This window comes from Salvia miltiorrhiza, chromosome 1, assembly GCF_028751815.1.
Source record: "Salvia miltiorrhiza cultivar Shanhuang (shh) chromosome 1, IMPLAD_Smil_shh, whole genome shotgun sequence".
NCBI classification, from domain to species: Eukaryota; Viridiplantae; Streptophyta; class Magnoliopsida; order Lamiales; family Lamiaceae; genus Salvia; species Salvia miltiorrhiza.
Window position 1 is genome coordinate 60,010,203 of NC_080387.1, and position 139,894 is coordinate 60,150,096.

At 36.4% G+C, this 139,894-nt stretch overlaps 14 protein-coding genes, 1 long non-coding RNA gene and 2 other non-coding genes across 23 annotated transcripts; 6 read left to right on the forward strand and 11 right to left on the reverse strand.

Annotated features, from left to right (window-relative positions):
- Window positions 1-2,660: 2,660 nt before the first annotated feature.
- On the reverse strand, window positions 2,661-4,853 carry LOC130999852 (H/ACA ribonucleoprotein complex subunit 3-like protein). 3 transcript variants are annotated; one of them, XM_057925529.1, is made up of 4 exons: window positions 4,696-4,853; window positions 4,433-4,525; window positions 4,103-4,145; window positions 2,661-3,032 (listed from the first exon to the last, which is right to left on the reverse strand). In XM_057925529.1, exons 2-4 carry the CDS (start codon window positions 4,484-4,486, stop codon window positions 2,935-2,937), a joined length of 195 nt encoding a protein of 64 aa, XP_057781512.1. In that variant the 5' UTR covers window positions 4,487-4,525; window positions 4,696-4,853; the 3' UTR covers window positions 2,661-2,934. The 3 variants fall into 3 exon arrangements, with proteins under 3 accessions (XP_057781512.1, XP_057781528.1, XP_057781521.1); XM_057925545.1 differs by having other exon boundaries at window positions 4,743-4,765; XM_057925538.1 differs by having other exon boundaries at window positions 4,659-4,719.
- A 1,615-nt stretch (window positions 4,854-6,468) lies between these two features.
- Window positions 6,469-13,194, reverse strand: LOC130999843 (protein CHROMATIN REMODELING 8). The gene is made up of 8 exons (XM_057925517.1): window positions 12,975-13,194; window positions 12,508-12,613; window positions 11,327-11,875; window positions 10,815-11,220; window positions 9,752-10,580; window positions 8,679-9,501; window positions 7,978-8,439; window positions 6,469-7,445 (listed from the first exon to the last, which is right to left on the reverse strand). Exons 2-8 carry the CDS (start codon window positions 12,598-12,600, stop codon window positions 6,765-6,767), a joined length of 3,843 nt encoding a protein of 1,280 aa, XP_057781500.1. The 5' UTR covers window positions 12,601-12,613; window positions 12,975-13,194; the 3' UTR covers window positions 6,469-6,764.
- A 4,840-nt stretch (window positions 13,195-18,034) lies between these two features.
- On the reverse strand, window positions 18,035-24,408 carry LOC130999871 (uncharacterized). 2 transcript variants are annotated; one of them, XR_009093611.1, is made up of 3 exons: window positions 24,065-24,408; window positions 19,878-23,087; window positions 18,035-18,900 (listed from the first exon to the last, which is right to left on the reverse strand). It is a non-coding gene; the product is annotated as an uncharacterized LOC130999871 (long non-coding RNA). The 2 variants fall into 2 exon arrangements; XR_009093610.1 differs by lacking the exon at window positions 24,065-24,408 and having other exon boundaries at window positions 19,878-24,058.
- Window positions 24,409-31,209: 6,801 nt separating this feature from the next.
- Window positions 31,210-37,234, forward strand: LOC130999877 (casein kinase 1-like protein 10). Its single transcript, XM_057925568.1, has 14 exons — window positions 31,210-31,815; window positions 31,919-31,959; window positions 32,303-32,372; window positions 33,011-33,159; window positions 33,252-33,347; window positions 34,223-34,293; window positions 34,387-34,448; window positions 34,574-34,637; window positions 34,758-34,842; window positions 35,286-35,412; window positions 35,548-35,621; window positions 35,699-35,756; window positions 36,246-36,376; window positions 36,671-37,234. Exons 1-14 carry the CDS (start codon window positions 31,740-31,742, stop codon window positions 36,944-36,946), a joined length of 1,380 nt encoding a protein of 459 aa, XP_057781551.1. The 5' UTR covers window positions 31,210-31,739; the 3' UTR covers window positions 36,947-37,234.
- On the reverse strand, window positions 35,549-40,386 carry LOC130999885 (vacuolar protein sorting-associated protein 2 homolog 3-like). 2 transcript variants are annotated; one of them, XR_009093613.1, is made up of 13 exons: window positions 40,139-40,356; window positions 39,930-39,974; window positions 39,444-39,478; window positions 39,306-39,356; window positions 39,098-39,202; window positions 38,931-39,002; window positions 38,647-38,718; window positions 38,463-38,543; window positions 37,941-37,976; window positions 37,776-37,831; window positions 37,505-37,608; window positions 35,821-36,032; window positions 35,549-35,729 (listed from the first exon to the last, which is right to left on the reverse strand). XR_009093613.1 is itself a non-coding variant. In XM_057925579.1 (11 exons), exons 1-11 carry the CDS (start codon window positions 40,170-40,172, stop codon window positions 37,557-37,559), a joined length of 639 nt encoding a protein of 212 aa, XP_057781562.1. In that variant the 5' UTR covers window positions 40,173-40,386; the 3' UTR covers window positions 37,369-37,556. The 2 variants fall into 2 exon arrangements, 1 of the variants encoding a protein (XP_057781562.1); XM_057925579.1 differs by lacking the exons at window positions 35,549-35,729; window positions 35,821-36,032 and having other exon boundaries at window positions 37,369-37,608; window positions 40,139-40,386.
- Window positions 40,387-41,084: 698 nt separating this feature from the next.
- Window positions 41,085-43,072, reverse strand: LOC130999898 (60S ribosomal protein L14-2-like). 2 transcript variants are annotated; one of them, XM_057925602.1, is made up of 5 exons: window positions 42,912-43,071; window positions 42,723-42,824; window positions 41,884-42,013; window positions 41,696-41,808; window positions 41,085-41,324 (listed from the first exon to the last, which is right to left on the reverse strand). In XM_057925602.1, exons 1-5 carry the CDS (start codon window positions 42,912-42,914, stop codon window positions 41,268-41,270), a joined length of 405 nt encoding a protein of 134 aa, XP_057781585.1. In that variant the 5' UTR covers window positions 42,915-43,071; the 3' UTR covers window positions 41,085-41,267. The 2 variants fall into 2 exon arrangements, with proteins under 2 accessions (XP_057781585.1, XP_057781576.1); XM_057925593.1 differs by having other exon boundaries at window positions 41,085-41,808; window positions 42,912-43,072.
- A 6,210-nt stretch (window positions 43,073-49,282) lies between these two features.
- Window positions 49,283-52,069, forward strand: LOC130999913 (CRIB domain-containing protein RIC7-like). Its single transcript, XM_057925613.1, has 4 exons — window positions 49,283-49,639; window positions 50,266-50,384; window positions 50,497-50,590; window positions 51,436-52,069. The coding sequence occupies exons 1-4, from the start codon at window positions 49,582-49,584 to the stop codon at window positions 51,825-51,827; spliced, it is 663 nt and encodes a 220-aa protein (XP_057781596.1). The 5' UTR covers window positions 49,283-49,581; the 3' UTR covers window positions 51,828-52,069.
- A 614-nt stretch (window positions 52,070-52,683) lies between these two features.
- Window positions 52,684-57,890, forward strand: LOC130999924 (glutathione gamma-glutamylcysteinyltransferase 1). Of its 2 annotated transcripts, none has more exons than XM_057925626.1 (9): window positions 52,684-52,889; window positions 54,002-54,158; window positions 54,703-54,941; window positions 55,036-55,199; window positions 55,427-55,478; window positions 56,195-56,422; window positions 56,548-57,060; window positions 57,178-57,247; window positions 57,379-57,890. In XM_057925626.1, the coding sequence occupies exons 1-9, from the start codon at window positions 52,815-52,817 to the stop codon at window positions 57,672-57,674; spliced, it is 1,794 nt and encodes a 597-aa protein (XP_057781609.1). In that variant the 5' UTR covers window positions 52,684-52,814; the 3' UTR covers window positions 57,675-57,890. The 2 variants fall into 2 exon arrangements, with proteins under 2 accessions (XP_057781609.1, XP_057781618.1); XM_057925635.1 differs by having other exon boundaries at window positions 57,178-57,231; window positions 57,379-57,469.
- Window positions 57,891-58,150: 260 nt separating this feature from the next.
- LOC130999948 (succinate--CoA ligase [ADP-forming] subunit beta, mitochondrial-like) lies at window positions 58,151-63,085 on the reverse strand. Its single transcript, XM_057925658.1, has 12 exons — window positions 62,951-63,085; window positions 62,464-62,574; window positions 62,260-62,371; window positions 62,014-62,078; window positions 61,181-61,258; window positions 60,107-60,181; window positions 59,858-60,010; window positions 59,591-59,725; window positions 59,329-59,493; window positions 59,012-59,134; window positions 58,657-58,728; window positions 58,151-58,559 (listed from the first exon to the last, which is right to left on the reverse strand). Exons 1-12 carry the CDS (start codon window positions 63,050-63,052, stop codon window positions 58,485-58,487), a joined length of 1,266 nt encoding a protein of 421 aa, XP_057781641.1. The 5' UTR covers window positions 63,053-63,085; the 3' UTR covers window positions 58,151-58,484.
- Window positions 63,086-63,559: 474 nt separating this feature from the next.
- Window positions 63,560-66,098, forward strand: LOC130999963 (rho GDP-dissociation inhibitor 1-like). Its single transcript, XM_057925679.1, has 5 exons — window positions 63,560-63,739; window positions 64,108-64,171; window positions 64,274-64,495; window positions 65,517-65,641; window positions 65,829-66,098. The coding sequence occupies exons 1-5, from the start codon at window positions 63,560-63,562 to the stop codon at window positions 65,895-65,897; spliced, it is 660 nt and encodes a 219-aa protein (XP_057781662.1). The 3' UTR covers window positions 65,898-66,098.
- A 54-nt stretch (window positions 66,099-66,152) lies between these two features.
- LOC130999955 (multiple organellar RNA editing factor 2, chloroplastic-like) lies at window positions 66,153-68,088 on the reverse strand. Its single transcript, XM_057925670.1, has 4 exons — window positions 67,527-68,088; window positions 67,218-67,315; window positions 67,063-67,128; window positions 66,153-66,576 (listed from the first exon to the last, which is right to left on the reverse strand). The coding sequence occupies exons 1-4, from the start codon at window positions 67,943-67,945 to the stop codon at window positions 66,434-66,436; spliced, it is 726 nt and encodes a 241-aa protein (XP_057781653.1). The 5' UTR covers window positions 67,946-68,088; the 3' UTR covers window positions 66,153-66,433.
- A 2,136-nt stretch (window positions 68,089-70,224) lies between these two features.
- LOC130999937 (protein NRT1/ PTR FAMILY 5.2-like) lies at window positions 70,225-72,652 on the reverse strand. Its single transcript, XM_057925646.1, has 4 exons — window positions 72,452-72,652; window positions 72,051-72,268; window positions 71,402-71,973; window positions 70,225-71,277 (listed from the first exon to the last, which is right to left on the reverse strand). The coding sequence occupies exons 1-4, from the start codon at window positions 72,576-72,578 to the stop codon at window positions 70,410-70,412; spliced, it is 1,785 nt and encodes a 594-aa protein (XP_057781629.1). The 5' UTR covers window positions 72,579-72,652; the 3' UTR covers window positions 70,225-70,409.
- A 7,888-nt stretch (window positions 72,653-80,540) lies between these two features.
- On the reverse strand, window positions 80,541-84,107 carry LOC130999972 (heterogeneous nuclear ribonucleoprotein 1-like). Its single transcript, XM_057925689.1, has 2 exons — window positions 83,667-84,107; window positions 80,541-81,746 (listed from the first exon to the last, which is right to left on the reverse strand). The coding sequence occupies exons 1-2, from the start codon at window positions 83,892-83,894 to the stop codon at window positions 80,778-80,780; spliced, it is 1,197 nt and encodes a 398-aa protein (XP_057781672.1). The 5' UTR covers window positions 83,895-84,107; the 3' UTR covers window positions 80,541-80,777.
- A 9,041-nt stretch (window positions 84,108-93,148) lies between these two features.
- On the reverse strand, window positions 93,149-93,255 carry LOC131007342 (small nucleolar RNA R71). Its single transcript, XR_009096046.1, has one exon. It is a non-coding gene; the product is annotated as a small nucleolar RNA R71 (small nucleolar RNA).
- Window positions 93,256-99,010: 5,755 nt separating this feature from the next.
- Window positions 99,011-99,117, reverse strand: LOC131007343 (small nucleolar RNA R71). Its single transcript, XR_009096047.1, has one exon. It is a non-coding gene; the product is annotated as a small nucleolar RNA R71 (small nucleolar RNA).
- A 17,736-nt stretch (window positions 99,118-116,853) lies between these two features.
- On the forward strand, window positions 116,854-121,317 carry LOC131010954 (uncharacterized). Its single transcript, XM_057938665.1, has 9 exons — window positions 116,854-117,280; window positions 117,368-117,425; window positions 118,075-119,505; window positions 119,697-119,770; window positions 119,821-119,930; window positions 120,005-120,134; window positions 120,216-120,539; window positions 120,655-120,762; window positions 120,851-121,317. The coding sequence occupies exons 3-9, from the start codon at window positions 118,086-118,088 to the stop codon at window positions 121,190-121,192; spliced, it is 2,508 nt and encodes an 835-aa protein (XP_057794648.1). The 5' UTR covers window positions 116,854-117,280; window positions 117,368-117,425; window positions 118,075-118,085; the 3' UTR covers window positions 121,193-121,317.
- A 1,548-nt stretch (window positions 121,318-122,865) lies between these two features.
- LOC130999983 (caffeic acid 3-O-methyltransferase-like) lies at window positions 122,866-124,713 on the forward strand. The gene is made up of 4 exons (XM_057925699.1): window positions 122,866-123,300; window positions 123,561-123,877; window positions 123,946-124,010; window positions 124,313-124,713. Exons 1-4 carry the CDS (start codon window positions 122,906-122,908, stop codon window positions 124,598-124,600), a joined length of 1,065 nt encoding a protein of 354 aa, XP_057781682.1. The 5' UTR covers window positions 122,866-122,905; the 3' UTR covers window positions 124,601-124,713.
- The last annotated feature ends 15,181 nt before the right edge of the window (window positions 124,714-139,894 follow it).

The window sequence follows — 139,894 nt, forward strand, 5'->3', positions numbered from 1 at the left end:
TCGGGCTCGAGTTCGACTCGTTTAAAAAACGAACGAATTTCGAACGAACTTTTTTCGAGCCGAGCCCCGAATAGTTCGCGAGCGGCTTGGTTCGTTTACACCCATAGTTTTTATTATTGGAAGAAATTCGTTCCCTATATTTATCAATGAAATGGACACAGCGGAAACAAATGGGATATTTATGTGTATTATTCTCTCACTTTCATTATTTTTATGCAAAATTTTCAAAACAACTATGATGAGTCTAATGTTAGGCGGCTATGTCCAACCTAAAAACTTCAAAATTGGGTTTTTCCAGATGGCATATTTTTTGTGGTGAAGCAATTGTATTCCATTCAATTTATTTGGATTGGAAAACCTCCTGGCACACTTAATTTTGATGTAATACACTCGATTTATTAAAAGATGGATATTTGAAGAAATTCCTTCTCTTGAGTTTCTCTATTAATTAAAATCAAAGAAGCAATCGATGATCGTAAATCGTTATAAGAAACACTTGTCGTTACAAGGCTCGTAAATCATCAGTGAGAATTGAATTGAAGTTTCGTACTTCAATATTTGCCAGTCAAATATATATAACTCGGCCTTTTAAATAATTTATTGGTGTTTGATTATATCTAAATCTGAATCTGACCTTTTTAAAAAGAATTACTACATAAATAAAAAACGATCTTCTACAAAACTCTCCTTCTAACAATAATTACAAATACGTTACTTTAAAGTCAAGAGTATATATGTCTCTTCTAGTATCGCCTCATGAATCCTGAAATTACTTCGGAGTAAAAAACAAAGAAATATTTTCCTCAAAAAAACAAAAACAAAGATATGTTTGTAAAACTTTACATTTCAAAAGTGTTATATTTGCAAACATGTGATAGGTCGTAGTTGTACTACTACAAATACTAGGATGACGTTTACTTTACATGATTCATAAAATATGTGACTGGGTATTTTTATTCTTAAGATTATATGAATAAATTAAAACTAACTTAAATGTATAAACTATCAAGAACTTTGGAATATTTTAAAGATATAATCAATCTTAATAAATAATTAGGAATTATCTTTACTATTATATTTATATCTATCAAAGTAATCCTCAAAAATAAATAGTTCAACAGCCTAGCTACAACAGTAATCAGTAAAATATACTAATACAAAATCAAATGTTAGTAATATATATAAACAGATAGTTTTTTCCCCCCATTTTTCTCTCTCTCTCTCTCTCTCTCTTCTCTTCTCTTTTCTATTTTATTTCAATTCTTTTTTAAATATCGTCAAATTTGATTCATGAAAAAATATTCAACATGCATCTTAAATTTATGTTTGTGATCACAATATGGTATACAAATCATCAAAAATGAATTTAAAACGAATAAGTTATGATAAATTTAAAATATTTTATTTTCTCTTTCTTCATTAAAAATTTACAGTTTTTTTGTGTTTGTGCATGAAAATATTTATTTATTTACTATGATGTGTAATACTATATAATAATAACATGTAATGTTAATTTTCATTATCAAATAATTAAAATTTATTTAATAACTATAATTATCATTACACTTTATATAAAGTTGAAAATTTACATTTTCAAATTAGAGTTTTGAGTAAGTGATGTGGATTATTTTATTTTTAAAATACATTTTACATTTGTTTATATATTGAGTATGTTTAATATCTAATTTATTTATTTAAATATGTCATTTATTTTCAATGTTCATCGTACATCACACGGATAGGCGTACTAGTATCATCCAACACTCGAGTATAAGGAGTGATAATATAAAAGAGAATTTCATCATTTGTCATTGATTGTTTTCACTTCAAGAAGAGATAATATTATCCCCCTTTCAAGTGAAAAAATGAGAATTCATGAAATTCTCTTTATGTAGGAAATGAGGAAAAAGAAATGAGACATTTAAATGAAATTTTTTTGTTATCCCCCCCCCCCCCCCCAATGATAAATTTATCAATTAAAGAGAACATGCTTCTAACAAAATTGGTAACATTTGTAACATTTCGGTTTACTATACTCCTCAATATTATCTGAATATAACAGGAAAGAATTACGGTGGAATTAACTTACAATGTCTATTAGGGGCAACCTCGACTTCTGAAAATGGTTAGCCGATAAAGAAATAAAATCAATTTTCAGTTATTGACTCTTGACCTTGAATGGTAAAAAGAAGTTACAGCAAGGGAATACAAGAATATGGTATAAAAGGATAATCAAATAATAATTAATTAATTAATTGACGAGAACAATTACAATAAAATGTGAACATATAACAACTATCTAAAAGATTGCAATCAAAACAAAATTCTGATATATGTTTTCTCCTCAAACCCTAAGCGAAGAGAATAGTTGAATGCATCATGGAGTAATTAGCCAATAGCACCAACCATCAGCCAATTATGTATAATTAGAATTAGTTAATCTACAAAAAAAAAAAAAAAAAACTTATTTATACATATATCCATCACTATAATTTAATCAAAATCGAATTATTTCATAAGGTAGCCGCATTACAACATGACTGCATTTACCATGTCAGATAAAAAGTTGATGTATTTGAAAGATTTAAGTAGTAACATATCATGCTCGTCGAAGACAAATAAATCGGTAATTTAGTGACGAATAAGCGAATATCATCATGTGAAAGCTAAAACCCAATTTCATAACACAACGGAACTTTAAGCAGAGCTTCAAATAGAATTCCAATGACCAGCAGAAAGAAGATGAATATTCCAAGGAAATGGGATAACTAGAAGGCAATATTACAGGATCACGAACCCACAAACGATAATTCAGTCATGAACTATTACAGCCTACACATATCTTGAGATGTCCATGTAGAATTCTGAGTATTTACCATGTCTGAAACAGGGGATAGATCATATCCTTAGCTCAAGACAGGCATGCTAGCAAATTCAGTACTTTGGAGGCGGGTGTTGGGTTGGAAGCAGACCAAAGCGCTTCTTCAGAAGAATTCTCTGCCTTGAGTATTTATCATCGGGAGAGAATCGGGCTGCATGTAGGAACAGTGAGATGTACGTTATATAACTGGGCACTATCTGTATGAGATGTTCAAAATATATTCTAACAGGAGTCGCAAGAATCAGAACATAAGCATCAGAAACTGCTGCTGTAGAGAAATGAAAGAACAAGTTCCATTTAATCCCATTGGGATGGGTTCTATTTTACAATCTTAATTTTCAAAATACATGATTTCCCAGTTCCTTTCAAGAGCTCAAACTATAAATTATGCAAGAAGACCGTAAATCAGAGTCTACACAACAATGAAACCACAACAGATTCTTGAATACAAGTACACATTATAACATAAAGGAGCAAAGACCTTATCACAGTGAAAGGGCTTCAGGATATATTAGAATTTCGGTTGATTTGCAACTTTGTGCAACAAGGGGTAACTGAAATTTAACATGACTTTTATTTTTAGCCCACAAATACACGAACTTAACATTTTTTCTGATTTTTGACATCGACATTAAAAAACTCTATTTATTATGGAGATGGAGGCCGGAATACATGACGTGAACTACGAAATATGCACTTGAATAGAGTAATTTGATTCATTATTTGGATTAGAGAGTGAATGACATGGTATACCGGCCTTCACGTTAATAGTATTTTAGAATTTTTTTCTTGTAGATGTCAAAAATCAGAAAAAATGTTAAATTCGTGTATTTGTGGGCTAAAAATAAAAGTCATGTTAAATTTCAGAAAATATAAAAAGTTCGTGTATTTACAGGCTAATAACCCAAAAAATAAATATGCATTTAACACAATAGGGAAAAAAAACCAATGATTACTGATAACAATGCAGTCTATTATTAGGATATAAAAGAATGCCAATCAGTTATGACTTTCTCCATCACTATACCAAGAAAACCATGGTTCAATACTATACCAAAAACTATCGTCAAAGAAAACAAACTGATCACTTCAGCCCTCCCAAATCTCCTCAAGCATGAACCCAAAGATTGTGGATTTAACAACACACAAAATCAAATGTCACAAAATCAAATGTGAGGAAAACAGGACACAATGCTAAAACTACAGATTCAGAAATATTACCAGGATGAGCTGATTCCGTTGCCAAACCTACAGGTGACTCCTTCTGCAGAGTTAATAGCCAAAAAATCAATTGAGTCCGTGTATCAAGTGATGGAGAATATGAGAATATGAGAAAATATAACGACAGATTCAGGGTTAGAAATATATATGTACAGTACATATAAAATCTCTATAACAAAAAAACTTCTAAAGATATAAACTATCATAGCTTTAACAATTCTTCGCAAGAAACGGTACAAGAAATATATGCATATATGCTACACAATATCAACAATGATCTAATCACATACTGAAAGAAAATTGAACAGTGGGAAGGGCAAAAAAGAGGACCTTGGTAGTGTAAACTTTGTCACCGTTATCGTTGATGTAAAATTGGAGATACATCTTCAGCTATACACAATACGCGCTCAAAACCACCTTAATCTGAAAAATATACTATGTCATAAACAGGCCATTGTTGGGAAGAAAGCAATAGAGAGATAATCTGTAAAGAAAATTTGCATAATTCCTAAACCATAAAATTCAAAACCCAGAAAAATCAAGAACTGCGCCATACGATATTTTCCAGTTTCTTTTATCGACGAAATATGTACCTTCAGAAAATGGGAGGTTCTGGCAATTAGGGTTCCGAAATATGTACCTACAAAACGCGAGGCTTTAGCAATTAGGGTTTGACAATATAAACCCCTTGGCTTGGGTAAAATAGGTAGCAGCCCATTTGTTCCGATTAATATCCGATCCGTACGACCAATTAGATCCTTTTATTTTAATTTGTCGGTTTACCTATCTATATTCATTTCTATACTACATGATCTAACAAAATAGGGCAAATTGCATGAAAATACCTGACTCTATACTAAAATCTGATTTTTTGACAATCTTTTTAATTGTAGCAAAAATTTTAACGACGTTTCAATTGATAGCAATGTTCGTTCGGAGTAATTTTTTGGCCAAATTAAATTAGAATTTACTGAGCTTTATCCAACATGGCAAAAATTAAATAATCAAATTAAATAATTCTAACACGTCACCCTCCCCTCCGCCTCCCCAACCCCATGCGCCACCGCGTCTTCTCCAGCCACCGGAGGCGGCGGTGATGTCTTCTCCAACCTCCTGCACCGCTGCATCTGCTCCAACCCCGTTGCGACATCAACTGAGCTCGCCTTCTTCCCGCTCTGCTTTCTACACAAGACAAGCAGTAGCAACAATAAGAGAAGCAGCCCAACAATGGCGCCACCGGAGAGCTTCGTCTTTTTCCCCCAACAGACGGTATCCATAGTTTCGTCTTCTTCGATTTGCACACAAGCACTTTCAGAACAGAGCCCTAGAAATGAGTCTTGCAATTATTCGATTTGCAATTTCGTTTGGAATTTCAGATTAAAACCCTAGAAGGCGGCAGGGTCGCAAAGCGTAAGTCGCGACGGCAACGTTCATCACGGCTGATCCCGCGAACTTCTGGCAAATGGTGCAGCAGGTGACCGGGGTGAGATTCGGCGGCTTCAGCGAGCTGCTGCCGGTGCTCAAGCTGGAGCCGTAGAGGGTGTTCAGCCGGATGCAGCAGGGCACTGCGTTGCCGACATTTGACACGTCGGTTCACTTGCTGGATAGCTCCGCCGAGTCTCTGGCCGCGAGCGGCGACAATGGCGGCATGTGATGGCGGAACTGGCGCTGCAGGAAGCAGGCGACTATGGCCACGGATGCCGGCGACTTCTGTGGAGGGTTTTTGAGAGAGATGAGTGTGAAGGCTTTAAGAGAGAGGAGTGTGTTTGAGAGAGAGAGAGTGAAAAGTGTTTTGTGTGTGGGTGTGATTTGGCATTTCTGAAGCCACGTTGGAATTCCGGCTTCCACGTTGGTGGTCCGACTGCGAAATCAGATTTAATTTAGCCAAAAATTACTCCGGACGGACATTGCTATCAATTGAAATATCATTAAAATTTTTGCTACAACTAAAAAGATTGTCAAAAACTAAATTTTGGTATAAAGTCAGGTATTTTCATACAATTTGCCCAACAAAATATACAACTAAAATGAATATACTGTATGTATTTTCCAATAGATGGTATACATTCAAGTTTATGTCATCATAATTAATCTAATTTCTTGATAATGTAACCATTACATAAATAAATATAAATAATTTAAAATACTCAAGACAAGAGCGTCACAGTACATTTAGAAATAATTTAGTTTGTTACTCTAAAAAAAATATTTTTCAGGCCCCGCATCACATTACAAAAAATGTATTTTTTATAAGTTAATAATTAAATAAAAAATATGTGTTTGGTTTGGTATACTTAGAGAGAGTGTTTGGCAAAGCCGGTAAACTTAATTTAAGAAGCTCATAAATAATTTCAGAACTCCGAATCTCAAAATACTTCACTCTCACCAGCTGGTGTGTGGCAATGCATTTCATGTCCGCGGCATCCGACCTTCCTCATTCAAAATTAAAGCCGAAGTAATGTTCACTGTACATCAAAAACGTTACCAGAGCCTATTAGCTAAAACAAACTAAGGCCCTATAGTCAAGCTGCAAGTCACAAAGCATATACGCCATCTTCAAATGAGTGAAGAATTCAGTCCTAGCAAGTCCAGAAGATATGACAAGGTCCCATTGAATCGTGAAAGAGAACAAGGTTTCCAAGAAGAACAACCTCAGAGGATATTATTGATCATGATATTCTGGCTTCAGAACCCAATATGATCCAGTGGGGTTTTTCTCCAACGAAGCTATCTCCTTGAGAAGATTCTTGAACAAAGGCAAATCTTTTGAAGGTATCCTGTCTTTGAAGTGATCCACTATGCTGGCTGAAGTTGAGCTCCCACCTTTTTGCTGAATGAAAGAACAGATTTGACGAATCAGAAGTTCTGGAAGTACTCCAGCATTGCTTGCTGATCTAGAATGCCCATTAGCTGCTGACCGTTCTCTTCCATTGCAGGGTGTACCAATGGCTAACTGGTGTTCAAGCCCATCACTGACAGCTTCTTCTTGGTTTCTTTTTAACCTAGCTAACAACTCTCCCGAGGATAAGGCTTCACCAGAAGACACCCCAGCAGCAAATCCATTTAACTTGCTGGCACCATTATTTGAAACTACTTCTGGTTGCTTTGAACTCACCAAGTGCGAATTAACTGTAGAGCCAAATTTCCTCCTCACTGATGATGGTGCACCAGCAGCTCCTGATCTGCCAGTCCATGTTGGAACAGTTATACTTTCTCGGTTCCGTAGCATTCGTGACTGTCGCAACGCTTCCGAGGCTCTTTGGGCAACCTTTGAGGCCTCCTCCTCGAGCTTCAGCTTCTCTTCATCATTCGCATTCATAATTGCATCATGGTTCACAGCACTCTAGAAAATCCAACAAATTATTTAAGTAGGAAAATTATCAACAGCCCAATGAAATAAAATGATTAATGAGACAACATGCTCAATGTTGGCTAAAAGTGTCAGGCAAGATGATGTTGAAATCTCTAAATCGTCAGGTGAAGAAACAGTAATGATATGAAATCATATCTGATTCCAGGCAGGACTGGGAATAAAGGGCAATTTATTCAATTTATTGTCACAAAACAGCATGACATTTTACTTTTTAGTGAGACTTCTACATGGACTCAGCACCAGATAGTATTAAAGATAACACAAAGGAACAAACAAAAAGGCAGCAGAAGATGGTTCCAGCTAAAAAACAATCACATAAACTGCCCCTGAAATAAAATTGCCCTTAAGATGCTAACAGTATTATCCATCACTTTATGTATCCTTCCTCTCAGAAAAGCAAGTACTTTTTTATGATTTGTAAGCCCAACAAGTCATACAATTTAAAAAAAAATAAAAAATTAAATCCCAAATAAACAAATGAGGCAAGCAATTATGAACTCACATGAATACCATGAGTATCAAAGAGACTCTGCAAAAAGTTTGTCTCTTCATCTGCTTTCTCATCACTGAGACTGGCGTTGTCCTGACCAATACTTTTACCTACCTCGTTTTTTTGCAAATCAATTATTAAATCATCAGTTTTGCATGTGCTAGATTTCAGGGATTTCGACTCATCCTGCTTATCATTGCTAGCTCCAATAACATTTACTTTTTGAGATAACAGGCTAAAAATGCTAGATGTTTCAGTAGAACCACCATCACCATCATCATTCAATATGAAAAGATCCTTCATGTCTCGGGCTTTAAAGAATCTTCTCTGCTGCGGATTCTTCAATATCTTATTGGTAAGGAAATGCTTATATATCTGCCTCTGATAAACCTTCTCTTCAATGGTTCCACGAGTAATCAATCTATAAACTGTTACATCTTTTTTCTGACCAATACGCCATGCACGTTCTCTAGCCTGACTCAAACCATCAAAAAGATATGTGTTGGTTGAAAGTATTTCAATTGGACAAAGCAATTAAAATTTACTTCTAAGTCACACATCAAAATTGAAGTAGAAACTCGAACTCTCAAACCCATAAAAAAACTTTACAGAAGCAAGTATGGGAACAAACATTCAAGAATAGAAGTAACAACTTAGTTCTCTATTTCAATAGAAATGTATGCAAACTAAACTAAGATCCGACAAATGCATACCTGCATATCCGTTGAGGGATTCCAGTCAGGGTCAAAGATTATCACTCTGTTCGCACCAGTTAAGTTTGTTCCCAGACCACCAACCTTGGTTGTTAAGATGAAAATGAAAACATCATCTGTATTGTTAAACTCATCTATCAGAGCCATTCTTTGTTTCACAGGAGTCAAACCATCCATTCTCCTGTAATTATAGCCACCGGCAACAAGAAAATTCTCCATGATGTCAAGCATCTGAGTTGTTTGCGTAAAAAGAAGAACGCGGTGTCCCTGCTCTTTCCATGCATTAAGTACTTCAGCAACAACTTTCATTTTTCCACTGCGTTTGGGATTCCCATAATCTGGATTTGCATGAGAATGTTCTCTCTCAAGAAGGTCCGGATGGTTACAAATTTTACGCATAACATCGATTCCATATAAAGGGTTTCTGCTTCCATCATTTTTTTTTTCAACTTTTGAGCTAGCAAGAAAAGCACGATACACGGATCGCTGCTCATGCGTAAGTACTTCAGCAACAACTTTCATTTTTCCACTGCGTTTGGGATTCCCATAATATGGATTTGCATGAGAATGTTCTCTCTCAAGAAGGTCCGGATGGTTACAAATTTTACGCATAACATCGATTCCATATAAAGTGTTTCTGCTTCCATCAAAAATTTGTTCAACTTCTGAGCTAGCCAGAAAAGCACGATACACGGATCGCTGCTCATGCGTAAGACTGCAGAAGAGGACATGTTCAGTCTTCTTTGGAAGCTGAGCATCCACATCCGCTTTCATTCGACGTAGGAGATAAGGCATGATCAAGTCACGTAGGACAACAGCACATCTGCAAAAAAATATATATATTAGTCAAAGAAAGAGGAGAAATAGAAAGCCATGGAATGTCAAGTGCTAAGACTCTGATGCAATAACAAACTCTTCTTTTTTGCTTTCAAGTATTTATATTTCTTAAACGGATCAATTCTCATCTAATTCTTGCAACTTCTAGAACGCCAACAGCAATACTTATTGACCCAATCAAGATAGTTACATGGATGGTCAACACATGTGAAAACATGCTACAACGTTAAAGGCACCTGTAGGCAGTGGATACTTGTAATGGAGTTGCATTAGCATAACCACCAACGGATATGGGTACTGCAAACTCTGCCTCAAATACTGGCAAGACACCCAACTTCCCAGGGAACACAAAATCAAATAAAGACCACAACTCAGATAGCTTGTTCTGAATAGGAGCACCAGTCATTATTACGCGATGAACAGTCTGCAACTGTTTGCAAACAAGAGTGACTTCAGCATTTGGATTCCGAATTCGATGTCCTTCATCTAAAACTGCATATCCCCATTCAATATCAAGCAATTTTTCCCCTTGCAGACGAAGTTGCTCATATGTGGTTATCAGCAGTCCAGATTCTGATCTCATGACACGATTTATCAAAGAATCCCACTTGTTAGTACTTTTTGACGATGATTTTTCTTCATAATCACTGTCACTTAATTCATCAGTATCACAATCACTATCACTTGATCTTGGTTGCTTTTTCCTACTGTGTGTTTCCTGGGCAGAATCATGTAATAACTCCACATGGAAGTTTGAGTACCATTTCTTAGCTTCTCGCTTCCACTGCCGCAGGAGTGTGACTGGACAAATTATAATGCTGGGTTTGTACAATCCACTGAAATGCAATGATCCGAGGAAGGCCAAGATCTGTATGGTTTTACCAAGGCCCATCTCATCTCCAATTATTCCACCTGCTCTTTGACAATGAAGTTCCCATAACCATTGGACACCAACCTTCTGATAGTCAAAAAGTTTGCCAAAAATAGTTTCTGGGATTTTTAATCCCCCCTCAAGAGTTACAAAGGACGATCCTTCATCACCATCAATATTGGAAGTCCTCAAATCTTCATAAATAAGCAAATAAGTTCTCAGAAAGTTAGTCATTTAAGGGAAGACGCAAGAAATAGAAGTAACTAAAAGAAAGTCAAAGAATTGGAAACACGGAGAAAAAGCACTTATAATATCAAGGAAACTTAGGAAAGACTAGCACTAATATATAAACTCACACTGTGCTTTTCTAACTAACTTGAGCAAAGAACGCAAAGAACAACTAATACATCCTAAGAGCCTTCGCGTACCTCCGTCTTCCTCAAGTTTTACCTCACGAGAGGCCAACTTTTTCCACTTTTTCCCAGGCTGAGGCCTTCTTTTCTTTCTTGTGATTTCTTTTACCTTCTCTGACTCTGCTTTGAGGGATTGAGGGATCTTCAAAGGTATCTGGAGCCTTTGAAATGGGAAGCTGGGTGGGTCAAGTTTCGGTACTACTTCAGGATCAAGCATCTTGGTTGTTGGACGTGCTTTTGAAGCCTTTGACATTGACTGGACAGCCCTGGCTATGCTTGAGGAAGCAAGATCATTAGATTCCATTGGGTCCTCAGATGCCATGTGTCTACTGGATGACCCTGGTTCTTGAATACGGCGTTCATATCCTTTAAGCTTGTGAAAGGGAGTCAAAATTCCTTTCCGAATTAGCTCATCCCTTTCCTAGAACATGAGCATTGAGGTATTAGCTGACTTTAAGGTTTATATCTAGATACACATCAGAAGGTACACTCGACAAATCAAGAAGAACATTAAGAAAATCACTCACAGTCTCCACAAACCCCGCAGATGCTGCGTTCAAAATGGCTTCAAAATCATCATCATCATCAACTGAAACTTTTTTAAGCCGTTTGTTCTTATTACGACTTATATTATCAACCTCTTTCAACCCTCGCTTAGATTTGGGCGCTTCTTTTACAAGGTTTCTTATCAACCTGTCGTCATCTTGGTTACTCTTAGAAGATTCTGAAATTTCTTTCTCAAGTTGTGCCCTCGTTTTTATCAGGCTTTCTAATCGATCTGCAGCAAGAGCATGCTGAAGGGTCACACTTGAAGATGACTGCAGAACAATTGTATCCCCTTCTGCATTATGCTGCTCTGCCTTGTCATCCTCATCTGAAAGTTGATCCTTGTCTCTCTTGAAGTTCTCTAACTGTTCCACAGCAGATCTAACAGCATCTAATTCAAGTTTGACTGCCCTCAATTTGTTAACCAAGTTACCATGGCCGTGAGATGAGGTCCCATTGCTCTTTACTGCATCAAGTTCCTCCTCTTTGACTTCAGCAGTTTTATCAGAGTCTCCTGCATCTTCTCTCGCCTATCCACATAAAGATTCCATCTATTCAGATTTCAGAGTCAATTTTTTTTGTATATGTACTAGTGTACATATATATTTTAGAGAAATGAACGAACAAAGTGTCCAACTTCATGCATAAATTTGGGCCACTGCAAATATATAATGTCTAATGAGTTTCAGAAATTCCAAAGTAATGCAAATGGCGATATGGTCATTGTCACACAAGGTTCTTGGCTTACAGATGACAAAAAAATCTGCATGAGATGATAAAAGAGCGTATTATCTCCAATAATGAAGCATAGTAGCAAACACTACTAGGTTGTCCAATAGATTTGTCATCTTGATATTACATTGAGCAATTGTGGATATGGGAGTAGAGTACAGCGAAACAAATCTAGAAAAGAGAGGTGCCGATTGAAATTTGGGTAACTCTACAGCACCCCATATTTATCTCTTGAGATAATGCAATAGCAAAGCAATTACCATTGTAATAAAATTAGAATTCTATCATGGAATACCTTCAACTACCATAAATATGGGCACACACTTGGCAACATTTGCAAAGACAAATACATTGGCATCATGAACAGCAAACAGCTAGAAAAGTCGAGTAAATTCAGACGAGAAAAGAGCATATAATTCGGAAATACAACCTTCTCTATGATGTCACGCTCAATATCTTCTGGATTGGCTGACGTGACACCTAAAGCACTCAGTAAAACCCTGTCTTCTTCCTCTTCTTTCATTGAACTGACTCACCTGCAATCACAAGTTTTGTTCACGATTCACCAACATGAAAACTGATGCTGTACTTACACTTGATGCTTACAAATTAGCCATTATGCTAGGATAAGTTAAAAATTCCTACCGGTAAACCCGGCTAAAATTAGTCAAAAATCTCTGAAGCAAATAACAAGCAATTCACTCAACCAAACGACAAATGCATAACACAGCAACGTGTATAATAATTGATGCTCGAAGACCCACGCAATTAGAACCCTACTAACTCCAATTTGGCAAGAATCTCAAAGGAGTCGCTACAGCTAATCGACGAAAAGACAAAAGCAATTGAGGAAACAGTTCCCACACACTATCAATCTGCAAAGCAGAAATTTTTCACCTGCAAATTCCTCCAACAAATCCAAGCATATATGCGAACAAATATTAAAAATTTGGGTGAAAATAATTGAAAATATGGGTGATCGCAAATTCGCAATATTGTTGTTATCGACTACAATAGTTGAGGCGGTAAAGCTTCTCGGTTTCCTTAGGAATCGATCCACGCACACGCATGCTCTATACACGATTTTTATTTTTCTTTATTCCTCTTAATTTTCCAAGCAATTCTGTTGACCTGGGCCGAAGCATTGCTTGTCAAACAAGGGGACCACGTGGCACAATCTATGCCCACCACGTACTCTTTCCTATTTTATTTTTATTGTTATTTTGACTTATTGAAAATACACGAGAAATTGTCCCCAATGGGACACCAAGCGATGTGACCTCCTGTGTGTGAACAATGAGGTCTCGGGTTCAAACTCCACTGCTCCCCCTCCCCAACTCTCCCAAGTCAAAAAAAAAAAAATACATGAGAAACTTTATAAAAAAACTAAGAGCGCACAGTATTATCCTAAAAAAAAACCTAGCCACCGACCCTTCAACACTCTCCCGCAAACGGGTAAGTAACAAAAGAGTGTCACAAAGTCTTGTACCCTTCCTGACAAATACCACATTCGCCACCTACCGCAATACCGTGCGCCATCTACCGCTTATAAGTTGTCAAATATTTGAACAATTGAGCGGAAAAGTTAAAGAATGAATTGTAATATAGTGTGAATAACGAATTTTAATTGAATTATTTTTGTAAAATAATTGTTGCTTATAAGATAATAAGAAAATAAGTTGGGGTAGATTAACTTATCTTTTGGTGAGCTTATTTTTACAGCTTGTAATGAAGCTTATTTTGTCAGACACTTTGAATGAAATTATAAGTTGTTTCGAGAAGCTTATAAGCTCAACGAAACACCCTCTAAATTGTTGATGTGTAGCTGCTGCTGCTAATAGAAATTTTATTGAAGAAAAACAAAAACCCTTGCGAGCACAGGCGCAAACAAGGAGAGTCTGGAAAAACAAAACAAGAAGAAAACAAAAACCGAAGCGTAAAGAACAAAAGACGGGACCGCAGGCGCCAGAGGAGGCAAGGCGCCAAAGGAATCAAGGTGCCAGAAAAGTCCAGACACCATAGGAGTCAAGTCGCCAGAGGACCCGAGGCGCCATAGGCGTCAAAACGTCAGAGGGGCCAAAGCGCCAGAGGGGTCAAAGCGCCAGAGGAGTCGAGACGCCAGAGGAGGCGAGGCGCCAGAGGAGTCAAAGGAGCCAGAGGATTCAAAGCGCCAGAGCCGGGTCGCCAGAGGAGTCGAGGCGCCAGAGGAGACAATGCGCCGGAGGGGACGAGACGCCAGAGGGAGTGAGGCGCCAGAGGAGTCGAGACGCCAGAGGAGACGAGGCGCCAGAGGAGTGAAGACACCAGAGGAGTTATAGCGCGAGAGGAGTCGAGATGCCAGAGGAGACGAGGCGTCAGAGGAGTCAAGGCGCCAGAGGAGTCCAAGCGCCAGAGGAGCCGGGTCGCCAGAGGAGACGAGGCGCCAGCGGAATCAAGGCGCCAGAGGAGACGAAGCGCCAGAGGGGACGAGACGCCAGAGGGAACGAGGCGCCAGAGAAGTCAAAGCGCCAGAGGAATCGAGGCGCCAGAGGGATCACGACGCCAGAGGAGTCAAGGCGCCAGAGGAGTCTAGGCGCCAGAGGGGTCGGTGTGCCAGAGGAGTCGGGGCGCCAGAAGAGTCGTCGAGGCGCCAGAGGAGCCAAGGCGCAAGAGGAGTGAAGGCTCCAGAGGAGGCGAGGCGCCAGAGGAGTCAGGGCGCCAGAGGAGACAAAGCGCCAGAGGAATCAAAGCGCCAACATCGTGCCCGATCCAACCTTCCAAACAAGAAAGCATCAGATCAAACAAACCAAAACAAAAAGAGCAACGAAGAACAGAAGAACGACAAAGCGAAAAACCAAACCAAGCCCCCAGGGACAAAGGTCAAGGGAGGAATAAATTGTTGATGTGTAGCATTGATGATGTATACATATTATCCATATTGTGTGTGTGTGTTAACCAAACGATAGTGTGGTTAATGCTTATGGTCAAAATTAATTATGCTTATGATGGATACGAAAATTGATTAAAAGTTTAGAAAAAATAAGAATGCATGAGAATTGAAGAAAATTATAATGGAGTGATTATGTGTGTTGGTAGAGTGTTACGCGCGTAAAATATACATATCTAGAAATAGAAGGTGAAATAAATAAAATTAATTATACACATTTTTATAGAAAAAATATAAGAATAGTTAATTTATCAAAGGATTCTTCTTCTGATAGGACTTATCTATATTTGAGTCAATTTCTTATTTGATAAAATTGTGATAACAATCATAAATTATTTAATCCAAATTTATAAGTTTGAAGTTATAAAAATAAAAAATCTAAAAATTAAAATAACATAATACATGAAAGTGAAATTTTATAACATTGCTACCAAATTAACCTAATAAATTCTTCCCATAACCAGTGCTACCAAATTAGTTATTAGTAAAAAAATGTGATGGATCGAATTTTAAAATAATGTCCAAATTAATTATTGAAAATTAACCAAATTTAATATTCCTATAACCACGTTCAAATTAATTATTAAAAAATACAATAAATCAAATTTTAAGGGGTGGCGTTGATTTGATACACGAATCATTGGAATTTATCTTGTAATTTTAGATATTAATGATTTTTAGAGATGTAAATTGATTAAAAATTTAGAAAAAATAAGAATGAATGAGAATTGAGGAAAATTAGAATGGAGTGATTATACGACGCCACGCAGGATATGATTTATTTTACTTATATATATATAAGTAAAATTCTAATACTATGTATACTTAAGTTTTCTCGAATATTAAAGCATAAATTAAACTAAAAAGCATGATGATAAAGTAGAGTTGGATAAAACATATGAAAACACAAATTGATCACATTCTCACATATTAAAACATAAATTGTATTACTAAATATGAACGAATAAAAATAATAATAAGATTATAATTTTATGGACCCGATAAATAATAAATTTTTTAAAAAATGGATATCCAATACCATTATAAATTTAGGGTTTGCTCCACCCCATTCGTTCCCCACACTAAGACTTCACTACAGAAGAGACACCTTCGATATCCAATACGGCAATACCAAAATGGACAACGATGATCAGCCGTTTGAGGAGTGGTTAGATTGGCTTGAGAGTCTTACTGCCCCACCGGCGGATGACGATGATGTTCACCACTATGATGTCCTCAATGATGATCATCGCGACGACAGAGTACGTCCAGCGCATCTGGCCCGAAGTCAAAACATCATAGAACTCAACATAAAGTGTGGTGTTTGTTTCTCTCCGACTCAAATTGCCGGCAACCACCGGATAAGGTACGCCATCATATTGTAAGTAATCAAAATTTTATTAGAATGCATGCAAAGTTCACAATGCATATGTTTATATTAACTTTATTTTAACTCCTCAGTGTTCTACCGAGTGGCTTCGTTGCCGGTAATTCATGCATCTGCGATGTCATTCGGGCGAACGAGTATAAGGTAACGAGCTTATTATTTTTTATATTAAACGATGATGCATGCAATTATTGAAACTAACTCAACGTTATAATGATTGGTACAGGAGTGAGTCATGTGTGGCGAGCGCCACCACAGACTCAACATAGCAGAGCTTGACATTCTTCCAAAACAAATTGTGGACTAGGTTAACGAAATCTAAGTGTAAGTAGCTTACTTGCTTTTAATCCGCAAGACTCATAAATAGTCTAACCTACCTTATTCATTTTTTGGACTTACTTATTCTCAATGCACAGGATACACACAATGAAGAAGGGGACTACTCAAAAGTCAATTCAGACCATTGAGTCTTCCGAACATCCCGACATACTAGAGTTATGGATTTACTACATTGTTTACCATAATATAGTCCTCTTTAATTCCAAGAAATGCTTGTTGTCGTTTTCCAAAAAAAAAAAGAAAAAATTGCGGTTGTGCAGTTTGAAGTACAACAAATGGTTATGTCATAAATATTACGATTAGTTGTCGTGGAATATGTTAATCATATTACTTATGTCGTAAACCTTGCTCTGAAGATTCATTTATTGAAAATTCCATAAACTAATAATTTTGTCTTTCATGCGAAAATAATTTATTTAACTACCAAATATAAATTTAACATATTCGACAATAATTATTGATATCGAATTAATGTCTTATGAGTATGTCTAAGAGCTTCGGCCCTTGGCGCTAATTGGCTTATGTATTTTTCTATTTTAAAATTTAATTGTAATTCAATTAAATTTCTAACATTACATAAATTAAAATACAACACAATAAATAAAAATATTACAAAAAAAAAAGATGAGCTCAAAAATTAAGGATTTAAAAATATATATATTTTAAAATTTAAAATTAATAAATTAATAAATAAAACAACATATAGTATTAAAAAAAAAACTTACTATTTTCCAGAATTTTTTATATAATTCATGTCACATGTGTAAAAAGTCACTATTTTAAAAGTCAAAGAAACTAAAAAATAAAAAATATTGTACACAACAAACCGATAAGCTACAGGCGACATGAAATATGCATGGTGCCGCCCTCAAGCCATGGAGCCACACCAGCCCGCCACCCCACCTTGGTGTCGACTCGACTTGTAGCCATATATGTGGCAAACACATATAAATGATAATGGACTAAGTACTGAGGACGTTGATAATGTAGTCAACTTTAATCTGGTACCTTCCACACAAAACTTGGTAAGTCTTCGAATTTATGTCTCATATTACAAAAAAATAGTTACGTCAACTTTAATCTTCTCTTTCATCTTTTTGACAAAAAAATTATTTTTAATTCTTTTATTAGTAATTTTTTTAAAATAATTTTTTTATGCTTTTCATAATATCAAATTTAATTCGTAGTGTACAATTCGTATTTAGCACATGTTATTCCTAATTTGCAATTATTGATTTCATTGCAGAGGGAATTGTGACAGCCCCGATTTCCCGGGAGAAAAAGAAATGGGCTAGGCGACAGGATTACTAAGCTTTACTTGAATAAAATAGGTAATGTGCCCTGAGGGTTGGGCATTATGCCGTATTTAAATGAGAACAAGTACGACATTATAACATAACTATTCTCCCTATCAGGATCGGAAGTTCGAAGGTCTGAGACCAAGACAACGTCTCATACTAAGCATATAATAGGTGCGGAAAACAATCGCTAGGAAAGTGATGGAGAGTGAAATTCATATCAAAAATATGAATAAAAGTATTAACATAGTTGGGCATCAGATAATATTCACTAAGTGAATTTGTTTCAGCGGAAGTAAACATAGCATTTCTTCAAAATCCATAGCAATAACCCTTCCTCAGCCTCGCACGTCACCACCAGCTGCTCAATCTGCAAAAGGTTTTGAAAACAATTGCAGGGCTGAGTACTAGTGTACTCAGTGGGTTGAGCCATTTAAAAATATTTTATAAAAATCATTTACTGAAAAAGATAATTCATGCCTTAAACAGTATAACACAGAAAGTTTTTAAAGTGAGTCATTCCATGCATACTAAAATAATCTGAGCTCATATTTTCCTGGCCATCTATTGGGCATGCTATCTACAACTGGTTGTCACCGATCTCTCGAGACAACAGGTTCTGGTGTACGTACACAATTCTGGTTAGCAGAGCTAACAATGTTCTGGTTGGCGAAGCCAACAATGTTCTGGTAGAAGCAATAACCAATAGAGAGCAAAAACATTTTAAGCATGAACCATCAACTTTAACTTTACATAAAACCGAGCTTATTAGCTCAAACATACATTTCGTAAATAAAGCCTCACCTGATCTGAAGAAAATCCAAACAATATAACTCAGCTGAACAAGAGCCTAAATATCCTCTTCTGTAGGACCTACAAGATAAGTTCTCAACTTAAACTCATAGTCCTAAAATCAAACTTAACCTTCATGACTTGTTATCATTTTCTAACTAGATTCGCAACACCCGGGTTTTCATAAATTCAACATAAAACTTGAAAATCATTTTTCTTGGCTAAGGGTTTTAATAATACCCTTGCTCGGCTTTTACTTTAAAAACTCATCTTGAGCATAAATCAACTTAAAAATATTTTGCTTACAAACATTTGTAAGACTTTAACTATTTAATAAAAACATATAACCAAACAAATAAACATGCAGCCCAATAGAAATATATGCATGAAGCCCAAGTTATAAAAATGCAACCCACTTAATTAAAGGCCCAATGCTGGAGCCCAACTCAACTCATCAATCTCTCCTTTCTTCTCCTTTTTCTCACGCACACACACAGACACAAGACCTCACTCTCACTCTCCCATTCGGTCTCTCTCTCCTTCTCGCCACTTTCTCTCTCCCTTCCTCTCATCTCACGCCGCCGTCGCCGCCTACAAATTCGCCGGCTCGTCGCCGGCGTACCACCGCCGCCCTCATCTCTCTGTATCTTTCTCCCTCCTCCCTCAATTCGCCAAACCCCCAACTCCACAAATCACTCTCTCTAAATCCCTAAACCCTCTTTCTCCTACGATTTCCGGCGAGGTTACCGCCGGACTCGCCCCCTCTGCTCCAGCCGACAGCAGCAGTCAGCCGGACCGCCGCCATCGCCGCCTCCTTTTTCTCTCTCTATTTCTGGCAATCGGCCAGTAGGAGCCTCAGGCCACCACCGCCGTCGCCGGATCCTTCCCTTCCTCCTTATGCCGCCTACGGCCTTCCTTCTCCGTTCCCCCAGTCGGACCACCCCCAAGACTCACGCACACACACATCAGCCCCAAGTTTGTGTTTTGTTGAAATTGAAATCATTGCATATTACATCAATATAATTGATGCAGAAAACTGGGTAGAAAAGAAAGCAAACCTTGATGAGGTTTATGATATTGGATTCGAAAATCTGGAATTGGGGAGAGTACTGCAGAAATTCTAGCAGCTGAAGAAATTGAATTGTGAGTGTTATTCATTTTGGGGTGATCTGAATTAGATGAGGAAGGGGTGTTAAAAAGGTGAAAACAAGCTACGTGGATGCTTCTTCTTCTTTTATTAAAGAAAAAGTAAGAGTGAAATATCTGGTATCTGGTTTGTTCACCACTGTAGAAAGCGTGAGCTCAAAGAAAGAAAGAAAAAAAATGATAATTGTATAATGGGCTGAAAGAATTTGGTCCAAAATACTCTTACATAGCCTAACAATCAGTTAGGCCCAATTTATTCCAAATTAAAATAAAATTTAAAGATCCATCATAATAAAAAAAAGGCCCATTGACAAATTTGCCTCAAAATTAACAAACCATTTATCTGAATTAAAACAAATTTTCTTCAGGGTGCGAATCGACTTAATTCTAAATCCAATCATTCTTCTAAAATCATATTAAGGAAAATTCGGGGTATTACAACCCTCCCTCCTTAAAAAAAATTTCGTCCTCGAAATTTCGAACTTCTAAGTGTCATTCTCAGCTTATAGCTATCATATACTCATTCTGGTCTGTAGTGATTCTACTAGAATAATATGCTTGCTTTTCTAATTCTGACTATCATCCCAAAGGATAAATACTTTCTATGACTACGTACTTCAACTTATTCAAGTGCGTCAATTCTATATGGCCGTACCTTCTACGTCTTCTGGTGCCTGAGCTTCCTGCTGCTGATTAAGTGCGTATGCTCTTGCTATTTGAAGTGGCCTCTGGCCTCGATTTCTTCCATTATTCTGACGTCCTTGTGGTGTTCCTGGGTATTGTCGAGCAAAGTGACCCTTTTCTCCACACCTGTAGCAAGCGGCGCTCCCATCTTTGCAAACTCCGAAGTGATTTTTTTGTGGCAGTTATGGAAAAACGGTACTTGTTGCTGGTCATTTCGCCCTTCTTGTTGGTTTGCTGCATTTGTTGATCAGTTCCTTGCCATGCTCTTTTCCGTTTGTTATTGTTGTTTGCACGCTTATTGTCAGGGGTATTCCTATCTCGTGTCGTAGACCTCGCCTAAACTTCTCGGATCTTTTTTTTCTCCTCCGAATCCACCAAATGTGGAGCGTAGCATGATATCTGGACGAACAATCTATCGTACTCAGTGACAGATTTATTCTCTTGTTGAATATTCCAGAATTCCGATTATTTCTTGATTCGATAACTCTGAGGAATATACTTCTCGTACAATTCTTCTTTGAAATTTTCCCACGTATACCCTTCCCATTGTCGTGGCGCTAAAGTCCTCTGCACTGATTCCCACCAATAATCGGCCTCGTCCGTTAGTTGAAAGATAGCACATGTCAAACGTTCTTTGTGAAGTCCTTGAGTCTTCCATACTTGTAGAATGCGTGAAACCATTCATGCATCATTCCACTTATCTTCGGCTTGTTCATTCGTGTCTTGTTCTTCTCTTTTGTCTTTTCATGATCTATCTTTCTAAATTCTAAACTTCTATGTTCTATCTCTTCGTATGATGTCTTTCTATGTTCTGTCTGCCTTCGTTCTATCTTTCTATTCAAGTATTCTAAGTTTACGTGCTTCCGTTGAGCACTCTAAGTTTTTCTTGATTCTTCTATAGCACTTCATGCTAGGAGTCTATCTCATAAGATTATCATGCTATTATCTAGTGTATTTCTCTAACTACGAGAAAATTACACCTGTCTGAACTGATAACTGAGGCGACAAACTAGGTCTGCCTACTAATAGCTGCTGGTCATAAAGACGTAAAACCATTATGACAGTTTCACTGACTGTTCTGACTGTAACATATAACTGATTCTGGAGTCAAAGCTCAAATACTGGTCATAAAAATATGACAACTTTCTGGTCATGAATATGACAAACTTTCTGGTCATATAAATATATATGACAAATCTTTATGGTCATAAAACATGACAAACTTTTCTGGTTATTCAAGCTAAAGCTCGAAATAACACCTTTCTGGGAATCTAGTTGTAAAATAATACAACAAACTGAAATCTTTTCTTTTAGCAAGAACTCTTACTTTTAAAACCACTTTAAATACTTGTACGCACTTTAAGTAAAATTTGTTAAAATCGTGTACCTTTCTTTCTTGAGAGCAGTGTGAAGGCGAGCTGAGGGTTGCTGTGTAGCTTAGAAGTCTAGAGATGCTATTCTAGACTCAACATCAATGAAATAGCGGTCTCAGAGCCAAGAACTTTTGCTCTGATACCATTTGTGACAGCCCCGATTTCCCGGGAGAAAAAGAAATGGGCTAGGCGACAGGATTACTAAGCTTTACTTGAATAAAATAGGTAATGTGCCCTGAGGGTTGGGCATTATGCCGTATTTAAATGAGAACAAGTACGACATTATAACATAACTATTCTCCCTATCAGGATCGGAAGTTCGAAGGTCTGAGACCAAGACAACGTCTCATACTAAGCATATAATAGGTGCGGAAAACAATCGCTAGGAAAGTGATGGAGAGTGAAATTCATATCAAAAATATGAATAAAAGTATTAACATAGTTGGGCATCAGATAATATTCACTAAGTGAATTTGTTTCAGCGGAAGTAAACATAGCATTTCTTCAAAATCCATAGCAATAACCCTTCCTCAGCCTCGCACGTCACCACCAGCTGCTCAATCTGCAAAAGGTTTTGAAAACAATTGCAGGGCTGAGTACTAGTGTACTCAGTGGGTTGAGCCATTTAAAAATATTTTATAAAAATCATTTACTGAAAAAGATAATTCATGCCTTAAACAGTATAACACAGAAAGTTTTTAAAGTGAGTCATTCCATGCATACTAAAATAATCTGAGCTCATATTTTCCTGGCCATCTATTGGGCATGCTATCTACAACTGGTTGTCACCGATCTCTCGAGACAACAGGTTCTGGTGTACGTACACAATTCTGGTTAGCAGAGCTAACAATGTTCTGGTTGGCGAAGCCAACAATGTTCTGGTAGAAGCAATAACCAATAGAGAGCAAAAACATTTTAAGCATGAACCATCAACTTTAACTTTACATAAAACCGAGCTTATTAGCTCAAACATACATTTCGTAAATAAAGCCTCACCTGATCTGAAGAAAATCCAAACAATATAACTCAGCTGAACAAGAGCCTAAATATCCTCTTCTGTAGGACCTACAAGATAAGTTCTCAACTTAAACTCATAGTCCTAAAATCAAACTTAACCTTCATGACTTGTTATCATTTTCTAACTAGATTCGCAACACCCGGGTTTTCATAAATTCAACATAAAACTTGAAAATCATTTTTCTTGGCTAAGGGTTTTAATAATACCCTTGCTCGGCTTTTACTTTAAAAACTCATCTTGAGCATAAATCAACTTAAAAATATTTTGCTTACAAACATTTGTAAGACTTTAACTATTTAATAAAAACATATAACCAAACAAATAAACATGCAGCCCAATAGAAATATATGCATGAAGCCCAAGTTATAAAAATGCAACCCACTTAATTAAAGGCCCAATGCTGGAGCCCAACTCAACTCATCAATCTCTCCTTTCTTCTCCTTTTTCTCACGCACACACACAGACACAAGACCTCACTCTCACTCTCCCATTCGGTCTCTCTCTCCTTCTCGCCACTTTCTCTCTCCCTTCCTCTCATCTCACGCCGCCGTCGCCGCCTACAAATTCGCCGGCTCGTCGCCGGCGTACCACCGCCGCCCTCATCTCTCTGTATCTTTCTCCCTCCTCCCTCAATTCGCCAAACCCCCAACTCCACAAATCACTCTCTCTAAATCCCTAAACCCTCTTTCTCCTACGATTTCCGGCGAGGTTACCGCCGGACTCGCCCCCTCTGCTCCAGCCGACAGCAGCAGTCAGCCGGACCGCCGCCATCGCCGCCTCCTTTTTCTCTCTCTATTTCTGGCAATCGGCCAGTAGGAGCCTCAGGCCACCACCGCCGTCGCCGGATCCTTCCCTTCCTCCTTATGCCGCCTACGGCCTTCCTTCTCCGTTCCCCCAGTCGGACCACCCCCAAGACTCACGCACACACACATCAGCCCCAAGTTTGTGTTTTGTTGAAATTGAAATCATTGCATATTACATCAATATAATTGATGCAGAAAACTGGGTAGAAAAGAAAGCAAACCTTGATGAGGTTTATGATATTGGATTCGAAAATCTGGAATTGGGGAGAGTACTGCAGAAATTCTAGCAGCTGAAGAAATTGAATTGTGAGTGTTATTCATTTTGGGGTGATCTGAATTAGATGAGGAAGGGGTGTTAAAAAGGTGAAAACAAGCTACGTGGATGCTTCTTCTTCTTTTATTAAAGAAAAAGTAAGAGTGAAATATCTGGTATCTGGTTTGTTCACCACTGTAGAAAGCGTGAGCTCAAAGAAAGAAAGAAAAAAAATGATAATTGTATAATGGGCTGAAAGAATTTGGTCCAAAATACTCTTACATAGCCTAACAATCAGTTAGGCCCAATTTATTCCAAATTAAAATAAAATTTAAAGATCCATCATAATAAAAAAAAGGCCCATTGACAAATTTGCCTCAAAATTAACAAACCATTTATCTGAATTAAAACAAATTTTCTTCAGGGTGCGAATCGACTTAATTCTAAATCCAATCATTCTTCTAAAATCATATTAAGGAAAATTCGGGGTATTACAGGAATAAACGACGAACAGCAGAGGCTACAAACATAACAACTCCACCTAATGATCAAATTCAAAAAAACTCAAACTTACGTCAGAAATTGCTCACTAATTTAACTTTTTTTCTTTTTTCTTTTTCCAAATCAAATGCAACTGGTGAAGCATAGTATTGATGTTTTAATGATATGAATCATATCATTTGGTGGCTTTCAACGAACCTTAGTATGTCAAGCATATCATTTCATATTTGAGAATATTTTATGAACATTAGTATAAGATTACAACACTCCAAAATCTCCTTTCGAAGAAGTTGCTTATGGAAAATAATGAAGAGAAATAAACTATTAACACAACTCTAATAATATTTCTGACATAACATTCAATTAAATTCTATAAAATATTTGTAAATGGCTTCCTTAAAAAATCACATAATCATCTATCACCAGAGTTCATGATAGTGTTTACAACAAAACAAACAACAAAAATAATTTGGCAAAGTAATGATCATATTCTAAGTTTTACGGTAATCTCAAATTAATTACCGATAGGGGGTGCAATTACGTAGACCAAGCATTAAGTCTAAAACTATAAAATGGAATCACAAAAGAAATTAACAAAAGGTTAAGGTCTGTTTCATAGCAAGCGTAAAATACAAAATAAACATTGTTTTGATCCTGAAATGTGAATAAGTTACACATAATCAAATCTAACTCCAAACAGTTCGTTTAAGCTCCGAAGACAGTTCAAAAAGCTTTGCACAATAACGACATCGAGATTTGGCACAACGATCGGGAAGTATTTCCATCACCGATACATTATATGCACAACACTCCATATATTTAATTGTCATTACACCGCAATCGCTGGCATTTACTTGTAACATTGGATTCTTAAATTCAACTATACTCCAGTAATCTTTCAATGGTTTTCATGCAATGGTGGAAGATTGCCAAACACCACAAATGTTGCAAATAAGGGGTAGGTTCCTACGTACATTAGCAAAGTGCAGCAAGATACTCTTCCATGGCTGCTTCAAGGAATTATATACTGTAATTACTTGCTCGTCAAGAGAAATGTCGTAGAAAATCCAATGAGATTGGTTTATATTTGCAACACCAAACACATGATTCACATCACACCACTTGATACCGCCCCTTACGACGTTCACCACAAATAAAAGGCAGCACAACAGGCATAACGTCACACAAATTTGAGCCGGTAAGTGCTTGCTACATTAAGCACAAAGATAAATTAAAATAAGATCCTGACCCAAATGACATACGTAAATTATCTATACACAACAATATGTAATTTTCTTACCCAACAAGATACATCGATACAAGTCCAACCGAGGGGCTTCGGCAAAATTATTTGCTTATCATACCAGATGACAAGCAAATTAATAAGTGCATCTATATGCTGCGCAAAACAAAATAAACCACGTACATACTTCAAGAAGATTAAATAAATCAATTATATAAACAAGAAAGTCAACCATACCGTGTTTTCAAGCCATCCTTCCTTATGCCACAATGCGTTGAACCAATTCGGCTCTGCATATTTTTGAATCTATGTGGGAAGCATGACTACATTCTCCCTATAAAAGTAGCGTCCCACAAATTAGCTATACCACCAGATTTCATGCATCATAATCTTTTCAAGTGCAACCGACAACTCTACAAATAAGAGAAATAAAATTAACTTGAAAACAAAAGAGTATATCTAATACTGAATGAAATTGTTAAGATCGTCAGTCCACGCAACAAATGGCTCCAACTCAGAAAAATAATCCATATCTGAGTCTAGGGATGGCAACGAATATGGACAATGGAACAACACAATCGGCATCAACATTTATCGAACTACATTCGACACCATCTTCAACCCGTAATCCACACGAATTAGTTGTTTTCATTTCTAAGTTTTGGACATCATCATCGGTTGCCTCTTCATATTCACAAGCCAACTTTTCCACGGGTTTCGACGTATCACGACGATTGAAGATTGGTAGAGTATCGCCGCCGGAAAAAAATCATCTCATTGAACCCCTTCGTCGCATCATGATCACTAATTTATTAATTAGCAACATAAACTGCAACTAACACAATATAATTATAGCAAATAAAAACTAACCGAGTATCGTATCCTCAGGGACTGATAAACAAAATAACTCTAAATATTTCCAATTCAAATTTTCACAATATCCGGGCAACATAAAAATAATGATTGAATTGAAATTTAGAATAACACAAAGCAAATAATAACAGGGATAAATCAAATAATAAAACAACTGATCCTAGGGAAGTAAAGTCATTAACCAAATTCACACAATCAATCTATTAATCCTAATTACTAGTTTAATCCAGTTATGATGAGAGATCACACAGTTAATCAATTACTCTCGCTAGTCGCTAGAGCAGCAACGATCGTAGATTAGTAAATTCTCTATCCCCGTTAGGTCTCAAGAAAATCTACTAACTCCCAAAAGCACATAAGAATAGTTCTCTATGATCCACCTATCTCCGATAGGTCTCAAGGTTAAAATTATATCATACATTTCTAAATCCGCTAAACAGTTATCTCCGCTAGGTCTCAAACCGAATAGCTACACATGCAAACTATTGATCAGATCATTCACAAGAATTCAAGCACAAGGAATTATGAATCATAAACTGGAAGACAAAAAATTATTAACAAATTAATCACATAAATTCAGTTAACTATTACAAACCCTAGAATCAGATTAAAACCTAGTCAGACATAGCAAAAGAAAACATAAAACATAATTAAAAAGACAACAATTGAAACAACTGAATTAAATAAAAACTCTGAATAAAACTGGAAGAATAATCTTGAATCTTCAATCATTGCAAAAATCCAATTCAAGCTCTAAAAACTGGACAACAATGAAAAATAAAAGTTATAGAACTTAAAACTAAAGTTGGGAACCCTAAATAGGTCAAAAGAGGACCTATATAGAGGCACATGGGATAAATACAGTACAGAGCTAAAAAATACTGATAAAATCCGAAAATCCCGCAAAATCCTGAAAATTTAGAAATTCCCGTCGGGCACTATTCACTACTGTGCGCGACTTTCTTGTTTCGGTCATATCTTCCTTGTCCAAACTCGGATTTGCGAACCGTTTGCGCCTAAGAATTCGTATCGAGACGAACTACAACTTTCTTTAAGACCAATAGTCCAAATTCAAACTCCATATTTCTGTAAAATTCATCAAAATACGAGCAAGTATCATATTTCACAAGATAAAACAATTTAAGCACAAAACAATCATCAAACACTCAATTCCCTATAAAATTGACATCATATGAATATTAAAAACCATGGAAACATGAGTGTTATCACATTACTGCAATTGTTGCTCCCAAATTTCCGGTGATTTTTATAACCCAACTTTTCACCGTCGAAACCAATGTTATAAGTGCACTGACGAGCCGATATGTATTTATCAAGCAAACATTCGAACCCTCTAAACTTTTTATCCATGTATTCTTCCAAACACGTTATTTGCCCCTTCAAGCTCAAGAACAACACATTTATATCCTACACAAAGTAAAATTACGTTATCCTTCTAAAATTAAAAACCAAAAGCTAATAAGCTTAAAGGCGTCAAGCAACTCACTTTGTAGATTGAAACTCCCACGCCATTGCCTAACTCCGGGCTCAGAAAATTGGTATTTGAATAGCTATCACTACGCAGGGGTAACATTTGGTATACGAGAAACACCTTTGTGTTTAGTATGCACATTGGGAACAGTTTTTTTAAACTCTTGTGGTTCAATTATAGAACAATCGGCGACCCCCTTTGTCTTTGCAAATGAATTATGGTGTGTTGAAGTTTTACGCTTATACGGACGCTTTTTAGCGTGTGAATCTAGGCGTACATCGCTACCAAATTCAAGCCTACGACCCACACTTTTTGTAACATCACAAATTGGACGTGGTGATGCAACATGCATCGATGAACTTACGCCAATTACCGCCAGCTTCTGAATTTCGTTGGTTGATAAAGAAATGCGAACCTAAACACCAATGTCGACAAAATTCTTTAGTCAATTAGAATCATTAAAATTAAAACAGTTAATTGCACAATAAATATTAAATTCATCAGTTCAAAATACAACAAATAAATTCTTACTAGGTTACATCCATGGTCCGACAAAAAAAAATTTACACAATCCTTCATCTTTTGAAGTAATTATTCGACTCCCACACCATTTCAGTATTCTAGGAAAACTGCTCAAATGTTGGTGATTTAAACACCCACAAAATGTACCAAGTGCTGGAAGAACTTCAAATGCCCAACATTGTAAGGCATACATAAAACCTTTCACTACCAATGACTCAATCCGAATATCTTTACCGATGCTTGACAATTCCATCTTCAATCGATGTGTTGATTGAACAAGGTATTCATACGCTACAAGCCCCCAAGGGAAATCGTTAACATGCTTCACATCTTCCATCAAATGCAAGTAACCCATTTCAACTATCCCTTTGTCCGGGTTATTATTCACCAACAAGCCGTATATAATTATTAAATAGGCTAGCTTTAAACTCCGAGCTGAATTCCCTCTATTACGCGTACATTCCATTCGAAATTCTTGTTCGATGTCATCAAAAAACAATTCTGATCGAGAAGGAAATACATGACCATGGAACTTCGAATACTTTGGGAGAGTCGCATTACCACTAAACTTCAAACCTGTCATTAGACAAAAGTTTGCAGAACCAAATTCAATAAAATGATCGCTGAAGTTGAAGGTTAACGTTTTCTTTTCTAGGCTGTTAGAATGTAGTCTATGACACAATAGTTTCAACAATTCCCCTTGAAAGCTAATATCGCCAATATCGAATAAATGCGCAAAACATGATTGCTCTACAATAGACATATTGGAATCTGATAAAAGGCCACGAATGTCTTGAAGGTACCAAAGTTGGTTTCTCAAATTCAATTCAACCACTACATTCAAAAAATATTAAAGTCAACAAAAAGTATTAGTATCAAGAATTTGAACAGCCAACAAATTAATAACATCCAACAAACTATTATAATCATAATAACTGAGAAATATCAATATTGATTTACTAATAATTCGCACACACAAACGAATCAAAATAAACTTTAGTACAATATGTTAAGTTTTTTTTTTTTTGGGGGGAGGGGGGGGGGATGAGGTATAGCATGTTAAGTTAGATATGCATACTTTCTAATTCTTCGCGCATACAAGCTAAAGATTGTACTTGCAAAAAGTAACGTAAATACTGAAAAAATAGGCAAAGATCTGTGTTCAAGCTTTCACTGAACTTCCAAAAAATCACCTTCCTTCATCACATATAAAAGAATCAAAAGCTTTCCCATAAACAAACACAAGCAATCACCGATTAACATAAATATTTTATGGTTCAGTTGAGGAAACCATCAAATTATTACATATAGTAAATAAGTAACGAAAAAAAAAAAATCAGATTCAAATAAAAAACAACACAGTGATATACCATTTTTTTCGTACGAGTTCGCCTCCATGCCAACTTCAGAAGAAACGAAAAATATCCAATCTCAAATGGCCTCTGGCCTCTCTCAAACAACAATTTTTGAACTCATTGTCCCTCAAATGAAAAGTTATTCTGAATAAAAAAATAATAATTTTTCCAACGTTCTTCAAACGAATACACAGTCAAAACGTGTTCTTATAGGGAACACGTGGCATCATTTTATTGCCACACGAAAGCTTATTCAAAAAACCATAACTTTTTAGTCAAACATCGATTTTATTCAACGGAGGTATTAAAAAAAAGCAAACCGAACCAGAGAGCGAAAGTATTGAACCGAATAATTTTTAGCTGAGAGACACGTGTTGGCATCTTAATGCAATGCACAGGTGCACATATGTCCAGGGTAGACTTTACCGAGAAATGGACCCACAAGTTAGTGAGTGGAGAAAGAGAGCTATAAATTAATACTAAAAATATATTAAGAAATCTTTTTGTGGACGGATAAAAATGATAAATTATGACATCTTTTTGTGGACGGAGGGAGGGGTCCCACAAATTAAGAAAGTGAAAAAAATTAATTAAGCTAGTAAGTAGAGAAATGAGCCAACAAATTAGTGAGCGGAGAAAGAAAGCTATAAATTATTACAAAAATAGATTAGAAAATCTTTTTGTGGACGTACAAAAATGATAAATTATGACATCTTTTGTGTACGGAGGGAGTGTTTATTATTCTAACGAAAAGTAAACATTTAATTGAGGAACATGATTGAGATTAATATAATTTGAATTATATTACCTTAAATTAAATAAATTCAAAAATAATTTATATACAAATAATTTATTATACAAAAATAATAGTATCATATAATTTAAACAACAATTTAAAATAATTATCCGTCGAATTTTTCGACGAGCTATACACTAGTTTATCTATGTATAAAAAGAAAAGCTTTCAGAGAATATTCATTAAATAATTATTACAAATTTCCAAACCATCACGTTAATTCTTCATTCCAAATTTCCAATCACTTAGAATTTCATAAGTTGGAAATATGGTTTGAAAAAAAAAATATACTAATATGGTTTGTTTTCTGAATTCCCATCCCACCACCCACTCTCCTACAAACAATCATTAATGTTTGCATCTCTCTCTCTCTCTCGCAGACACACACGCACACATTACACGTTGTTTTTCTCCCTGAGAACCTCTCTCTCTCTTCCACACTTTTCGCTCGTTTGTCTGGATCTTCTATCATCCTTCAGCATCAAAGCTTCGATCAATGCGTTTCCTGTAAAGATTACGAACATCGCTCACTCCGCATAACGATATCCCTGGCGCATTTTGATCGGCCGGCATTTTCGCTCGGATATGATCAATGCGATCAATAACAATTGGTGGTAATTTTGACTATTAGGGTTTCGGCTTGGGGTTTGCATTGTTCTCCAGGGATGTAATGTAGTCCGTAGGAAAAAAAATATTAATCATTTTTTTCGTTGCCACTTCCTTGATCCGCCGTGTTGGTGGTGCGTTTTGTCGGGGCGATTTAGCGCCAGCGGCGTTTGAAATTCGGGGTTTAGGTGGAAATTGAAGAGATTTGGAGCTGGTTTAATTTGAAAATTCTGGAGCTACTTAATCGACGTTGCCATGGATCATGTTGTGGGTGGAAAGTTTAAGCTGGGGAGGAAAATTGGTTGTGGTTCATTTGGCGAACTCTATTTAGGTACTCGTTTAGTGCTTCGCTTATTATATATCCATTCCGTTTCGTTTGTTTGCATGAACTGTTGAGGTACTTGTCCCTTTCATTGAGTTTGTGTTAATTGTAGGTGTGAACATACAGAGTGGAGAAGAAGTAGCTATCAAGCTGGTATACTTTTTGTTTAATTCTTTTATTTAATTGTTATTAGTATTATTTTACCTGTCCGAGTTTTATGTAGAGCTCGGAGCATATATAGCAATCTTCTGAATTGATTATTTACTTCAGTATTTTTAACTCTGCTTTATCATGTTATTCATTGCTATTGCTTGAACCAACATTTTTCTTCGTTCTTTCTTCATTATTATTAGCATTTATTTAGCTTACATATAACTTCTGATTTAGTAAAGCTCTTGATTGATAAAGTGTCAGTTATTTATGAAGAAAAAAAAATCCTATGTTACTTCTCTGTGATATTGCTTATTCCCTGTTCTCTAACATCTTTGATTACCAGGAATCCGTTAGGACCAAACACCCTCAACTTCACTACGAGTCAAAAATTTATATGCTTCTACAGGGAGGAAGTAAGTCTCTCCCCCCCTCCCCCCCCACACACCCCCTCTTCATATATATATCAATTGGAATATTTGGCCACATTTTGATTGACCATAATCTCAGTAGTTGTTTAGGCTGAAAAAGTGGATATCATGTCGTTAAGCCCTTTGCGCTTGTCTATATAAATGTGGATTAGTATAGAATTTATATCCATAGATAACAATCTTTTAGTTATTTTTTAGGTATCATGATAGATCTGAAATCAATTGAATTTTGAAGTTATTAGGAATTGTTATGTTCATGCTTCACTCAAACAAAAACTACAATCCTTCCACCAAATATATAATGCAGATGTCTTCTTGAGTACCTCCGCCATATTTTATTAATATACATTTAAGATTGGTTTAAAAGTTTCTTCACCTGCTTTATGGCCGTATTGTCTATGGAGGCAATGATACCATAAGGGGCTGGATGTAATGTAATCTTTTGAAGTTGGGTTTCGCTCTACACATGTCTCCTTCCTTCTATGTACAAAAATTTGTTGTCCTGTCCCTTTATCCCTTTTTTCCCTGAGTCTTGAGGTGATGCTGTAGAAATCTTATCTTCTGAGCATGAGTTAAAATGAAATTGATGAATTAGCTGTCTCTTGCCTTATGTTTTCATGTAGCTGGCGTGCCCAACTTGAAATGGTTTGGAGTTGAGAATGATTATAATATCATGGTCATAGACCTTCTGGGGCCGAGTTTGGAGGATCTCTTCAACTATTGTAACCGGAAATTCTCCTTGAAAACAGTATTAATGCTCGCAGATCAATTAGTAAGAAGATTCAGTTTTTCAATTCACTTATCAAACTTGCGGTTTTGGCTAGAAACTTGTGCATAATATCTAATTTTATGGATGAATCTTAGATTAATAGAGTGGAATACACACATTCAAGGGGATTTCTTCACCGTGATCTTAAGCCTGATAATTTTTTGATGGGCTTGGGGCGCAAAGCAAACCAGGCATGTATTTCTATCATTCTTTGGTTCTTTACTGCTGTTTGGACTCTTTGATACACAATGATTAATGAAAATTGACCATCATGGAGTATTCAACCTAGACCTAGAGCATGCACAATTTAATCAAAAAGTGTAGGACTTTCTGTATAAGGTTAGATACCAAAAGATTCACGAATGCTGGATCGCTTTTCAATTGCAACACGAACTTCCAATTTATCAATTTCATTGACCAGCTTTCTATTTGTCCTTTTCAATTCGATTGACCAATTCTATTTTATGATGGGATTTTGGTGAGTGGATGCTGGGGGATGTACCTTGTTGGCAGCTCTTGCCACAATATAATACCTATTTGCAGTACCAAAAGAACAGGACAAAGGAAAACCTGAAACTACTGCTCCTCCTTGTCTCTGCTGCCACTATTCATATATCTCCACCGACTGCTCTGCCTGTGGTGGCTGCAGAGCAGCCCCTTTTGGATCACTACCCAGACCAAACTGGATTGGCATTCTCTGCCAAACCAACTGACTTAAAAATGCCTCCCGAAACCACATACCTGGTGGGCATTGCCATGGCAGCCATGGATGAACCACCTTTCTGCCTAGATACCTTTTTTTGGCATCTCTATTCAGTGGCAGTATACACTCTTATATCATATTTTTGAGTTGGGGTGGGGTTAATAGATATTAAGCTGTGGTTTATATTTAATACTATACTATTGTAAATGTCCAACATTAAATTAGTTATTTTACAAAAGTAAAAATGAAAACACATTGCTATATGCTTAAATCATACAATAATTTGTTTTTCAATGCAACGACTTTGTTAATAAAATATTTGGATTTAGATTGTTCTTCAATGACACTGGTTTTCATTTGCAGGTTTACATAATAGACTTTGGTCTTGCTAAGAAATATAGGGATCTCCAGACTCATAGGCACATTCCCTACAGGTATATTTGCTTTTGTATTTTGGTGGTTCAGTGTGCCAGTTTAATTGTTGTCTCTGCTAAGTTGTTGACTGTACCTCTTAAAATCTTATTCAGGGAAAACAAGAATCTCATTGGCACTGCTCGCTATGCCAGTGTTAATACACACCTAGGGGTTGGTAAGTGATGAATCATTAAAGTATTAAGTTCCTACTTCCAATTATGTCTGTTCAATGTGGTATTCCTGAGAATGATTCAGTATAATAGTTTTGTAAACTGTTTTTGACTCTCTTGTGCTTGGCAGAACAAAGCCGAAGAGACGATTTAGAATCTGTTGGTTATATCCTAATGTATTTTCTGAGAGGAAGGTTGGTTGAACATGGCTGATCCCTACTTTTTTTGTTTGGCGTTTGGAAGATTTTTTTCTTTTATCTGACAGTTGTTGAGAGTTTTGTGTTCCATACTTATTTTACATTTTCTTTTGTTAGCCTGCCCTGGCAAGGACTTAAAGCTGGTACCAAGAAGCAAAAATATGACAGGATCAGTGAGAAGAAAATGTTGACTCCGATAGAGGTGCATATCCAAGTTCCATATTCGCATGCTTGGTCCTTGGTACTTGATTTACAAGTCGGTTATGGTTGTTCCGATGTTAGTTTATTGAGTCAGCTGTTTCATTTTAGTATCTTCATATTCTTCATATCCAAAGATCAGCATATTTCAGTCCTCATTAGTTCACACACTTTTGCTGCATGAAACCCCTTTTGTTGAATTTAAGCAATTTTAATTATCTTGGAAAACAAAGTCAGAAGAAAATATGAAATCCGTATTCAAATGAAGTAACTAGATTGAAGTTTGATGCAGTATTGTTTACCCTGATTTTAAATCTTAAATCCTGTCTGATTGATTTTCTCATTTTGGTCCAAGCTCTGAGTGTCCTCCATTATTGGTGGCTTACTTTAGCGAATTACATGCTACTAAGTAAATAAAAAAGTTCAGTTTGTGTGCAATTATTACAGGTACTATGCAAATCATATCCATCAGAGTTCATTTCATATTTTCATTATTGCCGTTCGTTAAGATTTGAAGACAAGCCAGATTATTCTTACTTGAAGAGGCTCTTCCGAGATTTATTTATTCGTGAAGGTAATGAATACTTTAAACTACGTGAGGCTGTTCTGGATATCCTCTTCGTTCAGGATTATTTTGTGTGCTCTTGCTTAAAAGTTCCTCCCTGAGCATTTTGTATTTCAGCCTGAACTGTTGCAAGTTTTCATGCAGGTTACCAGTTTGACTATGTGTTCGATTGGACCATATTGAAGTATCCTCAGATTGGTTCTAGTTCCAAAACAAGGGTTAGTGTTGCAGTTTTTTTTTCTTTACTTTGTGCTTTCTAGAGTATAAATGTATAAACTGGTGCATTTGCTTGCAGAATCCCTCTGGCAATGCCATTGCTGGAACTTCTGGTGAAAAACCAAGAAGAACATCAGGTATACAAGGATTAATTGTTAAATTATGTTCTTTATTTAAATGAACAAAGTTACAGGATCATACCAAATTAATTTCTGGAACCCTTTATTTCATTTTGAAATGTGAGTTCTTAGTAGATAACTTGAGTCAACCTCCAGAAGCTTTTCATAGCCAAAATGTTGAAATCTGTGAAGTGCTTTCATGCATATAAAAAATGTAGACTGGCAACAGAAAATGGTAGCTTGATTGATCTCTTATCCTTTAGCTCTTTCTTTGACAGAAAGAAGACCACAGTCCTGAAATTAAAATGATATTGGTACCAAGGTTTCATTATTCAGAGATCATAAGTGCAAAAGTACATTATGCCAAATAAAAACATTAAGGAGTTCTAAGAGAATTTTGAATTTTATGACCAACCAATTCAGTTTCCCTTTAGAAGTTTTTTATTGTTTGCATCTAGTGGTAGTATCTGAGTTTCGTTGTATATTCTGATGTCATTTATTTTACAGTTGGGCAAGATATTAAAGAGAGATTCTCGGGTGCTATTGAAGCTTTTGCTAGGAGAAATGCTTCAGCTGGTCGTCATGGTGAACCGTCAAGACACCGAACACTAGAAGATGTTCCTTTATCCAGGGATGTGGTGTGTTTCTTTTCCCTTCTAAGTTTCGTTCGGGGGTATTTACTTTGGGTGATAGCTTCAGACAATCTTATACATTTTTCAATCTAACCCAAAGTAAATGCCCCCTTCCCTCTCTTTTCCCGTCCTAGGAAGTTGGACATGAGGTGTCAAAAAATTTGACTCGTGAGGATAATCTTGGGGTCCTGCAGCTTCACCCAACCTGTTTTTTATGATTTGAGAAAACTTAAAGCATTTTAAAGTGAAATTCTTGTTAGTCACTAAGATAGTTGTGTTGTGATGTGATTTTTGGTGCAGCAACTTGATTTAGAGAGAGGGCGTGCTGCACGAAACGTGAGCTCGACAAAGAGAGCAGCAGCCATTTCAAGCAGCAGACAAAGCTCATCGATTGAGGCTACTGATGGGCGCTCTAGTAGATTGGTATCAAGCAATGGACGTCTATCTACTACCACAACACACAAATTTCAACCCAGCGTTGAGATGAAGCCATCAGCTTTTTCGCGTGGTGCAATTAAAGGCTCTGGCTCTCGTGATGACCTACGAAGCTTTGAGTTCCTCTCATTAAGGAAATAACTAGCTGGAATGATGCTTTTCATGCTATCCATCTCACTCTTGTAAATGTGCTCACACCTAATCTTCTTTTGCCGGTATTGGCCAGGACTTCTTTTTCTTTTTTTCTTTTCTTTTCTGGAGTTGTCTGTTGTAATGCATTGTTTGCTCATCCAAAGTTATTGATGAGCAGGAATTTTCCATTTTTGCTAGAGAAAATAGCTGTATTATTTTTGTTCATGTATGGTACCGTACGGATATATTTATTTACCCAATTAGTAATTAAAAATCACCAAAACTTTCAGATTTGAATCCGCTGTCACCGTCACCGAGCTTTTTAAAATATTTGTTTCTCCTAAAAACAAAAACAAAAATGTCACTAACTGTTGGTGGTGTCTCATTTAAGTTAGATAGTAGGCTCAACTTTAACTTTGCCAAGGCTGCAATTGACCAAGAGCTGAGATTATTCCAATACGAGAGAGAGAGAGAGTTTGACAGAAAAACACTATAAACAGAACCTGATATGCTGTAATGACATCGCATTGTGCTCATGCACAAAAATAGAATGAAGGGTTAACTTACAGATTTAAGAGGGAATGATGTACACAAGGTAGATTCAAAATATGGTGCAACTTTATGGATTCCGAAGTGCTGCTAACCTCTTTTCTAGTTCATCCATGCGCGAACTACATGAGAGCAATTAAAATGTACATGAGACTGCAACTTGACCTCAATTTTAGAAACAACGCATCGAAAATTCTATAGGCGTGTTTTTAACCAAACAGAGTTGAATATTGGAATCTACACAACAGAAAAAGATCCGCATGCTTATGACTATGAAATGAAGACATACCTGCCAGCATCCTCTGTGTTTCTTCCAGCAATTTTTCCTTTTGGAGCAGCTGATAACTGCCATGATACAAGTAAACGATTAAATTGCAAACCACATTGGGAAAATATAAATAAAACAGTTAATTAGGCTCTTTAAATTATATATATTTTAAAAAAAGAACCTAACCTGTGAGGCAACATCGACACCAATTTCGTCTAGCACCTGAAAAAAAGTTCATTCACAAACTAGTAAATATAGTGCAATAACAGTGCATGATTGATAAGATATATCAGTCTTGTAATGCAAGACGCCTAAACAAAATGAGGAAACATATATACAGATGCATATGCTGTGATCTCTAAGCTCATTTTGTTGGTTTTCATAATCAGATACATATTTCCATTTATTTTCAGTTCATGAAAATAAAATTTATTTGCATTTTAAAGATCTTCACCCACTGATTTCATTTTAATGTCGCGATATATTTCTAGTAATGCAATACCAAAAAAGCAAATAAATTTACAATTTCAAGCCTTATCCTATGTGAAACATAATTGAAGCAAACACATGCTTTCTTTACAAGAAAAATCAGCAAAGACACTTTCAACCCTGGAAATCTGGACATAAATATATATATATATATATATATATATATATATATATATAGATGAAATGAAACCAGCTCTCAGCAGAGAAGAGATATCGTACCTGATTTGTCAACTCCTCAGTTTCATCTTCAGCCTCATCATCATCAAGAGCGTCATCTATGGCATCTGACATCATTTCGGTCTACAAATGCAAACATGCACCACAGTAAATAAAGAGAATATAGACTTGCATAAAAGAGTCAATAAAGTCTATTAAATGCATTATGCACGGACGAAAAACTTACAGTCATATCCATTTGTGCCGATTGCTTCTGGAATTCCTGAATGGCCTTCATCTGCTTTGCAGGGGCCATTTGCTGCCGGAAAATACAACTCCATGAATTAAAGGGGTAATTATAAAATTAATCCGCCAAATTAGAAAGTAACCAACAACTGATTCTGCGTAGACCACTACCACTGGAAGTGGGATTTATGAATAGGAAGTAACATTTTAGAATCCCCTCGAAACTACTCACCAAAAGGGAGAAAAAAACAACTGAAGGGAAATATATAGAAATTATGATCTAACCTTATTCATTGCAGCCATAGCTTTACTTGCACCTTTCATACCAACAGCAACAGACGTTTGAGCAGACATTGCCTGCAAATGGACATGCCTAGTTCTTAGCCACAGTGATGTGATTGTGAAATAGAGCAACTGGAAAAAGAAAACATCAAACTGAATGCAACATATACCTGTGTATGTGTTGCTATACCTCTCATCTGAGCTCGACTACCTTGTAATTTGGCTATCTGTTGCCGAAGCCTGATCAATTGACGTGCAAGAATTTTGGTAGCGGCCTGGAAAATGCAGGGAGAATAAATTGTACGGAGACTAACAGGTACAGTTTCTTAAATATCACACAAGTTCAAATTCAGAGCTTTAATTAAATCGGTTACACACCTCATTCCCTGTTTTAGCAGTTCTTTTTATCTCAGTGACAAGCTTCTTTTCCTGCATTAAAGAAGCAACCGACACTTTGATTACATGCAAAAGGAAAAGAGAAATGTTAAAAAGAAAAGTGTTGAAGCCTTGGCATACCTCCGATTGCAGCGTCTGAATTTCCCTCTCTACACCTAAATCAATATCACAACATATTCAATGCATTATTAAAAACATTGCTTGTATGGCATGGTCTCTTAAATTGAAAATACAAAGAAACGTTAATTCAGAAAAGATGTTATCGCTGACTGCACATATCCGTGATCAACAACAAAAATTATTCAGTGATATCCTTATTTATATCTCAAGAGCTCTGGCTGACATATACGTGCCATATTATCTTCATGTCTTCGAATTCTTTCTGCATCAAGGTTTCAGCAATAAGATTATACTTCCACATGCACGAGCAAAAGTAGCAACAGCATGCTTGATTCACAATGCCACATAGTAGGGAGCGTTTCCTCATAACTTTTTCTCCCTCTCTCTCTCTTTTTTTTATAATAGTTCAGGAATCATGATTTATTAACATTTCGCAGGAACACAAGACAAACAGAAAAAATAACTGCTAAAAAGCAAAGAAAAAACCTCTGGTTGCATTGGCCATCTCCCGCTTGCTCTCCCGAAGAGCCTCTGCAATAAAATCGAATCAAAAAACTAAAATCATAATCGAAACTTCATCTAGTCCTACGAAAGTCAACGCGCAGACGATCGAAATCCACGGCAACAAAGCTCATCCAGTCCAATTCAATTGACTGAGTGAGTGAGTGATACTTTGAGAATCGAGAGAGTCCAACCTTTGGCTGTAGGTTTCTTGGAGAAGATGCTCATGTTTGATTCGGTCGGAGTAGGGGAAATTCTGTAAATGGAAGATATGATCGCGCCACAAATTACAGCGTGTGTGTGTTTAATGATTAGTATATCAAGTCTGCTTCCATGTGCGTCTCTGTAACTTTGCGCTATATAAATAAATAGTAGGAGTAATGTTTTTTCACTATGAATTATAATGTCAACAAACTCGTTAGGTTGGTCTCAAGAACCACCATATCCAGTCGACTTCTTTAATGGGTGGGGTGAACCACTTTAATATTATATGCTAAACTCAAATAAGTTTTGTTTTCTAACACAGTATCATAAAAAGAAAATCCATGACAACTTAAATATATCTAGTTTATTGTGTGTTGTCAATCAATTTGTGTTAATTTTTAAGTGCATGTTTTCAAATATGTAATCACTCTAACATTGAACCAACACATGAATACAATTTTTATTAACACTTTTAAATTATAGTAACACAATTATGCGTTGTCTAGTGTTAGTTTTTAATTGTATGTTATCACATATACTTTTAAATTAAAAGTTATAATTCAATTAATCAATTAAATATTTTTGTGGATAAAAAGTTAATTATTCATTTTTTGATGTGGCAAACTATAAAACCAAAAAAGAAAAGAAGAATGAAAACCGAAATTTAAAGATATAATTTTCTTTAAAGTGAGACATCGAATATTATCAAATTCAGCAACAGAAATTGCTAGTTAGAGGACAAAATGGATGCCGAACCAAAATGAAGCATGCAATATAATGCACAATCGAAGGAAAGCTTTGCAACTTAAAATTATCTGGGTTTCACAACAAATAACATATAAGACATACTTTATATCCATTTTCAAGAAAAGACTTGCTTTATATCAAAAAAATACCAAGCAGGCTTTAATTCGGAGTAAATATTTGTGCCGAATCTTAACAAAGATCACAATGGAATACGATAATTTTGTTTAAAGAGCCAAAACAGTAAAAGGTTAAGTGAAAATAATGATTACTCAAAACAAGAAAATATGAAACATAAGGGCTGCAAAAGAAACAAATACAAGTCTCAAAATCCTACACCAAAAGCCAAAAACCAAAAACCAAAATCTATACTACTCATGCAGCAGTCTCTTTCTTAAGCTTAGCCAGCTCTTGTCGGACAACTCCCGCTTTCTGTAAAGCAAATAAGAGAGAAAATATCAGCCTTTTGAAAGTCAGTTGACATAAATTCCCAGGAAGATAAAGTACTAGAGGATCCAAGATATGCAAAAGATCCATGTCAAGCAACACAAAAACTCAGTGATGACATGCTTTGCTGCAAATGATAAAAGTACTACATTGATCTTTAACAAAATACTTGTTTATTTTAGTTATTCGACATCTTTGTTAATTTGAAATAGTAATTTGTTACATTCTCATGATGAAATTGTTAATTTTTGGATCATTTTAGTTCTTCAACATCTTTGTTATTAATTTTAAATAGTAATTTGTTGAACAAACTCAGGAAGCATACATGAATAACAAATGTTATATGCCGCTGTTACCTTGATCTTGGCCAACATAAGCTTAAACCGGTCAAAATCGTTGAGGGCAGCCCTTCTCTTCTGAACAATCAACTTTCTGCCCCAAGAGCTGCTTTCCCATTTTCCCTTAACATCTGTCAGAAATAATGCTCCAAATCAATATGAATGCCAAAAAGTGTTACAATATTTTCAATCTTTTAAGTACTTACCAGCAGCCTCCATAGCAGCAACAAGAGTCTTCTTCTTCGGCACCCTCTTGATGTCAATTTTGATGTCTGTAAGAGAAAGCCTCTTGAAATTCATCTGGCTTCTTACCATGTCAGGTGAGTCAACAAGAGCCTGTGGCATGAGAAAAGGATTGTAAGATCAAATAAGTATTCATGGAATGTACTCAAAGTAAACAAAAATACACAAAATAATTCATGTGATTTAAGAATATTGATGGAATAAATTACTAGTTAGCAATAAATCAACGAGAACGGTAAGATAATGACTACATCGTGTTGTTTAATGACTAAATCAACAATTGAAACCTAAATCATTGAGTTAAAACAAATCCATAGAATATACTAAAAACTGGTTAAAAGAAATACAAAACGTAAGAACACAAAACAAACGCAAGGCCAAGTATAAAAACTCCAACATTCTTGATTGATCCAACTTGTGATAATTGACCCACATAAAAACCTAGCAACCATTTCTAAACTGCCACTCCCGGTGTCGCCTAATAATACAGTAAGACGTAACCAATCCAGCTCAAGTAAATAAAGAGATATAATTAGCTTAAAACACGAAATAGCCACTATCTAAGTTCAGTACAGATTGGAGAAGCTCTCAATCGAAACTAATAGTCTAAACTCAGTACCAATTACAAAGGAACCTCAACCAAATAACTTGCACTACATGCTATTTTCTTTGAGGAACATCAAGCAACAAAAATCAGCTGAATTGATAAACTAACAAAATCGAAATACAGCAAATAAAATCGCTCCAACAAATCAACCAAAAAAAAATTTCGAAATGCAACACGCGAAATAGGGAGGCGTACCCTGTTCTGGTCGATAACATCGACGATGACGACAAGCTTTCCGTAGTCTTTTCCGTAGTTGACGAGGGCCACCCTCCCGATCTCGACGTACCTCTTGAACGGCTAAACAACAGAACAGATAAATCAAGATGAGATAGAATAGATCATATGAGAGTGACGGAAAGAAAGAGAGAGGGATAAGAAGCTTACCATTTTCTGCTGCAGAGAAGTGAATGTGTGTGCTGTGATGTTAGAGCAGAGGCGGAGGTAGCAAATGTAAGGGTGCAAAGGGTTCGATTGGGATATAGCTAATGCGCTAGGGTTTTTGTTTTCATGGTTTTGGGCTTTGGGCCCTTCTCAATTTCTGGCTTTCTTGTTTTGAAGATTGGGCTTTTATTCCGAGTTAGATTTTCCTAGTCCAATTCTAACAATGTTGTCAAGAGTATAAAATTTCTGGGATTTGCTTCTCCCTCTCTTTAATATATTTGTGACAAGTGGCATTCCTTTTTATTTTTAGATTTAATTCTATTTTATTTTAACTTTACCTTTTTCGTTTATCTATATAACTAATCCTATCTTTAGTACTTCCTCGGTTCCTCCATCCCAATTCAATAGGTCACAATGATTGAGTATAAATATTAAAAAATAAATAATTTATAATAAAATAAAAGAGATAAAATAACTTTTTTAAGGATATATTTATCCAAAAAAATTGAGAGATAAGTAAATAAGAGATAATTATATTTGAGGTACAATGACATTTGATGTAAATAATGAGTTATGTGACGATATTTGTTATGAAGGGGTGGGAAAATAGGGTTCGGGTATAGGGTACCCGAATACCCGACTCGAAAAAATCCGGTATTGGGTACCCTATACCCGAAAAATTAGGGACCGGGTTCGGGATCGGGTATTTAGGGTGGAGAAAAATCGGGTATCGGGTATACCCGAAATACCCGGTTTTTATTAAATATATATTAAATTATTTAATTAAATTTTAATTCCTTAATTTCAATTTTCAAATCAAATTAGGAGTGAACTTGAACTGTAACCCTACCTACTCTCTCCCTATTCTCCCGACTCCCGCTGCGCCCCCAGGCCCCAGCCCAGCCCTCAATCCCTCTGTTCTGTTTGCTCGACGACCCAACGTCGCCGGCGCCGGCCTTCGTCGTCCCACCCGCAGCCCGCCACGATCCAGCGGCTGCGGCGCAGTCCTCTCGCGAGTCGCGACCATCGCCCAGTCCGCTGTCCGCCAGGCGCCCAACTCCCTATGTTCCGCCCGCAGCCCGTCGACCCAGCCTCGCCGCCTCCGTCGTCCCAGCAGATGCGCCGCCTCCGAGCTCCCAGCAGACGCGCCGCCAGCCGTCCCCACTCCCAGGTACAGTTCTTCTTCAGATATTCTAATCTTCTTCTTCCTTTTTTTTAATTACTCAATTCAATGTGTATTGTGACCGGGTATTAGGGTATCCGTTTTTTTTCGGGTTCGGGATCGGGTATCGATTTCCCGTCTTAATTGGGATCGGGTACCCGATTTTTCGAGTAGGGTACCCGATCCCGACCTATTGAAATAGAACATTCAAATTATAAAATATGGCCTATTAAAATGAGACGGAGAGAGTATATAATATGTTTGTATAACATGTAGTAATATTTTTATATAAGATGTATTTAGGGATGGCAACGGGCCGGATCTGGACCGGGTCTGGCCAATACCAGATCCAGATCCGTTTTCATATACTAGATCCAGATTCAGATCCAGATCCGTGGATCCGAAAATTTTGGATCCAGATCCAAATCCGTCAGATCCGCGGGTCCACGGGTCCAGATCCATGGATCTGCTATTTTTAAATTAAATTAAAAAAATTTCACAAAATCAACAATATCTAATTTCTGTTATGAAAAATATAACACAAAATACTTTTATCTAATTATTTTTAGTTTTTATTCTTTTGAATATAATTTATTTATTATTTTTAATTTAGTTATTATTATTAGTAAATGAAATATAAAATATAAAATATATATATAAAATAAAACGGATCCACGGGTCGGATCTGGGCCGGATCCGATCTAAAATTTCAAGATCCAGATTCAGATCCGTTTTCAAAACTGAGATCCAGATCCAGATCCATCGGGTCCAAAAAATTGAGATCCAGATCCGTAAAAATGGATCTGAATCCACAAATCTGGACCGAGTCCAAGATCCACTGCCATCCCTAGATGTATTATAGATCGGATAGAAGCGATACAAATTTGTAGTCGTGTTGAACAAGTCCAGTATGAAGGTAACTAAAGTTGTAGGGGACTTGTTTTTCAAGGTTGGAGCATAATTTGAGATAAACATTAGAATGTCACGACTTTCTCACTCGAAGCAACCTTATCAAATCTTGTACATTTATATAATGCTTAGACTTCGAGGCTTCAACACCTTTATATATAGACGAGAAACACACTGCATTCAGTAGTAATTGCTGAACTTGTTGTTTCAATTTTCTATTTGACAATGACGGTGTGTTCTTTTTTATTGATAAATTTATTATGAAAAAATAAGAGATAATAAAATTTATGATTTTAAATATCTTCTTTTTTTTTTCTTCATTTTCTACAAGAGAGAATTTTAGTTTTTATTCATCCTTTTCACTTTAAAAAGGGACAATATTATCACTCCAGTTTGAGTGTGATAATATTATCACTCATCGAAGTGAAAAAAATGAATGAAAAATGGTGAACTTTTATTTTGTAAAAAATGAGGGAAAATAATAAGACATTTAAAGACATAAATTTTTGTTATTCCTCATTTTCTCATCATAAATTTATTTATTGCCATGGAAAAATGAGGGATACAAAAATTTATGGAGGGATTATATTATCCCTCCTTTAAGTGAAAATAAGGAAGAAAAAATGGTGAACAATTCTTTTGTATAAAATGTGGAAACATAAAGTAGACATTTAAAGGTATAAAATTTTGTTATTACTCCTTTTTTTCATAATAAATTCATAAAATGATTCAACTTGAATGAAAGACTCAGTAAATCCTAGCGTCTAATATAATTGAAAAAATAATTGATTTGACACATATCAATTAGTCCATGTAGTTTAATAGAAGTCTAATAACTTTGTATTATTAGCAGGTTGTGGATATGTTAAAAATAATTCTACCATATTATGTCTTATCTACTTGTTTAATACTATAAATTCGTAATTTAGTAGTATTCATTTTATAATGAATTCAATTGTAAATTAATGATAATTTACAGCATAAAACTATTATATTGCATTCACAATTTATTTTATTTGACTCACGGGAATAATAACTTTTACTTTTCCTCTTTAAAAAATCGAATGACCAAGTATAATCTTAATCTCCTCGTCCTCCGCCTACTCAACAAAATAGAAATGATTTTTCACCTCTAATATGTACGTCTAATAAAATCAATTTTTTTACGATAAAATGCAGTTTGTTGGTAAGGCGTTTCTCCTTCAACTAATATGTTGGGGGTTCGAGTCACTTAAAAGATTAAAGTGTGAGTGTATTTTTTCATTATTTGGGTGTAACAAATTTTAAAAAAATAAAAATCAAAATTTGTAAGACCGCACTTTTGGTTTGAGCTTAAGATTGACCTTTTGCTTTCGAGTCTCACTTACTTTACACACTGTAGAGGCTAAAATCTACAATTGAAGTTGATGTCTGCACGTCCGGATAAATTGGGCACTAGCAACCTGTCAACACAAGAACACGTAAGAGCCCTAGGTTGAGCACCGGGTGGGGGTGTCGACCGTAGAGCCTCCGACGCTCAAGTCAGTAACGGAATAGCAAAGCGAAATTATAAATGAAATTAAATGAGAGAGAAAGACAGGCTGGAATGCGTGGTTATTCCAGGCTGTAGGCGGCGTCGGAGGGTGGAAACGATGACAGTGTGTTGTGATAGAGGAATTTGAGAGGCGGAGATAGGCCAAGTTGGCTATTTCTGGCTCGGAAGAGCGATTAGCGTGGCGGCGGAGTAGAGAGAATTCAAGGAGTCGAGAGCAAGTATGATTTTTTCGTGTCCGTTTGATGACATAGTCGGGCTGTTTATATAGTGGACATCCAGCCGCTAGGGTTTCTACATTTTGGCCTCGTCAAGGCCCTTATCTCTCGGGTTGTTGCGATTCACAAAGATTTACCCGTTTGATCGTGTCAGCTTGGTGGGAAACGTTTCTTAAGGTTGATGGTTGGGTCGTGTGACTTCGCCAACTAGGTGGACGGTAACCTTTGGGCCGGATGTGATACATCCGGCCTGGTTATCGATTCAAGTTGATCTATAGCTTTTTGGCTAGATGGGCCAATCCGTGTGACTAACTAGGCCTTTAAGGTTGTGCCAGATTGGCGAGCTAGCTTGGCGGACTAGCTTGATGGGTCAGGCTGGGTGCGAATTATTCAGCCTGACGGTTCTGATAGGTTGGTATTCAACGTGGGTCAATCCAGGTAGGTCTTAAATTTTGACTTATCGGGCTGGGCGAACATGTTTTCTTAAGTAATTGGTCTATCATTGTTGTCGACCCAAGTTGGTCCGAAGTTTGTCGGACTGGATGGACCGAGTTGCTTGACTCATTAGGTTCGCTTGGAGTGTTAATTGGGCTTGAGCCAAGTTGACGAATTTTGCCCACTACACACACGCACTATTATTGGTTACAAATTTTGATATAAGATTACACGTAGGGATGTCAAAAAAGTTTGAAATCGACGAATCAATCTGAATAGACCGATAAAAAAGGAGGGTTAGAGCTAAAAAAATTTAGCCCAAATGACTCGAACCGAAAATAGCCCGAGCCCGATAGGATTGACCCCGAAAACCGAGTGAGTTGTCCCGATTAACCGAACACTTTCTTAATAATTGATTTTTAAATTTTAATACTTTACTTTTTAATTTGATAATAACATTTTGATACTTGTAGAATATGTTTTAAATTTTTTCCAACAATTAATAACAAACATCTATGATATAAAAGTCAAATAAAGATAATTATTTATGTTAAATCTATATACAATTTTTTATCGAAAACGAAGCTAAAGTTAGGTATTATGTAAACTTACATTAAAATAAGGGAAAATTGCACCTAAATACACAAACTTTGCCAAAAATCCATATTTGACGCGAAGTTAGGATTTTACATTTTAATACACCAACTTTCGTTGTTGTCCAAATTTGAAAATGGGTTGTTTTTTGAATTTTTAAGAATTAAGTCGTGTCAAATTTGGACAACAACGAAAGTTGGTGTATTAAAATGTAAAATCCTAACTTCGCGTCAAATATGGATTTTTGGCAAAGTTTGTGTATTTTCACGCAATTATCCCTTAAAATAACACTAATTTTTGTATCTAAAACAAGGCAAAATGTCTTGATTTAAAGTATACGACACATTTTCATTACAAGAATATGATTATCTATAAAAAAATTAAATATATAAAAAATCGTAAACTTGTAGGCCCGAAATCGAGTGGGTTAGGGTTAGGATCGAAAAATTTTAGCTCGAAAAATAAAAAACCTACTAATCCAAATTGAAAATAATCCGAAATCAAATGAGTTGCTCGAAACCGAGTGGACTGGCCAGATTGACATCCCTAGTTAGACGTTTTCATAATAGCGATTCTCATAAATTTAAATGATTTGGCATATTATTATATAGGTATCAAAATTTGTAAGAGTACACGTTTTTATAATAATAATAGTATAATATATAAATGTCGATACGATATGCTATATATATTACTCCCTCCGTCCACGAAATGAGTACCCATATTTCCTTTTTCGTCCGTCCACGAAATGAGTATCCATTTCCCTTTTTGGCAAGTGTACCCCACACATCTCTTTAATTAATACACTCAAAAAGTGGGACTCTTAAACTATTCACACTACACTCCATACATTTTTTAAAACCCGTGCCGTCCACAAATGGGTACTCATTTCGTGGACGGAGGGAGTATTCAAAATTCAAAATTTGTGGAGAAAAAGAGGGAAATTTCGTAGGGATCGATGCCTGCCGGATGCGGTAAGATTCATTATGCAAAACAAACATTAAAATAATTGCATCATAATTCCTTTATCTTATTGCGTCTATTGACAGATAATTTCGAAGTGGTGACAGAATATCTCATTAGTATACTAGGTGTTTTCTTCTTTAAATCAGAATCTTAATGGCACCATTATTATTTACCATTCTGGTATGCTCAGTTTAGTTGTAAATATATTTTCCAATCATTAAATTTTTTATATTTACCAATAAGTTAATAACATATCAATGATAATATGCAAGATGCACGTTAAAGTGAACTAATATTATCGAGAGAATTAAAGGGAAAATAAAGGCTAAATGGTTAGAAAATAGAGACAGTATTGAATGCATGTTACACAATTTATAAAAAGAATAATAATAATAAAAAAAGTCATCAACATTGAAATGGTGATGTGAGAGGTGGAGAAGAACAAGTGGTGGCAGGTTCAGCGACATCCTAGTCAAAAACCAAAACTTGTTCCAACCGAAATTTTCGTTGGTTTTCTGACTTTAATTTGTTTCAAACGTGCATTAAAAACCAATAATATCATTCCATCCTTAAAACTCAAATATTTCCTTGTAAATTCTTGAATCATTGCTCTCCGATCATAACATGAAAAAAAGGCCCAGAAGATAAAGCTATTTCGTTGGTTTTTATTGAGACTTGTCAAGAATTTGTGTGTGTATATATATATATATATATATATATGGCCGGAGAAATAAATTCTAGAACGGCAGCTTGACTTGTTGTTATTGAAAAAAATAAATATTGATTTTAATATCAAAAGCATCTGGTGATTCTGCATGCAATTTCGTCCTTCGATTTATATACACAAAGTAAACGAAGATGTCGACAAAGATGAAGGGCCTTTTTAAAGGCCTTAGATACATCTCTCAAATATTTGGTAAGTACACATTTTTGTTTTGCGATTAGTTAAAGATGTTTTCCCTCCCAATATTCTTCTTTATATCATATGAATTTTACGAAATAATTATATTTCTTTTTGTTTGAATATTGTCTTTTCAAAACTACTTAATTAGGGGTTGATTAGTTTGGTTTCAATTGTATTTCTCAGTTTTCATACCATTTACAATGTCTGATAATTAGCGAGTATAATTTAAGCTATGATTTATGATTACACCAAATATCATATTATACTAAATTGTAAATTCAATATGATTTTTAAGCTTCAAATATTTGGTTTGTTGCACATTAAAAACGCTGCAATAAAATGCTGGCCTCATCATAATTTATTTTTTGGGAAAATGGAAAAAATGTCGAAGTTTAATTTGCACCAAAATAAAAAAGTGATGTTAAATTTGTGAGATGTAAATATAGTGCTGAATTTGCAATTCGTGATGGTGCAATTAACCCTTACAAATTAAGGCTGGAAAAATGAAATAAAAGTAATAGTACTTGGGATCCCCCTTAAACTATTTTCTATAACAAGCAATCATTACACGAAAAGTTGTGTAATTTTAGTTGAAAAATGATGCAAAATAAGTAGGGAGGTTTATTTTCTCCATACAGATGAAGAGCAGCAGAAGGAACAAGACATACAGATTGGGCTTCCCACAGATGTAAAGCATGTTGCTCATATAGGGTGGGATGGACCAGCTTCAGCTAATTCTGGTGATTCACCAAGCTGGGTATATTTCTCCCCCATTGGATATTGGAAAAATATTCAGTTTGATTTTCCTAATCATAAATTACTTAAATACTTCTACAAAAATAAAAAAAGGGCATGATATATGTTTGCAGATGAAAGACATGGGGCCATCAACACCAGGAATTGCAGCGCCTTTTGATTCCAAACCCGGTAAAGACAATTCTGATGTCAAATGGGTCTCAGAAGGTCAGATTCTAACTACTTACATTTCTCTTAAAACATATTCCCGTCCGTTAAGACTATGTCACAATTATCATTTTGGACGTCTGCAAAGATATTTTCGTCCGTAAAGACTATGTCACAATTATCATTTTGGACGTCTGCAAAGAGTATCTCACTTTCATTTTTAAGATATGATCCTACATCTCTTCCTTATCATTTATCCTTACAAATACTCATTATTTACAAAAGAAAAAAAAAACCTCTTATTCAATTTCAATCGCTCATTTCAAACAATTATGAGACTCTTTCTCCACTACATAAAAATCACCAATCATTTTATTATGAGCAAAAGTGGCATACTCCTGACGGACGAAAGGAAGTATGAACTTTCCATGGGGTCTAATTCTTCTACTACCTAATTCATTTTTAGAAATTTTCTATTACATGGTAGATCTCTTTCTTCACTTACAAAACAATTAATTATCATTATTAACGGTACTACTTTTATATGGAGCCCTTTTTATACTAACAATACATTCAATTATTTTTATTAAAACAAATAGAGTATTACAAATGAGAACGTGCGTTAATGTTATACTTTACTTTAATTATTTGGAATGGTTTTTTTTTTAAATAAAGATAATTAATAACCAATTATTAAATTAATAGTATCAAAGTCACTAGGGCGGTCCACCTTGCCATTGGTCGAAAGAGAAATTTCGGGCTAAGTCGGAGAGATTGACCAAAATTTAAGCTGACGCTCAATAAACTTGGAAAGAACATTGGGATCTAACTTAAAAATTAAAATAGAGGATTTGCAAGTGATGGCCAAAAAGAAAAGAAAATGATGTGGTTTATGATTTTGACAGATTCAAAGAGAGCGCAAAAAACGAAGAAATCCCAAGAAAAGGAGCAGCATGGCGAAGGTACAAAACCGTCGCGGCGGCGATCGACAGACAACAATCCACTGGACACAGAGAAGCCGTCGCGCCGGCAATCCTCCGCCGGCGACGCCTCCGCGAAACCCAGGCAACCCAGACGAACCCACCCTAAAGATTCATCCGACGCTAAGCCGCAGGACCCCGACGCCCCCAAGAAAACGCGGCGGAAGAAGTCTGAAGCCAACGATCAGGCTGGATCCAGGCGCTCCAAAAACAGATCCGCCGCCGCCAACGGCGTAGATGCGCCGGCTGATCCCGCCTCCGATGCTACGCAGAAACAGTTGAGTGAAGATGACGAAGAGAGAGAAAGTAGAGAGTGATGATGGCAATCTGTTTTCACCTCTTACATTTGCTTTTCCTTTTTTATATTTTACTTCATTTTTGGGTAGATTAGATAGCGGCAGAGCTGCACAAATGAATGAATCTCTTCAAAACTCACGATGCTGTACGAATCAGACATGAATTTATGTGTATTTTCCAGAATTTTTGTGCTTTTGCCGAAGCTTCTGGAAGAAATCTGCTTGCCAATGCATAAATCTTTTTAGATACATCATACATTACGTTACATTCGTGACGTGTACGTGCGAAATACTATGGACATTCAAAATATTTGAGTCAAAGCCCGCAATAGTCATTTTGATAATGCAAAAATAAAAACAAATAGGATTTGTTTAATAATTACTCTCTTCAAGCACCAACGACTCTCTATTCTGAAAGGTCACCCATTCACATTTTATTGGCGACCTATAGATTATATTTTGTTTAAATATTGAATTTTATTATCGGATATCTGATATACTCCTTTGTAATAACATACTACTGTTATTTGATTAATTGAAATATAATATATACATGTATCTTGTATCTTTAAAAAAAGCAAATATAATGCGTTAATTTTGATGGAAATAGATGCAAATAATTTTTGTACAATTAATTATATTTCTTATTATAATTTTATTTTTCCCTAGATAATGCTCCTAGTTGTCACTTCTTTTCAAGATATTCCAACCCATCCAAAAGAAGAAGTAGATACTCCTTATACTGCCATTACACGTGTACCCTTTTTTGGCTTCCCTAATCCCCTTGTTACACACAAGGAAATCACAATTGTGGTCAAATTGTATCTTTTAAAAAATAAAAATAAAAATTGTGGTCAAATTGTGCATATAAAAATTGCTTTCAAAACGTTTTATTTACGCGGGGCCTTAACCGATCCTAATTTTTTTTTTTCTCTCCACAAGTTGCTTGGTCGAAACCCTTCGTCCGCTCGCACACACATACACATAGTGTAGAATTGTGTGGTGATCATGGCGATGGCAAGTTTATACCGGCGTATCCTCCCTTCTCCACCTGCCATTGACTTCGCTTCCTCCGAAGGCAAGGTATGTCCATGGTCTTTTTCCTTGTTTATTTGATTGCTTTGATTTTTCATCTGTTCAATTTTGTGTGTGTATGTGTGTTTCCCCTTTTCCTATACTGTTCATTACCGCTGGTTTTGTTTGAATTGTGGTTCTGCTGATGACTTCTTAGCTGTTATAATATAACTAAGCCACGGATGGATGTGGGGGTTCTATATTGAATTGAAAATTGGAAAACAGTGTGGCGGTTGATAGCAGAAATTGGTTAGTTTGGAATTTGGTGTCATCTGTGTTGTTGCTAGGCAGCTGGAAGGTCAAAAAAATAAGTGAATTCTGGGAATTTTAAGTGAACATGTGGTAGATTTTTGAGAGCTATTAGTTCTAGAAACTCAAGTGATCTATTATGCACACAGCAGTAGTAGTAGTTACATGGTGGTGTTCGATTAATGTAACTTGTTGTATGCGGTAACGGCGTGTCTAATAGTTAGTCTTTGTTGATTTAGCTTTTAGGATCGTGACCAGTGTTAAATATCAAGAATAAGACTCAAACCCAGGCAGCAGAGATATCAGAGAGTTTCTGTAGCAATTGGTAGATGGACCTGCATTTTATTCTGGATTTTTTAAGCTATTGGAATTTGGACACTTAAATTTGCTGGATAAAATCTGGAGTAGTTATCTGTTTGAATTTAAGGGGCTGATTTTTGGTAGTTTTTACGTAATTGACATTTGATTAGGATGAGAATCTCAAATTGATTGACTATTTTTTGGAGTTTTACTTTACATTTGATTAGGACAATGATGCCAAAATTAACTGGTGATTCAAACTGATTGACCTTTATTGGAGTGACTTTCATGGGCATCTATGTTTTTTTCCCCTTATCTTTTATCTTATACCTAGTGGATACTGTGCCGCTTCTTAGATAGAGAGTAATTTCAAGAGGTAACATGAAAAATACTGCGTTTGCCACACCACATTATCTTCTTGTAGCCAATCCATCCTTATGGTTCAGTCCTTCATGACTCAAGAGCATCTACAGTGCTTCGTAACCTCTTTCAGCCCTATCCAGTGGTAGCTGTCTGTTATGCATGGTCAAGTAATTGTTTTTTAGTTTTCTTTTTCTGGTCTGGTATTGCAGAAACTTTTTACAGAAGCCATTCACAGTGGAACTATGGAAGGATTCTTCAAGTTGATTTCTTATTTCCAGACACAATCTGAACCTGCATATTGTGGTTTGGCTAGCCTTTCAATGGTTTTGAACGCCCTTGCCATTGACCCTGGTAGAAAATGGAAAGGTAACTAATACTGTAATTCACATATATGGTGATTTTTTAGCAGGTGTGGGAATATATTCTCCATTACCTAAGAAATGTTAAAAGCTTTTACTATCCAAATTCTCTTGGATGTTCAGCTGTGTTTGCCAAGTGAAGCTTTGGGAGGATATCTATTTTTCATTAATTTTTCAGCCTATGTTATTTTCTAGCTATTTAGTTTAAATGTAAAACTCGTTTTGCCCAGAGGCTGATTTGGTATCTCCATTTGATTATATAACTTCATTAACTGTGTTGATTAATCTCACTTGTTCTTGGGAACTTTGAAATACTTGCAACCTTAATATGTGCAACTTGAAACGTTTATTACCGTGCTTTTCAAACATGTATGCACTATTTACCAGAAAGGGTGTGGGCAGGAGACAAGGGTTAGAAGGGGTTTGGTGCTCCTGCATATTTTATGGTTCTGTTATGGTTAAGATTGTATGTTTTTTTTTTTTTCCCAGATCACCTCTCTTCTATTTTAGTTTTTCAAAGCTTAATAGATGCTCGGTTCTGTTTCATACAGGGCCTTGGAGATGGTTTGATGAAAACATGTTGGATTGCTGTGAGCCGCTAGAAAAGGTTAAGAACACAGGTATCACATTTGGGAAAGTTGTATGCTTGGCTCACTGTGCTGGAGCTAAGGTTGAAGCTTTTCGGACAACTCAGAGCACTATAGATGATTTCCGGAAATATGTCATGGCATGTACTTCTTCAGAGGATTGTCATGTGATTTCATCATATCACAGAGGAGTATTTAACCAGGTCAATACTAATTGTGCTATTATTTTCTGTAAAAATTTCAAGATGACTCTCGTTTTCATTTAAATGTTAATGAATTGAATGGTTTTAATAGCAGACTGGAACAGGCCATTTTTCTCCAATTGGTGGATATCATGCTGAAAGGGATATGGCTCTGATCCTAGATGTTGCAAGATTTAAATATCCTCCTCATTGGGTTCCACTTCGTCTTCTTTGGGAAGCTATGGATACTGTTGATGAATCAAATGGACTACACAGAGGGTATGTGAACTTTCAATTCTATATATGCTACCTCTTCTGATTTTGTAGCCAAGGACAATTTTTGATGTATCTTCTGTTATCAAATCATTCTAATCTTCCTTACCATGTTTTTACTGTGTGTGTAAGCTTGTTTTATAGTGAGTAAGTATTTATACACTTTCTTGTTGAAACAGATACCTATGCCTTTCTGTGTTTTCCATTTACCTCAATCTTGAGACAATTTGCAGGTATTTGCTTGTGACTAGGCATCAAAGAGCACCTGCTTTACTTTACACCCTGGTATGATTTTAATAACTTCTATTGCTCCTAATCTTTATGAACAAAACAATGGCAGACACATGTTTATTGGGCATGTTATGTATGTTACTGAAAGGAACCTAGGTTAGAAAACGATGTATCATATTTCTTTATTAGATAACAACTGGAGAAGTGCATTAATTTATTTTATAAGTTACATCGAAATATATTTTCCACCTGAGTCGTTTTGATGCCCAAAAATATATTTTGGGAAAACATATTAAGTGGAAAGTATATTTTGTATTTTGTAATTACATGAAAATATATTTTCGGGCATCAAAACGACGTCATTTTGACGATCAAGTGAAAAATATATTTCCACGCAATTTACAAAATAAATAAGAATATCCACATCGGATTTGTCATTTGAGCCTTCCACGTAAGAATTTCCATGCTAGAATGTAGGCTTGTGCCATATTTGCAACTTGCGTCCAAGTCCAAAGATCAGGTCATGAACTATAATTAACTCTTATTGGGATCCATGTCTTTAACCCTTACTGGAATCCGTGTCTGCCTTGAGAGTTTTATACAATCACCATAAAAATAGTTAGCATTACCAATAATAATCTGCCTATGCATCTGGTATTTATTTAATTGCACTGAGGTCAGCTAGAACTTTCCTCAAGTTATTTTTAGTCTAGTCAGTTGTCTGTTACTAAGCAGTTCAATCTAGCTAACGCATTTTTGCTGCATGGCAGAGCTGTAAACATGAGAGTTGGATCACTACTGCAAAATATCTGATGGATGATGTCCCGGTGCTATTAAGTTCCGACAATATGCAGAATGTGAAGAATGTGCTTGCAACTGTCTTCACGTCTCTTCCAGCAGACTTTGCTGAGTTCATTAAATGGGTGGCAGAGATTCGTAGAGAAGAGGATAACAATCAAAGTTTGAGTGAAGAAGAGAAAGGGAGGCTTGGTATCAAGGTAAAAGCCAATGGACCATGGTCCCTCGTGTATATGCCATATCTTCATTACTTCTGTTGTTGCTTCTGGACCTGGTAACCAAATGTTGAACGTCTTCAGTATTTACTAAATCCTTTTTTTTCCAGGAGGAGGTGTTGAAACGAATGCAAGAAACTGACCTTTACAAGCATGTCACTGATATTCTGTCTTCGGAGAAACTTGGGTGCCAGATCAAGCAAATGTCAGGCAGCAAAGATAGTTTGCCTGACATTGCTGCTGCTGTATGCGGCCAAGGGGCAGGGATTTTGTCGGGAAAGTTGGGCTGTTCAGATAGGTTTTTCTGCCGGGAGACATGTGTGAGAAGTTACAGAGCCACTACTGGGGACAAGCCTGTTACCGTAGTATCTGGAACAGTGGTCAACGGCAACGGAGAGCAGGGAGTTGATATGCTAGTCCCTTTATCACAAACAGATCCTAGCTGCTCCAACTTTGGATCGTGTGGTTATTCTGGCATGCACCCGGCTAGTAATGATATCTTAACGGCACTTCTACTAGCATTGCCCCCAGAGACATGGTCTGGTATTAAAGACGAAAAGACTTCTGAGGAAGTATCCGACTTAGTTTCGACAGAGAGGCTTCATCCATTACTCCAAGAAGAGGTACACGAATTGTTATCCCAATCTGAACCCACTTGTAATTTCAACAATATTTAGTCTTCGGATCTCTTTTAATCAATTATCATTTGAGATATTGAACTCGTTTTATGGATGTGGCAGATTTTGCATTTGCGGGGTCAACTACTGATGCTGAAGAGATGCAAAGATAACAAGGTAGAAGACGATCTAGGTGCTCCCCTTGTTTAACTTTGTTCATTTTTGTTCATCTAATGTAAACATGCTTCTGAGGTAAAAGTTATCCGAAGCACCAATAAACATTTTAAGGCAACTGTTGTAGTACATTTGTTTTCCATCTTATAGGTTCCATTGAAGTAGCAATGGGTACTTCCCACAGCTCGAACTCTCTACTCGATGCAGCAATATTATCCAAGAGATCAAATTTCCATCCAAAGCAAAATTCGTATCAAAAAAATTCTCGTTCTTTAACTCGTCGTTCAATCAAGAAAATGTCATCTCCTCGCCAAGGAGTCCTCTTTCCAGGAATAAGCAGACCTGGTAACGACTTCTCGCTTTTTGGTGTCTCGTATAAATTTAACTCGACGGTTGCCTGCCCAAAGAGTGCATTCTACGGAAGGCAAAGTATGTTTCTACGGTGATGGGCATATTTGAACTCATGGAGATGGAAGGGATTTGAGTATATATATAGGGTTTTTGGTCATGACATTTTTTCTGTATATTTATTAGTTCATAAAGGGATCTTGGAAATATATGCTACTTTTTACATATATTCTTTGTATATACTGAATCTCATTGAATTTGCCAGGATACATGCTTTGTGACTAGAAAATTTCTCTTCGAGAATGTTGTTTAAAGAAGTGCCACTTTGCTGTTTTCTTAGGTTGAATTGCTTTTGTTGAATGAAAACAATCAACCAGATGTTGATAAGAATCCACAGTCGTGCTTTCTCACTATGAGGAATAAATATGCATCATCACTGTCATATCAACTATTTTCCCAACTCAATTTCTTCCAACACTACTTCCTCAAAATTAACCATTCATTTTAAAATTTGTACTTTATTCCTATTTTTTCTACTTTATTATTTAACTTTTGTTTAATATTGTTAGGCAAATACACCAATTCATATCATATTATTGCCAATTCATTTTAAAACCTTGGTCCTGAACTGAACAGAAAAAAGGTAATGTAAATTCCTCGGTTAAACTTCACTCTCTATACGACACCAAAGCATGGCCAGTTTCTTTGTAAGAAATCGATATCAATTATCAGTTTTTCCCCATACATCAATGGAGATCAACAGATTCTCTTTATGCTGAGAAGCTCCTTCCTCGCAACTCAGGAGACGATGAATTATGAAACTTTTACCCGAAACAGCTAAGGAGAAAAACATTTACCAGCCTCGAGTAAAGCAATGTAGGCCAAGATAAATGACGGGAATTTTCAGCCTAGCTGAGGGCTTTAACTGCTTTCTCAGCTGCATCATCCAAATCTTCGGCAGTAATCAATGTCATACCACTTTCCTGCAAACAAGAAAAAGAACCAGAGGGAGAAGGTATATTAGGTAATCTGCATTGTACCTTCAGAAATTTCCAACAATGGTGTCATTCTGAAATTCACCTTCAGAATTCTTCTTCCCTGGTCGACGTTGGTGCCTTCAAGACGGACCACTACAGGCACTTTCAGTTGAACCTTTAAAAGAAGCCCCCCGAATGTTCAGAATTGTCATGACTCACAACAATGGAATACATGGAAATACATGGATAATAAACTGTCAACTATAACACCCTTTCAACATAAATTGACATGCTGTTTTGCAGTTTGACCTTCAGGGTTCATTTTGCAGGCAGATATAATATTTATCAAAATGGTATATGCTAATATGAGAATAATTAATCGACCTAAGAAGAGGTTGAACTAGCACGACAGAAAATAGTAAATTTCACAACAGAATTTCAGTTGGGGCGAGCTGTACCTGTTTAGCAGCATTCACAATTCCACTAGCTATTACATCGCATTTCATAATTCCTCCAAAAATATTCACAAGAATGGCTTTCACTTTCTCATCTGAAGTCAGAATTTTGAAAGCCTCCACAACCTGTTATCATATCCGGTTAAGGCTAGAAGTTACATGAAGCCTAAAATAGCATAGTTTAGCAGGTAACTATCAAGCTATGTATAAGTCAAATAAATTTAGACACTCAAACTGACAGACTTTAGGCTAGATTTTAACAGTCAAGTTACACTGATTACAGGGAAAAGACAGTATTAGCTGAAACAAATCACCTATACCTGGCTTTCAGAAGCATTTCCACCAACATCAAGAAAATTGGCTGGTGTTCCTCCGTGCAACTTAATGATATCCATGGTAGCCATGGCAAGTCCAGCACCATTGACCATGCATCCAATTTCCCCATCCAAACCAATGTAATTTAAATCAGCCTTTGCTGCAGCAACCTGATAAATGATGAACATTGCAATAAAATTAATTAACCAATCGACAATGAAGATTGAGTAGCTTCTTGCAACTTCATGTGTATCAAGACCGACTTACCTCACGCGGATCCTCTTGTGTTGGATCCCGAAGAGTAAAAATTTCTTTCTGGCGGAATGCAGCATTATCATCAAAGTTGAGTTTGGCATCGGCAGCAACCAACTGCTTATCAGAAGTCTCAGCAATAGGATTGATCTATTGCACAAATTACAGCCTGAGTCAGATATGATAGGATGCTTATGCAAGCTAATACACATTATAAATATAGAATTTAGCATTTGTACAGTACTATAATAAACATTCGGAGAAAGAAAATCCATCAATCACCTCCAGTAATGTGCAGTCACATTTGCAAAAAAGTTCATACAACTTCTTCACTTGTTCAATCGAAGCATTTTTATCAGCCACCTTTGGAGATAATCCATCAACTACCTTCGCAGCATCCTTGTCCGTAATTCCGGTAAAAACATCAATGGGAACCTGCAGCCAGGGGGAGAATGGAAGAGTTGAACTACAATCCGGTCACAAAGAAGTAATGTGCAAAGCAAGATACAATTGTACAGTATAGAATCTAACCTTTACTATCAATTCAGGATGCTTCTCTGCAAGATCTTCAATACTGGTTCCTCCTTTTTTACAAGAAATGATAAGCTGAAAAATGAGATGCTCACTGCTTAGTGCTTAGCAGAAAAGTAAATTGATGAATAACTAAATATGTTTTTCTAATTTTCATTTCAGCATTAACAAAATCATGTAGCCTTGTAGGGTATAATGTTATATATATAGATTATAGAGAGAAACTGTGATTGCAGATATCTATACCTTATACAGCAAAAATGAGACCTCATGACTCACAGTATGGACAGCGTAGACAAAATTATAAAGAGGGACAATCTAATAAGCTCATATGACATGAAATTTCCTGCCATCAGGTTTTTCTAGGATAAGAAACCTATTGGAGAAATTCTATGTTAACATTGAAAATCCTGGCTTGACACCATGATTAGAATTTTATCAGCTAGGTGAAAGAGATAAGGTTTTATCTATTTGGTTACCACTTAACAGATAATTTACGTCTAAACAACCAATCAACTATACATTAATACTTCATCATTTAGAATTAGAACAATGGGAATTTAAGAGGCCACGGTGGACGAGATTAACCATTTATCAGTATAACTGGTGTCATGTGGAAGTGCACACATTTGTACCAGAAAGATATTAAGATTCCTTGTGATTCCTGCTTTGAAAAGTTGGCATAAAGTGAAAATTTATTATTTTCAAAAGACATCATAGCTAAGTATTTATAGCAACCTAGAGCTAAGCTTATGTTTGATGAGATTATCTCAAAAAAGTTGGACTCAATGACTGTAGAATGACAGGAGGATGCATGATGGAATTGCCTGGTAGAACCTTCACCATCCCAAGACATTGTAAGGTAACATACATGCCTAAATAAATTCATCAAACAACCGAGGCACCATAGAAATAACGGCTTCATTCTCCTGCTAAACCATCTGATCTTTACAATGAGATTTTAATCTACCAAAGGAATTATGTGGGATGGGGTGGGTGGGGGTTGCCAAAATGAGACTTCAATCTGCCAATGAAATTATGTGGGGCAAGCATTAATTCACTTTAAGAACTTACAGGACCAGCGGATTTATGATCAAGAGTAATGGCGAAGTACATCTCATTGACAAGAGACAATTTCTCGCACAAATATACCTGCGAGTAAGATATTATTGAATGTAACTTCATATGAACTCATCATCACATGATGAACTAAAACTTGAAATCAAGTATGAGAGACTCAAAGAAGAAACAAAATGGCATCAACACCAACAAAGAAGGAACATGCCAGTATGCCACTATAAGACAAATATTGAAAAACTTGAGCCTTGTTTTGTTTCATTCTCTAAGAAGATACTTATTTATGTACTAAAAATTTGGTGCTGTATTAGGTTTCATTTGAAAGATATTTAAAAAGTATGCTAGGAAGCCTAGGATAAGTGTAAATGTGAACTTATATAGGTCTGGAACTAGAGTTCATTTGCTGAAGTACAGACTTTTATAGGAGAAAACTGATCTGCCTAAAGCATGTGTCCTTTTTTCTGGCCTAGCAGCCTTCACAAGGAATGTATAATATTTGCATATTAAGGCCTTAAGAGCTAGCTCCACAGAAAACTCTTTAAACTTTAGACGTGGATAATTACTTCATTCCGAGGCATCTTTTACATTGAATAATTTCAATAACCCAAAGTTTTGATCATGTAAGGAGAGAAGCATTGTTAAAACTAGTTCGAATACGGATAAACCAAGTATCCTTCATGACATAGCACATGAGGAGATTAAAGATAAAGCTCGGCATGAACAAGATATTGATCAGCTTAAGTTAGATAAGATACTTCTACGTGTCAGCCATTTATGAAAGTGCATTTACAGCTATTAGAAACACTGCATGATAACTAATCAATTCAAACCTTGCTGACAACTTTTCCTTGAGCTCCAGTTTGTTTAGTAACAAGTGTTTGTCCAAGCATTTGTCCTGGATGACATTATTCTCATGAGTATGTTATGCAAGAAAAGTTGCAATACTTTCAAACTAATATTAATGTTCCACTTTCATATTTCCACTCACACAAGAGAATCAGACTTGGAAAAGCAAGATAGTTAGCCGAGTTTTGGTCATCCTAAAAAGTACTATAAGATAAAATTGTCCATCATACCAGCTATGTTTGCAACCTTATCAGCTTCCACAATGTGAACACCACCCTTTAGACCACTCTTAAACGTTCCAAGCCCTCGCCCACCAGCAAGGATTTGTGACTTCACCACCACCTAGATCACCAAAAACTCAAGTGTTTGACCAAAATACACTCTGAAATCATGCAAGAAAGAGAAAAATATGGAATCCGATCTCCCTATTTTACCTCACTCTGGTTGGGGAATACATCCCGTAATGCCTTCTTGACTTCATCAAGAGAACCAACTGCGACACCTTTTGGAACATTGATTCCATGCTTGCTCATCAAATCAGCTCCCTGAATTCAATAAAACTAAGATATCGACCAATTGAACAAGAGTGCTGAACGTAAATTAAACAGGCGTTTCTTCACCAATGAACTTCATTATTAACACCCCAAAACTCTCTCTCAAAAAATAAAAATCTGTATGCTTACAAACTGTAAAGTCTATCGATGCAATTCACATAAATGACTGAAATAAGTTGACTCAAAAACCTCGAATAAATCCCCAACTTGAACGGCATATGTATAAAATGCACCCATACACATCATAGATGTAACAGATGGTACTCAGTTAACAGGTTGCATCAATCAACACACACACACACACACACAAATAAAATGTGAAGACGCGTGTGGCTCCACAATTGCAATCGTGTGCAGGAAGGGTTACCTGATACTCGTGTATGTTGAGACGGCGGAGCTGCTGCTGCTGCCATTTTCCAGCGACGGAGAGAGATCGAGCAGCGAGATTTCCGAGCAATCGTCGCACCATTTCTCGCAAGTTGTTTGAAGATGGAAGTGGGATCAGAGATTTGCAGAAGAATAATACTAATACTAATACTAATACTAATAACTAATAAACAAACAATGTCACTGTAAATATAAAGCGGAGGCGCGTCAAGAAAGAGCTCACCCTAATTCATTTTACTTTTCTTTTTTGTTTTAATATCAGTCCTTATTTCATTTTTTATTCTCTTTCTGGAGTTACTCCTACCGGTCTTCCACTTAATTAAAAACAAAGAAAACAATACTTTGCTCACATAAGAATTCAGATTATGGAAATATACTCAATAATTTAGAGCGAGAGAGTAGAAAGAGGAACTTTCCTTGTTTGCCCACCATTTCAGCTCAAGACATTATTACAACTTCCTATTTTGGTGACACTAAATTATCTCTACTAACCCTTCAAAATCTTGACTGGTGATTGGTGAGGACCTCTTTCTTCATAAAATCAGGAGTAATTTGGGCATTGCAACCAGAGAGAGAGAGAGAGAGAGGGATGGAGCGTGAGAAGATAGAAGTGGCAGGGTCATCTAAACAGGAGCTGGAGATGAAGGGAGAAGAGAGGGTTTTTGATGAAGAAGACGATGATGATGATCATCAAGAAAGCAAAGAGGTTTTTGGAAATTTCGTTCCTGGCCCTCTTCTTCCTCTCAAAGTGCAGATTGAGAAAGACAAGGTTTTTTACTTTCCATTTTTAGCGTGCTTCTTTGTTTTTGTGCCTTTCTTCTGCTTCTAAGATGGTTTCTGCAGAATTATCTGATCTTGCCTTGTGATCCTTGCAATTGGCTCCTGTGTTGCTAAGCTACAATACATAGTTATTTAGGAAAGGGAAGGAAATAAAAAAAGCAAAAAAAATTGAACTACATTAGTTGATTGTTACAAACATTTTCGCTGTCGGCTATGTTGTGAAGTTCATAAGTTGAGTGTAATTTAGTCCCATTTTACTAGGGTTTCACGCGATCAAGCCACTGATTATGCTCCAATAACTTAAAAGTAGCAAAATCCTGTGATAGAATCTGATTGTTTACCTACTTCTCATCTTAGGAAGATGAGAGTTTAAGAAGGTGGAAAGAGAAGCTGCTTGGTGGCCTTGATAGTGATCTAAATGGTTTGTTTTTAAGTCCTTGATAGCAATAACCTCTTATGTTATGTTTATTTATATTATACTCTCATTCATCTTGTTTGATACAAAATGCATCGTCATTTGCAGGGAATGTGGAGCCGGAGGTTAAGTTTCACTCGATTGGAATCATATCCTCTGATTTTGGGGAGATTAGCACTCCATTTCCCATTTGTGAAGAGCAGAGCAAGCAGATACATTTCACCCTGCACGAGGGCTCCGAGTATCAGCTTAAGCTAACATTCTCCGTTCTTCATAACATTGTATCGGGCCTGGCATATACAAACTCTGTTTGGAAGGGTGGAATTCAAGGTTTGGAATCTTACATTTCTCTGTTTTGCCATTCCTTGACCCGTTGTGAATCTGTTATCGTAAAGTATTTGAGTTGATCATAGGGCTCATTTACATAGTCTAGGCAAACTTCTCATTTGCAGACCATATTGCAACGGGTGGGTTTTGTCCCATGCAACAGTGTAAGAAGAATACCTATGAATGGTGCAGAAATGTAGTCGCCGGAGTTAGGCTGAAGTGCCTTTTTCGATGGTCTTGCCTGTCTTTCTCTGTATGTTATATATTGTTGATTGACGAATTTTTGGAAACACACTCAACGATATACACAGAGAAAGACAGGCAAGACCATTGGAGAAGGCACTCCGCCTAACTCCGGCGACTACATTTCTGCATCATTCATAGGTATTCTTTTTACACTGTTGCATGGGACAAAACCCACCCACTGCACATATGATCCACAATTTTATATGAAATGGTATTTGATTTTTTTTTTTTTGTTTCTTAGCTTCATTCCCACCCTACATTTGCCCACCCATATTTTGTTGAATCTTCATAAATGTATTTAATCTCTACAAACCATTCGTGCTCACATGAAGATGACTTAAACATATTCCATTTGTGTTCTATATCTTCTAAAACTTGATGAAGCAATCAAACAACTTGACTAAAGCAACAATAGTTTGTCTTATTTTTCCATTTAAATTTGGTTGGAGGGACTAAACTCCCTAACTTCACATGTGGTTGGATAGAGTTGAACAGAATATGGTTTACACCAAAATGCTTAATTTAATGTATGCTGCGCTGGATTTAGTACAATGTGTTGCAGATTGCTAGCCAAAACCATATGGGGGATTCTCTTTTTTTCACCTATCTTCTCTTCGCGAACATCTTTGGTTATTACCATGATAGTGTATTACAATGTCTGATTGTTGTATTTTAAGAATTCATCAGTGATGATGTGTTTTAAAGAAATGGAAACAATGCTTGATGATTGGAAATGTTTATGTGCTTATCGCATCACTCACATGGATTGACATTGCAGTCGATCAAAGCAGAGGAATGCTTGGCACTTTTGCTCCACAAAAGGCCCCATATGTACACACCTTAGAGGAAGAGACTACTCCATCCGGGGTGCTGGCACGAGGGGTGTACGCAGCCAAACTAAAGGTGTGCCCTGTATTCTAGTCTCCCTTGTTACCAAGAAATATTAAATGAAGCAATTTGTAGGTGAAATAACACTGATCTAGAGATTGACATGCATTCTACATCAAGTTTGAAACATTACATTGTGATCTTTCTAACAATGATGAACTTGAATTTGGTTGAATTACTTTGGGTTCTTGAGCTTGTGCAGTTTGAGGACGATGACAAGCGACGCCATGTGGAGCTGAATTACTCGTTCGAGATACAAAGGAGGCACTAAAAGGTCTTGGTTTATTCACATTGTTGAATGTTGAGTCAAAAATGGATTCTTTTCTCCAATTTTCCTATATTTCCGTAGTTAATGAGAACTGGAATACGGGGTTACATATTAGAATATGATATCAGCTGATCCCAACAAACAAACATGGGATTTCTTCTTCAGAATCAAAGATTAATGCATTTGCCATAATAGGCTTCTGGAGTTTTGGCATATCAGTTGTACCGTACGTGCTGCAAAAACTCAACCAACCTGTCAAGACATAATGCCTGTCCTTTCATTTAAATAATAAGAAATATATTTTGATACATAAATACTGGTGATGAGGGGCAGATAAGTTCATTACACCATAAAGAACAATCCCTACAGCAACCATCATATCATTTAGAACTCAATCATCGGTGTCGTGATACATTTCAATTTGGCATAGCTTATTAGCCCATTATGATCCAGCGTAGTCCTAATATCAAAACACAAAATCTGGACAAAGTAACCCTTTAGGTCAGACATCCGGTCTCCCATTCAGCACCGACCACTGCTTACCTCATGTTCTCACGACGCCTGACATAACGCGTTCGATCATTGTATCTCGGTCTGTCTTGAGCTCTTTGAGGCACTGGCTCCACTCTCCTCTGTCTCTCTGGGGATCGTTGAACTATCTCTCCATTTACAAACAACTCGGCTGGTTTGAAATGAACAGTCAAAAACAACATAAGTACATTTTAACTTCAAAACTCAACAACTACAATGTCAATGTGTCCAAAGTGATTCTCTTACGAAGTTTCTGTTTCCAAGAATATATAAGGTACAGGCTACAGCAACTCGAAATCTAGTTTTATTCCTAATTTATGTGGAACAGGGAAACCAACAGAAAAAAACAAGGACAACCATGAATAATTGCACACCTTCAATCTGATTAACAGATGACTCAAGTCACTCAACCACATAGTCATTTACATATTGAAGAGAACTTCAAACCAAACGAGCTGATGAAATTAAGGTATAATTGGATAGGCACATATAAAAAAAAAAAATCACACTGTATCTTATTAAAAAAACACATAACACAATTACTGCCCAAACTTGAAATTGAGTAACCAAAATTTGATACCATGTAACTCTATATTATTCAAGGTTCAAAAGCCAAACAATTAAGTGTAACATGTACCTCCATAGTCTTTGTTTTCAGCATCAACATATGAATCTGGAAGAACGAACAAAACACCAGGCAAACCTGCAAATACAAAAAGGCGAAACATTATTTAAAAAAATGAAAAACGAGTTCAAAATCTAGCTGGGAGCTGAACGATAAAATGCACGAACCTTCAAGCTTATTAGAAGTCTCCTCATCAATCTCACAGCCAAAGCCAAAGTACCTCTCACAAGAGATATTATATATTTTCTTCTTTGCCTCCTCCTCACTGTCCACAATAAAAGCAAAGAACCACGCATATCATGACATCCATAAACATAAACATGTCGCTATCCATATTTATCTCACCGGAAAACTTATATATTAAAATAATCAAACAATTTTGCACAGCGACGATATACCAGACCAATATGCATAATGCATCCCCAAATTACAGAAAAAATCCAAAAACAAATAAATAAATTGCGACAAGAACGAACCTTCCGAGGACTTTAGCTAGGGTTTGAATGTAGCAATCAATCATCTGTTGCTTCGTGGCCCCTTCGCCCCCAGGTTTGTCCATCACGATCAGCCAGTGCTCGTAATCGCAGCCGGGGAAGAGCGGGGCCATCTCCGTGGGCGGTCGGTCGTTGAAGTTCGACCCGGAGTTGAGCGGCGAGTAGGCCGAACCGGACCTGTTAACCCGGCACCTGACCGGGTTGACACGAACACTATTGGGGGAAAAGACGCGGAGCGAGTGAGAAATTGCGGGCACGGCGAAGCGGAGGGTAGAAATGCGGGGCCGGGAGAGCCCGGGGAGCGGCGGGGGGCTGGAGATAGTGGAAGAGAAAAGGCGTCTGGAGGAGGCGGCGCCGGATAATCGGACGGCGGAGATTGATCGGACGATTGTAGCGGCCATTTTTGGTGTGTGGGTGGATTGGTGAGAATGGGTGAGGGTTTTTGGAGATTGGGGGCTTGTAAGGGTGGGAACTAGGCTACTTAACGCCTCTCCATTATTCAACACACACCCACAAAGTTTTTGTAAAATACATTTTCCTAATAAATTACTTTTATTACTCTCTCCGTCGCTTTTGGTATCCAGTTGAGAACCACACGAATTTTAATAAAGTGATTGATGTGTTGTGAGTAGAATAAGGGTCTCACATTTTATGTGAGAGTTAAAATAATTAAAGTGGAGTAAGGACCCCACTTACTTTTACCAAAAATAGAAATAGATACTAAAATGTGGGACGGCCAAAAAAGGGAAGTTGGATACTAAAAGCTGGGACGGAGGGAGTAACTTTTACTTGAATAAAGTAGGGTTATTAGCCTGTAAATACACGAACTTTTTATATTTTCTGAAATTTAACATGACTTTTATTTTTAGCCCACAAATACACGAACTTAGCATTTTTTCTGATTTTTGACATCGACATGAAAAAACTCTATTTATTGTTGAGGTGGAGGCCAGAATACATGACGTGGACTACAAAATATGCACTTGAATAGAGTAATTTGATTCATTATTTTGATTAGAGAGTGAATGGCATGGTATACCGGCCTTCACGTTAATAGTAAATTAGAATTTTTTTTGTCGATGTCAAAAATTAGAAAAAATGTCAAGTTCGTGTATTTGTGGGCTAAAAATAAAAGTCATGTTAAATTTCAGAAATTATAAAAAGTTCGTGTATTTACAGGCTAATAATCCAATAAAGTAAATAAATACTCTATTCGTCACAACATTGTTAACTCGTATTCCTCTTTAAATCGTCCCATATAATATGACTTATTTCTTTTTTAGTCATAATTAAAAATGAACTAGTAACTTAATTAACTATATTATAAATGACAAAAATTAACCTAATTTTCACATTCTCTTATCTAAACCGTCCCTTTCTCTCCTCTTTTTCTTTCTCCGCCTCCACCGCTTCCACTGTGAACCTTTGGATTTCCCTTTATAGAGGTTTTATAGTAGCAGGGGGTGAGTCATTGACAATGGCAAGGCAGAAGATAAAGACAAGACAGGAACAATTTTTCTTGATTTTTCTTTAATAGTGCGTCGGTGATAGCAACAGTGCGGAGGTTGGAAGTTGGAGACGGTGATGGTGTGACGGAGCAATTTTTCTTTGATTTTAATCCACATATTTTTCTTGATTTCTCTTTGTAACATAAACCCTCGAATTTTCGATAACACAGTGTGGGGAGGCTCGTTGCCACCCTTCCTCTCTCTCTCTCTCTCTCTCTCTCTCTCGATTCTTGTCGCCTCCTGCCTCGTTGCCGCCTCTTTTTTGCCGATGCCTCATGTCTTGTTGTTGCCGCCTCCAATATCGCGACTATTACTCACTTTCGTAAAATTTATTAATAGTGAAATATACTATTACATTGTTATACATTTTTTTGTAATAATTTATTTTACATTGTTATACATTTTTTTGTAAAAGTGTGTAATAATAGTCAAAATGTATTATTGCAAAAAAGTATGTAACATTGTATTTACAGTGTTACACATTATAAGGGTATTTTAGTTATAATGTACTATTTCTATAATTTTATTTGTATGGCTAGAATTTTCAATAAATAAAAGGTTAGACTATATTTGGGTGTTGTCTCTATATATTAATAACAAATAATATATATAAATAATAAATTATTACTCCCTCCGTCCCAATATTGTTGGCCACATTTGGTTTCGGCACGGGAATTAAGGAGTTGTAGATTAGTATTTTAAGTGTGTGGGTAATATAGTATAAAAGTAATAAAGTAGGAGAGAGAAGGTGATAAAGTATGAGAGAGAATGTAATAAAATGATAAAGTAGGAGAGAGAATGTGATAAAGTAGGAGAGAGAATGTAATAAAGTGATAAAGTAGGAGAGATAATGTGATAAAGTAAGAGATTGAATGTGATAAATATTTCCATTTTAGGAAAGTGGCCAACAATAGTGGGACAAACTAAAAAGGAAATGTGGCCAACAATATTGGGACGGAGGGAGTAATATTTTTGTTTACATATGCATGCCTATCAATGTTTGAAATCGTTTAAAATTTATATATAGTATCCTTTATATGTCACAAATTCAAGTAACACTAATTTTATTACCCATTTTCGTATAAAAATATAAGGTAATTATCATTCGAATATTCATTTGAATTCATCAAAATAATTAAATATAAATTGTGAAATTCTAAAGGGACAATATCATATAATTAAACATGGAATATCGATGAATAACAAGCATATATATGCAACAACAAACACCAAGCAAACTATCAACAAGTCTAATTCAATCCCCAGAATCATACAAATGCATGCTTCTTAATTACTAGTTAGTTCTTTCTACACGAGATTGAATTATTTAAAATAAAAGTTGCAGAGAGAAAAATGATCACTCCGTAAAACCGGCAGCCGCCAGCGCGGCCGCATCTTCTCCCTGAAACTCCGTTTCCCGATCACTCACCTCCGTATTGTAAACAAACAATCTGGCGACAAACAAGAAGAAAAGCAAGTTGAGAAGACTGATGACGGCGTAGAACGCATAGTAATAGTCCAAATGCGAGACATTGAGATTGTTCAAGATCCACCCATTCCCCCTCCTCTTGGTGATGTCCGCCACAGTCGACAGCAGGAAACTGCTCAAGAAATACCCAATCCCCAAACTGGTGGTGAAATAGGCGGCGCCGAGGCTCTTCATCCCCTGCGGCGCCTGGTCGTAGAAGAACTCGATCTTCGCCACCTCCACGAAGTTATCCGCCACCCCCATCAGGGCGAACTGCGGGAGGAGGATGAAGATGGAGAGCGGCACGATCTCGTCCTTCCCGGTGATTCCGTTCCGCCGCGCCACGCTCAGCCGCCGCCTCTCGGCGAAGGAGGCGGTGGCCATGATGATTATGTGGAGGAGCAGGCCGATCCCCATCCGCTGCAGCAAGGTTATGCCCCTAGGGTTTTTGGTGTATTTTCGGATCAAGGGTACAAGGAAACGATCGTAGAGTACAATGGAGATGAGCATGAAGATGGTGATGAAGGCGCTGAGGGAGGCCGGCGGGATCTTGAAATGGGGGCCGATGTTGCGTTGGAGAGTGGCCCCCTGCTTCACGAAGAGGGTTTGGGTTTGTGGGAGGAGGGTGCTGGGTATGAATGTGGCCACTAGGATTGGAATCATCTTCATCATTTGCTTTGTTTCTTCCACTTGAGTTACTGAGCATAGCATCCATGGCGACTTGGAGTTGCTTACTACTGCAGCTTTGTCAAGGAAGCTACAACATAACATTTACAACTAGAGTTAAATTATGATATTTAAAACTCGTCATGTTAGGGTATGTTTTTTGTGTAATTACATATAGTGAAGTAGTTGCATAAACTAGTTATTAATTAACCAACCTTAGTGAAGATGAATGATCTAGTCTGAAGGTGCCAGAAGTCGAGTAATGCTCCAAGGGGAGCTCATGGAGTTGTTTAGGCTCGTCGGGTACGACGAGCCTCCACTTCCTGAGGGTGGCCACGAGCACCCGGGCCATCCGGGTCAAGGGGCTACCGGAAGGGGGCTTATGCCTATAGTAGCGCGTCCCAACGATGAAGACCAAGATGGAGACCGCAAGGCCCACGGTAGGGAGGGCGTAGCCGACGGCCCAACCGACGTTGTCTTGGATGTAGACAAGGAAAGTGTTGGAGAAAAGGGTGCCGAGGAAGATGCTAAACATCCACCAGTTGAAGAAGGAGAGCTTTTGGAACTTCTCTTGAGGCTCATAGTCATCAAATTGGTCAGCCCCCATGGTTGAGATATTAGGCTTGGTCCCACCAGTTCCGATTGCAATTATGTACAAGGCTAGGTAGAAGATGCCTATTTGAAAAGTCGAGGCTTTCTTGTCACAATCTTTTTCCATCACTCCATCTCCACACGGCGGCGGCCTTAAGGCCGACAAGGAAACAACCAGCGTTAACAATACCATCCCCTGTCATCAACATATATATATCATCATGAGATCTTCACAAAAATAAATAAATTAAGTTGCATGGTTTAATTAATTACCATAAGGTAAATACATGATGCTATCATGAAAGTCCAATATCGACCCAGATAAGTGTCTGCGATGTATGCACCAATAAGGGGTGTCATCCAAACTGTGCCAATCCAATTAGTCACATTGTTTGCGGATTCCACAGTGCCTTCATGGAGCTTTGTTGTCAGATATATCACTAGATTTGATGCAATCCCATAGTAAGCCATCCTCTCAATTGCTTCATACCCTGCAACAAATTAATTAAGCAAAATATTTATATTTTGTGGTGATGCAACATTAATTGGATAAATTTAGACAAAACATTAATTAGCAGGTGCAGGCGAAACATCATATTACGTACAAGATTGTGGCTCAAGTGAGATTCGATAAGACATATTTCTTCTTTTAAAATTTTGGGTTTAATTCTTACCAACAATGAAGTAGCAAGCCTTCCATTTTCCAGTGGTTGATCTAAGAACTGGTCTACCTTTGAGGTCGAAGGTGCCATCTTGTGTATAACCCCCATCTCCTCCCTCTTCCACCTTCATCGTCGACATGATCAGAGAGAGAGAGAAGAGTGTTTGCAAAATAACTAGCTAGGCTTAATTGTATATATATGCATGTCATATTCAATGGCCTTCCACTATATATTAAACAAAAACAGCTTCATCACGATTAATTGTTAAAACATTGTTAACTCATTCAATCGTCGAGGGTGGAATCTTAATTAGAGAGCGACGATATTAGCCATCGCATTCTTGACATTTTCAAGATTTGAGATTCTTTGCTAAAGTATTTCCTTGGACTAGTATGCTGTCATTAGTTTTAAGTTTTGTCCAGCTTGTAGTAATATTTTCCAGCGCCAAATCATTAAAATACACTTATCTATACTATATTAAAAGAGCAGTTTTCAATTTGAAATTGATTTGAATGGCGATTTTGTGATTCCTTCAAAAAATAATGTCATATTATATATACACAAAAAATGGATTAAACTAACTTAAATTAAATTACAACTTACAAATCCCACGTCTAAAAAAATGGAACATGCACTAAAAACTGCATTTTTTTACGTGCAATGCATTACTAATTTATTTCACACTAATTCAACAAAATATATTAATTACTTAGAAAACACTATTCAAATATATTTATTCAATTTGATTTTCTTTTAAATTCATCAACTTTAATTTATAAAAAAATATTCAATATGGATGTTAAATTAAAGATAATGACGATATCTTTAATTTGATGTAAAAATTATAAAAAAAAAAATTTAAAACCAATAAGTTATTATAGTTTAAAGTCACCAAATTATTTTTTTCTCTCTCCTCTCTCTTCTCTCCTCTATCATCTCCTCTCTCATTTCTCATTTTTTAAAATTCACGGTTCTTTCATTCCTTTTTCCATATTTTTTTTATTTTATTTTTTATGTTTTTACTATAGATCAGTATTTTTTATATTTTACTATTTATATTTTTATTATATCAGTTTAATGCAATTACAATGATGAAACTTATATTTGTTCATTTTAGAAATCTTTAGCTTAAAAATATTTTTTTAAAGGTCAACTTTATATTAATATAAATTTGTAGATAAATAACTAATATATAGTATATCTTAAAAATCGAATTTTTAAGCTTCAAAATTACTCATTGGAAAATCAGTAATTAGAGAACCATTATCGATTTTCTTTAAAAATAAAAAATAAAAGTAAATTGAAGAGTTTAATTTTTTAGTAGCACATTTATTTAAATTTACTGAAATTGTATACATTTTATTTTGGAAAATGAACGACACATATCTCATGTTAAACCCTTTATTTTTTCACTTTCCAATTGAAAAAAAAATGTATACATTGTAACTTTATTTTAAAATTTGAGCATAAACAAAATGACCTCATAAATATGCATTCGAAAACTATATTAAACTACAGTTATACTATATGTAAATAAATAGTTTTGTACATCTTAGAATATTATATGATCCATAATGATACTCATTATCATCTATACTTGCTTTTGATATTTCATAATTTATTTATTTATAAATTTATACACATTATCAATTAAATCAATTAATTGCTATTTCAATAATTGAAAATTTGAATGTTTTCAGATTGATATTTTTATTGAGATTATATTGTGAATAATTTATTTTTTATTGAGATCATTTATGTTTATATTTACTTATATATATATATATATATATATATATTATGTTTAACATTTTAATTTATTTATTTAAATTATCGTTCAATTTCGATGATGGTCGTGCATCGCACGAGCGGGCACATACTAGTATATGTCTAAGATCCTATCAATTTTTCTTTTTTAATTTGTCTGGAACGAGGATAGTGCTGATCACTACAATCATTTATACAAATACAAATACATATCGTGTTTGAAATTGTTTGTATAGTAGGATCATATGCCGACTTATCCCTTCGATAAGTCCAAAATATATGGAGTAGAAAATGACATTGATGTGTAGCGATACATTAATATATTATTGCGTCATCACACGTAGTGATGGCGCGCAATCTATGTTCTAGATATGAATTCCTTAATTTTCAGGGGAGTAACTGAGGGATCTTTAATTTACCAGTTACGTAAATTTTGTTGAAATATTCGCAAATGAGGGAAGATATATACTATACTCATATCCATCAAATTTACGAGGGATCGGCCTCGCTGCTTCTCAAACCTCAAATTAATCTTTGAGACTGCTTCTTATATTAATTAAGTCAAGGGCAAATGGTTAAAAATGCTATAGACATCAATTTCGAACCCTCGAGAGTTCCAAGATTTGGATCAGACAAAACCGGAGCATCTATTTTTAAAGTGTAAGAGTTTCCGGAAAGTCATTTTTATAAGTTCGAAATAATTTCAAAAATTAATAACAATACATGTGTTTTACATAAATGATACTTACTCCGTCCACAAATTTTTTTTCTAAATTTTCTTTTTGAAACATCAACATTTTCTTTTCTTCTTATTTTTAGACTATATCCTACTACTAATAAAACACCATTTATATTAACTTTTTCATCCTATTTACACTAAAACCTTATATGGCCCACACTTTTACCTACAAAATTACCTGCACGCAGGCAAGATTGAATCCAAGACCTCTGATAAATGAAAGTCTATGGGTGCCTCAATTTTGCCACTTGAATTAGGTCTCATTGACTTTCACACTTTTACCTTTACTTACACATTAATTATAACGCATGTTCACAATTTTCAATGCACTCAACTGCATCGTGCCACTCTTTTTTAGTAAATTTTATTGTGGACGGAGGAAATAGTATTTTTGCTCACGAAATACTTAACTGGTTACAGATCCAAAAATGCTTTTTTAGTAAATTATTACTTCCTCCGTCCAGCAAAAATAATCCTAAAGGTGGACGGCAGGAGTTTTAATAAAAATAGTTATTGTATTGTGAGTAGATAAAAGAGGTCCACTTAAAAGTAGTGTTTATAATGATAATTAATTGTATTATAAGTGGAGAATGAGGCCCACCATGTGATAAAAAGTTTCAAAAAATGGAAAGTGACTAATTTTTGTGGATATCCCAAAATGGCAAAAAGAGACTATTTTTTGTGAACGGAGAGAGTATGTTTTATGGACAAGTAGTGATACATCCAGATATTTTACGAACCGGCTTATCCGACTTAGAATAAAAATGATGACATTTATGTAATTATTTGGAGGGCAATTATCTTTTTGATACTTACATGCAAAGTTAAAGGATTTTTTAGATAACAATCTAGATTAATTTGAAAAAATCAGGATAATTTTTTTAGCTTGTAAAAACAGAAAATTAATTAATAAATAGTGCAATTGTAGGACAATTCTCGGTCCGCAAAATTCTTTTTTGTCGGTCCTCAGTTCTGTTAGTTCGGTCCGGGTCGGTTTGATCCAGACCGAATGCTCACCCATAAATATTACTCCCTCCGTCCATGAAAGAACTTCCTTTTTTTTGGGATGTATATAAAAAAATATCCTACCTATTTTTGGACTATACAACACCACTTATAATACTCCATTTACCCTTACTTTTCACATTTTCACCATTCATAATACTAATTATAACATTTTTTCACCACTCTTAAATCTTAATACACTCAATAATTTTTTCTTCACTCTTAATACATTCAACAATTTTTTCTTAAGATTAGTATGACTCCCTTCTAAGAATTTCTTTTATAAACGGAGAGAGTATACTAAGAAGCACAACTTATCATATAAAATACTCCCTCCGTCCCAATAGTGAAGACACACTTACTTTAATGAGATGTCCCAATAATGAAGGCACATTTCTATATATGGAAATAATTAGGGCTTACCAAATTACTATAATTAACTTAACCTTAATCACTAATATAAATAACAAAAAAAAACCCTAGGCCCTAGTAAATCAATCGTCCGCCTCCCTCATATCAGCCTCATCTCTCTCTCTCGAATGTTCTCTCTTCTCCTTCACCATTTCTTCTCCGATCTGATCTGCCATCCTCCACTACGCCGCCGCCCTTCTCCGATCTATATTTTATACTCCTCCGCTACGCCTCCCTTCTTATTCAATTTTTTTACCCTCCGAAAATTGTGTCGCCCTCCTGTTAGAACCCTAGGGTTCCGCCGCCCTCACCCTGAATCCGTCTCCATCTGTAAAATCCACCTCACCCATCGTTCAAATGGCCGATAAATTGGGTTGGGAGGCCTATTTGAACTCTGAATTCGTTCCTGATTCGGAGGACGAAGAATTCTTCGATCTTTTACCTCTGTTGCCTTCGCCGTCGTCTGGTTATGTGTATGAGAGCAGCGGCGATTACCAGGGGTTCCAGGAGTCCGACGGTGGTGCCGTCTCTGGTTCGATGCCCCATTTATCGCCGATCCTCTACCGCGATGAAGGTCGAAGACTCGAATCTACTCCCTTTTCTATGTACGGAGAATTGGGACGACATCGTGCGCGAGCGGGAAGAGGCTGCCGGCGACGATTGGTGGCGTCGATGCTCCCCTATTTTGCGAAGAATGGTCGAGACCATGTATCCGGCTCTAAAAGGGTGAGATTGTTCTATTCGCTTGTGTTTCTGTGCAATCTAAGGTTTTATGGAGTAGTACAATGTGGTAGATGGATTAATAATGCTGAAATGATGATTCTATATATGCTCAATATGTTCCATTTGGTTGCGTTCTTAAAAAATCTATGATTAATATGCAATTTATATGAGATTGTGGGTTGATTGCCCTCTGATTTCGATTTTGGCAGCCTCTGTGGTTCTTTCTTGTGACTAATTTTGTGTGATTGAATGTGGTGTTGGCCCTGTGTGTTGGTATGAGGGCTGATTGCATTCTGGTTTCGATTTTGGCAGCCTCTGTGGTTCTATCTTGTGACTAATTTTGTGTGATTAATGTGGTGTTGGCCCTGTGTGTTGGTATGAGGGCTGATTGCCCTCTAGTTTCAATTGTGTTGTGGCATGCATATTCAAAAACTTTCCACAAAAGTCACTTAAGTTTACAAAATGGGGGTCATTTACAAAATGAGAGTCATTTACAAAAATTATGCTCCACTTTCAACTGTTTTTCACATGTTTCTATAGAAATCCCTAAACCTGCCCCTTCAACTATACCAAAATGTGCCTTAAAAAATGAAAAAGACCACCTAAACTAACCAATGCAGGCAGTCTCAAAGGCAGCCTCCATTGATCTAATACTACAAGTGTGTATTCCCAAAGCTTCTTTCAGTTGGGGAATACCTTCAACAACTTCTTTGTCAAGCAAGTACTGAATGCACTCTTCCACAAGCTGTTTTGGCACTTCCAAAGTCAATGGAAGTGCATCTTGTCTTGCAAGCACTCCCTTCTTCATATGTGGGAGCTTGTAACTGTTTTGGCCACTCACTTTCATTATCTCAGTTAAGCAACCCTGTAAACTCAAGAAAACAGAGTTCAATGTATTAGGACTTAGCTCATTGAATGAAATCTGAACTGCTTTAACTAAATCTTCCACGTTTGAGCAAACTGATTGCACTTGCAAGCTTTGAATAGCCCTAAACCAACCCAAGTCATTGATGTTGGTGTCAGGGCTATTTGGAGGTTGATGGACAATCCTAATATCAAAACCATCGGCTGTTGCAGCAGCCCTAAAATCTGGATCACTGTCTTTAATATGCGGCTTAGCATTATCTTGTTGTATGAAGATTGTTTTGCTTGCATTTGCAGGCCATTTTGCCTTTATTGTTGGAATAATCTGTGTTTACATGCAACATAAAGGAAATAAATCTTCTTATTTCTTAAATTAAGTTACATATGAATTGAAAACTGAAAACCTACTAAATTAGAATGACATTGCATACATTTGTCATTTGACATCCGTACCTTATTGATGATACAGTCCTTGATCACTTCTTTAGTGATGGACTGAATTGGCTTCTCTTCTAATGTTCCAGCCTGCCTGTTCTTGCTTGATCTCTTGGCTGACACCATCTTAGTGAAAGGAAAAATTCCTATTTTGCCATCAAACAACACACTCCCATCTGTGTCGAAAATAGGTCTACACACCGCACACATAAACATAACCTTAGTAATGAACTTCTTACTCTTGCATGTGCGATGTGGTTCAGTTTCTTGTGGTGTTAAGTAAAATTTGTGGTTTGTCTTGGTGATATAGAACTAAATCATTATTCAACGAATTTAACCTTGCCATGTTTCATTCTACACACAATCTATGTTAATTATTTCGATCTTGTCCTCCCCAAAAATATTTTCACATGAATGTAATTTAAATTCAAATTCATGAATATGATATAAGCAAAATATGTAACAAAACCATAAATTTTTTTATGTAATATATTATATTTATCCAATACAAATTTGGGATCATGTGAGTGGATATTTCTAAAATGAATGAAAACAAATTCATTCTCAACAATATTTGGGCGTTCAATTGATTTAAAAACAATTTTTCAGGCTAAAATTGATCTTCCACTCATGATTGACTTTTGCATACCGGAAGTTAGGCTTGTTTTCGAGTACTTAGAAGTTCTTAATAACTCTTATGTATCTTTCTTTGAGAAATTCATGAAACTTTCTCTTGAACCCTATTGAGACGGGGTACTTGGATTTTGTTGCCCTACATGAAAAAAAAATCATGTTTATTTATTTATAGGTTGTATAATTTGAAAAATAATGTTAAGACTTACCCATCTCATCAATCACAATTATTTTCAATGCTTTCTTACCCTACTTTTCTTTCTGAACCTATAAGTATAAAATTCTGATAACCACATTTTTATTATTATTTTTTAAATGACATTTAAATGGATAACTTCATTATTTGTCGATATTTTCTATATTTAAAATAAGTATATATAACCAATATGTTAAATCAATTATCAAATACACACAAGAGATACATACATATATGCATGTAACAATGTAGATACAAATGTCTCATACATGAATATGCTTATAAGTTTATAATGTCTTATATTGATTCTTATGTGTTCAAATTATTATGATCATTCTTTGTGTAAATAGATAATTTTTCTTTTAATAAATTATAATAAAAATAAAAAATTGATAAACATATAAATGAATAATCTGAAAAAAATAAAATAATAATTTTTTTAATAATTAATATATTATTTTAAATTTATTTTAAGCAAAATGATTATATGCATAAAAAGAAACAAAATCGAAAACTTGTGTGTAAGTAAATTTGAAAACTCCACCCATTAAGACGTAAACAATTATTTTGTAATTAGGGTATATAATTTGTCAAACTCCAAATTTTAGTGTAATAAACATTAATTATATTATATTAATCTAATTATTTTATGATGAATGTAATATATAAAAGTAGTGAAATAAGTCATGGGACTCGTAAGTTCTTATGAGTAGTTGCCTGGAGTACTACACTTGTCCAATGATATTTATCTGTTGACTATTGTTATTATATATTAATGCATTCGATATGTATGTATAAAATAATTGTGAATATTTTAATGGGTGAAGTTTGGTTAGGGGGTGGATATTGATTAGAGATTTTTAAAAAAAATGGGAAAAAAATAAGAATGAATGAGAATTGAGGAAAATTAGAATGAAGTGATTATATGATGCCACGTAGGATCGGATTTATTTTACTTTTATATATATATAGATTAAGCAAAACACTAATGATGTGGGCCACAACACTTTATCATCTAAACTACCTCTCCTTAATCTTCGTGCCCAAATAAAGTGTGTCTTCATTATTGGGACGGAGGGAGTAGTTTTAACCATAAACAAAAGTATCATTCATTAGTTTTTGGATCTGGCACGGAAAAGGAAAGAAAAAAACAAAAGTAAATGAAAGTGTGGTGTAAAAACTAAGGGATATCTCAACGGCGGAAGAGAGGGACTGGGGAAACTTGTTTTGGGCTCCAACGAGCTACATGTAAATACTACTGCAACCTCATATATTTTATTAAAATGCTAAACTCATTGCAGCTATTAGAAACATTTCCAGTCCAAATATTGAATCGAGGAGCAAAATAAACTGAATAACTATATAAGCAGAGAAGCAGAAAACAAAGGTCTGGAAAATCGCTATTATTTGTGTCTAGATTCATGATTTAGAAACAATGTAAAAGAAGATAAATAAGACTAGATTTAAGCACACATGCAAATACAGGCTCGATACATACTCCAAACAGCTCACTCTCACCAAGCACAGATAGTGGATTGAACCTAAAACCATCTTCACTAGGAGTTTCAATTTTCTGGTTTCCAACTAGCATCAGGATGCATTGCATTCCCACCAGCATACGCATGAGATGCATCGTCCCCGTAACCATTATAGTTGTACCCTTTATTAACATATTGAGAAGCACCGCTTGGAGGTCTTCCTGCTTGCGCATAACCACTCGCACTACTCCTCGATGCATTGCTCCAAGGGACAGAACCCCCATAGCTAGCAGTTTGGCTGTATCCAGACGCACCATAACCAGCTTGTTGGCTACTCCATTGATTTTTCAAGAAATCAGTATTTGGTGAACCTAGGTTCCCATAAACACCTGCTGGACCAGAATAACCTGCATTCGCACTTCCATGACCACTGACCTCGTACCCACCATAAGCACCATAGCCAGGATTGCTATTTCCTGCATAACCATAGCTAGCACCTCCGTAAACTGAATAAGGTGGATAACCACCACTTGTTGGTTGTGTCTGTTGATAACCACCACTTGTAGGTTGATTTGGCTGATAACCGCCATTTGTTGGTTGTGATTGTTGTAACATTCTACTGCTTCCAAGTGGACTATTGTATGATTCATTACTAGAAAAGTTTGAACCGTAGCCTCTGGAACTTCCACGAGAACCAGCACCCGTGACTGCATCTTTGGGAAGTGCTCGTTTTACCTCAACAAGCTTGCCTTTCAGCTCATGGAAGGTCTTTTGGAGAACTCTATCAACAGAATCTTCTGTGGTAAAGCTGATGAAACCAAACCCACGTGGTCGGCCAGTATTTGAATCATACATGATCACTACATCAGTTACACTACCAAAATCTTGAAAATATCCCCTGAATTCATCTTCGGTTAAGGTAGAAGGCAACCCCCCAACAAATATCTTCTTGCTTTTGAGATTATCAGACCCTACAAAATTTCCTCCGGTACCACTATTGCTTCCGGTTTTCAGAGTCTGCTGCTGTTCTCTTGACATGGCTCTCTTAGCTTCAACCTGAATAAAAAAAGTACATCAGATGCCATGCAGAGAAATTAGAAATACACACAATTTATTGACATGTACACTTCCTTGCTATGTACTAATGTAGACAACTGACAACTTACTAGCTTTTGAAAGGTAAAGAAGTGCTATATATATAGTCACGTTTACAAGCTAATCAAAACAAATACTGCAACACAAAACACCAAAATAGTATAGATACAAGCTAATCATATTACTCATAGCAGCACTACCGCACACCGGAGACAACATTGGCCTTTTTTTAATAATAATAAGAAAGAAACCACAATGCTTCTTTAATAATGATCAGAAGTTACAAGCAGTGGACAAGATATCAACCCAAAAAGCTAGACTACAGTCTAACAATATCGGATGCAAACAAATATGAAATGCCTACAAATCATAATGCTTCAGGACCCATAAAGCTACCATTATTTTAACTCTTTCCCAACATTAAATGACATACTCCTCAATACATTATTTTAAAATTATTCTATTCTTCTTCGACCAATGAAACATACAATAGGAACAATAACTCAACAAAGGATTTTCCCCCTGGCACCTGAAAACACCCTATAGCCGCGAAAAGATCCAAACATGATTTAAAAATCACCCAAATTACCCCAAGCTTGCCAGAATTTTGTATCAGTGAAGCTATGTGAATGGACAATGAAGAAAGATAGCTCCCGAGTCTCTCAACTGTTCCTACGCAGTAGACACCAGCTTGGAGAGAAAAGATTTATGTGTTTCTCTTTTACATCATCACATCACAAGTAGGTAAGTTATCCAAAGCCATCAACCAAGAAAGCAATTACTACCAGTGCCTTCACATGATTTCACAGAAAGGGAATTGAGAAAACAAGGACTGTGGGAAGAAAGACACAAAAAAGTACGTAGAAGAGAATATCAAAATAGCCTACCAGGACCTCTCGTGCACTACCATCCCTCTACCTACCTGATAGATTCTAAGAGATTCTACAGAAAGCATAATCTGTCATCTCAGAATCCCATAGATTACAGCAAAAACAAAGGTCCAAAGACAAGGTAGGAAATACGTTTATGAAGGAAATTGGACAAAAGATGCAACCGTTGGAAATCAGATGCAAAGAAGAAACAAATCAGCAAAGGAAGAACCTCCCGTCTACTGGACTTCCTGATACCTTACCCCGTAAAACCCTGAACTTCCCAATACCATACCCCGTAAAACCCCCTCAAACTGAAACCAACTTATTGAGGGATAGGTGGGGTACACAGTAAAAATTTGATCATAGGGGCTTTAAGAAAAGGAGAACAGTTATAAGAACTATGCTATAGAATCCTCAAATACTATATTTCATCTCAGGTCGCAAAAATTGCAGAAAAATACTAGTTTTCTGATCCTTAATAACCAGGATGATCAAAACGGGAGCTAGACCCCTGTGAGAAAGAGTAGGACAAGGAAAATAATCTTCAACAGAACCCGATGTGTGCTCTCATTAATCTCACACAGCAAAAGAATCATCCCAACTACTAATAAACTTACAAGTTAATCTATCAAATAAAAAAAACTAGCAACCATACTTGAGATCTGAGATTAAGCACTTGAACAAAAAAATGAAGAATTCAGCAGCTACGAATGACAACACGGGAGCTAATGCTGTTACATATATCGGTCCATTTTCAGCTAAACATGTGTTTAGCAGTTACTTTAAACACTACCGTATCAGTTACCAGGGGACAATAAAAAGAAAAAACATAAAAGCATCACCATAACTATACACCACCAACACGTCGCACAAATAATACAGATACAAATATTTATCGATTTGAAAAGACAAACCCTACGTCCATCGAAGTAGAGCACTTCGCAAGAACAAAAAGATAGTACAAATAGATTCGATTAAGCAAACATGATAACCGGAGAGAGAGAATTACGGTACGGCCGTCGATGTTGTGCGTTTGCTGGAGGACGGAGGGGATAACGGAGGGATCGGAGAAGACGACGAAGCCGAAGCCGCGGGGTTGAGAGGTGACTCTGTCGCGCATGACGACGGCGTGAGCAACCTCACCATAGCGGCTGAAATGGTCTCTCAGCCGCTCCTCCGTTGTGTCCCAGCCTATGCCGCCGATGAAGAGCTTCGCCTCGTCGGTGAAAGAGTCCATCAGTGCGTGTTGTGCGTGAGAATTCAATCTCGACTTCAGATTCGCTGCTTGCCCTTATTAGGGCACCATCCCGCGATGCGCTCACAAACGACACCGTTTCCACGCTGTGCACGTACAAACGACTTCGTTTTCCTGACCCTTTTGTAAATTTTCCTCTTATTTGTTCAGTTTTTCGAAAATTTCAATATTTTGTGATTTGGTTATTTCACAATTATCATAAGGATTGACAATATTAAATTTCTCGTTTTTAGGTTTATTTCTTAGTGATTCATTAAGGTTGACGATTTCATAATTTGAATTATGTAGCTGTAGAAGGATTAATTGCTTGGTAATTATGTCAAATTTTCTAATTTTATGGAATTTCTTATCTAAAAATGATGGTCATATATATCATTGTAATCTGAATTTTTGGTAGCTATACGCAATTTGAGATTATGAATAAAAAAAGTCTTTTTAAATATATACATTCAAGCTTCAACAATAATTTTTTGTAGCAAAAAGTCATAGTAATTGATAACAAAACTAAATTAAATCTATAAATTAAGAAAATACAGTTTTTCAAAATATTGTTTCCAATAATAAGTATACTCATTAAGATTGATTTATCATTTACGTGATTCATATACTTAATAATCCACTCGTCTCGCGCTTTATAAAATGTTTTATAAAATGCTAATATATTCGCCCGTGCATTGTACGGTGGTAAGCATCAAAATTAAACGATATATTTAAATAAATAAATATAAATATTATTAATAATAATTAAAAATAATTTAATAACAAAACTTAACATTACACATTATTATATAATATTGCACGTTACAATAAATAAATAAATATTTTCATAATTCAACATAAATAAAAAGTCATATTTGAAATTGTAATTTAAAGTATATAACTAATTATTCATCTACATAGTTATATTAAAATTAACATAAAAAAATATTTTTAAAAAAAATTATAAAATGAACCAAAATATTTTTCTTCATCTTTATTTCATTCTAAACTATTATAATTAAAAAACATGTAAAACACAAAATATGGTATCTACTTATTTTTTTCTTTAAAAATACACAAAATAAACAAATAGAAAAAGATATACTCCCTCCATCCCAACTTAAATGGTGCACTTCTTTTTAGCACGGGCGTTTTGATAGGGAGAAAAAATAAAAAAATAAATAGAATCATAGACCCTAATTTAGTTTACAGATTTGCGAAGAATCTCCACCGACCACCAGCTCGTACGCCACCTGAACAGAAGGAAAGACAGAAACCACCGCACCTCTCTCTCTCATAAGGCGGCATGCTTCGCGATGATCAAATTTGGCCTTTGATTTTATCTATTGAAAGATTTGGGGAAGGGTTTGATTTGATCGGAGTTAGCATTTGATTTCCCTCCCTCTTCCCCCACGATTTCCGTTGCCCGCTGCTCTCCCTCTTCCCCCACGACTTCCGCCGTCCTGCCGCCCTCCCTCTTCTCCCACGATTTTCGCCGCCTCGCGCTATGCAAACCCTCCTCCTTCATCGACCTCCGCCCTCTACCAGATTCATGTGGTGCAGAGCGTGTGATCCTAATTTCTGAGATCCGACGGCCCCTTCTCTCTGACCCAGCCACCGCCTAAGCCCTAGAACCCCAATCACTCGATTTTAGAAATCGCATAGCAGCGATTTGGTGGATATGTGTTCCTGGTTTTTGCAGGTTTAATTTTATGTAGAGATGGGAAATTGGGGGTTTTCTTGCATTTCAATCATGTCATTTTTGTTGTTGGGAAATTGGGGGTTTTTGTCCATCGGCGACCGCAGCGAGCCACCGCCGCTGCCCTCGCTCCGCGGCTCCTCTCGTCTCCCTCTTTGAAGCAGACGACCTCTGCTTCCGCCCTTTTTTTGACGAAGATCTGAACTTTTTTCTGGCAGCACGATTTTTTTTTTTTAATTTAAAAGAGCTTGACAAAACGACGTCGTTTTACTACATCGAAAAATCGTCCATGTCAACAAAATCCGACAGCCACGTCACCACCGATCAAGTTGGTAGTCAACGCAAGTGCAATTTGCGATAAAATTAAAAGATGGTGTATTCTGAGACTATTTTTTAAGGTCATGTGCAATATACAAATTCGGTAAAAGTTCGTGTATTTTTCGGCTATTAACCTTTATAAAAATATGTAAATAACATCATAAAAATTGAAATAAAAAGTAGAAATTAAATTAACAAAAAAAAAAACTTAATGAAAAAATTATAGTATGTTAAATATTAAGGAGAGAAAAATTAAGATAAATGTAAAGGTTCATTATGAAACTTTAAATAATCATAACTTATTCGTTATAAATTTAGTTTTGATTATTTATATCTCAAATTAAAGATTTTGTCATAACCTTTAATTTAAAATGTATATTGAATATTTTTTTCATAAATCAAATTTCACCATTTTTAAGAAGTAAATGGTAAAATTATTATTTTGGGAGATGTCTTTTTATATGTAAGATCTTTATATTGCACATATTTTGTTTATTTATGAAAAAAAATATTCAATATACATCTCACATTAAATATTTAATTGAAAATATATTTAAAATGAATAATATATGTGTGGGGTTAATTACGCCAGAACACATAAACTTTGGCCCGATTTTAAGCTTTTACATGAACTTTAATTAAATTTTACCTTCAATTCCCTCAATTTAAAACATCGTTCAATTTTTTCACACTTTTGAGCTCCAGTGAGTACGGAGCTGACATGACATCTACGTGGTAGTATCGAACTGACATGGCGCCTATTTGGACTCAGAAATTGAGCCCTGGAAAACAAAAAACAAAAGTAAATATGTGGAAGGACTACTTTTAGATTTCACCGGCAGCTTCCCTTTCCCTCCTCCAAGTCCGACGGCCTCCTCCAAACTTTCAGATCTCGCCGGCAGCTTTTTCATCTCCGCCACGGCGGCCCTAATTGAAAGCACCACCTGCTGTTGTTGCTCCACCAACTATTTAAAATCCCCCAAATCAAGAGTCACCCCTCCCAATTTCTCCCCATTTGGAGAATCATCCCCAAATCTAAGGGGAGAAGAACATTCTCAGCGAATCTCTGTTGAGTTGATATGGCAAGGTTCTCGGTGATAGCGAAGTGGCAACTCCTCTACAATTGGTGACGGAAAAATCAAATCTGACATTTTTCGAAAGCTTTGGACGAGAAGGTGAAGAGGGGAAAGGAGAACAGGTGGAGAAGATATGGCAGCCAAGGTCCCCATCCCCCATTGAAGTCGACGGAGACCGAGACTGAGGGCGGTGATTGGGGGTCTAGGGTTTCTGAGTCAGGGGGCGGCGCCATCACTAGGAAATGAGCGGCGGTGGTCGTTGGTGTTGTTGGTGTCCTAGAGTGAAGTAGAGGAAACAACGATGGCGTCTGACCTTGTCGCTATTGTTCGCCAAAGATTTCTGAGGAGATTGGAGATTGAATTTTTTGCACAGAGCTTCAGATTGTTTAGGAAGCTGTTTGCGTTGGCCATGTTGTCGAATTCGTCGGGTAATTTTCTGGCTTCTCGGTTTGATGAGAGGGTGAGCTTCAGCTGCCCCAGCTTCGGCGGGATATCGCCGGAGAGTTGATTTTCCAGTGAGTCCAGGTCTAGGAGATCGGGCAAGGAGCCGAACGCGGTTTGTATTTGGGTTCAAACGATGTCGTTTTACCCAATTAAATGACGTCGTTTTATTCACTCGCCAGCAATTCTATGTCATATTTCCGGCAACTTAAACAGTGCCACATCAACTTCTAATTTGGGGATTTACGAAAAGTGTGGCAAAATTGAACGATGCTTCAAATTGAAGGAATTGAAGGTAAAAATTAAAGTTCAAGGAGAAGTTTGAAAACGGGCCAAAGTTCATAGGTTTTGGCATCATTACCCCTATATGTGTGTTTAAAGTTTCAAAAATATTTTTTCACTCTCCTCTTTACTCCCTGCTGTGTTCTTTTTTCTTTTTTTTTCTTTTTTTTTAACTTCTCATTCATCTATTATACTCCCTCCGTATATGAAAGAACTTCCTATCTTTCTTTTTTGGGATGTCCACAAAAGAACTTCCTACCTATTTTTGGACTATATATACCCCACCACTTATAATCCTTTTACTTTTCACTTTTCACAACTCTCAATATTAATTATAACACATTTTCACCACTCCCAATACACTCAACTACCTTTTATCCACTCTCAATACACTCAATAATATTTTTTCTTAAAACCCGTGTCACTCCCTCCTAGAAAGTTCTTTCATGGATGGAGGGAGTATTTGCGTAGATTAACTTCTATAATTTCTTATCTCCTCTCTTGTCTCTCTTTACATTCTAAAAGGTTTGCCCTCAATTAATATTCATAATTCCAAATTTGTCAATAATTTGGCGAGAAATAAATTATTGAAAAATTGCGGTTTCATATTATATATAGATATAGATATAGATATAGATTATCATGAAGTTAGTATACTAAAGTATTAAATTTAATGAGTGCTATCATTTAGTTATAGTTAAATTATAAAGAAAAAATATAACATATTTTATTTTTAATATATATAAATATCAATTAAAGTTAAGTAAGGAAAAAATATATGTTTATATAAATAATAAATAATTTATAGGCAAATATAACTACAAAAAAATAAATTTAAACCAAATAAGTAATATTTTTTTAGATATAATTAATATTCATGTATATATTTATATTAAAATTAATATAAATTCTATATATATATATATATATATATAAAGAATACAAAAATTTATATCCAACAAAAATAGAAAAAATAAAATAAAATAAATATAAAAAAATTGCATGTTCCGTATTAATAGGAAGGAAAGAAAAAAAATGAAGGAAGAGAAAATAATTTTTTTTTCTTAAGTTATTTATTTTAAATTCATCTTCTATGATTTGTATACCATATTAAAGATCTTATCATGAATATAAATTTAAGTTGCATATTGAATATCTTTTATTGAATCAATTTTGACAATGTGAACTAATATAAAAAATAAGAAGAAAAGAATGAGAACATTAATGGAAGAGAGAGAGGGAGAATAAGGTAAAAATTCCTCTTTTATACTCCCTCCATCATGTATAAACAGTGGTAGGAGGGAGTGACACATATTTTAATAAAAATGGTTAAGTATATTATGAGTAGAAAAAATGTCTCAAATAGTGTTAATAATGATAGTTAATTGTATTGTGAATATAGAGACTCGAAGAGGGTTTCACCATGTGGTCGAATTAGTATAAATAAATTAATATATAGAGGATAATTTATTATGGAATAGTGTTTATAGATATAATATGACTATTTTTTTGTGAACACTTTAAAAATGAGAATTATAGCTCTTTTTAGAGAAGGAATGAAGTATATTATATAGATTTAAATAAATGGTGAAGGGATAATAAGATTAGGAATTAGGAATAAACACATTTGTGGAGACATTATATTGATATTCTGTGAATAATTGGGCCTAGTCTACTTACCTAAACAAGTGGGCTAGTGTTGGAATGTGAAATTAGCTCCCAAACGAATAGAATTTCAGATTATGTTGGGCATCGCATTGCCTCTAGAATCTCACCTCAAATTCCACATAGGGAAAGTATCAAATCCATCTTTCTTGATGATATTCCCTTTCAGTAAACTCAAAATAAATTGAATCTTCATTACTCTTTTTATTGAACTCACAATTCATCGATTTTTCTCCCAACTCCTTGTATTTCTGGGATTGCAGATAGCACCAACAATGAATATTTTCTAATATTAAATTACCCATTAATATAAAATAAACAAAAGAATCATGTTTGGGTATAAAATCACAGCCGTGTACAATTTTGCCTGTACTTTCCGTTTCTCAGTATAATTGCTAACTAATGTACTCTTCATTCAATACGTGGTCCTAAGGATTAAATTACTCATTCTAATGACATACAATGAACCAAAAACTAAGTTCAGAGCATAACATCGCCAATTGTATACAATCGTATTCAATTATGTGTCTAGTTTTGCATCTTAATTACTCATACCAGTAACATATAAACAACAACAACAAAAATAGTCATGTTTGAGTAGGGATGACAATGGGCCGGATCTGGACCGGATCTTGCTTGGTCCAGATCCAGATCCGTGTTTTTATGCTTAGATCCAGATCCATTGGATCCAAAAAAATGAGATCTAGACCCAGATCCATGAGATCCACTGGATCTCGGGTCCAGACCCGGATCCATAGTATTTTACAAAATAAATTATAAGCTAATTAAACATTAAAATAAAAATCATAATAATCCTAATATTAAAACGATCAATTTCTGTAATCCTCAAAGATGTCTTCCATATTACAGCTACTTTCGACATCATCAACATCCTACAAAAATTAAGAACAAGATATAATGAGAAATAAAACTTATTTCAGACTGAACAGTTATCTCGTTCAAGATCAACAAAGCAATCAACCACACCGGCTACCCCATCATTTGGTATTTCAGACGGAACAGTTTTACTATTTGAATTAATGAATTGTTCTTCCATTTTCTACAATAAAGCAAAAATGAACACAACATATTAATCTTAATACACTGCCACATATAATGATATAAATCATCACATATAATGATATAAATCACACTGCCAACTTTGGTATAATGATACAAATCCAAATCTGGGCCGTAAAACTAACAAATCACAAATCTGGGCCGTAAAACTAACAAAAGTAAAGTTGAATGAAGGTTTACCTGAGCAACGTGATTTATGCTTAATTTACACTATTTTTAGGGGTTTGTATGTGCGTGTTTTAGGATAATCTTCTGGAATTTGGTGCGTTTTATGGTGTATTCTATGCTTTGCAGGAGATTTAGGCTTACCAGATGAAAGAATGCAATTTTGGAGAATTTTGGATTAATTAGGCGTTTTCTAAGTGTTCTGGAATGCCAGAGCAGAGGAATCAAAAGCCAGTCCAGAGAAATCCGCGGAATATCAGAGAAGCGGAGCCGACATCTCCAGAGCAGAAAAATCACCGTTCCTCTGGCATCAGAGAAATCAACTCGCCAGAGGAGTCTCTAGCCAGAGGAGTCGCGAGGCCAGAGATATCAATGCCAGAGGCGAGACCATTTCTCTAGCGAGATCAGAGAAGTCATTGCAGAGGGATCGAGTCCCCGCTGCTAGAGAAGTCAATGTCAGAGGAGTCGCTTCCCCCGCTGACCAGAGAAACCGAAGTCAGAGGAATCGAACCTTCAGTGCAGCGGAATCGAGAAGCCAGAGCAGAGGAATCACCTATTCCTCTGCCGAGAAGTGCCAGCATCAGAGAAGTAAAGTTCAGCGCTCAGAAGTACCAGAGATATCACTCTTTCCTCTGGCGATACCAATCCTCTGGCGATAGCAGAGAATTCGTCATTTCTCGGGCGCGACCCGTTTCCCGAGAGACATCCGTTCCTCTGGCGAGAGCCGCGAATTCGGCAAGAGTAGGAGATTTTACGGAGCGAGCATCCAGCTGGAAAGTTGCCTTATTTTTATACGATTCTATTACCTTTAGAATTCGATTATCTTTAGAAGTATACTTTGCATGGCAACTTTCCATGGTGATCCGAAGGAAGTTTGAAGCCTATAAATAGGTCCTCTTTTGACCTAAGGCAGAGGATCAGACGGCAGACACCCGAAAACCTTAGCATTCATACTTTAGTTTTTAGCTTTAGAATTTTATTGCTTTCTAGTTTTTAAGGCTTGGATCAAGATTGAAGATTCAAGCCGCTACTTCAGTTTTTATTTAATTCGGTTTTTATTTTATTCTGTTTTTACAATTGCGTTCAATTTAATTATGTTTATGTTTGATTTTACTATGTCTGGCTAGTCTTTTAATCTGAACCTAGGGTTTGTATATATCTGATTAATTATGTGTTTTTGATTTATTGATATCAATTTGCCCTCCAACTTATGATTCATGATTCCTGGTGCTTAATCTCTTGTGAATTATCTGATCAATGATTTACATGTCTAGCTGTTCAGTTTGAGTCTTGAATGCGATAATTGTTCAGCCGATTCAGGAATGCATGATATAGTGTTAGCCTTGAGTCTTGAATGCGATAGGTGAAGCTATAGGAAGCTATTCTTTATGTGCTATTGGGAGTTAATTTATTCCTTGGAGTCTTGAATGTGAAAAGGGATTAATTAATCTACGTTCATAGGTGGTCGTTAGAGACGCTTGTGAATAATATAGTGATCTTTCATCAGGGTTGGATTAAAATTGGTAATTGAATCAATAGGTTGAATGCATGTAGTTGATTGGTGAAAATACATCCCTAGGGTCAGAGTTTTCCATATTTGAATTTATCTACGTATTTTTATTAGTTTCTATTTGCGTTTTAATTTACGTCAACCAATCTCTCCCTTTCGTTGCCTGAATATTACTATAGTTTAATTAGGATTACTTAGAGTAATTCGTTATAATAGTCCCTGTGGATACGATACTCGGTTACTGATTTTGTGCTGCAATTGCACCGTGTTAGTTGCGGTAATTTGTTGCTAATAATTTAGTGATCAACTTTTTGGCGCCGTTGCCGGGGACTGTTTAGAATTAACTTTAATATTTCTGATTAGACTTAAGCATTATTTCAGGCGTTATAAGTTTTAATTTTATTTTATTTTTAGTTTTTAAAATTTCTGTTTTTGTTTGTTGTCTCAGGCGTGTATGATCACGAGATCCAAAGGAAAGGAACATCTAGTGCCTTTGAACTTGGAAATCGAAAAGCAATACAAAAGAGACAACCGCGAAAAGAAAAAGTTAGCAATGGAAGAGAATAACATGGACCTTCCAACTCTTGTGCAAGTCGTGACAAACCTTCAGAGGCAACTAGATGAAGAAAGAGAGCGCAACCGGGCCCCTCCACCAGAGCCACCGCTGAATCATATGTATCAGCCTCGGGTTGATCAATTTCAAGGAGGCAAATGGGGACCAACTGTGCAGGCCAACACATTCGAGCTGAATCCGGGATTGATAAACATGGTGCAAGCTGAGCAGTTTAGTGGAGCGGCTTCTGAAAATCCGCATGCTCACATTACCCAGTTCCTAGATATCTGCGACACCATTAAGCAGAATGGAGTGCCACCTGATGCCATTAGAATGAAGATGTTTGGATTCTCTCTTAGGGACAGAGCAAAGGAGTGGTTCAAGTGTTTAGACAGAAGTGCTATTACTGGATGGGAGGATTTGTGTAGAGCTTTCCTAGCAAAATACTTTCCTGCCTCTAAAGCTCAGAAAATCATTGCAGAGATTTCTCACTTTTCCCAGCTAGGAGATGAGACCATTCATGATGCCTGGGAAAGATTTTGTGAGCTGCTCAGGAACTGTCCACAACATGGTTTCACGGAGGATCAGCAAATCATTCACTTTTATAATGGTTTGACTGGTCTGACAAAAAGTATGGTGGATGCTACTGCAGGTGGATGTCTTCTCCATAGAAATACAAAGGAGGCTTATCGTGTGATAGAAGAGATGGCCTCCAACAGTTATCAATGGCCGAATGACAGAAATTCCACGAGAAGAATTGCAGCTGTGAATGAGGAAAGAGATGATTTTAAGGAGAAATATGAAGCTCTTCACAAGCAGTATGAGTTGGAGAGAAAGGCACTGCTAGCTAAAATTCCTCAGCAGCCGAGTTTACCTGATGTGTCGCAGTTTGAAGATGCTAATTTTGTCCAGCAGCAGTACCAATTCAATAGACCAAACTATCAGGGACATCAGGGTGGAAATCCACCGTATCATCCTAATAATAGGAATCATCCAAATTTTTCCTATTCAAATCCCAACAATGCTGTGCAGCCTCCACCTGGGTTTTCTGTGTCTAGTGGAGGAGTCATCAATGAGCCGAAGAAGGATTCACTAGAGGAGATGATGAAGCAAGTGTTGGTGAAGGTGACCGGGATGGAGGCAAACTCGGCAAACATGGGGACCAAAATTTCCAACATGGAGCAAAATTTTTCAGCATTGTCTAAGCAGGTGCAGATGTTGGAGACTCAAGTTGGTCAGATGGCCAACCAAGCAGCTGCGCAGAACAAGCCAGGCCAACTTCCTAGCAACACTCAGTTCAATCCGAAGAGCCAACATCAGCAGCCTCAGCAAAATCAGCAATGTCATTCCATCCGGGTGGTTGATAATCTAGTTGAGGATCCAGAGCAGAGGAATCAAGAGCAGCGGGATCCAGAGCAGAGGGTTCCAGAGAAGCGGGTTCCAGAACAGCGAAATCACTCAGAGCAGAGGAATCCTCCAGAGCAGCGGAATGGCAAGGAAAAAGGTGTCGAGATTTTTGAGGAGGATGATTTGGAGACGATTGTATGCGATTCGCCACCAATTTCTAAGGTGTCGAGTTCTTCTGCAGTTAAGGAGCCCATCCCTAATCCCACATTTCCCAGGCCAGAGTACAAGCCTGTGGCGCCTTTCCCGAATCACCTGGCAAAACTAAGATTAGATGAGCAAAGCTCCAATTTTTTGGAGACATTTAAGAAGTTGGCTGTGAATATTCCTTCCGTGGAGATCTTGAGAAACAAGCCAAATGAGGTGCAAATTGTGAAGGTTGTGATGGAAAAGAAGCGTGCATTCAATGAAATTGAGGAGGTGCTCGCAGTGAAGGAGTATCAGCTGCCTCCAAAGAGAGAAGATCCGGGCAGTTTCAATATTCCTGTGAAGATTGGGAAGTCTTTGTTTGAGAAAGTGCTGTGTGACACCGGAGCAAGCATAAATGTCATGCCTCTTAAAGTATATAGGAAGTTGCAGCTGGGGGATTTGAAGCCAACCGACAAGACAATTCAACTGATTGATAAGTCTTGCTCTAAACCTCTAGGAGTTGCGGAAGATGTGCTTGTGAAGGTGAGTGATTTTTTCTTCCCAGTCGACTTTGTAGTGTTGGATATTCCGGAGGATCCAAAGATGCCTTTGCTGTTAGGGAGACCTTTCCTTGCCACATGTGGAGCAAAGCTAGATATGCAAATGGGGACGATGATATTGGGAGCCTATGGGGAAACGGTGATCTTCAAGAAACCTCCACCAAAGGAAGTTCCCCAGAACGAAGTGATTAATTTGGCTGACAGTTTTCTAGCAAATTCGGAGGATGAAGAGGTTGCGAAAAATGAGCTGCCCAAGTATGAAGCCAAGGAAAAAACTCCAAAACCAAAAGAAGTTATGACTTTTGAGATGTGTTTGTTTTTGGAGCATGATGGGGGGTCTTTGAAAACCCATACCCCCAAGAAGAAGAAAGTGAAATTCCGAATTTTTCGGAATAAGAATGAGAAGGGGGCAATGCTGGTGGAGGATGTCCGAGCCAAGAGAAGTGTTTTGGTGGAGAGGGCACCCAAGAGTAGAAAAGCCTTCCGATGGTTAGAATGTTGTTTCCGACCTCCATGAGTTTTTGAGGTATCGTCGAGCTCTAGACGTTAAATTAAGCACTTGTTGGGAGGTAACCCAACTATTTTTCTTTGTTTTGTTTTCCTTCCTTTTAGTTTCGTTGTGTTTTTTTTTGTTTCTTTTTGTTTCTTTGTTTTGTTTGGGGCTTTTGTTTCTCTGTCAGGTTTCTGGAGGTTTTCGTGTTTCAGCAAAGCCGCTCACTTCGCTACTCTGTCCAGAGAAGCCACCCTCTCCTCTGTCCTGACCAGCGAAGTCACTCACTTCGCTGCCCTACCCAGCGCCGCCATATTTACTCTACCCAAGGCCACAAACCTCTTCAACGCCTCTCACGAAGATTCAGCTTTGCAATGCCGATATTCAGGGAAGTTTTCTACACTTTTCATATTTCTTTTATGCCCTGAGGACATGGCATACTTTAAGTGTGGGGGAGTGGTGTTTTGTGCTTATATTTTTTAAAATTGGGCGAAATTGATTTTTCTATGCTTAGTTTTTGGTCTCGAATCTGGCTAATTTTTATGAATCTGTGGAAGAGAAGATGGTTTTCGATGTGAATTTCGGGTTTGTGAATGAATGGAGGATATTCTTGTTTTACCTTTGATATATGTTTCTTGATTGTGCAAAGAATTATGAGTTTTGTTGCAACACTTTTGTAAGTTAGTAAAACGTGATTTGTCCGGTAGATGCTAGAAGGAGTGTTGTCATTGTGATTGCCTACGATCGTATCTTATCTGTGAAATGTGAAAAAATGTTGGACGAATTGCCAACTTCAAAATTGCCAGCTCTGAAACATCTGGCATGTTCTATAATGTGATAGCTCTGAGTCTCTGCTCCTCTAGTCTAACTATGAGCATGGGAAACCACGTGGAAATACTTTGGATTACATCCAAATGGTTTTCTTTCATGAATTATGGCTCAACTGTCGAAAATATCAAGCACACAAAGTGTGAAAAACGGTGATATTGATTATAAAGGCGATCACATTAGGGAATTCACTTCTAGCGGATAATTGGGTCTGATCGAATTACTTGCATTACTCTTTTGTTGCTTCTTAAACTTTGAGTTACTTGCATGACCAAGAGATGTATGTTGATTGTAAAGTTTTGAATTGACTTTGTGAATGATGGGATGGAAATAAACGTTGTTGAAATCAATCTCTTCCTAGGATTCATATAGATTTTGCTTGAGGACAAGCAAAAGGCTAAGTGTGGGGGAGTTGATTTATGCTTAATTTACACTATTTTTAGGGGTTTGTATGTGCGTGTTTTAGGATAATCTTCTGGAATTTGGTGCGTTTTATGGTGTATTCTATGCTTTGCAGGAGATTTAGGCTTACCAGATGAAAGAATGCAATTTTGGAGAATTTTGGATTAATTAGGCGTTTTCTAAGTGTTCTGGAATGCCAGAGCAGAGGAATCAAAAGCCAGTCCAGAGAAATCCGCGAAATATCAGAGAAGCGGAGCCGACATCTCCAGAGCAGAAAAATCATCGTTCCTCTGGCATCAGAGAAATCAACTCGCCAGAGGAGTCTCTAGCCAGAGGAGTCGCGAGGCCAGAGATATCAATGCCAGAGGCGAGACCATTTCTCTAGCGAGATCAGAGAAGTCATTGCAGAGGGATCGAGTCCCCGCTGCCAGAGAAGTCAATGTCAGAGGAGTCGCTTCCCCCGCTGACCAGAGAAACCGAAGTCAGAGGAATCGAACCTTCAGTGCAGCGGAATCGAGAAGCCAGAGCAGAGGAATCACCTATTCCTCTGCCGAGAAGTGCCAGCATCAGAGAAGTAAAGTTCAGCGCTCAGAAGTACCAGAGATATCACTCTTTCCTCTGGCGATACCAATCCTCTGGCGATAGCAGAGAATTCGTCATTTCTCGGGCGCGACCCGTTTCCCGAGAGACATCCGTTCCTCTGGCGAGAGCCGCGAATTCGGCAAGAGTAGGAGATTTTACGGAGCGAGCATCCAGCTGGAAAGTTGCCTTATTTTTATACGATTCTATTACCTTTAGAATTCGATTATCTTTAGAAGTATACTTTGCATGGCAACTTTCCATGGTGATCCGAAGGAAGTTTGAAGCCTATAAATAGGTCCTCTTTTGACCTAAGGCAGAGGATCAGACGGCAGACACCCAAAAACCTTAGCATTCATACTTTAGTTTTTAGCTTTAGAATTTTATTGCTTTCTAGTTTTTAAGGCTTGGATCAAGATTGAAGATTCAAGCCGCTACTTCAGTTTTTATTTAATTCGGTTTTTATTTTATTCTGTTTTTACAATTGCGTTCAATTTAATTATGTTTATGTTTGATTTTACTATGTCTGGCTAGTCTTTTAATCTGAACCTAGGGTTTGTATATATCTGATTAATTATGTGTTTTTGATTTATTGATATCAATTTGCCCTCCAACTTATGGTTCATGATTCCTGGTGCTTAATCTCTTGTGAATTATCTGATCAATGATTTACATGTCTAGCTGTTCAGTTTGAGTCTTGAATGCGATAATTGTTCAGCCGATTCAGGAATGCATGATATAGTGTTAGCCTTGAGTCTTGAATGCGATAGGTGAAGCTATAGGAAGCTATTCTTTATGTGCTATTGGGAGTTAATTTATTCCTTGGAGTCTTGAATGTGAAAAGGGATTAATTAATCTACGTTCATAGGTGGTCGTTAGAGACGCTTGTGAATAATATAGTGATCTTTCATCAGGGTTGGATTAAAATTGGTAATTGAATCAATAGGTTGAATGCATGTAGTTGATTGGTGAAAATACATCCCTAGGGTCAGAGTTTTCCATATTTGAATTTATCTACGTATTTTTATTAGTTTCTATTTGCGTTTTAATTTACGTCAACCAATCTCTCCCTTTCGTTGCCTGAATATTACTATAGTTTAATTAGGATTACTTAGAGTAATTCGTTATAATAGTCCCTGTGGATACGATACTCGGTTACTGATTTTGTGCTGCAATTGCACCGTGTTAGTTGCGGTAATTTGTTGCTAATAATTTAGTGATCAACTTTTTGGCGCCGTTGCCGGGGACTGTTTAGAATTAACTTTAATATTTCTGATTAGACTTAAGCATTATTTCAGGCGTTATAAGTTTTAATTTTATTTTATTTTTAGTTTTTAAAATTTCTGTTTTTGTTTGTTGTCTCAGGCGTGTATGATCACGAGATCCAAAGGAAAGGAACATCTAGTGCCTTTGAACTTGGAAATCGAAAAGCAATACAAAAGAGACAACCGCGAAAAGAAAAAGTTAGCAATGGAAGAGAATAACATGGACCTTCCAACTCTTGTGCAAGTCGTGACAAACCTTCAGAGGCAACTAGATGAAGAAAGAGAGCGCAACCGGGCCCCTCCACCAGAGCCACCGCTGAATCATATGTATCAGCCTCGGGTTGATCAATTTCAAGGAGGCAAATGGGGACCAACTGTGCAGGCCAACACATTCGAGCTGAATCCGGGATTGATAAACATGGTGCAAGCTGAGCAGTTTAGTGGAGCGGCTTCTGAAAATCCGCATGCTCACATTACCCAGTTCCTAGATATCTGCGACACCATTAAGCAGAATGGAGTGCCACCTGATGCCATTAGAATGAAGATGTTTGGATTCTCTCTTAGGGACAGAGCAAAGGAGTGGTTCAAGTGTTTAGACAGAAGTGCTATTACTGGATGGGAGGATTTGTGTAGAGCTTTCCTAGCAAAATACTTTCCTGCCTCTAAAGCTCAGAAAATCATTGCAGAGATTTCTCACTTTTCCCAGCTAGGAGATGAGACCATTCATGATGCCTGGGAAAGATTTTGTGAGCTGCTCAGGAACTGTCCACAACATGGTTTCACGGAGGATCAGCAAATCATTCACTTTTATAATGGTTTGACTGGTCTGACAAAAAGTATGGTGGATGCTACTGCAGGTGGATGTCTTCTCCATAGAAATACAAAGGAGGCTTATCGTGTGATAGAAGAGATGGCCTCCAACAGTTATCAATGGCCGAATGACAGAAATTCCACGAGAAGAATTGCAGCTGTGAATGAGGAAAGAGATGATTTTAAGGAGAAATATGAAGCTCTTCACAAGCAGTATGAGTTGGAGAGAAAGGCACTGCTAGCTAAAATTCCTCAGCAGCCGAGTTTACCTGATGTGTCGCAGTTTGAAGATGCTAATTTTGTCCAGCAGCAGTACCAATTCAATAGACCAAACTATCAGGGACATCAGGGTGGAAATCCACCGTATCATCCCAATAATAGGAATCATCCAAATTTTTCCTATTCAAATCCCAACAATGCTGTGCAGCCTCCACCTGGGTTTTCTGTGTCTAGTGGAGGAGTCATCAATGAGCCGAAGAAGGATTCACTAGAGGAGATGATGAAGCAAGTGTTGGTGAAGGTGACCGGGATGGAGGCAAACTCGGCAAACATGGGGACCAAAATTTCCAACATGGAGCAAAATTTTTCAGCATTGTCTAAGCAGGTGCAGATGTTGGAGACTCAAGTTGGTCAGATGGCCAACCAAGCAGCTGCGCAGAACAAGCCAGGCCAACTTCCTAGCAACACTCAGTTCAATCCGAAGAGCCAACATCAGCAGCCTCAGCAAAATCAGCAATGTCATTCCATCCGGGTGGTTGATAATCTAGTTGAGGATCCAGAGCAGAGGAATCAAGAGCAGCGGGATCCAGAGCAGAGGGTTCCAGAGAAGCGGGTTCCAGAACAGCGAAATCACTCAGAGCAGAGGAATCCTCCAGAGCAGCGGAATGGCAAGGAAAAAGGTGTCGAGATTTTTGAGGAGGATGATTTGGAGACGATTGTATGCGATTCGCCACCAATTTCTAAGGTGTCGAGTTCTTCTGCAGTTAAGGAGCCCATCCCTAATCCCACATTTCCCAGGCCAGAGTACAAGCCTGTGGCGCCTTTCCCGAATCACCTGGCAAAACCAAGATTAGATGAGCAAAGCTCCAATTTTTTGGAGACATTTAAGAAGTTGGCTGTGAATATTCCTTCCGTGGAGATCTTGAGAAACAAGCCAAATGAGGTGCAAATTGTGAAGGCTGTGATGGAAAAGAAGCGTGCATTCAATGAAATTGAGGAGGTGCTCGCAGTGAAGGAGTATCAGCTGCCTCCAAAGAGAGAAGATCCGGGCAGTTTCAATATTCCTGTGAAGATTGGGAAGTCATTGTTTGAGAAAGTGCTGTGTGACACCGGAGCAAGCATAAATGTCATGCATCTTAAAGTATATAGGAAGTTGCAGCTGGGGGATTTGAAGCCAACCGACAAGACAATTCAACTGATTGATAAGTCTTGCTCTAAACCTCTAGGAGTTGCGGAAGATGTGCTTGTGAAGGTGAGTGATTTTTTCTTCCCAGTCGACTTTGTAGTGTTGGATATTCCGGAGGATCCAAAGATGCCTTTGCTGTTAGGGAGACCTTTCCTTGCCACATGTGGAGCAAAGCTAGATATGCAAATGGGGACGATGATATTGGGAGCCTATGGGGAAACGGTGATCTTCGAGAAACCTCCACCAAAGGAAGTTCCCCAGAACGAAGTGATTAATTTGGCTGACAGTTTTCTAGCAAATTCGGAGGATGAAGAGGTTGCGAAAAATGAGCTGCCCAAGTATGAAGCCAAGGAAAAAACTCCAAAACCAAAGAAGTTATGACTTTTGAGATGTGTTTGTTTTTGGAGCATGATGGGGGGTCTTTGAAAACCCATACCCCCAAGAAGAAGAAAGTGAAATTCTGAATTTTTCGGAATAAGAATGAGAAGGGGGCAATGCTGGTGGAGGATGTCCGAGCCAAGAGAAGTGTTTTGGTGGAGAGGGCACCCAAGAGTAGAAAAGCCTTCCGATGGTTAGAATGTTGTTTCCGACCTCCATGAGTTTTTGAGGTATCGTCGAGCTCTAGACGTTAAATTAAGCACTTGTTGGGAGGTAACCCAACTATTTTTCTTTGTTTTGTTTTCCTTCCTTTTAGTTTCGTTGTGTTTTTTTTTTGTTTCTTTTTGTTTCTTTGTTTTGTTTGGGGCTTTTGTTTCTCTGTCAGGTTTCTGGAGGTTTTCGTGTTTCAGCAAAGCCGCTCACTTCGCTACTCTGTCCAGAGAAGCCACCCTCTCCTCTGTCCTGACCAGCGAAGTCACTCACTTCGCTGCCCTACCCAGCGCCGCCATATTTACTCTACCCAAGGCCACAAACCTCTTCAACGCCTCTCACGAAGATTCAGCTTTGCAATGCCGATATTCAGGGAAGTTTTCTACACTTTTCATATTTCTTTTATGCCCTGAGGACATGGCATACTTTAAGTGTGGGGGAGTGGTGTTTTGTGCTTATATTTTTTAAAATTGGGCGAAATTGATTTTTCTATGCTTAGTTTTTGGTCTCGAATCTGGCTAATTTTTATGAATCTGTGGAAGAGAAGATGGTTTTCGATGTGAATTTCGGGTTTGTGAATGAATGGAGGATATTCTTGTTTTACCTTTGATATATGTTTCTTGATTGTGCAAAGAATTATGAGTTTTGTTGCAACACTTTTGTAAGTTAGTAAAACGTGATTTGTCCGGTAGATGCTAGAAGGAGTGTTGTCATTGTGATTGCCTACGATCGTATCTTATCTGTGAAATGTGAAAAAATGTTGGACGAATTGCCAACTTCAAAATTGCCAGCTCTGAAACATCTGGCATGTTCTATAATGTGATAGCTCTGAGTCTCTGCTCCTCTAGTCTAACTATGAGCATGGGAAACCACGTGGAAATACTTTGGATTACATCCAAATGGTTTTCTTTCATGAATTATGGCTCAACTATCGAAAATATCAAGCACACAAAGTGTGAAAAACGGTGATATTGATTATAAAGGCGATCACATTAGGGAATTCACTTCTAGCGGATAATTGGGTCTGATCGAATTACTTGCATTACTCTTTTGTTGCTTCTTAAACTTTGAGTTACTTGCATGACCGAGAGATGTATGTTGATTGTAAAGTTTTGAATTGACTTTGTGAATGATGGGATGGAAATAAACGTTGTTGAAATCAATCTCTTCCTAGGATTCATATAGATTTTGCTTGAGGACAAGCAAAAGGCTAAGTGTGGGGGAGTTGATTTATGCTTAATTTACACTATTTTTAGGGGTTTGTATGTGCGTGTTTTAGGATAATCTTCTGGAATTTGGTGCGTTTTATGGTGTATTCTATGCTTTGCAGGAGATTTAGGCTTACCAGATGAAAGAATGCAATTTTGGAGAATTTTGGATTAATTAGGCGTTTTCTAAGTGTTCTGGAATGCCAGAGCAGAGGAATCAAAAGCCAGTCCAGAGAAATCCGCGAAATATCAGAGAAGCGGAGCCGACATCTCCAGAGCAGAAAAATCACCGTTCCTCTGGCATCAGAGAAATCAACTCGCCAGAGGAGTCTCTAGCCAGAGGAGTCGCGAGGCCAGAGATATCAATGCCAGAGGCGAGACCATTTCTCTAGCGAGATCAGAGAAGTCATTGCAGAGGGATCGAGTCCCCGCTACCAGAGAAGTCAATGTCAGAGGAGTCGCTTCCCCCGCTGACCAGAGAAACCGAACTCAGAGGAATCGAACCTTCAGTGTAGCGGAATCGAGAAGCCAGAGCAGAGGAATCACCTATTCCTCTGCCGAGAAGTGCCAGCATCAGAGAAGTAAAGTTCAGCGCTCAGAAGTACCAGAGATATCACTCTTTCCTCTGGCGATACCAATCCTCTGGCGATAGCAGAGAATTCGTCATTTCTCGGGCGCGACCCGTTTCCCGAGAGACATCCGTTCTTCTGGCGAGAGCCGCGAATTCGGCAAGAGTAGGAGATTTTACGGAGCGAGCATCCAGCTGGAAAGTTGCCTTATTTTTATACGATTCTATTACCTTTAGAATTCGATTACCTTTAGAAGTATACTTTGCATGGCAACTTTCCATGGTGATCCGAAGGAAGTTTGAAGCCTATAAATAGGTCCTCTTTTGACCTAAGGCAGAGGATCAGACGGCAGACACCCGAAAACCTTAGCATTCATACTTTAGTTTTTAGCTTTAGAATTTTATTGCTTTCTAGTTTTTAAGGCTTGGATCAAGATTGAAGATTCAAGCCGCTACTTCAGTTTTTATTTAATTCGGTTTTTATTTTATTCTGTTTTTACAATTGCGTTCAATTTAATTATGTTTATGTTTGATTTTACTATGTCTGGCTAGTCTTTTAATCTGAACCTAGGGTTTGTATATATCTGATTAATTATGTGTTTTTGATTTATTGATATCAATTTGCCCTCCAACTTATGATTCATGATTCCTGGTGCTTAATCTCTTGTGAATTATCTGATCAATGATTTACATGTCTAGCTGTTCAGTTTGAGTCTTGAATGCGATAATTGTTCAGCCGATTCAGGTATGCATGATATAGTGTTAGCCTTGAGTCTTGAATGCGATAGGTGAAGCTATAGGAAGCTATTCTTTATGTGCTATTGGGAGTTAATTTATTCCTTGGAGTCTTGAATGTGAAAAGGGATTAATTAATCTACGTTCATAGGTGGTCGTTAGAGACGCTTGTGAATAATATAGTGATCTTTCATCAGGGTTGGATTAAAATTGGTAATTGAATCAATAGGTTGAATGCATGTAGTTGATTGGTGAAAATACATCCCTAGGGTCAGAGTTTTCCATATTTGAATCTATCTACGTATTTTTATTAGTTTCTATTTGCGTTTTAATTTACGTCAACCAATCTCTCCCTTTCGTTGCCTGAATATTACTATAGTTTAATTAGGATTACTTAGAGTAATTCGTTATAATAGTCCCTGTGGATACGATACTCGGTTACTGATTTTGTGCTGCAATTGCACCGTGTTAGTTGCGGTAATTTGTTGCTAATAATTTAGTGATCACAACGTCCGAAGAGGAGCGGTCGGAGAGGAGCGGCCGGAGAGACTTCGGGTGCTCTGCTCTGCTCACGCCGAGACCGGAGATTTCACGCTGCGCTGCTGCTGCTCACGCTGCTCTGCTCTGCAACAGACCGGAGGTGGAGAAGGCCCGCTCTGCAGCAGACCGGAGGTGGACGGAGGTGCGGCGTGCACTGCTCTGCTTAAGGACGGAGATTTCAGGTGCGCTGCGCTGCTGCTACTCACGCTGCTCTACTCTGCAACAGACCGGAGGTGGGGAAGGCCGGAGGGGCTGACACCGGAGGTGGACGGCAGCCAGCCGGAAGTTGGGTGAGCCGCGCAGTTGGAGCCTGGAGGATAGGCGAGCAGCGCAGGTGGGATGGAAGAAGTAGGGTTTCAAATCTGAAATGGAATTTTAAATTGTAATTAGGGAAGTTTATGTTTTAGGGTAGATAAAAATAAAATAATAAAAATATTATATATTTAATATTACCGGGTCCAGATTCGGATCTGGACCGGATCTGGGTTTTATATCTTCTACTCCAGATCCGGATCCAGTTTTTTAGAGAGTGGTCCAGATCCGGTCCAGATTCGGCGGGTCCAAATTTTGCAAGGTCCAGATCCAAAAAAAAGGGGTCTCGGATCCATTGCCATCTCAAACAGTTTGAGTCATAAAATTGATCAACACACATATTTTTATGTCCCTCAATTCCCTAGAAAATTGTGTGTTTGACAGTTATTTTGAGCTTATGTTGGTTTATTAACGAGAATTTGTTACTTTTTTATTGTTTGAGTGAATCTTCAAGAATATTAAAGTTGAATTAGGAAAAATGGTCTAATGAAAGTTAAAGTTCATCTTGATACGAGTTCGTAGTAGCAAATAGATCTAAAATCGGACCACGAACAAAAAAAGAATGGACCGAAATAAAAACACTGGACAAAGCTAAAAGTTACATGCAGCCCGGACACGCAGACACTTGCCTAGGCCGCGTGCGTCGCCGATTTTAGCTCATTTTGAGCGCGCAGTCGCATGCCTTTTTTGCTTGGGGTCTCGTATTTGTTCGAAATTTGACAAATTTTAGGCCCGAATTCGACAATATCAATATCAATAATGGACGACGCCAAATTTTTTGCTTGGGGTCTCGTATTGTTCGAAATATCAATATCATACTCCCTCCTTCCGCGATATTGTTTCCACATTGTGGACGACGCGGGTTTTAAGAAAAAATAATGGATAGTAGTAGATAATAGTGAATATTGTAGTGAGTGGAGTTTTAGATGAAAATATATGGTTAAGGGAATAAAGTGGTATGGGGACCCTACAAATATAAATGGAAGTGAAAACGATATCGCGGACGGATCGAAATGACAAATGTGGAAACGATATCGCGGACGGATGGAGTATTTGGTAATATATATATAGGGGTAGGCTAGAATAAAAACACTCTTAAGTGTATAAAATATAAACGTTTCTTAATGTACGAATTTTATGTAGAACACGTATGAATTTATCCAACAAAGTTACGAATTGCGAAAAATAAATTTTTGTTGCCTTTGGGATTCGAACCGTATGAATTTATCCAACAGAGTTACGAATTGCGAAAAATAATTTTTTTTTACCTTTGGGATTCGAACTCAGGACCACGAATTCATCCAACAGGGTTACGAATCAACCGTAGATCTTGACGATCTAAGGGTTAAAAACACTCTTAAGTGTCTAAAATATAAATGATTTTCAACCCTTAGATCGTCAAGATCTACGGTTGATTCGTAACCCTGTTGGATGAATTCGTGGTCCTGAGTTCGAATCCCAAAGGTGATTTATGCTTAATTTACTCTATTTTTAAGGGTTTGCATGTGCATGTTTTAAGATAATCTTCTGGAAATTGGTGCGTTTATGGTGTATTTTATGCTTTGCAGGAGATTTAGGCTTTCGAGATAGAAGAATGCAGTTTTGGAGAATTTTGGATGAATTGGGCGTTTTCTAGGTGTTCTGGTCTCCAGAGCAGAGGAACCGAAGTCTCCAGAGCAGAGAAATCACCATTTCTCTGGAGTCAGCGAAATCAAGAAGCCAGTGTAGCGAAGTCATCACCAGAGGAGTCAATAGTCAGAGCAGCCAAGCAAAAGTCCATCACAGCGGAGTCGCAAAAGTCCATTACAGCGGAATCGAGATACCAGAGAAATCGCCATTCTGCTGGCAAACCATTCCGCTGGCGAGGCCAGAGAAATCACCCATTCCTCTGGCGATAGCAGAGAAATCGTCATTTCTCTGGCGCGACCCGTTACCCTGGTGACATCCATTCCTCTGGCGAGAGTTGTGAATTCAGCGAGAGTAGGAGTATTTTCCGGAGTGCGCATCTAGCTGGAGAGTTGCCTTATTTCACACGATTCTATTACCTTTAGAGTTCTACTTTGCATGGCAACTTCCATGGTGATCCGAAGGAAATCTGAAGCTTATAAATAGGTCCTCTTTTGACCTATTGGCGGGGACGATCACCGAAAACCTTAGGTTTCATATTTTCAGTTTTATAGCTTTAGAATATTTTAGTTTTCTAGTTTTCGAGGCTTGGATCAAGATTGAAGATTCAAGTCGCTACTTCAGTTTTTATTCAGTTTTTATACAATTTAGTTTTTATAATTGCTTTCTTATTTATTATGTTTATGTTTTCTTTTGCGATGTCTGGCTAGTTCGTTAATCTGAACCTAGGGTTTATACATAGCTGATTAATTATGTGTGTATGATTTATTGATATCAATTTGCCTTCCAACTTGTGATTCGTGATTCATGGTGCTTAATTTCTTGTGAATTATCTGATCAATAATTTACATGTCTAGCTGTTCAGTTTGAGTCTTGAATGCGATAATTGTTCAGCCGATTCAGGAATGCATGTTATAGTAGTAGCCTTGAGTCTTGAATAAGATAGGTGAAACTATAGGGAGCTATTCTTTGTGTACGCTTGAGAGTTAATTTATTCCTTGGAGTCTTGAATGTGAAGGGGGGTAAATTAATCTACTTTCATATATGTTCGTTAGAGAAGCTTGTGAATAGTTCTGTGATCTCTCATCAGGGTTGGATTAAATTGGTAATTGAATCAATAGATTAAATGCATGTAATTAATTAGTAAAAGTACATCCCTAGGGTCAGAGTCTTTTATTATTTGAGTTTTTACCTTATTTTATTTGTTGTTATTTAAATTTAGTGCTAATCAAATCTCTACTTTCGTTTGCCTGTCTACTGTTATAGTATGTTTAGGAGATAGCTAGAGTTATTTCGTTGTGTCAGTCCCTGTGGATACGATACTCGGTTACTTTTTACTTGCTACAATTGCCTGTGTTAGTTGCAGTTTTTGTTGCTAAGAAATTAGTGATCAAAAGGTAACAAAAATTTATTTTTCGCAATTCGTAACTCTGTTGGATAAATTCATACGTGTTCTACATAAAATTCGTACATTAAGAATTGTTTCTATTTTATACACTTAAGAGTGTTTTTATTCTAGCCCACCCCTATATAATATATATATATATATATATAGGGAGAGGTTTAAAAAAGAACAACTAAATAAAAGAAGAATGGAGAACCATTTTCAACCATTTGATCATCAAGATCTACGGTAGATGCATCATCTTGTTGGATTAATGCAAATCATGGGTTTGAATCTTGAAGGCCAGGGAGCAATTTTTTTTATTTTTTTGAGTGCATTAATTTTAACAGCGAATGATGCATTAGATTTGATGGTTCTCACGTTCTCACAAATAATGTAGTTATCTCTAGAACCACACACACACACACACACACACACACACATATATATATATACATATATATATATATATAGGGAGCGGTTATTCAATAAACCACCCTTATTTTAAGAATTACGAACCAGTAAAAATGCATGAATTTTTTGTATAACATGCATGAATAAACTGTATAAAGGTACGAATTGCGAAAAATAATTTTTTGCTACCTTTGGGATTCGAACTCAGGACCATGAATTTATCCAACAAGGTGATGAATCAACCGTAGATCTTGATGATCTAAGGGCTGAAAATGGTTCCTAATTTATATTTTAAGAAGCGTTCTTATTTTAGCATTCCCCTATATATATATATATATATATATATATAGGCTAAAGTTCAATGAAGAAGGCCTAAATGTAAGAAAGAAGAGAGAAGTGATCTAATCTGTTGATCTTATCTAATCTAACGGACATGATTTATTCACGCCATGTTCAACAGATTTTTTCGTTGAACATATGGGGGGTCGAAACCCAGAACCCCCAAAAATATTGTATATGTTCACGAATGTTCAACGAAAAAATCCGTTGAACATGGCGTGAATAAATCATATCTGTTAGATTAGATAAGATCAACGAATGAGATTATTTCTCTCTTTTTTCTTACGTTTATGCCTTTTTCATTGAATCTAACCCTATATATATATATATATATATATAGGGGAGGGCTAGAATAAAAACACTCTTAAGCGTATAAAATATAAATGATTTTCAGCCCTTAGATCATCAAGATCTACGGTTGATTCGTAACCCTGTTGGATGAATTCGTGGTCCTGAGTTCGAATCCCAAAGGTAACAAAAAATATATATAATCACATATCACATCTCTCAAGTGTGATACATATCAAAAAAATCTTCTTCCTCCGTCCATGAAAAGATATTCTAGGAAGAGTGACACGAGTTTTAAAAAAATTTGTGTTGTTTATTTAGTGAATGGAGAAAAGAACCCATGAATTATTACTAAAAATATATTATGACATCTTTTTATTGTCAGACCAAAATAGCAAATTAGGATATCTTTTCGTAGACAGATGAAGTAAATAACAAGTAACATACCATTAATTAATTTATAAAATATTTTAATTTTTGAAGTAACTAATATATTAAAACATTATGAATATTTATCTCACCTTATCATGAGACGTGGGTAGCAAATGAACCCCTGATGAAAAATTGGAAGGAGTAGATCATAAATTATGCTAGGCATTTCTATTTTGATGATGATAAGTTGCGTGAAGAACTTTGCATTTAGGCATGTCTTAGTTCACTCGCCCACCTTGTCTGCAGGCCAATTAACTATGTCTATTAACAACTTATATTAATTTTAATTTTTTAAATATTTTTCTTTTCACATACATAATTTACAATTCAACTTATTTATACAATTTTTATGTTTTATGAATGACCGCTTCAATATAAAATATATATTTTTTTAATTAAAAATTTGATCAAAATAATTTAGGACACCAATTATATCATTGACATGTGTAAGCTTAAATGTTGATCCAGCCGCTTTGATTTTTTGAACGACCCGTCACTGATAAAGATTAGATGGTGTGAGCTAATTAAATTTTATGAATAACATATTTACGGAACATTCGATTCTCTTTCTCATGTTTTGGTATAATCTAGTTTCCACTTTTATCTTATTTTTCTTTAATTTATAATTCTTGTACATTGATTGAGTAAAGGACTTTCTTTTTTAATAAACTACACAACTAAATAAATAAATAAATTTAAAGACCACGCGATTGTAAACTCGAACCCAAGACCTTAGGCCTTAGACATTAATCACCTACCGCTAGGCCAATACACGCACATGGCTTTCTTGTTTGTAAGGAATGTGCATAAGACAATGGACCTAGGTTAGTGAACTCGGACAAACGATTTAGTCGTTATCAGTTGAGTTTGGACCTGCAGTCATTGTCGTCGTTGACTGTCGCCCCTTCTGAGTATCAATTCGCCGATATTGAAGGTGGTCGTCCTCCAACAATAAGAGCCATAACACCAACTTTCACACTCCACGTAGGGAAGAGAGAGAGATAGAGAGTCGTCGGCGATGGAGGGATGCGAGATAGAAGAAGATTGAAGGAGCCACTCCGCTTCATTTTTATGAAATGTTTTTTAATTTTTTTTATGACATATCATCCATATTAATTTAAAAAGTGTAATATTTGAATACACTGTGACAATATGTGACGAGCTATATCAACTTCTCAGAACCAAAAAATAGATGCGAGTTTTAATAGATACAAAGTCGATAGTTTAAGGTAAAAATAAACATTTCCTATAATTCGTGATATAAGGGATAGTGCGAAAATAATTTAAGGTTTGGAGCGCTATATTTATCAAATTTATTTCACACAATTACAATATCCCAAATTTTTGATCAATGTTTGTTCCATGCATGTGGACTGTGGACATTATCTCAATTTTTCATCAATATTTGTTCCATGCATGTGGACTGTGGACCATTAAGAGGGGTGTTTGGTGAACTTATAATTAGTTCCTTAAAACATAATTATAACTGGTTATATAAGATATAGAAATAAGCTATATAAAAAAAAATCTTCAGCTACAACTTATTTTTTTATAATTTCATACATAATAATCATTTTACAAAATAATCCAAACATATAATTTTCTATTTTCATCGTATACTTTTTTTTATATCGTCTCTCCTAGAGTTTCTGTCTTTAGCTTATAAGTTCAATAGATCAATCATTTTAACAACTTAATTATAAGCTTTTGAAATATTATATTACGTATAAACTTTTAAAATATTTTATAAATTTTTTAAAATAAGCTTAATCAAGCACGTTTAAAGTAAGTCACCAACTTAGCTTTATAATAACAAAAATTAAGATATAAATTGCAACGTATTAAAAATTTGCAATATTGAAAAACCCACCCCTCATTAGTGACCCCCAATTTTTTTATTTTTTTATTTGGTTTTCTTTTAATATATATAGGGGGCCGCTCCAATAGGACCCCCTAATTTTGGTGAGATCTAGGGCACGATCTTGTGCGTTTATTGTTTTAATCCTATGGTTAGATTTTTTTTCTGATTTTATTTATTATATAATTCCATAAAGGCTAAATTTGTCATTGCCAAATTTTACATATCTTTTGTAGATTCTTTTCATATATTTCACGCTTTGCATATCTAATTCTTTTTTTATTTATGTTAATTTTTATTTGATACATATCTTTGATGTTTTTAATAATTATTTTTAATCTGCTCTTTCAGTTTCCCGTTCCTTCATTATTAGGCAGTTTTTGTTTCTTTTCATAAAATATTATTTTGCAATCCGAAATCTTTTTGCTTATATGCTTGTTCATGGAGAACTTCGGTAAGTTTATTATTTTGTTATTTGTTCATAATTTTTTTTTGATCGTTTGGAAGTTTAATAGTTTTTGTAGTTTTCGTTTCTTGATTTCTCTTCAATTTGCAATTTTTATTCTTTTTTATTTTCATACACTTATCGTTCCATTGTTGTCAGTTTCTGCAGTTTTCGCATCTGTAATCTTTTTTTTTTGCGGAACCTGATTCTGGCGAAGTAGAGAGCGCACGTACCGTTCCTCAAGATCAAAGCAAGGGTAAAGAAAAATTAATCGAAGGTTTGTTATTTGTCAATAGTATGATGTTATTCATTATCTTTTGGATATTATGCATCCGAATTTACATTAGTTTATAATGTTTAATATATTGTATTTGTTCAATTTACTTTTTTTTTCATGATTTTTGTATTTGTTCAGTAATTGTTTTTGCACAGAAAACCCTAATATTTATGATTTTTTATTTATTTATTATCAAATTCTTAATTTTCAATACAATAGATTATCTTTTGCTAACATGGTTAGTAATATTTTTGTTTTCTTATTCTGTACAACCATGTATTGTTCAATACGTTTTCTAATACTATTCTGTAATTTATATATGTAGTGCCTGTTAATGATTCCGAAGATGATTCGCGTCAAGAATTTTTTTTTCCTGAATGCGATGATTCTTTGAAACCCCGGGTTGGTCTAGTATTTCCTACTTTGAAAGTAGGAGAGGAATTTTATGATTATTATGCTAGTAATTGTAGATTTGAAACTAGAAAAGGCTCAATCAGACGAACGAAGGATGGAACGATTCGCAAGAGGTGGATTTATTGCAATCGAGAAGGTTTAAGGGAAAAGCCTGACCCCTTAGCTGTCCATTCAAATAAAAAACGCAATCGATCATCATTTAGAGTTGAATGTATGGCCAGAATTATTTTTCATGTGGCATCAGGTGGATATTATAATATTGTCACATTCAATGAAGGTCACACTCATACTATGATCCCTAAAATTAGCCGTCAATTCATGATGACCAATAGGAAAGTTGGTGATGTGCAACAAATGGTTATCTAATCTGCCGTAAAAGCAAATATTGGTCCAATGAAAAGTTATCGATTTTACAAGGAGCTTGTTGGTACGTATGAAGATGTTGGATGCACTAGCAGAGACTTCATGAATTATACTCGCGATTTGAAGGGTTATACTAAGGGCTCTGATGCACATATGTTGATTCAAGAATTTAAGAAGAAACAACAATATTATGATTCATTTAAGTTCTATTACGAGCTTCATGAAGGGATGAATAGGATACGTTGTTTATTTTGGGCCGATGATGTATCCATCAGAAACTACAAGTTGTTTGGTGAAGCCGTTTCGTTTGATGCTACATACAACACGAACATGTTTTTTTTTTGTTAACAAACTGTGTTCTATTCCTTTTCAATATTGTTTTATGTGTATATTATGTTGGGTTAAATTATGTAAATGATAATGTTTAATTTTTATTTTTTATATACTGTAAAATATAGTAGTATATTTTAATAAATAATTTACTTTTTTATCGAGTTATTTATTAATGTTTTATGTACTTTTCAGTTTTCCTATTTTTTTTATCCTTTTATTAACTAATATTAATGGTTAGTTATTAATATTATATTTTATACAAATGTTTTTTTGTAAACAGTAATGTAATTTTTAATGAATAAGCACTAATTCGTATTGAACTATTGAGTAAATGTGAGCTGTCATTTAATTAGACCTTGTAAATGTGAGTTGTTCACCAAATAATGTTAAGATTTGTATTTCGCCAACCTTGTATTTCGCCGCTGAGCTGAACAATTGTAAAGGAAGAAAACCCTAAAAGAAAATGAATAAGGAAGCAAATCTAAAATGAAAAAACCAAAAATTAGACAAAAAAGAAATCACCGCCTAAACTATTGAGTAAATGTGAGCTGTCATTTAATTAGGAGCATTTATTTCACCACCTATTTTTGTGGGTTTAGTTGAGACCGTGTAATGCTTAAATTACTCAAAACCCCTTTTATTAGTGTGAACGCATAAGGCATTTTTAAGTTAAAAATCGGATTAAATAATTCCCAAAAAAAGCTAAACGGTTGGATCAATGTAATCCTATGGTTATTAATTGATCTTAGTCCTTACACTTAAGTGGGGGTCTCCGTTCTTATTTTATTAGTGGTTCTTATTTGAACATCTCCCTATATATATATATATATATATATAGGGAGAGGTTCAAATAAGAACCACTAATAAAATAAGAACGGAGAACCATTTGAAGCCATTCGATCATCAAGATCTACGGTGGAGGCATCATCTTGGTGGATGGATGCAGGTGCTGGGTTCGAATCCTGAAGGAAGCAAAAAAATTATTTTTTTCGGATGCATTAAATTTAATAGCGGATGCATTAATTTGTATAGCAGATGCAGTAATTTTATTGGTTCTTATGTTCTCACGATAATTATGGTTCTCACTATAACCGCACCCTCTATATATATATATATATATATATATATATATATATATATATATATATATATATACCTGAAATGAAAAAATAGACGGCAATGTAATTTGTCATTCAAATTTTATTGTGAATTTGTGGTATGCATTTGCTCAATATATATCGGTTTGATGTAGGCATGTAACTAATTTGGAAAAAAAACTGTTATTTGTAGATGGAATAATGTCAATTTTTATAATATTATTAATAAAAATTAGTTTACTTTTATAGGAAATTGAAGCGATTTTTTTCCGAAAAAATGTAGAGGTGGATCTTCATGTGTGCATCTGCTTAAATTATTTAACCTATGAAACTGTTTATTATTATTATTATTACTAGCATGCACTCCCGTGCGATGCACGGACTATAATAAATTTAAAAATTTGAAATTAAATTTTATAAAATTATCAAAATATCGCCAATTCGTCATTAATGAAAATTACATATATTGAAATATAACATTTACATACATACTTTGTAATGGTAGTGCAAAAATATATTTTAAAAAAAATACTACCAAAATAAAATATTTGATATCAATATAAAATTATGTACATAGTTAAAAATATAAATTATATGTAAATTAATGTTGGCTTTCTAAAGACAACGATGAAGCAATACATTTGAACTTCGAAATTGTAGTAAGACAATTTTGAATTATAGATAAATATATCTTCCGCATTTGCTGATTTTTGCCTTGATTACGTTATCTCTTTTTTGATTTCTTGCTCATAGAAATTTTGAATGTTCTTCTTAATTAAATTTCAATAAAATTAGTGAAAGCAAAAGGAAGTTCGAGTTGAGTCCTTCATTGTCTAATGCATTCCATCCTCTATAGCAAGATAAAATTTAATTATATTAACTAATGATGTTATAAGGAAAGTTTTAATTTAACATATTGATATAGCTTGTTTATGTTCGTTTTTCTCTAAAAATGAGAAGAACTTAGAAATAAAAAATCGCAGATTAAGAAATATACAAACTAAAAAATTTATGAAGGTTGGTAAATTTTAAACAAAAATACCCTTTTTTTTAAAAAAAAAATCTTGTAATACACACTCCTCATAAAGTAGGGGATTCAAATATTATATGAAATTTATTTACATGCCTAATTTATAGTATATGAGTTTATTATTGTGAAAACTACATTTTTCATGAGAATGTGAAAATATTGCATGGAATTTATAAAGTTAATGCATTTGGAAAAAAAAATATTACACAAAAATAATTTATTATTAGAATAAATAAATATAAATCATATGTTCAATTCTACTTTTTACATGAAAAAACATATTATAGATCTACAAATTTATATTAAAATAATTTAAATCTCATTTTTTTATGTTACATTAAAGAATTATAAAATGAACCAATATAATTTCCTATATCTAGTTGAATTTTTTAAAAACTATATTATAATATAATTTCAATTGTACACCATTTAATTCCCATATTTTCAAATACAACTATTATGAAATAAATTAATAGAGCAATCCGAACATACGAAAAAACATATGAAAATAATTAAAAGTGCTATAATTTATATATCTCTACAATAAAAAAATATATAAATACCTCATGAAAATAGTGAGAAAAAAATGTTTGCAAGAAAATAAAATAATAATAATAATAATAATAATAATAATAATAATAATAATAATAATAATAATAATAATAATAATAATAATAATAATAATAATAATAATTTTGCATAATAAAATGTACATAATTTTCATTATTTCGCAAAAACATTATATGCAAATAACTAAAAAATTTAAAAAGTAACTTCCTTTATAAAATGAGAGAGAGAAATTAATTTTGAAACTTTTAATTTATATATCTTTATTAGTTTAAATATATTTTTACATATAAATTAAATTAAAGCTATTGTCATGATCTTGATATTGATATGATCTTTAATTTGATATGTGCATTGAAGTTTTGTTATTAATCAAAGTGCACGAATTTTTGAAAAATGAAAAATTAAAAGCGGAAAGAATTTTGAAGAAAAAAGAAAAACAAAGTTGAAAAATTGAAAAGGACAAAAAAAACTAAAATAGAGAGAGAGAGAGAGAAGATGTGATGACATTTGAAATTAGTTAGTTAAATTAGGAGATAATAATAGGTGGTTAAATGGAGAAGATAGTGGGAGAGAAAAATTTTACCGTTAAACTGATCTTTTATATAATATATAGATTAGGGTTAATAGCCGGAAAATACACAAACTATTCTCGGATTTGCATATTTCACATGACCTTCAAAAATAGTCCCAGAATACACCACTTTTTAATTTAATCGCAAATTGCACATGCGTTGACCACCACTTTGATCAGTGTTGACGCAGCTGTTGGATTTTGTTGACATGGACAACCAGCGAGGGTAGTAATACGACATCGTTTTTAAATTAAAAAAAATAAAAAATAAAAAAAGAAGAAAAGAGGTCGTCTGCGGCCGGAAGAAGGGCCGAAGCAGATCTAAGCCCTAATAAAGCCCCAATTCTAGTCACCACCTCCCATCCCTCCTCGTTTTCCTGCCGCCGCCTTTGCAATCGACACTGTCGGTCTTCCATCCCCCACAATCAACGCCGCCTTTGCAAAACCCCCAAATCTAGAACCACATTCGTTGTCTCTCTTTCTCTGAGTCAACCAAGATGGTCGCGTGGTGTGGCGGAGGTGGTCACGAATCTCAGCCGCCGCTCACTTGCCCCCGCTTCACGTCCACTGCCCCTGTCGCCTGATTCAACATCACGGCCGCAACACCACCACAAATTTGCAAACCAAAATGAAAATCCCCAAATCCTCAGCCACAAAAAAAAAATCCTAAATCTGCAAATCTGCAAACCCTCGAAGGTGACGAAGATGCCAAATTGGATGAGAAAGACGATGAGCCCTCCCCCAAAAAGCAGAAACAACTATCCGACTTGCCGAAACCCGCTGCCGCCACTTTGAAAGGACAGAGACACCCTCGCCGCCGCCCCAAATTGGGCAAGAAACCGACACTACAAAAAAGCGCCGATTTACCGGCAGGATTTACCGGCGGCAGGCTCGCCGTCGGCGATCACCGGCGGCTTTCCGACGGCGGTGCTGCCGACCCGTATTTTTTGAATATATGGCGATGATACCGGCGGCAAAGTCACCGCCGGTGATCACCGGCGGCAACGCGGCCGGTAAATATTAAGGCCGCCGGGAATTTTATTTTTTAATTTTTTTTTATTATATTTAGCAGATAGCGGCGGCAGCTGCCGCCGGTGATTAGCGGCGGTAATTTGCCGCCGGTAAAAATAGTGCGGGTCGGGCTTTAGCGGCGGTAATGGGCCGCCGCTAATTTTAAAGCCCAAAATCGTGCCCTAACCCTCTCTCCTCCAGAACAGATCCCTCCCCCCTCTCGCGCCTCCAGCCCCCCTGCCCCCCCCCACCCTGCCCTGCCGCTGCCCTGCCCTGCTGCCGCCGCCTGTCGCCGTCGCCGGTCGCCGCCGTCGCCTCCGTCAAGGTAAGCCCCTCCTTTCCTTCTCTCTCTCTGTCTCTCTCTCTCTCTCACCCTCTCATCCTCTCTTCATCTTTCTCCTCCTAATTGCAGGCCAATCCTGCCGTCTCACCGCTCCTGCCACCGCACGGTTCCGCCGTCAACTCCTACGGTACACTTTCGTTTTTAATAGACTTTTATTTATTTGTTTATTTATTTATTATTTATTTGTTTGATTAAAATTAACATAATTCTAATTACTTTATAGGATGTTTAAAGTATGATAAATTGAAATTAATTTGGTAATTAGATACTTTATAGGATGTTTAAAGTATGATTAATTGAAATTAATTTGGTAATTAGATTAATTATGAATTGATTTAACTGTAGTTACTTTATAGGATGTTTAAAGTATGATTAATTGAAATTAATTTGTTAATTAGATTAATTTTAAATTGATTTTCTGTTTTGGATGAAATGATATGTTATTATATATTGTGGGATAGATTTAATCAATTTCTTAAGGATCTTCTCCCTTTGGGATAGAAATTGATTATTTCTTAAGGATCTTCTCCCAACAAATGATTGTGTTTGCTTTTATTACTTTATTTTTTTTATTGTTTTATATGTTATTTTATTATTGTTTCGACATTGGGGGGCCGGGTAGACCTAGTATAGGTTTAGTAAATTAGGACCACTATGGTCACTATAGTTGCTGGTAGAGTCGAGCACTTGGTAGTTAGGATAGTGGGGTTATGCTGTCGAAATTTTCTTAGATTCAAGTAATTTATTGTATTTGATTTATTTTTATTCTCAATTAGAATTTGCAAGAATGAGTGATAATCGATCGTGGATGTACGCGAGATACAATGATCGTGCTGCATTTGAAACGGGACTTGAGAGTTTCCTCGAGTTTGCGATAAATCAAACAGCGTATACAGATGGAATTGGTAACATTAGGTGCCCGTGTAGGAAGTGTAAGAATAAAGTCTTTGCATCTGTACCTACAGTCAGAGAACATGTTACTAGGCGTGGATTTGTCCACAATTACACGAACTGGTGTTATCAAGGGGAAGCACCAGTGTATATGCCAGCAGAACATACTATAATGGATGAGGATGATGGGTCATACAGTAATTACCAAAGGATGGTGCATGATCATGCTGGACCTAGTAATTATCAAGATCCTCCAAATCTTGAGGAGCCGCCTAATCCTGACGCTCAACAAATTTATGACATGTTGAACGCAGCCGATAGTCCTCTATACCCAGACTGTGATACTTACTCACAGTTATCCTGGATGACACAGATGATGAGCATAAAGGTTGAAAATCACATGTCAGAGAGATGTTTTAATCAGATATCTGAGATGGTTCAAAAGGCTTTACCGAAGGATAACAACTGCCCTGACAGCTTTTACAGTACGAAGAGAAATCTGCGCGGGTTGGGTTTGCCAGTAGAGAAGATTGATTGTTGCGTTAATAACTGCATGTTGTATTGGGGGGACGACAGTGAGCTAGAGAGTTGTAATTTTTGTGGTGCATCACGATATAAGGAGAACTTGCGTGCATCTGGAAGCCGCCGAAAGAAACGTGTGGCCGCCAAACAGATGCACTATTTTCCTTTGACGCCCCGACTGCAAAGGTTGTTTGCATCTGCGGCAACAGCCGAAAATATGCGATGGCATGCGACTTCAATAGAAGATGGGATCATGCGCCACCCAGCAGACTCTCCGGCATGGAAACACTTGAATTCAGTATATCCTGGATTCACCGAGGAGATAAGAAATGTGAGATTAGGCCTTTCTACAGATGGTTTTGCCCCATTTGCACAATCAGGGCGTCAATATTCTTCTTGGCCGGTCATTGTCACACCGTATAACTTGCCTCCGTGGTTGTGCATGAAAGAACAATTCATGTTCCTCACTGTCCTCGTGCCTGGGCCATCTAACCCAAAGATGAAGTTGGATGTTTTCTTACAGCCACTGATACATGAGTTGAAATATTTGTGGGAGGTTGGTGTGAACACTTATGACATATCGTTGCAGCAAAATTTTCAGATGCGGGCAGCTCTAATATGGACTATTAGTGATTTTCCAGCGTACGCTATGTTGTCTGGGTGGGGTACAGCTGGGAAATTGGCATGTCCACACTGTATGGAGAATACAGACGCATTTACACTAACGAAGAGTGGTAAACAATCGTGGTTTGACAATCATCGGAAGTTCTTACTTCTATTGATACATACTTCAAGTTGGTATCAGTGAACCAGACAAGAAAATATCAGAAGTATGATCCATTTGTTTTAGCGAGTCAGGCGGTTCAAGTGTTTTACTGTCCCTATCCCAGTACGAACCAAGCAAAGAAAAACTGGTTGTCAGCATGCAAAGTCAACGCAAGATCAAAGGTTGAAGTCTCCACTGCCGCATCTAACTCAACATTAGATCAACCGTTTCAAGAAGAGGTTGTTACTATTACATCTACCAACAGTACTGTGGACATTGACCCACCAATTCTTGTTCATCCCCTCGGTGGAATCGTTGACATTGAAGATGACGATGACCACAGAGCGCTGCTGCATCTGGGTCTAGAAGGCCCAAAGGCAAATCAGTGGCGCAGATTAGGGCTGAGTGTGTTAGGCGCGACGGGAGGATCCTCTTTCAGAGGAATACTGTTGGGTGAGTATTTTTATTTAAATCATTATTTGTCTATATCAAGTAATTCTTTAAATTATTTTGATATATTGGTACAGTAAGTTGATCGAGCCCCCGGGGATCTCCACCTGCTGCACGAACTCGTTTAAGAGGATTCCGAACCCAGGCGGGTACACGTGGAAGTTAACTCCGCCAACGGTGCAGGAGTTGTATTTTGAGGAATTCAAGGTAAATGAATTTCTACTATATATAAATTTAGCATTATATATTGTTAAAATGTTATATTAATTTCACCAATATATTCAACAGAAAGAGTTTACTTGGGACCCTGAGGATGAGGCTGATGTGAAAAAAATGTGGTTAGAAAAGGCCCGCAAAAGGTACAGTGACAACATGAGCGAGTATAAGAGACTGCTCAAGCAGAAGACCGAGGCAGGGGAGATGATGGAGACACCGCTGGGCATGTCCGACACCTTTTGGACGGGACTCAAGGCATACTGGGATCAAGATGAGGTTAAGGCCGTTTCTAGGCGCGCACGTGAGAACCGATACTCTGAGCCAGATGGAGTTGGTACAGGGATCAGTCGGCACGTTGGAGGGTCTCAGTCGAGTCGTATTCTGCAGCAGAGTCTGGTTAGTAATTATCGATTAAGTATTTATCTAATAAATATAAATATATATATATATATATATATATATATATATATATATATATTACCTTATTTTTCTTATATAAATGCATGAACAGCTCGTGGATGGTGAAGTCCCCCCAACTGCATCTAACTACAGCACTTTCCTCCGCCTACACATGTACGCAGATGGAACTTTTGTGTCAGAAAAGGATGCCAACCTTGATGTAAATGTTTAAGTTTGAACAAATATTAGTAATACATAGTAAAATGTATTTATTTTATAATAATTGTGTATTGTTATGTATGAATTAGGCGGAGATTCATCGTGTTGCTGCTGAGACAGGACGAGAGGACCGACTCGATGAGGTCTACTTGGAGCTCGTACGTCCCGGTAGGTCACGACTGTACGGCACTGGAAGTGCTGGTGTGAGCCAGTTCAGTAGGGGGTCTACCAACAGTACATGCTCTTCCCAGATGTCTCAGCGGATGTATGAGACTCGGATCTCCACACTGGAGGAGCGTCTCCAAAATGCTGAGGAGGATAGGGCGGCCCAGGAAGCAGCACGTGAGGCCGAACAAGCAGCACGTGAGGCCCTTGAGCAGCGGATGAGTCAGTTAGAGGAGATACTGAGGCGGTCGGGTCAGCTACCTTGAGCATGATCACTTCTATGTATCTATATCATGTTGAACTTTTTTTTTATGTTATGTTTCTGAATAAACACAATTACACTTGAACTTTGTTTAACATTTGTGTTTTGTTGAACAATTTAATTGTTTTATGTTTTCAAATCGTTCTATTTATTGTGAGTGAATTCAAGGTATGCAAATGAATTCAAAATATATTATAATTACAAAATGAAAATACTTATATTCTATAACGTAGATTGATAAAAAAAAATTAATAACATATTGATTAATAAATAGATATATTGTTTCGACATAAAAATAAAGACATATATGCAAATGAATTCAAAAATACATTAAAACTATCAAATTAAAATACTTATGATTAATAAACTATATTGATAAAAATAATTTAAAAAAAATTTTAAAAAAAATTAAAAAAAATTAAAAAAAATTAAAAAATAAATTAAAAAATAAATATTTATTTGTCATAAAAATACGGGCGGCACGAGACTGGTCCGTAATTAACATTACTTGGATATAATCTCCTCATATTCAAATGTTATGAATATATGATATATATTGTATATTGAAATAGCCTTTAAATGATTTAATAGGCAATAGATATATCAATTATACGAGTGTTCTCTACTGGGGACAATTCAAAAGGAACTTCAAGGTTAAGCGTGCTTGACTTAGAGCACAACTAAGATGGGTGACCCACTGGGAAGTTCGCCTAAGGTTTGAAATATTGTATAAATACGAAAATAAAATAAATAAAATAAATAAAATAAATAAAATAAATACTTTAAATAAATAAATAATTTAAATAATTAATTAATTACCGGCGGCAATATCCCGCCGGTAATTGGCGGCGGCAAAGGGCCGCCGGTAATCCCCAAACATCGACGACCATCGGTGTAGTGGTGGTGATCACCGGCGGCAATGGTACCGCCGCTGATTACCGGCTGCATATAGCCGCCGCTGATTACCGGCGGCAATGACCGCCGGTAAACATTCGGGAAATCACCTGAGCTTCCCGAGAAACTCCACCGGCGGTAGGGCCGCCGCCAATCTCCGGCGGCTGAGCTTCGCCGCCGGGATTCACATCTCCGACGAGATATATACCGGCGGCAACTTGCCGCCGGTAATGCCGCCGGTAATTGAATCGCCGGCGGCCGTCCCTTTTTTACCGACGGGAAATGCCGCCGGTAATCACTTTTTTTTTTGTAGTGCGAGGAAGAAAAATAAGGACGTGTGGACCAAGATGTTATTTTTCTTTAATTTTTTACTTTTTCTCTTGATCAAAACGACGTCGTTTTGAACGCGTGGCTTGCTAGCGTGTAAAAAATGCCACAAGTAATGCCATGTAATGTTAAATACTGTCCACGTCATCGCCGGTCAAATTTAAGGGTGATCGGAACTTTCGCTGTGTGTAATTTGCCATTAAATTAAAAGGTGGTGTATTCTGGAGCTGTTTTTGAAGGTCATGTGCAATATGCAAATCCGAGAATAGTTCGTGTATTTTTCGGCTATTAACCGATTAAAAGAAAAACGAACTGTACCGATGGAAAGACCCAAAAAGTTGGTTCGGGTAAACTCCGCGTATAATTTCAATCTCTCAATAAAAATTCCTGCCTACCCACCATTCCGTGACGGTGGAAACACTAGCTAATTGTGATCTATATATATGAGATGCAAATGGATTAATGAGAAAAAGCGGAAAATATCTAGCTAGCAAACATGAATAATTATAAGTGGTGTTCATCAGAAGAAGAAGCATCATCATTCGCCTTGCAACTAACTACTGCTTGTGCACTCCCAGCAGCACTAAAATGCGCCGTGGAGCTCAACCTACTGGAGCTCATCAAGAAAGCTGGCCCCTCCGCCCCTACTGAACTCGCCGCCCAAATCACGACGGCGAACCCTCAGGCCCCCCTCATGATTGACAGGATCCTCCGCCTCCTAGCTGCCAATAACATCCTACTCTGCACCCTCAGACGGCAGCCCGACGGCGGCGCCATTGAGCGCCTCTATTCTTTGGCTCCAGTTTGCGACTTCTTAACTAAGAACGAGGACGCCGTTTCTTTTGCTCCTCTCGTGCTCCTCAACAATCATCACATCTTCATGCAAAGCCGGTACGTAATCATCGTGATTTTTAAGTTTTTTATCTTAACAAATACTCCTTATTTTTATAATTTTATGAGAATAATGGATAGTTAATTATGACTCTATTCATAAAACGTGTTGAAAACCATAATCAAATCAGAGTTATTGAATATTTTAGCAATTAATTAACCCATATATATATATATATATATAGAGAGAGAGAGAGAGAGAAAGAGTGGATAAAATAAAGGGTCATTAAATATTTGAAGATATATATATATATATATAGGTACCATTTGAAAGATGCGGTTGTTGAAGGCGGAGTCCCGTTCAAGAGAGCTCATGGAATGGGCGGATTCGAGTACCTGGCTACGGACCCCAGATGTAACCAGATTTTCAACCAAGCTATGTCGGAACATTCGAGCATGATAATGCGGAAAATTCTTCAAGTATATAAAGGATTTGAGGGTGTGAAACGGCTGGTGGATGTTGGTGGTGGAACAGGAGCTTCTCTCAACATGATCATGTCCCAATATCCTTCAATCAAGGCCCTCAACTTTGATCTGCCCCACGTTATTCAAGCTGCTCCTGCTCCTCCTCATATGGGTACATATATGCCTCGTCTTTTATTAATTTTATCTTGGATCCATCTCTCACTTCTGAATCCCATGCAGGGATGGAGCATGTTAGCGGAGACATGTTTGTTAGCGTGCCTCAAGGAGATGCCATTTTCATCAAGGTACGTTCTAAAATCTTCACTAACATTACTTAATTAACAAGGAATATCCAATTAGGGTGCCTTCTCTTTGGTTGTAAATTTATCATGGGAAAATGAAGGATAAACAAAATTTCACCTTTTAAATCCTTTCTTTCTTTTCCCACATTTCCTACTTGACTCTTACTTATTCCTCATTTACACTACAAAGCAGGGATAATAATATCACACCATTTTTGGATAATTAATTTTCTTTAATTATTGATCAGATCGGGTGATGAAAAATGTTTTAATTAATTTAATATTTTTTTTTATAATTTATTTAGTGGATTTGCCATAATTGGGGTGATGAAGAGTGCTCGAGACTATTGAAAAATTGCCATAAAGCTCTCTCAGATAACGGTAAAGTGGTGATGGTCGAACGAATAATTTCGGAGATTCCAAACACAGATTCCGTAGGCATGGCTTATGACGTGACGATGTTAGCTTTTAATGGCAGTGGAAAGGAAAGGACGGAAATGGAATTTCAAGCATTAGCTAAAGCTTCTGGTTTCAAAAAATTCCACAAAGTTGTTAGCGCTTTTGGCCATTGGGTCATGGAGATGTACAACTAAAATTATATACGTACGTAAAAACAGAGGTTCAAACTCCACAAATATGTAATGTTGTGTTGCAAATATGTATTAATTGCTGCGGGTGTGTTCTCAAATAAAGTCATGTTCATACAGCTCCAAATGCTTAAATTGTTACATCGATTCGATTTACTTATAATTCATTAATCTATTTATTTTAAAGGGATTATAGCCAAAAAATACACGAACTTTGATAAAAGTTGCAATTTTCACCTGAACTTTCAAATTAGCCAAAATATACATGAACTTATATTTTTTGTTGTAAATTTCACCTGAACTTGCAATGATTGAACTCCGTCGAGGTGAAATTTACAACGAAAAATATAAGTTCAGGTGAAAATTGCAACTTTTATCAAAGTTCGTGTATTTTTTGGCTATAATCCCTATTTTAAAATGTTCAAAGTCAAATACATTAATTAATTACTAAAAACAATCGAGATAATTTTTATTAATTCGCTTTAGACAATTTTAAACAGCACAGAATCTAATTAAGGATTTTATTACATATATATTTAAGCTTGATTATTAATTATTAATAGGTTCCACAAGTTGTTAATTACACCATCATTGTTGTGATTGGAAGAATGAGAAACGCACAGGCTGCCAAGAGTGAGTTTGAAGTTTTGAATCTGCAATGAGATGAATTCTGGGGGATGGAGAAGTTGAGTTGAAGCCATTTCTTCCAAGATCCAGCTGGCGCTGTAATTAAGAAATTAAGTTTGACTCTACTAACTAGGTTGACCATTGCATTAATCAATGTTGTCGCATTTGTTGCATCGTAATTATTTGAGTTTTATTTTCAACTTTGAACAAGAATATGCATGACTGCAAATCGAGGAGAGTTTATAAGGAAGCCTAGCTAGCTTGAATGAATATCCATTCTAGTAGTTTGAATCCTTTCAAAACTCGGGGAAATCGTAATATTAAGCAATGCAATTATTGGCTTTCATGATCGAGTGCATTAAGGTTTGGATTTCTTATTCATTTGATACTAATGAAATCGATCACCAAGAAATGTCATTTATTTTGCCTCTAATCGCATGCATGTTTTCAACTAATTAGTCTGATGTTGCTGCTCATGTTAATCCTTCAACTCCAGATTGATCATTCAATCTCCCAGCACAATTATATTATGCAGTTGGCCATAATTTCACTTGTAGAAAATGTCAAGAACGAATGAATGGATACGTTTCATGGTTCCTGATTTTAATCAAAATACATACATTGAATCTTGTCTGTTTATCAATGTCAATGTAACTTCATTCTATTCTTAATTAATTATTTTGCTGTCTCTGCATGTCTTTGTTTGTTGGATTCTTTCCTTTTTGCATGTTTTCAGTTACACTTGTGTATGTGATGCAAGTACCAAAAAGCTGTGGTTGATGTTTCTCTGATGGCCCAAGAACGTTGTTGCTAGCTAGGATTATAGAATCAGATTGCAATTTCTCTACAAATAGAATCAGATTAATTTATAGGAATAGGAGCATATTCGGAACAGGGGAGAGAGAATTAATTAGGAGCTAGTACTATATATTCTCCAATAATGTTGGGTGGATTAGATAGGAATAATAGAATTAGCTAATAATGTCTATACTCTAAATGGTTTTTGGTTATTACTTTGAGGATGTGTTCTCGTTGATGGAATATATTAATTAATTAGATATTATATTAAATCTATGTTATATATATCTATAGCTTTTGATAGGGTCTATAAATAAATATATTTATCCATTAAATTATATTTAGTAGAAGTGATGAATTAATAGATTTTCAAAAAAAAATTGTAAACGATAATAAAATTAAATAGACCAAATTGTTAATTGAAAAATTAAATAAAATAATATTAATTATGCGTAAAACGTACGCTCTTTCTGCTAGTCATGAAAAAATGAGGGATAACAAAAAATTATGTCTTTAAATGCTTCTTTTCTTTTTCCTCATTTTTTACAAAAGAGAAGTTCGCCATTTTTCATTTCTTATTTTTACTTCAAGGAGGAATAATATTATCACACCAAATGGTGTGATAATATTATCCCTCCTTTGTAGTGAAATGAAGGAATGAGTTAGGGTCAAATTCTATTTTATAGGTGATTGGACGTATTTTATACACATATATGGAATGTTTTTTGGTGGATTTTAATGCCTAGTTCTTTTTTATTATTATCTTTTGGAATTAATTGCGGAACTAATGAATCTTTTTGATAATTTTTAATAAATTTTAAAGAAAAAGTTCAATTCTAAAAAAAAATTTGGAAGTCTTGAATTGTGAAATTTGAAGTTGTGCACGCACCTGCATGGATTGAAGATTAAATGGGCGATATATTGGTTGGAAGCATTTGGACTTATCTTAAGTGAACCTTAATTTATTTATTGGTTTGCTTAAGTAAATCTTTTAATTTATTTAGTGGGCTTGCGCCACTTAGGCTTTAGTAGGTTAATTTTAATTACTTAAGGCCCATGTGCCATTTTTTTAATTACTTTATTAGATTAGGTTTGTTATTTCCATATATATATATATATATATATATATATATATATATATATAGGGGCCGCTCCAATGAGACCCTCTAATTTTAGTGAGATCTAGGACACGATCTGGTGCGTTTATTTTATTAATTTTATGGCTGATATTGTATCTGGAGGGTGATTTTTTTTCGCAGGGTTCGAATCCTGGAGGGAGAAGAATATTTTAAATTGTGTTATTCATCAGTATATACTGCATTGTTCATCATTATATACGGCCCTGTTCATCAGTTTATATGTCTTATTCATTACGAATTTTTTAAATTTTATTTTTCATCAGTATATACATCTTGTTCATTAGATACACGTTTTGTTCATTAGTATTATATATCTTATTCATTGTTCTCATGTTACACGAAAAATAGGGGGTCTCACTGGAGCGCGCCCCTATATATATATATATATATATATATATATATATATATATATTTGTGATGATACACGCATAGTAGAGGGACATCATATTTTAGACGCCAACTTCTGGGCAGCAGACTCGGACGAAAATTGGAGCTCTAATTCCAGTTTTATTCCTTCATATTTCTTTTGCAATTATTTATTTATTTATTTGTTTTATTTTGTTATGCGTTCTAGTTAATTTCTTTTATTCCGGCAACGATTAGGAAAGCACTAGCAAAATTATTCTGTGAGATTTAATTTGTTCTTATACTTTATTTTATGCTTGTATTTGTGATTCTCTGTGTTTATCGTTATTAATTGTTTTAATCCATTAGGTAGTGCGCAATATTTAGTGGATTAGAATTAATTATACAGGCAATTGAATTGGCCATACGTAATCGTGGTTTAGGTTTGATTAGTGGTAAATTGGCACATCAGGCTTAAGAAAAAAGCAGTTTTAATTCAATAATCCTGCGTCAGAGTTTATTGATTTTGAATCGGGTTTCTCTAGAAATTAATGCTGTCGACTCATTAAACCTATAGAGCATATCTTACGGTTGTCAGTCGATATGGTTAGTAATTAGTGAAGCGTCTTCCTGGTTACCAAATAATTAAGGAGAAATAAGATCACGTCAGAAGCGTCTTCGGTTGTTATAACTGGTTTGCTTGCATGAATTAAAATTATATTTGCATCAATTATCAGAATAATTAAGTTAGGGTGAACTTAATTGATTGCTGGAATTCTTTATTAATTGTTGAAAATTTCTATTTATTCTTTAGGATTATAACCATTGCAATTCTTTTGAATTTTATTTATTTATTTCTATTTTAGTATTTTCATATTTTCCCCATAATTTTGTTTTTTTAGTTTTATTGCAGGTTGAATTTTCGGAGAATTCTCGCCGATCCCTTGGGAGACGATCTTGCTTACTGCTGTCTGTGCAGTGTGGTCATACCGGCTGACCGCCGAATATTTTTGGTGTAAAACGACGCACCAGTAGGATATGTGGGAAAATAAAAGAAGGATTTAAATGAGAAAATTTTGTTTATCCCTTATTTTCTCATGACAAATTTATAAACAAAGAGAACACACTCTTACGAGATTACTAAGAAGGTGTTTGGCTGAGCTTATAAGCTCCTCAAAACAGCTTATAAGCTGTTTAGGAGCTTATAAACTCCTTCAAAGTGTTTGGCAAAATAAGCTCATAAACAGCTTATAAACTCCAAAAATAAGCTCCAAGAGCTTATAAGCTCCCCAAAAAATAAGTTCTTCAACCCCAACTTATTTTTTTATAATCTCATATGCAACAATCATTTTACAAATATTTTTCAACTATAATTTATTATTTTTATCATTTATTATCCAAGTTCATTTTTCTTCGATTTTCTCTCTTTAAAAAAATATTTTCTCTCTCTAGCAAAAAAATTATCTCTCTAACTTATAAGCTCAATTATCCAAGCACTTTGACAATTTATTAGCTCTTAAAAATTACTCCCTTTATCCCATGAATCTTGACACGTATTCCTTTTTGGGTCGTCCCACGAATCTTAACACATTTCTAAATAAGGTAACTTCTCTCTCCTACTTTATCACTTTTATTATCTTATCTCTCACACTTTATCGCTTTTATACTTTATTAACTACACACTCAAAATATTAATCTACAACTCCTTAATTCTCGTGCCGAAGCCAAACATGCCAAAATTCGTGAAACGAAGAAAGTACATCTTATCAGCTCTTTAAAATAAACTTAGCCAAACACCCTCTAACTTGATTTGCAGAGGTTGAATTGGCCATTGACTGCTTCAATGAAGAAATCAATATCAGTTGTGGATTGAATTGGCCATTGATTGCTAACCACATGAACAAGGGAGGATTCCACAGGCCTTCTAGAAGGTATTACAAAACCATTAATGGGTCGTCGGATATCCCTTGGCCCACCAAAAAGGTCACTATCTCATTATGGGCTGGCTGAGTTGGGTGGGTTAGAAATTGGCCATGATTGGCCCAGTCTCGTCTATTGAAATTCATCGGAGATGCATTATTATATAAACTAGTACATTCGCCTAGTTTTACATCAAAATCAAAATTAAATGATGTAGTGTGTGTATCGGTGAAACGATTAAAGGTTAATGTCTAAAACCGAAAGTCTTGGATTCGAGCTCCATGTGGCGCGGCCTTTAAATTTCTTTATTTAATCATGTTAATTTATCAAAAATAAATAAATTAAATGATGTATCAAATAAATAAAAAATAAATATTAAATATAGTTAGAATATAAGTAAATGTAAATTATTTTTTCTTAAAAAATAAAATAATCTACATCAATTACTCAATAAAGATCCTTAATTTTATTTTATAATTTTGAAAAGTATCGTTTTTAATTTTCCATCTATTTGATGAAAAACTTTATTTTCTTCCCTAAAATTATAGAATAAACACATCATTCAAATTAAAAGAAACGAATAAATAATAAAAAAAGAGTTTTCACATCACAATATATATTTTTAAAACATGAGCTAATCATGCATAAAATTATTTTTTCTAAGTTGGCTCATTACCTATGTCATCTTATTAGAAAAGCTTCAATTGATAAGTAGGAAAATAAATTATATTAGTAGAATTTATTAGAATACTAATAAAAGAGTTGAATAATTATTTGATACAAAATCAAAGATCTTGCATTTATCTTTAATTTAAGATATATATAGAATATTTTTTATAAATAAAATTTGTTTTTTTAAAAAAAACCATCAAAACATGAAAAAGAGAATATGAGGGGGTATTTTTTATTCATAAGTAGTATGTTAAAATTCAACGGGAATTCATTGTTATATAAATTTATAAAATTATCTAATGTAATTTTTGATTCATAAATTTTATTTCATTGATATATAATAATGAATAAAATAGTTTTAAAATAAAAATTATAATATTTATTTGAAATTGACCTAAATTAAATGTATTATGAATTGTATATCTAAGCAGAGTACTGGCCCACAAAATTTTAATAAAGAAACTGAATTTACATGAATTAGATGTTTATACCTAAATGGGGTGAGAATCATATGTATACTTTTTTAAATCATACAATTACCCTTAATTTAAGTATATATAAATATAAGAGTCATCGTAGATAAATCAAATTTTATAGAGCATGAGAATCATATGTATACTTTTTTAAATCATACAATTACCCTTAATTTAAGTATATATAAATATAAGAGACATCGTAGATAAATCAAATTTTATAGAGCAAATCTTTTTTTTCATTATAGGCATAGATCTAAAAAGAAAAGAATGGTGGTATTTTTGTAAATATTTGTACTAGGATAGGTTGGTTGCTTTTATTCTCGTGGCACACCATCTTTGACGCCCTTCCTAAAAAATAACTATAATTTGTGTGCATGTTTGTTTTTTGTTTTTTTGTTTTTTATTTATTTTTTGTTTTTTTCGACGAAAGTGCCTGTACTGAAGTAGTAGTAAGAGCACCTGCATAGCGGGTACTCGAGGAGCTCCTCGAGGAGAGGGAGGGCATCGAGGAGGGCGATGCAGCGTGGAGCTCCTCGAGGACTCCTCGAGTTATCGAGTATCCTCGAATGGGCGGAGGAGATGGCGCGTGCAATGCACGCGCCCAATTTAAAAAAAAAAAAAAAAAAAAGGAAAAATTCGAAAATTCGAATTATATTCGAATTTTGACTGCAGCTCCTCAGTTTCCGCACCTTTGACAGACCGTTTTCCTTTTTTTTTTTTTTTTCTCCTTCTTCTCTTCTTTAAAACACCCCACCTTCTTCCTTCTTCTCTTCACACCTCTTCTCCTTCTTCCTTCTTCTCTTCACACCTCTTCTTCTCCTACAATTTTCTCCGTCATGGATCCACACAACCCTTTCTACGATCCAAATTGGTGCCCCGATCTCTCCTCCGATTATCATCCTGATATGGGAGGAATCAACTTGGAGGAGAGCCCGCCCGCGGAGGAACCGGTCAGTGCTCAGCAGAGTGTCTCCCCACCAAAGAAAGGCGGTCGGAGGAAGGAAATGGCCACCAAAATCAAGCACGACAAGGCCGCTAGGTACCATCATACGTATGCTCCCGAGCATACGGATCTCATCGTCCAAATTTGGGCGGAGGAGACCAACGACTCGATCCGTGGGACGGATCAGAAGGGAGAGGCATATTGGGGCCGGATCCGCGACCGTGTGAACCCCATCCTCAACATCGACCTTAAGATCAAGCAACTTCAAGGCCACTGGTCCCGGGTGAGCGCGGATGTGCGTCTCTGGGAAGCTGTTTGGGTTGAGACGCGCAACAATTGGCCGTCCGGTCATTCGGATGATATGATTCGTGAAAAGGCCCAAACCATCTTTAAGGCTCGAAGCTCACACAGGGCCTCCTTCAATTTCTGGAACGCGTGGAGAGTTCTCCGGAACAATCCCAAGTTCAAGTCGATGTACCTCCTTGGAGACGTGCATGCCTCCAAGAGGACAAAGACTACGGAGGAGGGCGGCTTCACCACCTCGGCGTCGGGCGAGGAGATCTCTTCTGCCCGGCCCATTGGCAACAAGGCGGCGAAGGCGGCGGCGAAAGGGAAAGGGAAGGCAGCAGCGTCGCATACGAGCTCGGATCCTCCACCAGAAATTGTGGAGAGGTTGGATAGGAACGACGCGCAGATGAGGGGCATTCACCGCCCAGTACCAGCGGAGGAACGATATCCGGGAGAGGGAGCTCGATATGCAGCTCCTGAACACGGATACGACGCACATGACGGACGCACAACGTGCATTGCACGCGTCCATGGTCGCCGACGTGCTCAGGCGTCGTGGTCTATCCTAGGCTTTTAATTATGTGATTTTAATGATGTTTTAGGTTTTTTAAATTTTTATGTTTTTTTTTGGTGTTTTTAAATTTTTATGTATTTTTTTTTATGTTTTAAGTAATTTTAAATTTTATGTTTAATCCAGTATTTAAATATGCAATTTAAATTATGCAATAAAATTTAAATGAAAAACATAAAATCAAAACTAATATTATCAAGTAGGCTATCAAGGAACCCCAATGCAGCACTACCTACTCAATAACACAAACACTATCAAATAGGCTATCAAAGAGGCTATCAAGGAGGTCCCAATGCGGATGCTCTAAAGTGATTATTTTAATTTATATGAATGCCATCTTGCTCAATTGATTTTACTAAATTAGAAAAAAAAACTACAAATGTTAGATTAGTATGTGTATTATTTAGTTGTTTTCTTACAACTTACAAAATGGTGAATAATGATTCAGGAACTTGGCCTGTCAAAGAGTCGAAACAAACGCAAATCTTAATTTTTACGACTAATTAAAAGAATAGTTTGGGATTTAATTGATTCCTCTTATTTATTTGGGATTTAATTGATTCAATCTCACAATGCGAAAAAATTAATAACTTTAACTAGAAAACTAACAGAATTATTTGAAGCAAGTTTTTTTTATATTCGTTTTATTTAAATTGCTTTTACATTTATGTCTATTTAGACTACCCAATTTCTACTTCCGTTTTTTTTTTAAACTACAAGAGATATCTAAATATAATTATTATGCAACCTGCACACATGCGGGATCTCACCACCACCCAAATAGTGAGAAAATATCACTGCACGCAGGCGAGAAACGTCCTGCGTGTGGGACCTCAACACCAAATAATACAACACCGAACGCTGACGGGAATACAACACCACCCAAAGTGGAAAAACATCACCACACGCAGGCGGGACTAAACCCAACACCTTTTACAAATGAGTTTTTGGGTGCCTCAACTTTGCTACTAGAGCAAAGTCTCATTGACCAATTTCTACTCCTCTTAAATCTGAGCTTTCTTTTCTTTCTCAATCTTCATAACACTCCACGGTTGGGAAAGATGGCCTTTGAATTTGAAGATGACGAATCGTGAATTTTTTGACTCTCGTGATTTGAAATTTTGGGGTTCCATAATTTTATTTTGCCATATTGTGTTGATAAACATAAGGTAATAAGGTGAAATGATTCAGATAAATTGATTAAATAATGTGGTCCTTCACAGCAAGCCTAGAGAACACATCACCGCCTTCAAAAACATTGGCGAGAAAGGAGATGCTATCCTCCTCGCAAGCATTTGGACGTGTGTTGTCTGGTGTATATGGAAAGCGAGAAACGAATGTAAGTTTAATTATGGAAGTTGGTGCAAAGATAAGATCGTGGGCTGAGATTATTGCGAGAGTTTGGGGATGAAAAGATGCATACAAAATTACGTGCTCTACTACCGATTTCAGATCGTGGTCCTTGGGAGATCAGATCCTTTCCTAATCCCTTGCTTTGTGCTTCTTCAAGTTCATGTTTTGGAGTTGTTTGATTCTCTGGAGTTGTACAAGTTTTCTGCTGTTTTTGGTTCTTTGTTGCTGTTACTTTGTAGGCACCAGTGGTGCCGTAAGTTTTCTTTAGTTATAAAAGTTTTTTCCTCATCCAAAAAAAAAAAGTAATTGATTAAATAATGTTGAACAAAGGTATGGCTATTAGAGGGTATTGAAACGATATATTGTTCGATGTATCAAATGAATGGATCGAAATTTATACCTAATCATATGTTTTAAAATTTTAAAATGCTACGCATTATCATAATTCGCTCAAATAGGTGAATATATTTATAACTTATCAGTAAATTCTCATAAAAGAATAAGAAAAATGAAGTAACAATAATACAATATTTGGGAATATTTCTTTCTTTTGAAATTAGGAGAAAATTATTCGACATAATGTAGTAAATCCCATCACAAGTCAACTCACAAGTGATTCCCCATAATTAGTCAAGCACACAATTGAATCTAGGTGGAGACTTGGATGTAGTGGCTTAAATATTTTTAATTGTAGTGCACGAGTAGGCTCGTGATAATAGATATTATAAAATTCAAAAAAATCAAAATTCAAATATGATGTTTCCAGTAATTAGTGGAATTACCACTATAAAAAGTTCAAATATTAAAAAAAACAAACTTCATCTAGTGAAATTAACACCAGGAAACACAATGATAGCGGAAGTTATGGCAGTGGTGGAGGGCATTGTGCTTTGTGTGGAGTGTGATTTTAAGCCGTTACGCATTTATACTGACTCTATGTTGGCAGCGAGAGTTATGGCTAATCCGGAGGAGGAGGCTGATTTTTTACCGGAAGATATACTTGAGATCGTTAATACTGCTCGAGATTGTATTCTTATTGGTGTTTTTCATATGTATAGGTCGACGAATGAAGCCGCTCATAGTTTAGCGCAGTATGCGCGTATGATTGATGGTTGTTGCCAGTGGACGCAAGATTATCCACAGTGGCTTAGGGACATTGTACGTCTTGACATTGAGTAATAAAGTCGTACGTTTTCCCTCTCAAAAAAAAAAAAAACACCAGGAAAGTTAAAACATTAATAAATTAGTTTCACTGCCAACGGTGATAATTCAGTCAACCCTATTATCATCATTGCTTTTATATGTTTGTCTAGCATTATAAATATTTGGTTGACTTATTCAACTGCCAAATCTTCTATACTTTGGGTGAGAAATACATTCATCACCTACATGTATATTAATATATAAATTATAAATAATAACATTATACATTAAAGAGTGACTTCTCATAAGTTGTTTACTTATAAGAGTAGGATTTCTCTAATTTCACTATTTCAATGGGATAAGAATCAAATAAAATAGATTACATGATATAAGAATTTTAGGATATCTTAAAATTTCAATCAATTAAAATAAATAAGAGATTAATCTTACTATTTTTATCTATCAATACTAATCCTTAAAAGTAAATTTTTCATATTATTAATAAATATATAATTCACTATCAAATTCAATGTTATCCGTTCTGTTTGCATAACAAAATATGAGGAGAATTACATGCTACGTACGATGCGTGACTATTGAATATTGTGCCCCACGCATTTGCATAAGAATAATAAATTTGTTGATCATAATTAATCTCTCTATCAGACTTCTAACGCGTTCTTTTTTTTTTTTCTTAATTAAGTTTTCATGATGTGGAACCAAAAATCATAACATGGACTATAAACATATGAAGGCGTTTACCTTAAAAAAACATATGAAGATATACGTTTTATTTTATTAAAAAGTACATTAAGTTACTATACTGTATTTACTTGCAAATAATGAAAATGATATATATCCAGTTTTCTTGTGAAAGACAGATAATAACCATAACTTAAAAAATAGAGACAAAAACTTGTGAATTTTTTCGAGTACGTGATTTGTGACAATTACACAAATAAATATGTCCATATCATCGTTTAGCAGTTCGGAGACGGAGAGAGTAAAAGAGACAGAAACGTTCAATTTTTAATTTTTTTTTTCACGTATAGTGTTGTTCAAAATCAAAACAACTTATTGTGTACTATAAGGTGGAGAAATAATTTATTTCATTATCTAAATTGGAGGTATATTTCCATTTGTATATATTTCATGCCATGACTCCAATAAAAAAAAATTACAGGTTGAGGTTGCAATTGATGTGGCAGTGGCAGTGGCAGTGATGTGATGATCTTGAACTTGAGAAATTGATTGAACCAAGGAGTCTTATATTAGACAATTTAATGATTAAATAAGCCAAAATTCGAATCTAAATGAGGGAAAGATATCCAAAAGTAAAAAACGAAAATCCAAAGTATACCCAAAAGTCAATAGAAATTAAATAGTGATACCGATACGAGTCTACGAGAGTCGTAAGATAGAAGGTGAAATAAATAATAAATACCCAAAACCTTCCGCATACAACCAACCACAACCAGCTCAAATCATACTTGTCAATGACTTGTATCATAAATGATGCACATTTCAAATTTTGTTTTAGTCAACTCTTGACAAAAACATGATTGTCACAATTTCTTAAAAATTAAATAATTTTTTTATATAACTTAAAGGTTGGTTGGTCGATGGATTCTTCACACAACTAATACTGCGAAAAGAAAAGAGAGCCTATTTTTCATCAAAAAATTAGATTCTTTCATTTTAAAATACTATAATACTATATATTTATGTTGAACACGTTCAGACTAGAAACATAGTCACCTTTACCAGTCTATTTCCTAATCTGTTCACACCATATATTTCTTGCACCAAAGAAGAAGCAATTTTTCTTCATTTTCTTACAGTAAACCTGCAAACTCATAAATAAGCAAATGAAGCTGAGATCATAGACAAAAACATCGGCCATGAAAACACTTCAAAGATCATACCTTTTTCTCACATACCTCTCTCTCCTCACATTGTTTCCTTCAAAAGCAGCATCATCAGCCACAACTGAAGCAAGGGCTTTGATCAGATGGAAAGGCAGCCTATCAGCATCTGCTTCTCTCAACTCATGGTCCCTCAACAACATCACCAGCCTCTGCAGATGGACCGGCATTCGCTGCAACGAGGGGGGTTCCGTCTCCGGGATCGATCTCTCCGGTGCAAACCTTGCAGGCACGCTGGACCTGCTTGATTTCACTGCATTGCTGAATGTCACCAGTTTGAACCTCAACGGGAATACTCTCAACGGGTCGATACCGGCTGGCGTTGGCAGCCTGTCGAGGCTCACTTTCTTGGACCTCGGCAACAATCTTCTGGCCGGGGCCATTCCTCCGGAGATCGGTCGTTTGACAGAGCTTGGACACATCAGTTTCTCCAACAACTATATTGTTGGAGAAATCCCATATCAGATTGGCAATCTGCAGAAGGTACATTTCTTGGATTTGGGCTCCAATTACTTTAAAACTCCTGACTGGTCTAGATTTCCCACATTCCCTTTGCTAACTCACCTCAATCTTTATTACAATGAACTCACCTTGGAATTCCCAGAATTCATAACCAGATGTCTGAACCTTACTTTTCTTGATCTGTCTCTGAACACCTTGACAGGCCAAATTCCTGAACCATTGTTCACCAATTTGGTCAAACTCGAATACCTTAACCTCACTTCCAACCAATTTGAAGGGCCCTTGTCACCAAATATCACTAAGCTCTCCAAGTTGAAGCATCTTCGCCTTGCCAACAACTTCTTCTCTGGCAACATTCTTGATTCAGTGGGCCTTATTCCAAGCCTTCAAATTCTTGACCTGTTCAATAATTCGTTTCAAGGAGAAATCCCACCATCTATAGGCCTACTCAAGAATCTCCAAAGCCTAGATCTCCGAATGAACGGCTTCAATTCCTCCATTCCCCGAGAGCTCGGCCTGTGTAACAAGCTGACCTACTTGGCGTTCGCACAGAATTCACTCTGGGGGCCATTGCCTTCATCCTTGTCAAATCTCACCAATTTATCTGAGTTGGGACTATCTGACAATAGCCTGACCGGTGAAATATCGCCCCGTTTCATCACAAGCTGGAGCAAATTAATCTCACTGCAGATTCAGGACAATAATTTCACTGGGGAACTTCCTTCTGAAATAGGCCTGCTGACAAATCTTGAGTATCTGTTTCTCTATAATAACTCCTTTTCAGGCTCCATCCCACCAGAGATTGGAAACCTGCAAAATTTAGTGGGCCTGGACCTTTCAACCAACAATTTTTCAGGTGAAATACCTCCAACAATCGGAAACCTCACAAATCTCCAGGTCCTAAACCTTTTCTCAAACAATCTGACCGGGATCATTCCTGCCATTGGAGATCTAATGTCCCTAGGGACTCTTGATCTCAGTACCAACCAATTGAGTGGGGAGTTGTCTCCATCCATATCGAGCCTTGTCAATCTGACGATTCTTAAGGTGTTTGAAAACAACCTCTCAGGCAGCCTTCCGCGAGACCTGGGGAAAAACAGTCCTCTGTTGGCCAATGTTAGCCTTTCATTCAACAGCTTCTCTGGGGAGCTGCCGCCAGAGTTGTGCAGTGGCTTTGCTGTTGTAGAATTAACAGCGACCAGCAACAGGTTTTCAGGGCCATTGCCAGAGTGCTTGAAGAATTGCTCGAGCTTAAGTAGAGTGCGGTTGGAAGAAAACCAATTGTCTGGGGATATTTCAGAGGCTTTTGGAATTCATCCACAACTTTTATTCCTGTCTCTCAGCAGTAACCAATTTACTGGCCAACTTACACCAAAGTGGGGACAATTTGAGCAGCTAACAAACATTGAGATAGACCATAACAGAATCTCCGGAGTGATCCCAGCTGAGATGGGGAACCTTACTCAGCTGCGCGTTCTTGCCTTGGATTCAAACCAATTCACAGGCAAAATCCCTGCTGAACTGGGAAAGCTTGAGGAGCTGTTAGTTTTCAATCTGAGCAAAAACGAGTTGAGTGGAGAAATCCCTCAAACTGTTGGCCAGTTGACAAGGCTCCAGCGTCTTGATTTCTCAGGAAATAAACTAACAGGAGGTATCCCGGAGGCGCTTGGGAACTGCCAAGGCTTGCTGAGCTTGAGCTTGAGCAATAACATTATTTCAGGCAGCATCCCATCCCAACTTGGGGAGTTGACAAGCTTACAAGTTTCGTTGGACATCAGTAATAACTCGCTTTCAGGGACGATTCCACCTTCCATGGGGAAGCTTACCTCTTTGGAAATTCTCAATGTGTCGCACAACAATTTTTCAGGTAGAATTCCTGCAGAATTATCTGGAATGATCAGTCTGATGAACTTTGATTTCTCCTACAACAATTTTTCTGGTCGAGTCCCCAGTGGAGGTCTTTTCAGCAAAGCACCTGCAGGAGCATTCAGGGAAAACTCTGGTTTGTGTGGAGCTCTTGCTCAAGGCTTAAAACCTTGTGATGCAAACTCCCCACCAACTCGAAATAGGACAAAGATGCTTATTGGTATCATTGTTTCAGTCGCCAGCCTAGTTGTTTTGGCAACCATCATTGCTATATGTCTCATCCTTAGGAGGAAAGCCAGGAAAAGTGACGAAGAAAGCAAGAGCAGTGCCAAGTACGAGTATTCCGAGTCACTCATTTGGGAGCGAGATGGGAAACTGACATTTGGAGAACTTGTCAAAGCAACTGAAGATTTTGACGAAAAATACTGCATTGGAAGAGGAGGATTTGGGAGCGTTTACAGAGCTGATTTGGCAGATGGACAGGTTGTAGCAGTCAAAAGGCTCAATATATCAGATTCCAGTGATACCCCACTGACAAATCGTCGTGCTTTTGAGAACGAGATTCAGACACTGACAGAAGTGAGACACAGGAACATAATCAAGCTCTACGGGTATTGCTCTAAGGAAGGTTCGATGTACTTGGTCTATGAGTATGTCGAAAGAGGTAGCTTGAGAAATGTTCTGTGTGATGATAAGGAAACCACTGAATTAAACTGGGCTACAAGGGTGAAGATTGTGCAAGGAGTGGCACATGCGCTTGCTTACCTGCATT

Coding starts and splice junctions, on each gene's coding strand:
- LOC130999955 (XM_057925670.1), bottom strand. CDS start 67,945: ATGGCCGCTACAATCGTCCGATCAATCTCCGCCGTCCGATTATCCGGC. Junction 67,316..67,526: donor CTAGCTAAAGTCCTCGGAAG/GTTCGTTCTTGT, acceptor TATTGTGGACAG/TGAGGAGGAGGCAAAGAAGA. Junction 66,577..67,062: donor TGAAAACAAAGACTATGGAG/GTACATGTTACA, acceptor ATTTCAAACCAG/CCGAGTTGTTTGTAAATGGA.
- LOC130999885 (XM_057925579.1), bottom strand. CDS start 40,172: ATGAGCATCTTCTCCAAGAAACCTACAGCCAAAG. Junction 39,357..39,443: donor TTCAGACGCTGCAATCGGAG/GTATGCCAAGGC, acceptor TCTTTAATGCAG/GAAAAGAAGCTTGTCACTGA. Junction 39,003..39,097: donor GTATAGCAACACATACACAG/GTATATGTTGCA, acceptor GTCCATTTGCAG/GCAATGTCTGCTCAAACGTC.
- LOC130999963 (XM_057925679.1), top strand. CDS start 63,560: ATGGAGCGTGAGAAGATAGAAGTGGCAGGGTCATCTAAACAGGAGCTG. Junction 63,740..64,107: donor TGCAGATTGAGAAAGACAAG/GTTTTTTACTTT, acceptor TTCTCATCTTAG/GAAGATGAGAGTTTAAGAAG. Junction 64,496..65,516: donor TTGGAAGGGTGGAATTCAAG/GTTTGGAATCTT, acceptor TTGACATTGCAG/TCGATCAAAGCAGAGGAATG.
- LOC130999852 (XM_057925529.1), bottom strand. CDS start 4,486: ATGTATCTCCAATTTTACATCAACGATAACGGTGACAAAGTTTACACT. Junction 4,146..4,432: donor ACAAAGTTTACACTACCAAG/GTCCTCTTTTTT, acceptor TTAACTCTGCAG/AAGGAGTCACCTGTAGGTTT. Junction 3,033..4,102: donor AACGGAATCAGCTCATCCTG/GTAATATTTCTG, acceptor TCCTACATGCAG/CCCGATTCTCTCCCGATGAT.
- LOC130999972 (XM_057925689.1), bottom strand. CDS start 83,894: ATGGACTCTTTCACCGACGAGGCGAAGCTCTTCATCGGCGGCATAGGC. Junction 81,747..83,666: donor ACAACATCGACGGCCGTACC/GTAATTCTCTCT, acceptor TTTTTTATTCAG/GTTGAAGCTAAGAGAGCCAT.
- LOC130999913 (XM_057925613.1), top strand. CDS start 49,582: ATGTCGACAAAGATGAAGGGCCTTTTTAAAGGCCTTAGATACATCTCT. Junction 50,385..50,496: donor CTGGTGATTCACCAAGCTGG/GTATATTTCTCC, acceptor ATATGTTTGCAG/ATGAAAGACATGGGGCCATC. Junction 50,591..51,435: donor TGTCAAATGGGTCTCAGAAG/GTCAGATTCTAA, acceptor TGATTTTGACAG/ATTCAAAGAGAGCGCAAAAA.
- LOC130999937 (XM_057925646.1), bottom strand. CDS start 72,578: ATGTCGACGATGAAGGTGGAAGAGGGAGGAGATGGGGGTTATACACAA. Junction 71,974..72,050: donor CATCATGTATTTACCTTATG/GTAATTAATTAA, acceptor TGTTGATGACAG/GGGATGGTATTGTTAACGCT. Junction 71,278..71,401: donor GATCATTCATCTTCACTAAG/GTTGGTTAATTA, acceptor GTTATGTTGTAG/CTTCCTTGACAAAGCTGCAG.
- LOC130999983 (XM_057925699.1), top strand. CDS start 122,906: ATGAATAATTATAAGTGGTGTTCATCAGAAGAAGAAGCATCATCATTC. Junction 123,301..123,560: donor CACATCTTCATGCAAAGCCG/GTACGTAATCAT, acceptor ATATATATATAG/GTACCATTTGAAAGATGCGG. Junction 123,878..123,945: donor TCCTGCTCCTCCTCATATGG/GTACATATATGC, acceptor AATCCCATGCAG/GGATGGAGCATGTTAGCGGA.
- LOC130999924 (XM_057925626.1), top strand. CDS start 52,815: ATGGCGATGGCAAGTTTATACCGGCGTATCCTCCCTTCTCCACCTGCC. Junction 56,423..56,547: donor AAGGGAGGCTTGGTATCAAG/GTAAAAGCCAAT, acceptor TTTTTTTTCCAG/GAGGAGGTGTTGAAACGAAT. Junction 57,248..57,378: donor CAAGGTAGAAGACGATCTAG/GTGCTCCCCTTG, acceptor TCCATCTTATAG/GTTCCATTGAAGTAGCAATG.
- LOC130999898 (XM_057925593.1), bottom strand. Junction 42,014..42,722: donor ATGTTATCGACCAGAACAGG/GTACGCCTCCCT, acceptor CTCATGCCACAG/GCTCTTGTTGACTCACCTGA. Junction 41,809..41,883: donor TGCTGCTATGGAGGCTGCTG/GTAAGTACTTAA, acceptor TATTTCTGACAG/ATGTTAAGGGAAAATGGGAA.
- LOC130999843 (XM_057925517.1), bottom strand. CDS start 12,600: ATGAAAGAAGAGGAAGAAGACAGGGTTTTACTGAGTGCTTTAGGTGTC. Junction 11,876..12,507: donor AGCGTGACATCATAGAGAAG/GTTGTATTTCCG, acceptor TTATGTGGATAG/GCGAGAGAAGATGCAGGAGA. Junction 7,446..7,977: donor TTGATACTCATGGTATTCAT/GTGAGTTCATAA, acceptor TGGATTTTCTAG/AGTGCTGTGAACCATGATGC.
- LOC130999948 (XM_057925658.1), bottom strand. CDS start 63,052: ATGGTGCGACGATTGCTCGGAAATCTCGCTGCTCGATCTCTCTCCGTC. Junction 62,575..62,950: donor TCAACATACACGAGTATCAG/GTAACCCTTCCT, acceptor TATTGAATTCAG/GGAGCTGATTTGATGAGCAA. Junction 58,729..59,011: donor TTGTGAATGCTGCTAAACAG/GTACAGCTCGCC, acceptor CTTCTTTTAAAG/GTTCAACTGAAAGTGCCTGT.
- LOC131010954 (XM_057938665.1), top strand. CDS start 118,086: ATGAGTGATAATCGATCGTGGATGTACGCGAGATACAATGATCGTGCT. Junction 119,506..119,696: donor TCTATTGATACATACTTCAA/GTTGGTATCAGT, acceptor ACTCAACATTAG/ATCAACCGTTTCAAGAAGAG. Junction 120,540..120,654: donor GTATTCTGCAGCAGAGTCTG/GTTAGTAATTAT, acceptor ATGCATGAACAG/CTCGTGGATGGTGAAGTCCC.
- LOC130999877 (XM_057925568.1), top strand. CDS start 31,740: ATGGATCATGTTGTGGGTGGAAAGTTTAAGCTGGGGAGGAAAATTGGT. Junction 31,960..32,302: donor AAGAAGTAGCTATCAAGCTG/GTATACTTTTTG, acceptor TTTGATTACCAG/GAATCCGTTAGGACCAAACA. Junction 33,348..34,222: donor TGGGGCGCAAAGCAAACCAG/GCATGTATTTCT, acceptor TTTCATTTGCAG/GTTTACATAATAGACTTTGG.